Source organism: Equus przewalskii, chromosome 19 (assembly GCF_037783145.1).
Source record: "Equus przewalskii isolate Varuska chromosome 19, EquPr2, whole genome shotgun sequence".
NCBI lineage: Eukaryota > Metazoa > Chordata > Mammalia > Perissodactyla > Equidae > Equus > Equus przewalskii.
Window position 1 is genome coordinate 25707696 of NC_091849.1, and position 144179 is coordinate 25851874.

General features: G+C 39.5%; 2 protein-coding genes, 1 long non-coding RNA gene and 12 other non-coding genes across 18 annotated transcripts; 7 read left to right on the forward strand and 8 right to left on the reverse strand.

Annotated features, from left to right (window-relative positions):
• Positions 1-8524: 8524 nt before the first annotated feature.
• Positions 8525-8598, forward strand: TRNAI-AAU (transfer RNA isoleucine (anticodon AAU)). The gene has a single exon. It is a non-coding gene; the product is annotated as a tRNA-Ile (tRNA).
• A 9590-nt stretch (positions 8599-18188) lies between these two features.
• Positions 18189-18261, reverse strand: TRNAA-AGC (transfer RNA alanine (anticodon AGC)). Its single transcript has one exon. It is a non-coding gene; the product is annotated as a tRNA-Ala (tRNA).
• A 7012-nt stretch (positions 18262-25273) lies between these two features.
• Positions 25274-25346, reverse strand: TRNAM-CAU (transfer RNA methionine (anticodon CAU)). Its single transcript has one exon. It is a non-coding gene; the product is annotated as a tRNA-Met (tRNA).
• Positions 25347-29402: 4056 nt separating this feature from the next.
• Positions 29403-29475, reverse strand: TRNAA-AGC (transfer RNA alanine (anticodon AGC)). The gene has a single exon. It is a non-coding gene; the product is annotated as a tRNA-Ala (tRNA).
• An 8406-nt stretch (positions 29476-37881) lies between these two features.
• Positions 37882-37954, reverse strand: TRNAV-AAC (transfer RNA valine (anticodon AAC)). The gene has a single exon. It is a non-coding gene; the product is annotated as a tRNA-Val (tRNA).
• Positions 37955-39489: 1535 nt separating this feature from the next.
• Positions 39490-39562, reverse strand: TRNAR-ACG (transfer RNA arginine (anticodon ACG)). The gene has a single exon. It is a non-coding gene; the product is annotated as a tRNA-Arg (tRNA).
• A 4095-nt stretch (positions 39563-43657) lies between these two features.
• On the reverse strand, positions 43658-46478 carry LOC103567874 (transmembrane protein 225B-like). Of its 4 annotated transcripts, none has more exons than XR_548806.2 (5): positions 46325-46478; positions 45533-45746; positions 45025-45250; positions 44637-44774; positions 43658-44194 (listed from the first exon to the last, which is right to left on the reverse strand). XR_548806.2 is itself a non-coding variant. In XM_008544611.2 (5 exons), the coding sequence occupies exons 1-5, from the start codon at positions 46364-46366 to the stop codon at positions 44064-44066; spliced, it is 669 nt and encodes a 222-aa protein (XP_008542833.1). In that variant the 5' UTR covers positions 46367-46460; the 3' UTR covers positions 43658-44063. The 4 variants fall into 4 exon arrangements, 1 of the variants encoding a protein (XP_008542833.1); XR_011529960.1 differs by having other exon boundaries at positions 45025-45107; positions 46325-46466; XR_011529961.1 differs by having other exon boundaries at positions 45025-45134; positions 46325-46460.
• Positions 46479-59401: 12923 nt separating this feature from the next.
• On the forward strand, positions 59402-59495 carry TRNAI-UAU (transfer RNA isoleucine (anticodon UAU)). The gene is made up of 2 exons: positions 59402-59439; positions 59460-59495. It is a non-coding gene; the product is annotated as a tRNA-Ile (tRNA).
• Positions 59496-76986: 17491 nt separating this feature from the next.
• LOC103567875 (uncharacterized) lies at positions 76987-82249 on the reverse strand. The gene is made up of 2 exons (XR_548807.2): positions 78288-82249; positions 76987-77384 (listed from the first exon to the last, which is right to left on the reverse strand). It is a non-coding gene; the product is annotated as an uncharacterized lncRNA (long non-coding RNA).
• Positions 82250-84330: 2081 nt separating this feature from the next.
• TRNAS-GCU (transfer RNA serine (anticodon GCU)) lies at positions 84331-84412 on the forward strand. The gene has a single exon. It is a non-coding gene; the product is annotated as a tRNA-Ser (tRNA).
• An 8501-nt stretch (positions 84413-92913) lies between these two features.
• Positions 92914-93786, reverse strand: LOC103567876 (vomeronasal type-1 receptor 4-like). Its single transcript, XM_070585271.1, has one exon. The coding sequence runs from the start codon at positions 93784-93786 to the stop codon at positions 92914-92916; it is 873 nt and encodes a 290-aa protein (XP_070441372.1).
• Positions 93787-115533: 21747 nt separating this feature from the next.
• TRNAV-GAC (transfer RNA valine (anticodon GAC)) lies at positions 115534-115606 on the forward strand. Its single transcript has one exon. It is a non-coding gene; the product is annotated as a tRNA-Val (tRNA).
• Positions 115607-118720: 3114 nt separating this feature from the next.
• Positions 118721-118793, forward strand: TRNAM-CAU (transfer RNA methionine (anticodon CAU)). Its single transcript has one exon. It is a non-coding gene; the product is annotated as a tRNA-Met (tRNA).
• Positions 118794-133918: 15125 nt separating this feature from the next.
• On the forward strand, positions 133919-133991 carry TRNAA-AGC (transfer RNA alanine (anticodon AGC)). The gene has a single exon. It is a non-coding gene; the product is annotated as a tRNA-Ala (tRNA).
• Positions 133992-140939: 6948 nt separating this feature from the next.
• Positions 140940-141012, forward strand: TRNAM-CAU (transfer RNA methionine (anticodon CAU)). Its single transcript has one exon. It is a non-coding gene; the product is annotated as a tRNA-Met (tRNA).
• The last annotated feature ends 3167 nt before the right edge of the window (positions 141013-144179 follow it).

Below are 144179 nucleotides of genomic sequence, written 5' to 3' on the forward strand. Positions count from 1 at the left end.
AGCATCAGGTCCCTAGAGGAGAGAGGCCCAGGCAGGACCCCTGCCAAGCCCTGTCTGAGGTGAGCCCAGATCTGCCCAGTCAGACGAGGGGCAGTCTGGGGCACAGGGTGTGTGAGGAAAGGAGCTTCGCAGCCAAGAGTAGACAGAACCCTGGATACTGACTGAAGAAAGTAATCCCAGACACTTAAACCTCAAAACAAAAGAGAAATAAAAATCAAATTGAAGAAACATGAATAAAGTAGAACTGACTTACTGTGTTCTTGGTGGCATGCTGTGAACTCTGTGAACACACTCTGCCCTATGGCCTTGGCCACAAGCCCACTGAGTCTAAGCCATGTAGTTGGAGGCCTCGGGCTTTCTTTCCTATCCCTTTTCCCTTAGAAGCTGAATCTTTGGCAGTAATAACTTGAAGGTGCACTTTGTTTTAATAAGAAAATAGAAAATGTTTGCTCCATTCCACCTCTTTTCAAGTCTACTCCCGAAATTGCATTTTTTTGGATGAGGAGCCAAGCAGCTAACTACGAAAAGGATATTTTAGGCCCATGCAAGGTCCCAGAGGAATGAAATCATCCAGAATGAAGGAGAACTAACAAGTGGTTAATTGCATAGAAGGGGCGGGGGGATAAAATTTCAGAGGATGAGGGGCTCTGAACACTTTCCTGTAGGGAAAAGGTCACCATTAAATGATTTTTCACTGGACTGTAACATGACCAAATTTGTGTTTTCAAAAGACAGCAGTGGTGCCTATGCAAAAGATGGTGTAGAAAGAGAGGAAAGTGAAGTTTAAAGGTCGGGAGAAGAGTTAGTGCATTACCTTAATGGAACTGGCAGAGAAGCTGAATGGATTTACAGAGCACTGGCAGTCAAGTTAGATTCATTCACCCCTTCAGCACACATTTAATGAGGGCCTCCTTTAGCTGTCAGCCTCTGGGGCCCTACATTATTAGTCTTGGAGATTCAGCTGCAATCAAGACAGGCATAAGCCTTACATTCTTGTATGGGGAGACAAAAGTAAAAATAAAATAATAAGCTAAATTATTTCGGATATGATGGAAGTAAAAGACTTGATATGATTCAGGGAAAGGTGCTCTGAGGAGAAGATTGTGAGGTGAGCCTAAATAATGTGAAAAGTCGGGTATGTGAAGACTCCTGAGTCTTTTAAACAGAAGGAATAGTTATGCAAAGGCCCTGAGCCAAAATTAGCTTGGATTATTGAAAGGGAAAAATTAAAAGAAGCTAGTATTTCTAATTTAGACAGAGAAGTAGAACTGACAGAATTTAGTGAAAAACTGAAAGCAGATGATGATAAAGGAAATAAAAGTACATAAGTCTCTGGCTTGGGCAATTGCATCGATGGTGGTACTTTTCTCCAAGACTGGGTATTCTAACTAAAGCAGATTTGAGGAGAGAAATTATTGGGTTCTTGCTATGTCCTATTAGTCCTGAAATACTCATAGGATGTGCAAGTGGAGATATCAGTGAGAGGTTATGGATGAAGATTGGAACTCAGAGAGATGGCCCTCCAGAATATAGATAATGCTTGTAATTGAAGTTAGGACAAATGAACTGTATAGGGCTGTACTACTCAATTCAGTAGCACTGGTGACATGTGGCTATAAAGTGTTTGAAATATGGCTAGTATGAAATGAGATGTGCTGTAAGTGTAAAATACACATCATATTTCAAAAACTTAAAATGAGAAAAAGAATGTAAAATATCTCATTAATAATTTTTATATTGGTTATTTGTTGAATTGACAATATTTTGGATATATTGTGTTAAATAAAATATGGCATTAATTTCAGTTGTTTTTGTTTGCTTTTTAATGTGACTATTAGAACATTTAAAATTATATATGTGATACATGTTTTTATTGAATAACCATGTCATAAAGTAATTATTCTGAACCTCCTTATGGGAAGGGAGTCACATTTACAGAAATATTTACATACAGTGTTCGAGTGGTCACAGATCTCCTCAAATTAGCTTGAGATAAGAAATGACCTATGTATAGAACCTCAAAGAACATTCATACTCTAGAGAAAGAGAAAAAGTGGAGAGATGAAGGAGATTGAAGAGTTCAAGAAGAATTAACTAGTGTCATACAATCCAATTCACATAGACGGAAAAAAGAATAATATTTCAAAAACTGTAGCATTTAAGTAAGGGAAAAAAAGTTCCCATTGGATTTTACAATTTTAAGGAGATTGTAGTGGCCTTGATGAAAGCAGTTTAATTGAAATGCCACATGCAAGCCTACTGTAGTAGATTGTAGACTGAAAGGAAGGTTGGAAAGGAGAGAGATCCATGCATATTTCTCTTTATGGAACTTGGAGTTAGAGATAAGGATGAAAATATGCCAATTTCTTGAGAGTGGATTTAGGGAATTTTAGGATTAAGGAGAATGTTACATTTGTGTGTATATAGTGTTTGTTGTTAAATAATTAACAATCATGAATATGATATAATATCCACGTATTTTTTTATTGAATTTCTGATTGTTGCACACACACACAAATCTCTTTTAGGTGATTAAGTTATAAACTAAATAAAATCCACACTTTTTTATGTCTTTTAAGTCTCTTTTCATCTATAGAAGGTCTTCTCCCTTTCTTCTTCTTATTAATTAATTAATACACTTTATTTTTTAGATCAGTTTTAGGTTTAAGGAAAAATTGAACAGCAAGCACATAGTTCCTGATAAACAACATCACCCTTCCACCTGCACAGTTTACCCTGTTATTAACAGCTTGCATTAGTGTGGTACATTTATTACAATTGGTCAACCAATATTGATACATTTTTATTGACTGAAGTCCATAGTTTACATTAGGGTTCACTCTTTGTGTTATGCATTCTATGGGTTTTGACTAAGGTATAATAACATGTATTCACCCATGATATCATACGGAGTAGTAGTGTGTGCCAATTAATTGTTGAAGGAGCTGAATCTTTTATCCTATAGAATTTCCCACATTTTGGATTTATTTGATTGCATCTTCTTGGTGTCCCTTGACATATTTCTTGGTCTGCTCTATTTCTTGTAAATTAGTAAGAAACAGAGGCTCATTTAGCTTCAGGTACAAATCTTTTCACAGTAAAATTTGACAGATATTGTATTCTATTTCTATTGCATCATTTTATGAGGTACATAATGTCTGGATTTCCCTCTTTTAGTCATCAATATTAACATTGATATATGGGCTCAAATGTCGTGTGTATAATATATATAATATATAATCATGTATTGACATAAGATTGATACACAATAAAAGAAAATTAGAAAATATCATTGAAAGAATAAAAATAAAGGCAAACAAGAAAATATTAATTCTCAAATGCACACTTTAGAAGAAATCAAATGTGTACTTTCAGACTCCTTAGAAATAATGAAAATGGGGATTTATGATGACATATTTCTTAGGATTCTGCAGAAACTGCTCTCTAATTTAAAATTCTACCCTTAAATATTCTTTAATTAAAAACATTAAGACAAATAATCTGAGCATTTAACATAAGAAGTAAGAAAAAGAATATAAATAAAGCAAAAAAAGAAAAGGATGGTAAAGGAAAGGCAGGGATTAACTAGAAAATAGCAAAATATGGCTGGTCATTTGAAAAAAAAGAATAGAAAATGGAGAAAGCACAAAAAAGAAGTAAAATGAATCAGTAGCTGTTATTAAAATTTTGGAACTGAGACAGGATAATTTTTTGACGTAGTTGTATTTGATCTTCCCACACTACTCGCTAATCCCCACACCACCCGCTCCAAATGTTCAAAGCAATGGCCGTATTTTATAAAACCTTAACTATAGACACTGCTGATGCAGTAAGATTAAACAGTCCACAGATATGTCTGAGTGCTCTGGAAGCTCCCATTCTAGGAAAGAGAAAAACAAACCAATAGCTTAAAAACATACTTCTGGAGGAGATAATATTTGTGAAGAAGGTAGACTAGAGAATGAGAGACTGTGTGGGCAACACTTTAGCTGTAGTACTTGTCTGAAGAAGGAAAGTTTGAGTTGAGACCTGAGTACCTAGTAGTGCCAAGCCTAGGGCAGGAGTGGAAAGGAAGAGATTTTTGGAAGCTGGAGCAAGGGTCTCTGTGAGGAACAGTAAAAATGGTATGAAGGAGGCAAAGTTTCTTGGATCTTTTCCCAGGCAAAGAAGCTCCAGACTAGCGGTTGGGGGCACGGACGACAAATCGGAGAATGGAGTCTTTGATCGTTACGGGAGTACTCTACCGCTTGAGCTAATTCATCATTACCAACCCACTGCCAGACAGACCACACCCCACTCACTTTCCTGGCTACTGAGGGCTGCTGGGAACTTTGGGCCTTTAACCCCAGCCAGGACCAGATTGAAGGTGGAGATTATCGGACACTGCCTTGGGCAAAGCTCTGTGAACCTATAGTATCAGGAACGGCAATTTCCTAAGAAGGTCACAGGGGGATGCCTCACTCTCACTTCCCAACTACCACCACAATTAAGATATAGAACAGTTGCATTGTGTTAAATTCCTAGGGCTGCTGTAACAGAATACCAAAAACTGGGTGGCTTAAAGCAACAAAAATTTATGGTCTTAGTTCTGGATGCTAGAAGTTTGAAATCAAAGTTTTGTTAGAGCCATGCTCTCTCTACCGGCTCTTGGGCAGAATCTTTCTTTGCCTCTTCTAGCTTCTGGTGTTTGCCAGCAATCCTTGGAATTCCTTCGCTTGTAGATGCGTCACTCCAGTCACGTGGCAGTCTTCCACCTGTGTGTTTTCACATTGTCTTCCCTCTTGGTCTTGTCTCTCTCTGTGTCCAAATTTCCCCTTTTTATAAGGACATTAGTCATATTATACTAAGGCTTACTTCAATGGCCTCATTTTAACTTGATTACTTCTGTAAAGACCTTATTTCCAAATAAAGTCACATTGTGAGATACTAGGTGTTAGGACTTCAACATATCTTTTTTGGAGGAATACAATTCAACCACAATCCTGCATCATCTCAAAGCGTTCCCTCAGGGCTTTTTGCATCATCTCCCACGCACACCTTCACCAGGGTTCCATGCAACCACTGAGCTTATTTCTGTCAAAATAGACAGGTTTTGTCTGTTCTTGAATTTCATATAGTTTGTAGTATTCACTGTCTGGTTTTTTTCACTCTGCATGTTTTGGAGACTCACCTGTGTTGTTGCATGTATCAGTTGTTTATTCTTTTATTGCTGACCACTATTCAATTGTGTGAGTATGCCAGAAAATTATTCACTTACCTGCTGATAGACATTTGGCTGGTATGAATAATGTTGGTATAAAAATTCACATAGAAGATTTTTGTGGGCATATGGTTTTATTTCACTTGGGTGAACACGTAGGAGGAGAATTGTGAAGTCACATGGTAAGCATGTGTTTAACTTTACAATAAACTGCCAGACTGGGGAACTCATTTATGCTAATTAACCATATAAGGATGGAGTGAGAATACCTATTTATTTATAAATCCCCATAGGCAGGATCAGAATCAACATTTTGTAGAATCCCCCCCCCCCCCCAAGAAAAAGACCACCAGGGAAACAAGTTGATCCTACTAAGCTGGGAGCAAAGAAGAGCCGCAGCTTGACAGAGTCTTAGTGGTGCCTCAAAAAGAGGCAAGGTGTCAGAGAAGAGGATTTAAAGGGTTTGGGGATTGGAGTTAGTTATAAGATAGCTTAGGGTGAAAGTTAGTAAGGTCCTTCTCAGCCAGGACTGGACAGAATTTCTAAACTAGATGAATCACTGGTTCTGTCAGTGGGACTTCGTCACTGGGACAGGAAGATCTAAACAATGCTGTTAGATGAGTTTGCCTTTGGTTTTATCTTGGAACAATGGGTCTGAATGAGTTAGAGTTAACATAATTTGAGCTTCGTTTGTGTTGTACAACATGGTCTGTAGACTTCTTCCCTGTTGTGACTTCACTGGGCTTTGGGAAATTCTCATTTTGTCCTCTTTCCTCACCAATGGGGCCACCCAGGAGACCAAGCTGCGGTACAAGGTACGTGGGACCTTGGCTCTGAAATGGTATTTACCAAGTCTAGAACAACTGTCTGCTTTTACAAATAATAAATCTGAGGGAAAAAACGACTTCTCTAACATTACACAAGCTAAAGAGAGATGGTATCTGAAACCAGGTTTGCTTTGTCAGTAACAGAACTAGGACGAATGTGGCCCTTTTTGCAATCATAGGGATTTGATGTCGTGAGAAGCGTGGGACCCAGCTGACCTCGGTGTTAAGTTGTGCGCCATTTTGGATTTGCGCCTTGACCTCGGGGGTGAGCAGAATCCTGGAGTTAACACACGCCGATCGCGTTAAGCCTTTTGCCCCAGCGGTCAGAATAAGGAGAGTTGAGAGACCGCACACGAACGGGTCTGTTACACTGGCGGGAAAAACAAGGAGTCAGGTGTAAACCCGGGCGTTTGGGGCGCTGACAGGCCTCCCTCCTGGCTGCCCATCTGCTTCTCAGGCCAGGCCCCTGTCGCGTTCAAAACACCAGCTCTCGCCGTTTCACAATTCCACAAACCGTGAGCGCCGCCCAGCATTCTCCAGGTTGTAAAAGGCTCAGGATCTCTTCCCGGATCCCTGAAACCGTCTCCTCCAAGACCTCCATGGTGATCCGAGAGAACGTGGGTGTGTCCTCTGACCGCGCAAGAATTTCCTGGGCGCCCCAGGCGGGCGGCTTGAGAGAGGGGCCCCCCAGCAGCCGTATAGTCTTTGCATTCGGGCTGGAGGTTCTTTCTTTTTTTGACAAATTAAAAATACCTGTTTCAAAATTTTCACGTTCTAAGGGGCTTGCCAGTGGGTAGGTAGGAAGATCGCTGCAATTGGTCACTAAGTTCAAAGTTCGGAGGCAAGGAGAGGAAGAGTTTCCCTCAGCGCCGTGTTCGTCCCTGGAGGAAATTAAGGGGGAAACAGATGATGAGGAGGAAACGCAGTAAAATGCAGCGTTCTCTGGAGTTTTGGGAACAGCCGTGGGAATCTGCCACATCGAAAATATGCTCATTCCACCCACCGAGTTCGTGTGAGTTTACATCCCTCATTATTAGGACTAAGGACTAAAGCAGCATGTCGCTCGCCGGTTTCTGGTGGCGCGGTGATCGCAGTGCTCTGCTTTATGGCCTAAACAACCTCAGAGATTTCCGGAGTTTTTTCTTTTCCGTCTTTTTCTTCTTTTCGGGCGCCGGCTTTCAGACCACGCAAAAGGCGTAAAGAGGATATGTGTTTCCTCAACCTATTTTTTAGCAGATTTCTTTCCTTTTTTTCTTTCTCCTCAAGGCTATGTCCATGCAAGCTCTGAGGAGGAGGACGCCTCCAGCTGCCTCATCCAAGGGCATTTCCTGCCTGTGCAACGCGCGGGAGAGGACACCAACACTGCGCGAAGGAGGATTAACAAGGGTCAGGCTGTGGGGAGGGCCGGTGGACAGAATTTTAGGAGTGAAGCGGCAAGACAGGCCAGCCCCGTGAAAAATGGGTTGAAGAGAGATGAGAGTCGACTCCAAAAGCCAGGAGGAGAAACAGGACATTAGCAAAGTGGCCCAGGCAGAGAAGCTGAACCTCTGTAATAAGGCAAGGCAGTGGGTTGAGACTCCTTTATTTAGTCAATAATTCAGTATGTAGCTACCGTGGGTGTCCCTGGGGATTCACCCTCTCCGTGGACTCTGCGTGCTGCGAACCCAGTTACCCGGGATCCGGGACAGTTCCAAAACTGCATCCTGAGGAACCGATGTTTTCCCTGCGAGAGAAATGGCCAGCCAGGCCGAAGCACGGCTCGCGGAGGGAAATTAGGTCTTCTCTTTGGAGCAGAATGTGTCAGCCTCGTCGGACAGCTGGATCCGCGGAGCTCCCAGAGAGTCTTTCAGTTTCAAGGTCATGAGTCAGAGCTTCAAAGTTGAGTCTTTCTGTGCTCAAGGTGTCAACCGCTTAACCTGTTTTAGGAAGAAGAAATGAAATGCAAAATGACTGCAAATGGAACGTATTTATCTAAAGTGTCTTTTTCAAATAGGAATATGGGAGTGGTTTCCCGAATTAGGTAAAAATGGAAAGGAGGGGGATGAATTCTCCCTTTAGGGAAAAATGGGTGGAGAACCCTTGGAATTGTGCTAGAAGCCACGTGCAGAGGAGCCTGGGTAGATGACTTATATCTGCCTTGACAGCAGGTGGAGAGCTAGTAGCGGTAATTGTCTTCCGTCAATTTCTCCGAGGGTGCCTAGGAGGCGATGGGCGCACAGTAGAAAGGAGGGAAAGAGACACGCCAGAGGGCGGGTGAGGTTGCATTTTTAAGTAAGGTGGTCATGAAAACCCAACGTCACTAAACACCCAATCAGGTGACATTTGAACTTTCTTCCGCGGAATTTTATTTTGACTGAAATTTTAGGTTTAGAACAAATGAAGGATCTAACTTCTTCCAAGCTCTTGAGATGAACCCGAAAAACATCCTTCCTTTGGTTATTGGAATAATATTCGCCTTTAAATAAGTGAGCAGAGATAGGGAATTGTTGGGGCACCTGGCCGGTTAGCTCAGTTGGTTAGAGCGTGGTGCTAATAACGCCAAGGTCGCAGGTTCGATCCCCGTACGGGCCATGTGTACTTTTTTGTGCCTATGTTGTTAAACATGTTTTCATGATAGGAAAACTCTTGAGAAAAGGAGAACGTAAGTTCATGTGCGTCTGTTCATCTTTTGATGGGATAGAGAGCAGATAACTGTGATTTGTGTGCTTCCAGTGTTGTGTTCCGAGAAGATCATATGATGAAGGGAACGTAATAGCTCTGAGATTCCAGAAGAAAACGAATCAGGGAGCAACATGCAAAATAGAAATGAAAACACTAGCATAAGGACCTGGGCTTTTCATCTTTTTACCTTTACCAAGTGTCCAAATATTTCTCAGCCATGACTAGCTCCTGAGATGGATTTTCTAGTGATGCATCTGCTTACTTGCTGCAGGGCTGTCCTTGGCATGAGCAGGATGAGTAAAGCTTTTCAGAGCACCTCAGGCCCTTACCTCTGCCCCATTCTTCATTCCTATTTCCTCCCTTTTCTGTTCTCACACTTGACTCCAGAGATACCAGACTTTAGGAAATGTCCCATGCAGAACGCACAAACTTCACTACACTTTGCTTGTCCAACTGTGTATTAGACCCAAAACCATCTTCTGGGAGACATTTGCTCCCTGACATTTCTCCCAGTTTTCTGAGGTTGGGTGATGTTCCTCCCAGGACTCTCAGATAGCCAGGAACATATCTATTTTGTGGCATTTACCAAGTTGGGAATGTCTGTTGCTCAGCCATCTTCCCCATTAGATTGTAAGCGTCTTGGGGGCAGGATGCTTATTGCCTAGTGCTAGTATTTTTAAAAGTCTCCAAGAATGATGGAAGAGTGAAGAAATGTGTTCAGGCATGAAAGAAAGAGTATACTTTGTGCTTCAGATGGATCTCATGGGTCTGTGGGAGCCATGACATCTCAACACATAATAGGTATATGAGCATTAATTATAAATTGTTCTGATCATTTGAATTTTTAAAATCTCAAAACCAATCGTTTTATTGCTACAGAAAATATGGGTTTCAGGTACACTTGGCTCACTGTTTTATTCACTACAGATCAGTGGAGTGGTCCTCTCCCATCTCTCAGCCTCAGCTCAGTTCAACCTTCCAGACTTTCCCTGACTTTGGATCTACTGGGCATGTTCTGTCTTGATCCTGGCACCACCATCTTGATCCTGGGGGCATATGGAACCACTCTGAATGAGCCTCAGGGAATACATTGAGAGAACTGGGACCACTCACCATATATTGTAGTCTACCCTTCATTGGACCTAAATATCTGTGTTGAGATAGTATGGATCCCACAGACCTGTGAGGTCCAATTAAAGCACAATGTACACGCTTTTTTTGACGCCTGCACTCATTTCAGTAGCGCATACGAGGCCATAGCCAGTATTCCAGATCCAGCTATAATAGAAATAACTCAAACTAAAGCTCCAATTGAGTGACAGTGATAAAGATAACAATTACATTCGTGTTATATAATGATGTAATGGTTCTTAAACCAAAATGCCATGAATTTGGCTATTATTAAAAAAAAACACCAACTTTGTGTCCCCATAAGATTTGGTCCTATGCTTTATTCTTATAGTTTTATCTCTTCTGCTTCTCTTTGCTAAATTTTGAGTTAAGTTTTGTATATAGTGTGAGCAAAGAGTGAAACTACAGTCTTTTACATGTGGATATCCAGTTGTCTTAGCACCATTTGTTGAAAAGACAGTTCTTTCCCAACTGAATTGTCTTGGCATTTTTTCAAAATCAATGACTGTAAAGGTAAGGGTTTATTTCTGAACTCTTAATTCTGTTATATTGATCTATGTGTTTATTCTGATGCCAGTATCATATTGTCTTCATTATTGTTGCTTTACCATAAGTTTAAATTCAGATATTTGAATTCTCCAGTTATGGTCTTCCTTTCAAAGATTGTTTTGTCTACTGTGAGTACCAAGCTCTTCTGTATAAATTTTAGGATCAGCTTGTCATTTTCTGCCAAAAAAAAAAGCAGCCAGTTGGGATTTTGATAAAGATTGCATTGAATCTATGATTTACTCAGGGAGTAGTGCCATCTTAACAAGGGTAAGTCTTACTGTAAATGAACATGACGTGTTTTTCCAAATTTCTAGGTCTTTAATTTCTTTCAACAACGCTATGTAGTTGTAAGAGTATAAGTTCTGCATGCTTTTTAAAATGTATCCCAAAGTATTTTATCTTTTTGAATAAAAAATATTGTAAACTAAATTATTTTCTTAATTTTATTTTCAGATAGTTCATTGCTAGTGTATAGAAATACAATTGATATTTTTATATTGTTCTTGTATCCTGAGATTTGGTGAACTCATTTATTAGGTCTATTTTTTTTTTTTTTAGTGGATTCTTCAAGATTTTCTATGTAAAAGATCATGTCGTCTCCAAAATGAGTTTTACTTCTCCCATTCCAACCTGGACTTTTAAAATTTCATTTTATTGACCAACTGCCTTAGCTAGAACCTTTAGTACAATGTTGAATAGAAATACTATTTACCTGTGTTAATCTAGAGTCTAAAATAACAGGAAAAGGCTTTTCTCCATCCTGAAAGGAACATGTTTCCTTTCTTCTTTTCCTTCCTAAGGTCAATAGGCAAAAGTTCTGGTCCCTTCAAATTAGAGGTTTGAAACCAACACATTTGCATATTGTTTCTCTGTAGTATGGGCTTTCCATTATGGTCAAATTCGATGCTTGACCATCCTTATCTCCTGAGCACTCTCCTGTGTACTGAGCCCCTGCTAAACGCTCAGATTAAGCCTTTCCACAGCAGGGCTTCCTGCTTTTCCCAGAGAACACTCAATTTTTCAAGCCTATTTAGGACTCTTGTCTCACCCAGGGACTACAGGGAAACTTAGATGAAAGTCTGCTCCTTCCAAGAAGAGAAGCATGGTGGATTCTAACCTCAATCTGTAAATTCATTCTTTAAGCCCTTGATGAATATCTATTATAAAAGACCAATGTGAGAAGCCTGCATTCCATAGAGAAAAGGCGACCAGAACAGTAACTAATGCTTGCTAAATGGTTCCCATTGCTCTGATCCTGCTCCAGGTACTCCAAATCCACCTAGAGAATCCTACAGTCCTCATTTTCCATATAATGAAATTTGTGAAGGGTTTGTCACCCCAGTCCTCAAGTAACACCATTTATTCAACTACCTAAACCAGTCCCGTGTGTAAAAAGCTCTCATAACCTCCAGCTGTCATGATAGTTAAAAATTATTATAGTGACAGTGTTAGAAAACCTTTGGGCACAAGGATCTCCACAAGTGAGAAGGAAGGATAATATGAGGTATCTTCAAGATGAAAACTTTCCTGGCTCTTCCCCTGAGAGCTGAATGTGCTGCCTCCACACTCGTGACCCCCTTTACTGCCTAATGATTACTCCACAGTAAACATGACCACCTAGCTTAACATGCGTTTTTTTATTTGCTTCTTGTCTGTTTCTCCCACTCCTCCTTGTGGATATAGCTCCATGAGGAAGGGAATATTTATGTTTTAATCACCCTTTAATTACCGCAACCGGAACAGTCCATTCGTAAGATACATCCTCAAGAAATATTTGTTGGGTTATTAAAAGCATCAATGATTTTACACTTCTCCACTGCTTAATTGTGATTGGGCTACTTACAAAGCACAAAGCTGGAAGAGAAATTTCCCCTGCTTCTTCCATCTGATGGAGAAGGAGACAAAAAATATGATTTAGCTTGTAGTTTCTGAGTTAATGTAAATTTTCTCTGCTCATTTTAGTGAAAGCCCAGGGAAGCCCAACAAACTACAAAACTGATTTCACCATCCTCAGCAAATATCACATCAGTCTTCAAATCCTGACTTGGCAGCACTCGCTAATTTTACTTTGTGTTGTTTTTCTTAGTGCACCTGAAATATCCTTTGTTTTTATCTGGAAAATGTTGGTCCAGGCAGTGTGAAAACAGGAAAAAGACCTGCCCTCTCTGAGGCTTGAACTCAGGGCCTTCAAAATTATGAGACTGACACACTGCCAGCTGTACCAAGAAGACAGCTAGCAAATATGGCTAAAGTGAGACTTTTTATACGATTTTATAAAAACTAATGCTTAATTAGTTCCCAACTTTTACAGAATCCAATTAATACTTTTTGAAAAGTGCACCAGATAAGCCAATGCTGCACCCAAAGGATTTCACATCCCAAAGCGCAAGAGTTTACTCCTTTCCAGTATCCACCCAACTACAGGAACACCTGGGTTGCATGACTGGGGACAATAGTGCCTGGCTTTTGTTTCGCTTGTGTTTCAGTTATGTGGTTTTTCCTGTCCTCAGAGATCTCAGTTGATCTAACAGCTTCCATGGTCTCCTTCGTTGAAAAGAAACATAAGAAGCACTCAGTTAATATGTCTTAGCTCAGTGACTGACTGACTGACCAACTGAATGAATGAATGAATGAATGAGCAAACAAAGAGTCCAGAAATTTGTCTACAGTCCATACTTCTGTCTTAGTCTATACCTTACTTGCATCTACATGACTGGAGACATTTTCCGTACAAAAACCACAAACTGAACTTAATAAAAGTCTCCCTGGATTTCTTTAGCCTGATGTGACATTAATTATACTAAGAAACTTGTGGAGATTATCTCATATAGTCCAAATGAATTTTGAAAACAAAACTATGTATCATAATCTGCACTTTCCAGTATAATGGAGGGTCAGGTGGGTTAAATAATGTTCCTAAGGTCCTAGAGCTGTTAAGTGGCCAAGCCTGGGGTGAGAAGTAGATTTTCAGATTCAGACCATGGGCTCCTTCTCTGTTCCAGCTCATAATCTCTCTGCCTTTTCTTCTCCACAGTATACCACCTATCCAAACCACATATCTAACTCCTAACCTACTGTCTGCCGGCCTTTTGGGTTTAGACTTCCAAGTCAACTTTGACTGATTCTCTCCCTTCAAGCACCACATCCATGATTTGCTAAATACTGAACAGTGTTCTTGAGAACTCTTTTGAATCTATCACTTCTCTTCCATTCATTCAGTACATATTCATGGGAGAGCTGCTCTATTCTAGGCACCGTAGTGAGCTCAGAAGAAATCTGATGGCCCCAGACATCAAGAGATAGAAGGATAAATAAGGACAAGGGACAAACCACTTCCAGTTTCACCACTTCCAGTCTCTCTGCCATTGAAAGCTAAATACCTGTTTCTAAAATATCAGTTTGATTAATGTCACTCTTCTGCACTCTGATCATTCTTGATTTCTTAGTTTTGGTATGACCTTGCTTCATTCTCAATCTTTGGCTCTTCTTTCTAGCTACATTGTGATTTTGATCTATAAGGTCAATTAGATCCATGGGTGGATGATGTTGTTTAGTTCTTCAACGTGTTTGCTGACTTATTTACTAGATCTGTCAATTAATGAGAGAGAAGTGTAGACATCTGACTAGAATTGTGGATTATTCTGTTTCTCTTTTCAGGTATATCAGCTTGTGTTTATGCATTTGAAGCTCTTAGTTTCAAGTACTGACCAGCCTTCTACATGCTGTGGTTTTAAATTCCATTCCATTTTCAAAGCACTTATGATGCTATTTGGAGATCTCTGTAGTGTGTGTAACTCAGTGGCCAATGTGGACTTTGGCAGTGGGCTATCACTTACTTCAGTTCTCAAAGTCTATGGTATGTTATTTAGGATTGGAGCCACTTCTTGACAATTCACAGGTACGTCCTGGAGTTCACAAACAACTTTATCTGTTTGTTTCCACAGTGTCTTTTCTGATATTTTCTGGTTGCCTGGGGTTCCCCATTTTACCACTGAAAAAGAAAGCTGAAACATTATTTACCCTGCTCTGTCTTGCACTTCTCAGGACTGTGCCGTATTTAGGGCCAAGCCGCAGGAAAAAGAGGGAGAAAAAGTGCAATTGGGTATGTTCCTAGAGATCACAGCTTCTCTGAAGGAACAGAAAATAAATTATAAATTGAGAATACATCTTCATCCTGAAGCCAGTAAGAGGCAGAGCAATCCTGTCATATTTGCCACAGCTCACAAAAGAAGAGCATCCAAACTCCTAATGCATTCAGAGGATCTAATGTTTTATAGCTTCTTTCAATAGGTTTGAAGATTTGAGGTTGGCGCCTGGAAAGGTGAGGTGGAAATAGCAAAAGCTGGAGAATGTGGGCATCGATCCCACTACCTCTCACATGCTAAGCGAGCGCTCTACCACTTGAGCTAATCCCCCACCAGCATGACCTTCACTTTCCCTCCTCTCATTTTCCAGTGTACCAGTCTCCACTTCTTTATTCGTTCTTTTGGGCTGCCCAAAGTACACGAAATGTCAACACCATTAATGTGAAATTTAGACTCCACTAAGGGCGCATCTTCTGAAAGTTGACCCGGGACAGGAGTATGGTGGCTATCTATTCCGCTGTGAGGGAAAGGAGGAGAAGGTCGCCATGGGAAACTTCTACAGCCGCTGCCATTTCCCATTTCGAATTTTCGGAGATAGAAGAGAACACATGCCAGTTGGGAGGACCCACCTAGAAAGGTTCAGCTAATGAAGGACAGCTATCCTGGGATGATTATCCGCTTCTTAAAAACAAAACAAAACAAAACAAAATAAAATAACAACAAATAGTTTGCATTGCCCTGATCCTGCTCCAGGTACTGTAAATCCACCACAGAATCCTACGGTTGTCATTTTCCATATACAGAAATTTGTGAAGGATTTACTACCCGAGTCCTTAAGTAACACCATTTATCCAACTAAGTGAACTAGTCCCATGTGTAAAAAGCTTTCATAACCCCCGGTTGCCTTGATTGGTAAAAATTACTCTAGTGACAGTGTTAGAAAAACTTTGGGCACAAGGATCCCAGTAAGAGAGGAAGAAGGAGAGACTAAAGATCTTTAAGGTGACAATTTTCCTGAATATTCCCTTGAAAGTTAAATACGCCACTTCCACAATCCTGATCTACTTTACTACCTAATGATTACTCCACAGTAAACACTATCACCTAGCTTATTATGCATTTCTCTTGTTTGCTTTTTGTCTGTTTCCTCCCAGTTCCCCTAACTGGGATATACCTCCACAAGAGAGGGAATTATTGTGTTTTTTTCACTCTTGAAACACTGCACTTAGAACAGTCCCAAACAGCACATGTGCTCAAGAAAGTTTTGTTAGATGAATAAGTGAGTGAATGACTTTCACTTCCTTCACCTCACAACTGCAGATTAGGTGACAAAACATGAAATTGGAAGAGAAATTTTTTCTATTTCCTTCATCAGATGGAGAGGAAGATCAATAGTATAACATAGCTTGCAGTTTCCAGTGTAGTCTAAATTTGTTCACCACCCATTTTGTCAAACCTCTGAGAGTTGATTTAACCATTCTCAGTGGGGATAAGGCCGAAATTACAAGTGGTTTACTGATGGTGGGGGCGGGGGGGGGGGGTTTGTTGGTTTGTTTTATTTTATTTTATTTTTTCTGCTTTTACTCGGTGATCCAGTTTCAATCTTTTTTTTTCAATGGGCTACATAACCAATGTTATGTTAGATATGAACCCTCTCCAAAATTGGAGCTCCGGACCTCCAGGTTATGAGACTAACGTGCCGGTAACTGCACTAAAAGAGGAATCCCTTCTGACTTGATCACATTCAAAGTAAAATATCAAATTTTATTCACCAAGAACAGCTGCCTTATCAATTTCAAGCCCTTAAAGAACACAATCAATGCTACTTGAAAATCACTCCATACAAGCCAATGCTGCACTGGAAGGATTTCACACCCGGGAAGGGTGGAGTCCACATCTCTCCAGTACTCACCCAGCAGTTCCACTCTGGCCTGCAGGACCAGGGACAATTGTGCCTGCCTTTTGCTGCTCTTTTCCCTCCCCTCTTGTGTTCCAATAATCTGGCTTTTCCCTCAGAGATCTCAGTCACTCTTACACTTTCCATGATACTGTGTGTTCAAAAGAAACATAGAAAGTACACAGTTCATGGACTGACTGATAGTCTTTAAATTTGTCTCTAGTCCATACTTTTCTGTCTTACTCTGTGTCTCTACTTGCATCTACGTGACTGGAGACATTTTCCCTAAAAAAACCAAAACTGAACTTATGATAAAATTCTCCCTGTTTTTTTCAGCTTTATGTGCCATTAATTATACAAGAGACTTATGGAGATTATTTTATACAGTCCAACTGAACTTAAGAAACAAAACTATGTCTCATAACCTACATTTTCCAGTATAATGGAGGCTCAGATACTTGAAGTAATAATCCTAAAGTCTCAGAGCTGCTAAGTAGCAAAGCCTAAATAGAGAAACAGACTTTCAAATTCAAAACATGATGTCTTTCTCTGCTCCAGCTAATGGTCTCTCTGCCCACCTATCTATATACCAAATATCTAATTCCCAACCTCCTCTGTGCTGGCCTTTTCAGCTTAGACTTCCAAGTCAAATTTGACTCATTCTCCTCCTTCAAACACTACACCCATAACTTGCCAAATACTGAACAATGTTCTCGTGCAACTCTTTGGAATCTATCACTTCGCTTCCATTCATTCAGTGCATGCTCATTGGAGAGCTGCTCTGTGCCAGGCACTGTATTAGTCTCACGTGATTCAGAAGGCCTTAGGCCTCAAGAGATGGCAGGATAAACATGGACAAGGGACCATCCACTTCCAGTTTCACCACTTTCACTGTCCCTGGCATTTACAGTGAAATACCTATTTCTAAAATATCAGTTTCATTTGTATCACTCTTCCACACTTTGACCATTCTTGGTTTCTTAGTTGTGACACGATCTTGATTTTCTCTCAACCTTTGGCCCTTCTTTTTACCTACATTGTGATTGACCATAAGGTCAATTAGATCCATGGGTGGGTGGTATTGTTTAGTTCCTCAATGTGTTTGCTAATTTGTTATCTACTAGATCTATCAATTAATGAGAAGTGTTGATGTTTGCAACTGAAATTGTGGATTTTTCTATTTTTATTTTCAGGTTTATCTGCTTTTATTTATGAATTTTGAAGCTCTAAGTTCCAAGTTCCAGAGTCCAACCAGCCTTCTGTGTGTTGTAGTTTCAAAGTCCATTCCATTTTCAAAGCCTTTACCATACTATTTGGAGATCTTGGGAGTGTGTGCAACCCAGTGGCCAGTGTGGACTTGGATAATGTGTGGTCACTTAATTCAGTTCTCAAAGTCTATGGTATGTTGTTTAGTATCAGAATCACTTCTTCACAATTCACAGGTGTGTCCAGAAGTTCACAAACAACTTTATGTGTTTGCTTTTCATAGTGTCTTTAGCAATATTTTCTGGTTACCTAGGGCTCCTGGTTTCAGTCCACTGACAAGAAAGCTAGGGTGTTGTTTATCCCTCTCTGCCCTGCACTTCTCAGGCTGTGCCACATTTAGGGCCAACCTGCAGGAGAAAAAGGGTGAAAAACATCAACTGAGCATGTTCCTGGAGCTCACTGCTCCTCTGAAGAAACAGAAAACAAATTATGAATTGAGAGTAGAGCAACATACTGAATACTAGTAAGATCCAGAGCAACCATGTCTCTTCCTCACCTATAGGTGGTCATAAACAACAGAAGGGTCCAAATGCCATAATATTTTGGAGATCCGAGGTCTCAATAATATAACCTGGAGAATGTGGGCATCGATCCCACCACCTCTCACATGCTAAGCGAGTGCTCTACCACCTGAGCTAATTCCCCACTGCCTGTTATGCACTTTCCCCTACTGTTTCCTAGCCATTTTTTGTTTCTTTCTCTCTCCTTCAGTTTTTCACTGTACCAGTCTCCACTTTTTTATTCACTCTTTGGGGAGGCCCAAAATACAGGAAATGTCAAGTCTCTTAATACAAATCCAGCACTCCACTAAGGGCTCATCTTCTCAAAGATGACCCGGGGCAAGAACACGGTGGCTACCTATTCCTCTGCCAGGGAAAGGAGTAGAAAGTCGCCTTGGGGAAACTCTAGCTCCAACACTATTGCCCATTTTATATTTTCCCGGACAGAAGAGAACACATCCCACTTGGGAGGACTTATCCAGAAGGGCCTTGCTAATGTAGCACAGCAATCTCCTAATAGTTATCTGCTTTTAAAAACAAAACCAAAAATAGATATGAGTGGGACTATCACTAGTTCTTTTGATGTGCAGCATCCTGGAAGAAGGAAGCGGGGTGATTTTTCCAGGATGACAAGCAAGCACTGTCTGTTTCCGCTTGATTTTGAACCAAGGACCTCTCACATGTTAGGCAAGCGTGATAACCGCTATACTACGGAAACTCATGCCTTGAACTGTCTCTGGAGATACATATGCCCTTCTTGGGAATGCATGTCATTTAGCAATTATATATCCATACCACATGAGAATGGCAAAAAATACAAAATATTGCAGACAAGAGCCATAGGAAATAAGAGGCGAGATCATATCAGACTGAAGGAATAAAAAATGGACATTGAGGGGTACAGATGAGAAGTGGACATGGGATGGAGTGAACATAGGATGTGAGAATTCCTGTTTTAAGAAATATACCTGTTCAGTTGGAGTGGTGTGTGCATATGTATGTGCCCGTGTGTGTGTGTGTGTGCGCGCGCGCATGGATGCCTATGTGTGCCTGTGTGTAAAATAGACATGGAGGGAAATAGTAAGTGAAAAGCCTGGACACATGGAGATTTGTGGGGGAGAATATTGTGGAGGCTTAAGAACCTTTGAAAAAGTTCCAGGTAAATGGTTTACATAATCAAACTAAAATTTTAGGAAAGGGTTTTAGTTTTACATGCCAAGAGTTTGTAAATGAGTAAACTAGAAATGGAGAGAAAAGGAAAGAAATTATAAAGATATTAAAGGGTTGAGTTGTATCCTGTTAGCGCCTGAGATCAGCAGTAGCATGAGTCTTTCTGCATCTCCAGCGCCCAGCACACTGCCCGGTACAGAATACATCTTCCATAAACATCATGGACTGGATAAAGGAATAGATGAATGAGAAGAAAGAGAAAGGTTCTGGAGAGATTGTTCAGGAAAGATCTAAGGCATTTGTCTAGAGACTGAATGTAGAGATTTGAGGGAGAAAAAGAAGTCCATGGCACTTAGGAATCTTGAACCAGGGTGGCAGACACAGAAGAGATTTTTGAATTAATATCTGATGAAAGGAAGGATAAATCCACTCATTTATATGTATATGCTATATGAATGAATGAGCGAATTAAGGAATAAACTGGTATGGAGAAAAACAGATGGTGAGACTATGAACCTGGTTAAAAGTAAAGCCCATATTTTTAGTTCAGAAAAAATCAGCCTTCTGTATCTGGTTTTATTCCTTACAGCCTTGTGTTTCAGTCCCTCAGAGCTTCGGTTTGATCTGTAAAATGGGAAGAATGATATTTAAGTTAACTGCAAGGCTAAATCAAACAACTTGCATAAAATTAGTAACCTCTTAGACAATTTCTAGCATATGGTGCTCAGAGTCTTTTTGTGTAGAATATTATTTGCCTTTCAGGAGACTGCTCTCAAGATCTGATAGAAAATTTAGTGAAAGTCTTTTGTCATCTGCTGATTGGCTCATTTAGTTTGTAGTAACAGGCTTCTGAAACACAAAAAGAAAAGTGGAGGAATAGAACATATTCATTGCAAACAAGATATGATTTTCCAGGCAAAATGGCTTGATCCAAGGATCCAAGTAGGGTATTTATGTCTGGATTCCTAGTTCATTCCTTTTTAATCTTTCTTAGATTGTACTCCAAGTCACCAGTTGTTGTCATCCTTCTCTCACAGGCTTAGAGAGATAGCAAATGAAAAGAAAGAATCTCCCATGAACCACTATAGGGCTTTCTTCAGCCTACAGATGGAACCTTTAAGGAGAATCAGTGGCAGAATGTGATCTTCAGGGAGCAAGCTCTGGACAAACTAATCTTCAGAAATCCATTTCTGGAAACATGTGAATAAGAAATGAAACAGTATATCGTCTCCTTTCCACTCCCTAAGAGAAAATCCAGGAGGCAAAGTTGGAATCCTACAACCCGGAATCAGATATGTCACCATTTTGTGGTCACTGGCACCACAAAGAATAGAGTGCTTTCAAGGATAATTTATCCTGAATAAGCTACTGCTCTGTCTACAGTGTCACCGTTCTGGATGTGTCTACTGTCTCTTCTTCCTCTCTCCATCTTCCAGCCTCACAGAATGTTAAAGATTTCTGCTCTATCCAATGTAAGGATCCTCACAAGCCCTTTAGTCAAATCCTCCAGCCCTCTGCATCCTGGTACTCTCCTGAAGAAGCAGAAGATAAGGGACCATTTTAGGGCTTCACTGTTAGAGAACAGAAAGAAACTGGAAATTAAGGATCCATGCAGAAGAAAATGGATAAAATAAAATGTATGCAAAAGGAACCCTGCTTTGAATTCTGTTCTACTTTTCACCCAACATTCAAATGACTATCAACTGTGACTGGGTTATAAGAGAAGTCCTAAACATTCGTGATCCTTACACCTTTATTTCTTATTCCCTAATTATAAAATAGAAAATTCTGTTTGGGAAAAAATAAAAATTATACATTATTGATAAATTGCAATTCATCAGTAAAATTCAAACATTGGATAAAGCACAAAGAAAGAGAGGAATACATTGGCCAATGCAGTGATTAATATTTTGCAGGTATGATAGGATGATTTATTTTTATTATCTTTTAATTGTAATTTAATTTAATTTTATTGATTTGCTGGAAAAGATTCGCTCTGGGCTCACATCTGTTGCCAATCTTCCTCTTTTTTTTTCCTCCTCAAAGCCCCCATATACACTTGTATATTTTAGTTGTAAGTTTTTCTAGTTCTTCTATGAGCTCTTACTACGGCACGGCTACTGACAGACGAGTGATGTGATTCCAGGCCTGGGAGCTGAACCCAGGCAGCTAAAGCGGAGTGCACTGATCTTTAACTGGTAGGGCATCAGGGCTGGCTCCATATGATGGTTTATTGAAATATTAATTTACATTTCATCTGCCTATCCCCTATCCTTACCTATTACCTGAATTTCAAGTTAAAACCCATATTTTGTGGCTTAACTCTATGCAGTTAGGATATAATGAGGTCAAAACAATGATTTGAGCATAAAGAATCTCATATTCTAGAGGAGAGACAGAATATTTAAAAAGAGAACCTTCATAAGACACTTTCTGTATCACAGTGTTTGTGAGGAGGATGGAATAAGTTGATGCAGTAGATACTGAGTATATGGCTTTAGCCAGGGAGGTGGTCTCTGTAGCACAGTGACATTTGATTTGGGGAACAAGTGCCAAGAATTAGACATCTTACTAAATCTAGGTCAAGATTAGAAGAGATGTTATTCAGGAGCTGGCAGCTGAAAAAGGGCCTCTGTAGACAGCTGGCAAACTAACCCACACAGAGCCCAGTTGCCCACAGTAGAACCAAAATGTAAGAAACTTTTTTATCTCATTTCAAGACCATGCACCAGTGGCCTAAGCATATGTTGGGGTTGCTGAAGGACCACCCATTCATAGACTCTCCAAGAGCATCCGTAGGACTCTTTGCATCTGAAAGAGTTTTAGCTCAGGTTGAAGGAAAGGAAATTCTTTGTGAAGAGTGAAATGCAAGGACTGTTCCACAGCTCAGCATGGCAGAAGCATAACCCTCTGTCTCTTCCTTCCATGTTTTTGGGCTTTATCAGGTTCTGCTCACAAATGGGGATGAAATACATATTCAAAATTATCTGGTGGGATTTTTTCCCAATATTTAGTCAGATTTTATTGGCCTCTTCAAAGAGGAAAAATTCTATCTTGGGTTCTATGTGTGGAAATTATGCACCACATGGTTGTTGCATAATTTTGCAGGCACCTCTGAAGGTTTTGATCAGCATTGTCATTGCAGGCACTGTGAAAGTTGGGTCCCAGCAGATGGATAAAGAATATCCTGAAGGAAGAACTTCGCAAAGATCTTACTTTTATTCTTCTTTCATGAGTTTTCTTTAAGAACTCCCCTTGTTTCACAATATTCCTTTTATGACAGTCTGGGTCTTTTTGATCTCCTTCTAGACTCCTGCTTCTCTGAGATGTCAGATTCACAAATTGTCTTGTACATCTTGTCTCTCTAGGTGTCTCCCACCAGCCTTCCTTGTTTATTCGCTGGCTCAATTACAAAGCAGTGGAGAGGGCTTTTTTTACACCAAAGTCTCTCTGTTCAGAAAACAGGGTGGGTGGTCCACCCTCCCACTAGCTATTAACTGTGAATCTTGAGTGAAAATGCCCAGCACAGTCCCATAGAGATGATGCTTACTCTCTCCACAGCATTTTCCAGGTCTTCCTTCCTTATCCATAGCCCACAGACAGAGAGTATTGGCCAAAGAGAGAGCCTGAGCTGACTTGTGTGTAAAATAAAAAAGAACCAGAAATATACAATTGCCATTTTTTAAAGAGGTCCAATATTTCCTCTGCTGAGTTCAGGAGAGAAGCTCTAAGAATTGCAGGTGCCTCTCAAGAAGAAATGAAGGAGCAAAACTGGAGAAAACAGGTGTCTTTTCCACTAGTTCGGATTGCAAAGAAGGCATCCTAACATTTGACCTAATTGCTAAGCTCTAACCCTCTTTTCGACCTGTGGTCATTCTAAACATGTATCCTAATCAATTGTGTGGGTCTAACCATGTGCCACAGGGTTACTTCACTGCTACGGAAGATAGCATCTTCTGATCTGACTGAGAGCAGAGTATGTTAAACATGAACTCAGCAAAATTACAGTGAAAACCTACTGTTTCTGTCAGGGTGTGGGGAAAGGTAGACGGATATGATATCATCCTGGGAAAGATCTAGCTCTGAGATGGTTTCACTATTTGAATTGCCAGGAGGCAAGTGAAAGTCCTAGCTGAGTAGGGTTCCAAGTTGGAATTTTGAGACTCTTCCACAGGTTGTGTATCTCACCATAAAAACAAGGTTGAGATTTTTACCTGATTTTGAAAATATGGGCACCTAGGATAACCAGGGTGGGCAGCTGTCTGGGCCTCACATCTGCACCATCATCCCCTCCCAGTGTGGCCCAGGTGCCTGGGTACAACTTGGTCTCTCCTCTAATTTTCCAGAGAAAGGAAGCATTGGCGTACGAAGGCACTAGGATCTTTGGACGAGAATAAGGTAGGGTTAGGAGGAGGAAGAATTTTTAAGAGAACATTGGAAAGTGGAAATCAGGGCTTTTACTCAGCATTTAATTTTAAAGAAATTAAGGAATGGTCAGGAAAGATCAACAACAAAAACACTGATGGTCTAGGGGTCAGAATCCCTTCTCAGTCTAACTATCTGACAAAAAATTTGAGATTCTGAGTCAGAAATAATGAGAGAAGGCTTTTGTCCATCATGAAAGACACAATAACTCTCTTTTCTTCCTTCTTTTTTGAGGTCAATAGACAACAACTCTGGTGCATTTGCCTTTCAAATCGTGGACATGAAACCAAGTTGTTTCTCTCTACAACGGACATTCTGGTCAGATTCACTGCTCAACCGTTTTGACCTCTTGAGCACTCCCCTGTGTGCCGAGACTCTGCTGTGTGCTCAGATTATGCTCTTCCGCAGGAGGGGTTCCTGCTTTCCCCAGAGAACTTTCAGTTTTTCAAGCTTGCTTAGGGTTCTTTTCTTACCCAGGTACTAAGTGAAAGCTTAGAGGGAAGCCTATTTCTTCCTAGAAGAGAACCCTGGTGGATTCTCCCCTCAATCTGTAAATCCATTCTTCATGCTTCTAATAAGCATCTATGAGACAAACTGGGTGTGAGGGGTCAGTATTCCACATGGAAAAGACAGCCAGAACAGTAGCTAAAGCTTACTACTCTGTTCCCGTTACTCTGACTCTGCTCTAGGTGCTGAGAATACACCTAGAGAATCCCTCCCTTCTCATTTTCCCCATGAAGATACGTGTGAAGGATTTGTCAGGTATCACTGTTCATGCAACTAAGCCCACTTGCCTTATGTGCAGTTTCCTTGATGGGTAACCTCCAGTTTCCTCGATAGGAAAAATTTACTCTAGAGACAGTGTTAGAAATCGTCTGGGCACAAGGATCTCAGCAAGCGAAAAGGAAAGACTATTAGGTATCTTCAAGGCAACAACTTTCCTGAGTCCTCCCCTGAAAGCTGAACTTGCCACCTCCACAATCCAGATCCCCTTAACTGCCTAAGGATTACCCCACAGAAAACATTATCACCCACATTATTATGCATTTTTTCTTATTTGTTTCTCTCACTCCTTTCAACTGGGATGTAATTGCATGAGGAAGGGAGTTTTGGTGTTTTCTTCATGCTTGAATTACTGCACCCAGAACACTCCATTAATAAGATATATACACAAGGAATATTTGTTGGATGATCAAAGGAAACAATGATTTCACACTTCCTCCATCCCTTTACTGTGGCTGGGCAAGCTTCAGAGAACAAAGTTGGAAGAGAAATTTCTCCTGATTCTTCCATCTGATGGAGAGGAAGAGTAAAAATATGATATAGCTTGTAGTTTCTGACAAATGTAAATTTCTTTTCCATTCATTTCATTCAAAGCATCGGGAAGCCCAACAAAATACAAACCAGATTTCACCATCCTCAGCAAATATTGCATTCAAATTTTTATCTGGCACATTTATTAATTTACTTTGTGTTTCCTGTTTTAGTGCACTTCACCTACCCTTTCTTTTTACTAAGATAACACTATGCCAGGCCAATATGAAAACACGGAAGAAAAGAACTGCCCTCTCTGAGGCTTGAACTCAGGACCTTCAGATTATGAGACTGACGCGCTGCCTACTGCGCTAAGAGGGCAAGCAGTTGCCTTTTCACTCTTTAGAGGAACATGTGAAATATTATTTTCCAAGTACCCACACTTTATCAATTCTCAGCTTTTAAAGTAAACAATTAATACTACTTGAAAATAATTCCATATAAGCTGCGGATGCACATGAAGAATTTTATCCCCAAGTCCACGCCTTTTCTGTATCCACTCAAGGACAGGACCACCTGGGCTGCGGGACTAGGGACAATAATGCTTGCCCTTTTGGCTCTTGTGTTCTAACGATGTATTTTTTTCTCCTCGCAACAAAGATTTCAGTCGATCTTACAGTTTCCGTAGTCTCTTTTGTTAAAAAGAAACATGGGAAGCGACCAGTTAATATGTATTAGTTCACTGACTTACTGACCACCTGAAGGAATGAATGAATGGGCGATTAAACAGTCCTCAAATTTGTCCACAGGCCATACTTCTGTCTTACTCTATATCTCTATTTGCATCTACAGGACTGGAGACATTTTCCCTACAAGATCACAAACTGGGGACCGCTGGTGGCACAGCGATTAAGTTCGCGGGCTCCAGTTGGGTGGCCCGGGGTAGCCCAGTTAGGATCACAGGCACCGACATCCACACCGCTTATCAAGGCATGCTGTGCCAGGCGTCCCACATATAAAGTAGAGGAAGATGGGCACAGATGTTAGCTCAGGGCTAATCTTCCTCAAAATTAAAAAAATAAAAACAAAAACCCACAAACTGAACTTAATAAAAGTCTCCGTAGATTTTTTTAGCCTTATGTGCCATTAATTATACGAAGTGAATTGTGGAATTATTTCATATACTCCAACCTTTGAATTTTGGCAACAAAACTATATATCATAATCTACACTTTTCAGTATAATGGAGAGTCAGATATGTTAAGTGATTTTCCTAAGGTCCCAGAGCTGCTGGGTAGCAAAGCCTGGATTGAGAACCAGATTTTTCGATTCCAAAACACGAGCTCTTTCCCTGCTCTAGCTCATGATCTCTCTGCCTTTTCTTCTCCATAGTAGCGCACTCGGCTCTATAGCAAATATCTAATTTCCAACCTCTTCTGTGTCCATCTTTTGAGCTTTGACTTCCAAGCCAGCCTTGACTTATTCTCCTTCAAACACCACATCCATGACTTGCCAAATACTGAACAAGGTTCTTGTGCAACTCTTGCAAATCTCTCATTTCCTTTCCCTTCATTTGATACGTACTCATTGGAGAGCTTCTCTGTGCCAGGCACTGCAGTAGGCTCAGGTGATTCAGAAGCAATCTGATGGCCCCAGACCTCAAGAGATGGAAGGATAAATATGGACAAGGGACCATCCCCTCCAGATACACCTCTTTCAGTCTCCCTGGCATTCACCCCTAAATACCTCCTTCTAAAACATCAGTTTCATCCATGTCGCTCTTCTGCACTTTAACCATTCTTGATTTCTTAGTTTTGATAGGATCTCCTTTTCTTGAAATCTTTGGCCCTTCTTTTTAACTACACCGTGATTTTGCTCCACAAGGTCAATTAGAGCCATGGATGCGTGGTGGTGTTTAGTTCTTCAATGTGTTTTCCCAGTTGTTATCTGCTAGATCTATCAATTAATGAGAGAAGTGTTAACATATGCACCCGTAATTGTGTATTTTTCTGTTTTTATTTTCAGACTCATCATCTTTTTAAAAAGAGTTTTGAGGCTCCACATCCAGAGACATACATATTTAGTACAGTTATTTCTTTGGTGAGCTGATACCTCATAATTAGATACCATCTCTCTTTGTACATGGAAGTTTTATTTGCTTTGAAATTTATTTTGTCTGATATTAATATGTCCACTTGAGCTTTTTTTCATTAACGCTTGTGTGGTGTATCTTTTCTCATTCTTTCATTTCAATTTTATGTAACTTTTAATCCCTCATATAACTATATTTGAAGTCAGTTATTTTTAATATATTCCGCCAATTTCTGATGATTAATTGATGTGTTTAGATTATTTACATTTAATATTATTATTGATAAGTTTGCATATAGATTTACTATCTAACAATTTATTAATAGTTTGTTCTCTTTAGTTTTCATTCCTCATTTTTCTCTTCCTATGTTTTTTGGCTTATTTAAACATTGTTAGTAGGTTGTCTGATGATTACTATATACATACTTAACCTTTCACAGCATACTTAGAATCAATAAATTACCATTCATGTTTAATATAGAAACCTCATCACCATTTAGTCCCTGTATGTTATGTGTACAGTACTTCTAGATACAATGAAATTCCATCAGACAATGTCACAACTTTCACTTTCAATCATCAAACATACTTTACAGAGAGAAGACCAGTAGTCCATCATATTCCCAGATATTGCCCATCTCTCCTATTGTTCCTTTGTTCATGGTATTCTAAATTTCCTTCTGGTATCATTTTTCCTGTCTAAACACCAGACTAACTCTTTTCTAGCACTTCTACTAGCAATGTATTCTCTCAGTTACCTTTAAATGAGAACGTATTTCTTTCACTCTTGTCTGAAGCATATTTTACTATACTTAGCATTCTGGGTTAACAGGTGTTTCTTTCAGCATTTAATAAATGTTGTAATTTCTTTATGGCTCCCGGGGATTCTGACGAGAAATTCACAATCATTCAGATTGTAGTTTTCCTTTCATTTTCCTTTGATTGTTTTCAAGAATTTTCTTTTTCTTTTGCTTCCAGCAATCGAATTGTGATATGCCTGAGTGTGGATTTATTTGGGTTTATCCTGCTTGAGGATTGCTGAGATTCTTGAATCTGGTTTATATCTTTGTCAAATTTGGAAAGGTTTCAGCCATTAATAATTCAAATGTTTGCTTTTCTTCTTTTTCAAGGGTCTCTTTCTCCTCTTCTTTGGGTCTCCAACGATGTGACTATAAGATGTTTGTTATTTTCATATTTGTCTCTGAGGCTCTGTCCATCTTTTAAAATACGCTTTCCCTCTATCATTTAGATTGGGTAGTTAGTATTGTTCTATCCTCACATTTACTAACTTTTGCTCAGTCATCTCTTTCTGCTATTGAGGCAATCCTGTGGTGTTGTTTATAATTTGGGTTAATACATTTTTCAGTTCTGAAGCTTCAATTTGGATTTGTAGCTTTCCATTATTTGCTAAGACTTTCTCACATTCCATTCATATAAAGAGTTCATGCCCCTAATCCTTGGAGCATTTAATGATTGCAGTTTTAAAGTATTTGTCAGATGATTACAACATCTGTGTCATCTCACTATTGGTATCTGTTGATTCTCTTTTCCAAGTGAATTAAGGTTTTCTCGGTATTTCACATGCTGAATAATTTTGGATAATACCCTGGCTGTCTTTGTTTTATGTTATAAGACTTTGTGTCATTCAAATCATATGGAGAATATTGCCATTTTTGTTTTTGCAGACACTTGACTGCCTTGTGTTCAAGTTTTAAATACTGACCAGCCTTCTTTCTATGGTTTCAAAGTCCCTTGCATTTTCAAAGCCTTTACAATATTTTTTGGGATCTCTAGAGTGTGTGCAATCCAGCGTTGAGTGTGGACTTGGGCAGTGGGCTAACACTTACTTCACTTTCCAAAGTCTATGGTATGTTGTTTAGTGTCAGAGCCACTTCTTCACAATTCGCAGGTCTTTGCAGGAGTTCACAAACAACCTTATATATTTGCTTTCCACAGTGTCTTTTCCAATATATTCTTGTTATCTGGGTCTCAGAGTTTCAACCCTTGAAACTGACAAGACAGCTGGGGCTTTATTTACCCTACTCTGTCCTGCACTTCTCAGGACTGTGTCACATTTCTGCCGAACTTCAGGAGAAAGAGAGAGAAAAAGAGCAATGGAGTATGTTCCTTGGAATCACATCTTCGCTGAAGAAACAGAAAACAAGTTAAAAATTGAGAGTAGAGATCCATACTGAAGGCCAGTAAGTGCCAGAGCAACCCTAGGTCATAAAGCAGAGAAGCGTCCAATTTCCTACTGCGTTCAAACTATCTAATATTTTGTCGTTTCTTTCACTAGTTTGGAAGATTTGTCACCTGGAGATCCGAGATGAAGAAAATAACAGAGTTTGGAGAATGTGGGCATCGATCCCACCACCTCTCACATGCTAAGCGAGCGCTCTACCACCTGAGCTAATTCCCCAGGACCCGATAACAGTGCTCGTCCCTCCTCTTTTTCAGTACACTAGTCTCCACTTCTTTATTCACGCTTTTTGGCTGCCCAAAGTACAGGCAATGTCAAGGCCATTAACGGGAGACCGGGACTGTACTACTGGAGCACCTTCTCAAAGACGACTTGGGGTAAGAGCGGCTGCCTATTTCTCTGCGAGGGAAAGGGGGAGAAAGCCACCGTAGGAAAACTAGCGCCTCCACCATTTCCCATTTCAAATCTTCTGGGACAGAAGAGAACACAGCCCAGCTGGGAGGACTCATCCAGAACGGGCACTCTAAAGTAGTACAGCTATCTCCGGACGATTACGTGTTTTTAAAGACGAAAACCGAAAAACAACGACACAACTGGGATTATCACTTGTTCTTTTTACGTGGGGCCTCCTGGAAGAAAGCGGCGGGCGACTTCTCTTGAATTTCGGGAGGCCTAAGAAAACACTCCGTGTTTCTGCTCAGTTTCAAACCCGGCACCTCTCGGAGTTAGAGGAGTATGATGACCTCTATCTACACTACTGAAACGCACGCTATGGCTCACCTCTGGAGATGAAGTCTCCATTCTTGCTAAGGAGCGTCCTTTAGCGATTCCGTATCAACACCATATAAGAACAGCAAAAAATACAAAATATTACAGACAAGAACCATAGGAAATAAGAGGCGAGATCGTATCAGTCTGAAGGAATGAAAAATGGACTTTGAGGGGTGCAGATGAGAACTGACCATGGGACGGAATGAACATAGGATCTAGGAATTTCTGTGTTAAGAAATATACCTGTTTAATTGGGGTGGGTGGAGGTGCGTGTGTGTGCACGTGCATACATGTGTGCGTGTGAAATAGACATAGAGGAAAATAGTAATTGAAAAGCCTGGACACGTGGAGATATGTTGGGGAGAATATTGTGGAGGATTAAAAAACCTTTGAAAAAATTTCAGCAAATGGCTTACATAATCAAAATACAATTTTAGGAAAGAGTTTTGATTTTGAATGCCAAAGAGTTTGGACATGAGTAAACTAGAATTGGAGAGAAAGGAAAAGAAGTTATAAAGATATCAAAGGATTGATGTTTATCCTGTTAGCTCCTGAGATCAGCAGTAGCATGATTCTTTCTGCATCTCCAGCGCCCAGTACACTGCCTGGCACAGGATACATCTTTCATAAACATCATAGGATGGATAAAGGAACAGGTGAATGAGAAGAGAGAGAAAGATTCTGGACAGGTTGTGCAAGAAAGATATACACATACATCAAGACACTGAGTGTAGAGATTTGAGGAGAAAAATGAGTGCAAGGCACTTAGAAGTCTTAAACCTGGGTCACAGACACAGAAGAGATTTTTGAATTAATATCTGATGTAGGGAAGAATAAATTCAGTCACTTATAAGTAGTTTTTATATGAATGAATGAGTGAATAAAGGAATAAACTGGCAAGGAGAAAAACAGATGGTGAGACTATGAACTTGGTTAAAGGAAAAGCTCATATTTTTAATTTAGAAAAAATTAACCTTTGTGTATCTGGTTTTGCTCCTTACAGCCTATGACCTGAGAAAAATGTCTCAGCTCCTCTGAGCTTCAGTTTCATCAGTAAAATGGGAAAGACGATGTTTAGGTTAGCTGCAAGCTCTGGACAAGCTAATCTTCAGAAATCCATTTCTGGGGGTCATTTTGTTAACATGTAAATAAGAAATGAAGTGGTACGTCATCTCCTTTCCACTCCCTAAGAGAAAATCAAAGAGGCAAAGTTGGAATCCTACAACCCAGAATCAGGTATGTCACCATTTTGTCACTGGTCTCACAAATAATAAACTGTTTTCAAGGATACTTTATCCTGAAAGGATTACTGCCTTGTCTACACTGTTACCATTCTGGATGTGACTACTGTCTCGTCTTCCTCTCTTTAGCTTCTGCGCTCAAAGAATTAGAGCTTTCTGCTCTGCCTAGTGTAAGAATCCTCACAAGCATCATTAGTCAAATCCTCCAGCCCTCTGCTTCCTGGCACTCTTCTGAAGAAGCAGAAGATAAGAGACCATTTTAGGGCTTCACCATTAAAAAACAGAAAGAAACTGGAAATTAAGGATCCATGCAGAAGAAAATGGTTAAAATAAAATGTATGCAAAAGGAACCAGTCTTTTAATTCTGTTCTACTTTCCACCCAATGTTCAAATGACTATCAGCTGTTCCTGGATTACAAAGGAAGTCTTAAACATTTGTGGCCCTTACAATTTTATTTCTCATTCTCTGATTATAAAATAGAAAATTTTGTTTGCGAAAAATAAAAATTCTGCATTATAAATAAATTGCTATTCATCAGTAAAAATCAAAACATTGGATGAGGCACAAAGAAAGTGAAAAATAAATTAGCAGATGAAGAGATTAATATTGTGCAAGTGTGAGAGAATGGTTTATAGAACTACTCATTTGGATTTGATCTGCCTATTCCTTATCCTAAACTATTACCTGCCTTTCAAGTTAGAAACCATATTTTATGGCTTAACGCTAGGCAGTGAAGATACAGTGAGGTCAAAAGAGTGATTTGAGCATAAAGAATCTCATATTCTAGAGGAGAGATAGAAAATTTAGAAGGAGAAACTCCATAAGACACTTTCTAAAGCACATAGTGTTTGTGAAGAGGATGGAATAAATTGATGTGATAGACACTGAGTATATGGCTTTAGCTAGGGAGGTGGTTTCTGTAGCTAAGCGATATTTGATTTGGGGACTAAATGCCAAGAATTAGACATCTTACTAAACGTGAGTCAAGATTAGAAGAAATATTATTCAGGCGCTGGCAGCTGAAAAAAGGGCCTCTGTAGACAGCTGGAAAACTAGCCAACACACAGCTCAGTTACCAGATATCCAATGCGAATCCAAAATGTAAGAAGTTTTTACATCTCATTTACAGACCATGTACTACTGGCCTAACCTAATGTTAAGTTTGCCCCTGAACAACCATCCATACACAGAGTCTCCAATAGCATCATCCACAGGACTCTGAGTTTTAGCTCAGGTTGAAGGAGAGCAAAATCTTTCAGTGAAGAGTGAAATGCAAGGATTGTTCCACAGCTCAGCATGGCAGACTCATGACCTCTTTCTCTTCCCTTCATGTTTTTAGGCCTCATCAGGTTCTGATTGCAAATGGGGATGAAATACCTTTCTAACATTAACTACTGGGATTTTTTCCAAAATTTTTTCAGATTTCAGCTGCCTCTGCAAAGAGGAAAAATTCTATCTTGGGGTCTATGTGTGGAAATTAAGCACCACATGGCTGTTTCATAATTTTGCAGACATCTCTGAAGGTTTTGATCAGCACTGTCATCACAGGCACTTTGATGATTGAGTACCAGCAAGGGGATGAAGAATCTCCTTAAGGAACATTGATGCAAAAATCCTCAACAAAATACTACCAAACAGAATTCACCAGCACGTTAAAAGGATTACACACCATGACCAAATGGGATTTATTCCTGAAATGCAAGAATGGTTCAACATATGAAAATTGATCAATGTAATATGCCACATCAACAGAAGAAGGAAAGAAAACATGATTATCTCAATTGATGCAGAAAAGAATTTGACAAAATTCAACACCCTTTCATGATAAAAAACACTCAATAAACTAGGAATAGAGGGAAGCTACCTCCACATAATAAAAGCCATATATGAAAAACCCACAGCATGCATCATACTCACTGGTGAAACACTGAAAGTATTTTCTCTAAGATCAGGGAACAAGGCAAGGATGCCTGTTTTCACTACTTCTATGCAACATACTACTGGAAGTTCCAGCCAGAGCAGTTAGGCAAGAACAAGAAATAAAAAGCAGTCAAATCAGAAAGGAAGAGGCAAAATTATCTCTATTTGCAGATGATACAATCTTATATGTAGAAAATCCTGAAGACTCCACAAAAACAAGGTGTTAGAACTAATAAATGAATTCAGTGAAGCAGCCGGATACAAAGTCAACAAGTAAAAATTAGTTGCATTTCTATATATCAACAATGAACAATCTGAAAACGAAATTACAAAACATTTTCATTCATAATAGCACCAAAAAAGTTAAAATATTTAGGAATTAACCAAGAAAGTGAAAGACTTGTACAATGAAAACTACGGAAAATTGTCAAAAGAAATTAAGGAAGACATAAATAAGTAGAAACACATCCCATGTTCATGGACTGTAATCTTAATACTATTAAAAATGTGGATACTATCCAAAGCAATCTACAGATTCAGTTCAATCCCTATCAAAATATCAATTTTTTTCAGAAATAGAAAAATCCATCCTAAAATTCATATGATATCTCAAGGGACTCTGAATAGTCAAACAATGTTGATAAAGAAGAACAAAACTGGAAGACACTTCCAAAACTTATCTCAAAGCTACCATAATCAAAATAGTGTGGTATTGGCATAAACGCAGACATAGACAAATGGAATAGAATAGACAGCCCAGAAATAAACCCTATAGCATATATGGTCAAATGACCTTTTGACAAGGATCCCAAGACCATTCAATAGGGAAAGGACAGTCTTTTCAACAAATGATGCTGGGAAAACTGGATATCCACATGCAAAAAAATAAATAAATAAAGTTAGAACCTTACCTAACACTGTATACAAAAATTAATTCAAAACAGATCAAGGACTTAAATGTAAGAACTAAGCAGTAAAACTCTTAGAAGAAAACACAGGACAAACTTCATGACATTTGATTTGGCAATGACTTCTTGGATATGACACCAAAGACACGGGTAACAAAAGAAAAGCTAGACAAACTGCACTTCATGAAAATTTAAAACTTTCTGTGCATCAAAAGATACTATCAACGCAGTAAAAAGGCAACCCACAGAATGGAAGAAAGTATTTGCAAATCATATATCTGATAAGGAATTAATATCCAGAATACATACATACATACATACATATATATATATACATATATATATAACTCCTGAAGCTCAACAATGAAAAAACCCAATTCAAATATAACAGAGGACTTGAATAGACAATTCTCCAGAGAAGACATACAAATGGCCACTAAGCCCACAAAAAGATGTTCAATGTCACTAACCATTAGGAAAATGCAAATCAACTCTACAATAAGATACTGCCTCACACCCACTAGGACGACTACTATAAAAAAACACAAAATAGCAAGTGTTGACAAGGACGTATGGAAATGGAACCCTCTTGCAGTGTTGGTAGAAATGTAAAATGGTAGAGCTGGTGTGGAAAACAGCATAGCACTTTTTCAAAAAATTAAAAATAGAATTACTATATGATCCAGCAGTTCCACTTCTGGCTACATACCCAAAAGAAATGAAAGCAGAGTCTAAAGGAAATATTTGTACACCCATGTTCACAGTGGTGTTATTCACAATAGCAAAAACACGGAAGCATCCCAAGTGTCCATCAATGGATGAATGGATAAGCAAAATGTAGTACATACGTATGATGGAATATTATTCAGCCTTAAAAGGAAGGAAATTCTGCAATATGCTAGAACATGGATGAAACGTGAGGGCATTACACTAAATGAAATAAGCCAGTTACAAAAAGACAAATACTGGATGATCCCACTTATCTAAGTACTCCAGAAAGTATAATGGTGGTTGTCAAGGATCAGGGAGAGGGGAGAAAGGGCAGGTTATTGTTTAATGGGTATAGAGTTTCAGTTTTATAAGATGAAAAGAATTATGGAGTTGGATGATAGTCATGGTTGCACAACTATGTGATGTATTTAATACCACTAAAGTGTGCACTTAAACATAGTTAAGGTAGCAAATTTTATGTTAAGTGCATTTTATACCAATTAAAAAAAAACAAGCAGAAGAAATCTGAGTCAGGCATTTGGGAGCTAAGGAAAGAATATCTGCGGACAGTTGGAAAAGGAGCTCAGTTACTGGAGAGTCACAACAGAATCAAAATGTGAGAAATTTTTCATCCTATTTCAAGTCCATGCACCACTGACCTAAGTATACATTGAGTTGCTGAAGGACTACCCCATTCTCACAGTCTCCAAGAGCATCATTCATAGGATCCTTGGTGACTGAGGGGTTTTAGCTCAAGTGGAAGGAGAAGAAAGACAGTCAGTGATGGGTAAAATGCAAGGATTGTCCCATTGCTCAGCACAGCTTAATCATGACCCTCCTTTTCTTCCTTTCACTGTTTTGAGCATTGTCTGGTTCTGATCAATGATGAAGATGGAATACGTCTCCAGCATTACCTGCTGTTCAGTCCTTCAATATCCTAGCTGATTTTTTTGTCTACTAGATTCATCAATTATTGAGACGGAACTGTGAAAATCTGTAGCTATAATTGTGAATTTGTCTATTTCTCTTTTCAATTTTATCAGCTTTTGCTTCATGAACTTTAAAGCTCTGTGGCCAGAGGCATACAACTTTTAGACTGATATGTCTTCTTGGTCAATTGACACTTTATAATTGCATAACATCTCTCATCACCTCTGGCAAATTTCTTTGCTTTGAAGTCTGCTTTGGCTGACACCAGTATACTCACTTAAGCTTGCTTTTGATAAGTAATTGCATGGTGTGTCTTTTCCTATTCTCTTATTTTTAACCTACTTATATCATTATATTTGAAGTGAGTTTCTTATGGTCAACATACAGTTGGTCATTGTTTATATTTAATTCATTCTGACAGTGTAACTTTTAATTGTTGTTTAGACTTTAAGGTAATTATTGATATTTTTGAGTGTAAGTCTACCATTTCATAATTTGTTTCCTATTTGTTTCCTCTATTTTCATTCTTCTATTCCCACTTCCTGACTTCTTTTGGCTTATTTAGATTTTTTTAGTATTCTACATTAATTTATGTATTGTGTTTTTTTTTAAAGATTGGCATCTGAGTTAACAACTGTTGCCAATCTTCTTTTTGCTTTTTTTTTTCCTCCTTCTCCCCAAAGCCCCCTAGTACATAGTTGTATATTCTAGTTGTGAGTGCCTCTGGTTGTGCTATGTGGGACTCCGCCTCAGCATGGCCTGATGAGTGGTGCCACATCCACGCTGGGGATCTGAACTGGTGAAATCTCGGGCCACCGAAGCGGAGCCCGTGAACTTAACCACTGGGCCACTGGGAGGCCCCTGTATTGTGTTTTTTTTTATTATATTTATGTGTACAATTTTTATTAGTACTTGCTCTGAGATTTCCATAAAAATACTTAAATTTTCACAGTACATTTAGAATAAATATTTTATAATTCAAGTGGAATGTAGAAACCTAATCACCATTTAGGCCCCCTTTACTCTAATCCCTTTATTTTATGTATATAAAATTTCTACATACAATGAAAATCTATCAGACAATATTACCACTTCTGATTTCAATCATCAAACATAGTTTAAAGAAGTCGTGACAAGTAAGTCTATTTTATTTATCCAGATATTTATCATTTCTGTTGTTTTTTCATTCCTGACATTCCAAGTTTCCTTCTAGTATTACTTCCCTTCTGTGTAAATAATTTCCACTAGTCATTCTCACTTTACTTCAAATGGAAGTGTATTTATTTGAACTTCATGTCTAAAGCATATTTTTGCTGTAGATAGAATTCTGGGTTGACACTTCTTTTCTTTCAGCACTTAAAAATGTTATTCCATTTCTTCTGGTCTCCATGGTTTCTGATGAGAAACAAACATTCAAATCATTGTTCCCCTACTCTGGCTGTTTTCAACATTTTTTCTTTTTCTTTAATAGTTTGATTTTAGAATTTCACATGTGGACTTCTTTGAGTTTATTCTGCTTAAGTTTGCTGAAATTCTGGAATCTGTAGGATTCTGTCTTTTGCCAAATTTGGGAAGTTTATAGCTAAGTCTTCAAATAATTTTTTACCTTACTTTCCTCTCTTCTTCTGGTACTCCAAAGATGTGAATATTACATCTTTAACTCCTTTCATTTTGTTTCCTGAGGCTCTATTCACTTTTAAAAACACTTTTTCTTTCTATTGTTCTGATTGGGCTATTACTATAGTTTTCTCTTCAAGTTCACTGGCTATTTCCTCTGTCTTTTCTATTCTGGTATTGAGCCCATCCAGTGAGAATTTCATTGTTGATGTTTATGCAATAAATGCTGGTCACCTATTCCCCTGCGAGAGAAAGGAGGAGAAAAGGTAACGGGGGAGAAATTCTCCAGGAGAAAGCTCTGGTGCCGCCAAAACTTCATGTTGCACATTTCTGAAGAAAAGAGAGCATTTCCCAGCTGGGAAGCATTCACTCGGAACGTCCCGGCTAATAATGTGGCATAGCGATACCAGGATGATTATCTTGCTCTTAAGAGAGGTGGGACTATCTCTTGCTCCTTGCAGGTTCGCTCACTTAGAGCAGGCGATGGGAACAGTCATCTGGGTTGTGGAGGGCAAAAGTTATCCGCTGTTTCCGCTTGGTTTCGAACCAAGGACCTCTTGCGTGTTAGGCAAGCATGATGACCACTACACTACGGAAACCGTTTGACCCACACTCTTTTTCTGATTTCTAAGATACACGTTCAATCCCTGTTAATGTGTGTCATGTAGCGGTCATAACCCACACTATATGAGAGAACAGCAAAAAACACAAATGTCTTTTACAAAAAGGGGGTTAAGGTTCAAGACTATATCAGAGAGAAGGAAGAAAAAATGAAACTTGAGGAATGAAGAGGAGGAGAGAATACAGTGTGAACAGAGCAGGCATGGTTGTAGGAATTCCTTTTGGGCGGAGGGATACCTGTTTAATGTATTTGAATTAAAAATGAAAGGGCACGCGAAACTGTCAGGAGCTGTTTAGGTGATATGGCAGAGAGGACACACTTTGACCAAGAGAGGCAGCGAGAGCTAAGTCAGCGTTCTCTCCTCTTTCGTGCTATCCTTTCCCTTACTTGTGGTAGCAATCTCCGCTTTCCAGATGGCAACCACAGAGCTTTTCACCCAGGACAGCAAGTTCAGATCTAAACAACAGACACTGAATCTTTTTGTTTTCTCTTTATGGGTACACACGGGGCGAAGATGGAATCGACTTTACTTAACACCCCACACTAAGGGCCACATTATCCTACAAGGCCACAACACAGCCGGGATGAAAGGAGCCGCTCTTTCCTGCTCCTTCTTTTCTCTTTTCTGTCGCCAAAATTCTCTCAGCCGCCTCCCGCGCTCTTTCAGCGTCAGTCTCAGTTGACTAGGATAGAAAAACTCTCCCATTTACTCCTCCAGGATTCCGCCCTCTTTTCTTCTGCTGCCAGCAGACCCGCCCGGTTCTGCGTCCGCGTCCATCACGAGGAGTCTCTCCCTCCGTGAGGACGAGCGCTCAGGGCAGTAACCGCAGGGACTTGTCCCCTTTGAGCCGCGGACCCAGGGTGTGGGGAGGTTTGCGCAGCGGTGGGTTGAACTTCTGCGGATACCTGCAGGGACGACCCAGCCAGTTAAATTCTGTGCTGCTACCTCCTACCAGCTGATCTCAACCCCATCCACTGGTAACTTGATAGAAGATCCGGATCGTCCCCTTTACTCTGTGAAGGTCTCATCGCTTACGAGTTGCTTCTCCTCACTCGTGGCTGTTTTTTACACCTGACTGGTGATCCCCGTGCGTTCTGCCCTCCCCACTTAAGCTTCTCTCTCCTTTGGTTATGAAACAGCTGTAGCTTGTTTCGGTGTGAATTTGGACAGCTCAACATTGGGGGAAATTAAGCAGGATTCTCTGATGATTATGTTAATTCGAGAGAGAGCATTAACAAAGAGTCGAGTGTTCTCAGACGGGAGACTTTTTCATGCAAAATGGGCTAGTATAGAAGATATTGTCAGACTTGTGCCAGGTTCTTGTCTTATTCTTTTGTAAATCTTTTCCAGCCTCTCTCAACTTCCCTCAATCCTTCTCAGATGTGTCGTGATTGAACAAGTTTTATGAGGATCTCCTTAAAATAAAAGCTTCTGAAGAATTTTTTTGATACATGTGGATTTTAAACAGCACAGCACACGACCTCATCTCCTCAGAAAACTAAAAGTGACCTCGAGCCAGCCAGGAGTCGAACCTGGAATCTTCTGATCCGTAGTCAGACGCGTTATCCATTGCGCCACTGGCCCCACTCATGTTAGCATTTTTTGAACCATTGTTAATTAGCCTTTGTGAGATTCTTGCATTTTTATACCATAGAATTTCTGGATGTTGTTGACGTGCCCTCGACATCTTTCCCATTTGTCCGCTCTCCAGTTTCCCAGTTGAGAGAATGTAAAGATTCGAGGTCTACCCTGAAGCCTCCTTAGTTCAATATCCTGCTGGCCTCAGATCCTCGACCTTGTGGGGAGGGACCTGGAAGCAGCAAATGATGGAGTTTTTAGGGCATCGCTGTTGCAGAATGGAAGGCAACCGAGAATCAGGGACCAGGATGAACAAACGGAATAACAGAAACACATGCAAACCCAATTGCACTATTAATTCTTCCTCAGTTTGGGTTGTGTTCTTTCTTGTACTCTTAGAGTGCGGAGCACATCCCTCAATTGTGGCATTTATCACACTGTGTTATAAACAGCTGTTTGCTCAGCGGCATTTCCCACTCAATTGTATCTTTCTTGAGGGGTGCACCCTCAGTGTCTACAATAAATAATTTCGCATTAAAAGTCTGCATACATGAATGAAGTGAGAAAAATGCCTGCAAGCATCAGGAAAAAAGTTTAACTTGTGGTATAGGTAGGCATCACGAGTCTGTGATTCCATGCTATCCCAATTCAGATGTTTGAGTGGGAGGTGAGTGGAGTGCTATATACAGCAGTGGTATTCTAGCTTCCTGAATATACCTTTTAGGCTCACAGTAGTTTATGTGCTCAGGGTTTAGGGCTGGGCATGTGCGCATTAATTCTAAAGCTAGTGACAGTCAGACAGTAGGGCTGGGCTGGAATAGTGGCTGAGAAGTAGGCCTCCTAAATGAAGAGAATGTCTAGGCTGCTGAGATTAAAAAAAAAAAGATTAATGAACCAAGTGCACACTAGACATTTTCATTATTTGTTTTTCATAATGGTCGTGATCAGGAGGATTTAGAACACAATGCTTACAAAACTTGTAAGATATCTAGCCCAAAGATCCCTCCCCAGTAACAGGAAACTTTCAGCAATAGCTCCACAACAATTGAAACAACAACACTCAACTGGCTTAAACAAAGTTAATTTATTATCACACATAAGAAGTGCAGATGGTAGGGAGGCAACATGCCTGGTTAATTCAGTAGCTCCATGATGTCATCAGGACCCAGATATTTTGAATCTTGGCACTCTGTCATTCTCAGCATATGGATGTCATACTCCAGCTGTTTCCCCTGTAGAACCTAAAACTCTCACAATCTCAAGATAAAGCCCAGAAGGAAAACAAACAGACCTTTTTCTTGTATCTCTTGTTGAGGATGACTTCTATATGCTCTCCAGTAGATTTCCCCTCACAATGGCTAGAATTGTATCACATACTATCACTTAATCCAACTACTGCCAAGAGAGGGACCACTTTGATTAATTAGATCAATCAGAATTCTGCCTCTGGAGCTGAGAAGGGGGTCCACCTCTTCCAAATCCCAAGACAGTATAGAGAAGGTTATGGGAATGCAATCATTTTTTCTGTTGAAAAGGAGGAATGGGGGCAGTGGTGTTGGTGACTAGTGCTGGGACAGACAAATAGTACTGGCTGCAACACCCTACTCCATCCCCATATTTGAAATAAAATGAAATAAGTATGTTTATTAGCATTTTTGAGAGCTGAGAGCTCTATTACTTACATTAACCCACATTAGACCATAGCTAGATTTCCAGATCTAGCCATCATAGATGTAATTTGACTACAGTTTGTATTCAGTACTTGTATACAAGCACACTACTTGTACATCACATTAATTGTACACGATTACATATTGACTTAGAATTCAGAATTTTATGTATTTGGCCATTAATAACGCCATACACCAGAGATCTTTATGACTGTATAGTAAAGTGACACTACAGTTTCTGAGTCTGAAGTGTCAGAAGTTGACATGTGCATCACAGTGCAGAGATCTGAAGCTCAACCTGAAATAGCTGCCTCCATCTACCTCTCCAGGACAGGAGAGGAGTTAAATTCCTAACTCTGGAGATCAGCAATTTATGCTACCTAAATTTGCCTATGAAATATATAAGTCTCATTGATTCCCAGTCTTATATTTGTAGTTTCTTTAATAAGAGCTATTTTTAATTTGTTTCATCATCATGATCTGTTCATCTCCAGCATCACTACAGTTTAACACTTTGTCTTAACTTTTACTCTCTATTGTTATCATTGTTCATGTAGAAGAAACTTGAAATGGAAAGAAAGAGCAGGCTTAGAGAGCAACCCACGTTAAAAACTTGACTCTGCCTTTTACTAGCTATGTGAATTTAGACAAATCATTTAATTTCAATCACTCCATTACCTTATCTGCAAAATGGGGATGATACTTATGCTGCAGGTTCGTTGTGAGATTAAATGGCATAATGCAGGTAGAATCTTGGCAGATATTTAGACAGTCATTGAAGCATAGCCATCATTGACAACAGTGTCCAACTCCTTCCCAATCTTCTAAAGCTTAACTCCAATAACTCAAAAGGCATTTATTGAATATCCATTTACCAAGTAAAATGTGAAATCTTAAGGATTCCAAGATAAAGCTGAATCCTCATTCCTCAAGGAACTAATATCCAGTCAGAAAGACAAATATAAACTCATAATTACAATAAAACAGGAGAAGTGCTATCCCAGAAATAAAGAAGAAAATGCACTAGCAACACAGAAGTAGAGCAATAAACTCTGGAGGGGAAGTCAGGGGAAGTTCTCCATGACATCACATTTGAACTTAATCTTTTTTATTTTCCCTGAGGAAGATTAGCCCTGAGCTAACATCTGCCAATCCTCCTCTTTTTTCTGAGGAAGACTGGTCCTTAGCTAACATCCGTGCCCATCTTCCTCTACTGAGCTTAATCTTTAAGGAAAAACAAATTTGCCCTAGTGAATAAGAAAATAAAGGGCCAGAGGGTTCAGGATATTCAAGACTAAAGTTACAAAAGATGCATGCTGGGCCGGCCAAGTGATGCAGCAGTTAAGTGCCCATGTTCCCGCTTCGGTGGCCTGGGGTTCACCGGTTTGGATCCCGGGTGTGGACATGGCACCACTTGGCAAGCCATGCTGTGGTAGGTATCCCACATATAAACTACAGGAAGGTGGGCATGGATGTTAGCTTAGGGCCAGTCTTCCTCAGAAAAAAGAGGAGGATTGGCAGCAGATGTTAACTCAGGGCTAATCTTCCTCAAAAAAAAAAAAAAAAAGATGCAAGGCGTATTTTAAGGAAAGCAATTCTATATGGCAGAGCTACAGCTTCAACTGGCATGGAGAAGACGAACTGGAGGAGCAGGAAAAGTGGCTAGAAAGGCAGGTTGAAGGGGCACACCACGGGCTTCTAATACTGGCAATATTATTTTTTTCTATATCTGGTGATTCCCTTCTTATCCTTCCAACTGTATATATACATTTTAATACTTTTTTGCATGTATGACATGCATCACAATAAAAAAATTAAAACATTTTGAAAGATAGGTTGTGCCAACTTGTAAATAACTTTATTTCTCAAGATAAGGGACTTATCCTGTAGGCAAGAAAAAGGGAAAATAGGTTTTTAAGAAGAACATTCTCAGTTCTGTGTTTTAGGAAGATTGAATCTAGCCGGGCAGCACTGTAGAGCTAGACTGCAGTGGGGGAGAAGCCACATTTAGAGACCGCATAGTCTGGGCAGGGATGGCAAAGGCCTGGTCTGGCCCAAGGCGGGTGAGGAGGGCTCAGAGAGCGGAACAGAGGTCTGGCTAAGGTGGAAAGGACAGGCTTTGATGATTCATTGGAAGTGATGAGCAAGGGGAATTTGGGACGGTGATTACATTTATGAATCAGGAAATTCCATTAACTTTCATTGAGTAGTAAAAAAATAGTAAGCTGAAGGAAATGAGCTCCATGTCTACTCCCCAAAGTTTTTTTGTCCTGATTCTACCAGAATTTCCTTTGAGTCTATGAGCTACGCCTGCATCTTCTTGATAAATTCACCCTTTTGTTGATGTTTAAGGTAGTTTGGATAAGGTTTTGTTACCTTATGTTACCAATAAAGAGTCCTGAATAATACAGTAGTGATACCACACATGAAATTCCCAGAGGACAGTGAATTTTTATCAAAACTCAGGCTTGGTAGGTAGAGAAAGAGCTTTGCTACTGTTTGAAAGCTACTGCCAGGTGACCAGGAATACCAGTGAGAGGGTGGAGTGGGCCTAGGGAATCTTCAAGGTGAGAAGATTTTCATTCCAAGTCCCAAGAGCCAAAGCACACTCATGCCTCCCCACGCCCCAACTGTGTCTTCTCTTTGTGAAAAACCTAAGTTCCTGGAATCCTAATCCACGTCTGATGAATGATTAGTAACAGGCCAACTCTTTCCAATCTTACACAGTAATTAAACAAGATTGTGTGTGTAGCCGTGAAGTCTTGAATTATGGGCTAGACATGATGTCTCTATTAAAGTTAGTCTTCTCACCACCAGTGAGGTTAGGCTAGCCATCTCTATCTGGTTTCCTCTATGTGACTGTCACTGTTTCCACTGGTCACTGATACTTGCGTAGGTTTCACACGGATTGGTTGCAGTAAAACACACCGAAGCCAACAATGATGGGAGCTGAAGAAGCAGAGAATTCCTGAGGAAAGAATGATGTTGTTGAAGATGAAAATGATTACAGCACTTGATATTTGTTAAGAAATTCACAGTTTTTAAACAGGCTTAACAAACAAGAATATGGTCTAGGAACGTAGAGTGCAGATTACTCTGTCAATTCCATTTCTTTACTCCACCCAGCCCTCACCCTACTACAATCTATCTTACAAATTCTCTCTTATCTCTAAGACATGGTTCTTACAGAATGTACAGGAGAAATGTATTCTATGTCTTCTTTGAAGGCAAAATTCTAACATTGTAGAGTAGAAGCAGCTGCAATGAGCAAATGAGACGTCATTGCACCACATCCATGCCCAGAAACTAGAAACTAACAGTACTCAAAGGAAATAGTTGAAACTCATAGATATGGTTGTTCTGGATTCAGGACCTATCCTAAGAACTCACAAGGCTCCAAGAACACTCACCAGATATGAAAAATAGTGTGGCGCTGAATAAAAGGATGAAAGTTGGGTAGAGAAAGGTGATTTTCGCTTCCTTGTCTAAGTTAGTTAGTTTCAAAATATCCAGAGAGTGCAGCAGTAATGCAAGGCACACGCAGATACCTGTTACTCAGGAAAAAAAGGGCAACAACCCATCTTGTTAGCTCAGTCTATGGCCTTAGGGCTAATTCCTAAGAACTTAAACTGTCATTTTAGCTCCCCCTACTCTATTCTTTTCCTTTTATTTTCATTGGATTATCTTTTTTTTTCCTTAGCAGTCCCTGAATAGTTTCTAACAGGCTATGCCCAAAGGAACATCACCCCAGCCCAGAACCAGAACAATTGAGGGAATCCTCTTTCTCCCATCTCTTACCTATGATCAAGAAGGTGATTGTGAAGACAAAGTACTGTTCCCAGGAATCCGGAAGGGAATGAGGGAAGGCCAGGAGTATAAAGCTCAGGAAGAAGGAGAGAAGAAGGGCGCTGATCATGAAAATTTGGCCAAATATGAAGTAGTCTGAATTAGGGAGGGAGAGGGGAGAAAGGCCAGCAGCTCCCTCTAGGGCCCCCTTCCTTCCTGGGGCTGAATCCCTAGAATACTAAAGAAGCAGTGCAGAGACTTTAAGGTAGGAACCAATGGCAGCTGGTGGGAAGTTAGGGTTAGAGGGAAAAGCAAGTTGCAGAAAGATCTAGAATAGTGATTCTAGCTGGGCTGGTATCCCTAGGGAAGCCTGATCCCCTGGCTTATTCTGAAATGAGTCTCTGTTACTGGCAGGAGTGTTATTGCCTCCTTCAGGTGTGCTGGGGCAGAACAAAGGGCTGACAATTCCTAGAAGGGACAGGGTTGGAGTAGGGCCCTCCCTTTCAAGGTCAGGACTTACTTGATCTTGATAGAGGCGTCCAACATGTGACCTCACCTTTGCAGATTGCGAAGAGAGCACTGAACAGGACTTTGGAACTGCCTGGGATTTCTATCTTTACCCAGGTGGAAAGGCTGAAGGCCCACCATAGAAGGGCAGAACCGGTGAAAGTGCAGATGAGGATAAGAATGCGATATAGTCTAAATATCCCACATTTTCTACAAAAGGGTGTTGACTGCAGAAAAAAAAAAAAGAAGGTAAATGAGTTAGATTTCCTCAGTTCCTTTGGGATGTCTCCCCATTCTTAAATACCCAGACAAGTCCAAACTCCTTGCCTTTTCTCATACTCAGCTTGCAAGGGTCTCCCTCCTCCTCCTCCCCTAACCAAATCCTCTCCAGGCCACAGACTAACCCTGTGTCCCTCACCCACAAGGACTGAGATCTTTCTCCTTGATCTTTACATTTTATCTGAACCACTTGCACACAATCATCCACATCCTTGTACTGTTATTATGCTTTTCCTGGAAGTCTGGGCATATTGTCTCACTACCTAGATTAGAAGTCCCTGGAGGAAAATAGCCCTGACATAATCTCCTATCACTTTTAGCATAGTGCTTTATATGTAGGAGGATTTCATTGACTGTTAACAGAAAGGAAAAATACATAGCATATACCAAATACATTCCTTGGTGATGTCAAGAGAAGTGAAAGTTTTTTCTGACGCTCTGTAGTGTCAACATTCCCTCTCATCGTCACTCCCCTGGAATCACAGCCCTTTTTTTCCTTCTCTTACTGTTAATGATCCCCATTTACCTTTTCTCTTATTTCTTTTAACTCTTCTGTTTCAGCTTTCATCTCCTGATTACACTCTGTTTTCTATAGCGCCTTTTTACATTGAGGTCCATTCTAGCCTTCTCCTCAAGAGTAGAATCTTGTAGTCTCCTCCTGTGTCCTCATTGGCTGGAACATTTAGTGATATCATAAGTGTGAGAACTCTAGCTCCCAACAAAAACATGAGATCCTACCTTACTACCCCTACTTTTTAAAAACATGACATCTCCCATACCCTTTCACCCAGCAAAGTTTTTGTTTTCCTTGGCACATGTGTGCCTCAAAGTTATGGCTTATGCCCTTAGCTCTGAATTCTAATACTAAATAGATAGGAGTACTGTATTCCTGTACAAGATTGAAGGACACTTGAGAGAGAATACAGGATAATCAGGGAAATAACTGGGAAGATGTAAGTGGAAACCAGTTTTGTGTTAAGGGTATAGTGGATCATACTACAGATCCTTCAACAGAATGATGTTAATACATGTAATGCCTTCTGACCCCAACCTTATTGTCTATCACACTGCTTGGCCAATGGTGGATATTCTGCATGTTTGTTAATGGAGAATTAACAAATAAATAAATAAATGAAAATAATGAGATGAAAAAGCAGGGGGTTGCTAAGGACCTCTATTTAGAAGTTTCTTAAATGTAAGCTCTGGAATGCAGGGATTATCTTTGTCTATTGTATTCACTTACATATTCTGAGCACCTAAAATATTGTCTGACACAAGGCAGGTACCAAACAAATATTTGTGGAGTAAATGACTGACTGATCCAGGAAGAAAAGGCTCATCCTTAGGACGGAGGGTTGACAAATCTGTCAGTTTCCCTCAAGTGACCATTTCTGTATGCTATGTACTATACCAACATATTTCTAGGACTAACTAGGATGTTAGAGTGTGCAACAATAATACATTTCCAGCTTAGCATTATAGGTTTATGTGTCAATCAGTTGTACTTTTAAAAGAGGGCAGTATGATAATGTCATTGGCTAGCATAAATAGCACTGAGGGAAGGGGCACCTGGGATGTGTATGCAAGAAGAAGGAAGGATTAAAGTTTGAAAAAGGAAAATCATGACTCATTCACTTAGTAAATCATGTTTACTGTCATTGCTCTATTTCTTCTACAATGCTGTGAGATAATTTTTTATCAAGATTGAGCAAAAACAAGACACTAATCATCTTAGATCTTTCCAGTACTTTTTCAGAATCTATTGATTATGTGAGCTTTCTTCTTTAGTTTATTAGTATGATGGATTATATTAAGTGATTTTTGAATATTGGACCAGCCTTGCATACCTGGAATAAACTCCATTTGATCACAGTGTATAATTCTTTCTATACACTGTTAGATTCAATTTTCTAATATTTTTCTTCAAGACTTTTGCATCTATGTACATGAGAGATATCAGTCTGTAGTTTTCCTTTCTTGTAATATTTGTTTCTGGTTCTGGTGTTAGGGTAATGCTGGCCATATAGAATGAGTTAGAAAGTATGCCTTCTGCTTCTATTTTCTGGAAGAGATTGCAGATAATCGGTATAATTTCTTCCTTAAATGTTTGGCAGAACTCACCAGTGAACTCATCTGGGCATGGTGTTTCTGTTTTGGCAAGTTATTAATTGTTGACTTAATTTCTTTAATAGATATAGGCTTATTCAGATTGTATTTTTCTCCTTGTGTAAGTTTTTCTGGATTACATCTTTCAAGGAATTAGTCCATTTCATCTAGGTTATATCATATTTGTGAGCATAAAGTTGCCTAAAATAATCCTTTATACTATTCCTTTATTATCCATAATATTCTTTTCTTCCATTATTATTTTAATATCTATAAGATCAAGAATGATGTCCCTACTTTCATGTCTGATATTAGTAATTTCTGTCTTCTCTCTTTTTTTGTTAGTTAAACTGGCTAGAGTTTTATCAATTTTATTGATCTTTCCAAAGAACCAGCTTTTGGTTTTGTTGATTTTTCTCTATTGATTTCTTCTTTTCCATTTCATTGGTTTATGTTCTAATTTTCATTTTTTTCCTTCTGCTTACATTAGGTTTAATTTATTCTTCTCCTAGTTTCCTTAAGAGGAAGCTTAGATGATTGAGTTTAGATCTTTCTTCTTTCTAACATGTGTATTCACTGCTATAAATTTCCCTCTAAGCACCACTTTCACTTCATTCCACAAATTTTGGTAAGTTGTGCTTTTATTTTCATTTAGTTCAAAATATTTTAAAATTTCCATTGAGATTTCTTCTTTCATCCATGTATTATTTAGAAGCGTGCTGTTTAATCTTCAAATGTTTTGGAGTTTTCCAGCTATCTTTCTGTTATTGATTTATAGTTTAATTCCACTGTGGTCTAGACCATTGTATGATTTCAATTCTTTTAAATTAGTTAAAGTTTGCGCTATGGCTCGCAATGTGGTCTATCTTGGTGAATGTTCCATATGAGCTTGAGAAGAATGTATATTCTCCTGATGTTGGATGAAGTAATCTACAGATGTATATCTAGTTAACTGATGGTGCTGTTGAGCTCAACTACGCTCTTACTGATTTTCTGGCTGCTGGATCTGTCCATTTCTAATAGACGGGTGTTGAAATCTCCAACTATGATAATGGATTCATATATTTCTCTTTGCAATTCTATCAGTTTTTCCTCATGTATTTTGACATCCTATTGTTAGGTGCATACACATTAAGGATCATTGTGTCTTCTTGGAGAGTTGACCACTTTATCATTACGTAATGCCCTTCTTTATCCCCGATAATTTTCCTTGCTTTGAGGTTTGCTGTATCTGAAATTAATATAGCTACTCCTGCTTCTTTTGATTAGTGTTAGTATGGTGTATTTTCTTCCATCCATTTACTTTTGGTCTACATGTTGGATTAATATCTGCCGTATTTGCTACTGTTTTCTATTTATTGCCATTGTTCTTTGTTTCTTTGTTTGTTTCTTTTTTTTTTTTTCGGTCTTCCACTCTTTTTCTGCCTTCCTGGTTTTAATTATTTCATATGATTCTAACTTTATCCTCTTCAGCATATATCAATTATACTTTTTTTTACTTCTTTTTTAGTTGTTGCCCCTGTTTTTGCAAGATATATTTACAAATAAATCCAATTCCATTTTTAAATAATAGTATACCACTACACAAGTAATACAATGAAATTACTCTGTTTAATCCAAGCAGAAATCAGTCAGAAATAACCTTCCCTGGAGGCCAACAGGAACTCTGGATGCTCACACACTCCGAGAGAGCCTGCAATGGGGAGATTAGGAATATTTTCTAAGATTATACTATAATCTTTTTCTGGGACAATCCTGATCTCAAATATTTTCACCTACTATCTCCATAAAACATTTAAATGGCAGAGAATTAGTATATCTCGGCATCCAAATTTCACTTCCCTGATGCTGTTTAATGCCTTTTAGGTGATTTTTAGGCAGGTCTTAAAGGGCACTGGGTTACCAGAGAGTCAGTCAGTCACTTGATTTTTATTTTATTCTTTTTACTTATCTAAAACGTGAATTAACACATATTACTTTTTTTTTAAGATTTTACTTTTTTTCCCTTTTTCTCCCCAAAGCCCCCAGTACATAGTTGTATATTCTTCGTTGTGGGTCCTTCTGGTTGTGGCATGTGGGACGCTGCCTCAGCGTGGCCTGGTGAGCAGTGCCATATCCGCGCCCAGGATTCGAACCAATGGAACACTGGGCCGCCTGCAGCGCAGCACGCGAACTTAACCGCTCGGCCACGGGGCCAGCCCCAACGCATATTACTTTTTAATAAGAAAAAATAAAATATTTTTTATTAAGAAGAAATTTCATCATAGAAGGGACTAAGGAGATGGGAACCAGAGCAAAAATAAAAAAAAATAGAAATAAGTTTCAGAAAAATGTGATATAACTACTGAAGGTACATATCCTTCCTGGATGGTATAATTTACCATTTTCACAGGTCCTTTTCCAAAAGACACTTCTCTCACTGATATTTTATAGAGGGCAAGATCCCAAAAAGTCCAGTGATGGTTGAGTTTCTACTGACCAAAGCTGGATGCTTACTGCTTCCTTTGTCATACTCACTGGTGTTCTCCTCTGGGCATTTCCCTTTGAATCGCACAAATGACAACCTAGAGGCCATCAGGGACAGATAGTTTAGTGAGACAACTGACATAAGAAGTAGCTTAGGATCACAAAGAGAGAGAACTGAATTTTGTTAAGTTCTCTTAGTTAACATAGGTCTGAGCAGAGTGTCTCAATAAGATAAAACTCCAAGAAAATCTAGTGGTAACAGGCCCAGAAACTGTCCTTTCAGAACCAGACTGGAGACATCTCACTCTAACCTCAAGGAGTGAAAATACGCAACCCAATACCAGATAGAATACTTTGATGCAACCTACAAAAAGAAATGTGTTTTACATTGTGACGTAGTGGATGTATGTATGTGTATTTGTGTCTGTGTGTATGTATATAGTACAAGTGGATTTCATACTTTATTCTTTTTTTATCAAACAAAAATACTATTAGAAGATCCCAAAGTGTCACTTTAGATTTACTTATTAATTACAAAGGGCATTACGTTTGCAATTGAAAGATCTGGCCGGTATGACCTTTGCAAGGATCAGCCTTAGCATGACCACAAATTAGCAGTATCTAGCTTGTGATGTGATGCAGTGAGAAACATACACCATCAGCTGTAGTGTGTTCTTATCAAAAACATTTAATCTTAGTCTATTGAGGAAACAACCAGATGAATGCATCCTATGGAGCATTCTTTGAGATACCTGGCTTGGACTCTTCAAAAATATCAGGACTAAAGAGGACAAGAGAATAATAGGAGGACGTTCTAGATCAAATAATTAAAATGTGTGATTAAAAAAATGCAATGTGTCATCCCTGATTGGTTCTTGACCAAAAAGAAAAAAAATTAAAGGGCATTTTAGAGACAATCTTGAAATACAAATATAAACTGTGTATTAGATGATATTGTTGTATATACTAAATTTAGTGGGTAAGATTACTGAAGTACTTAGGGGTGAAGTAGGATGAGATATGCATCTTACTTTTAATAGCTCTGTTTTGTCAATGTTAACTTTGAGACATCTACTAGACATGTAAGTGAAGATATTAAGTAGAGAGCTGGAGATATTAGCCAGGAGTTCAGAGGGGAATACAGTTTTGAGACATGTAAATGGATGATATCCCCTAGGGAAAAGACTTAGAGAAGAGGGTCAAGAACAGAGCTGTGATTTGCTCCATCATTTAAAGGTCCAGCAGAGGAATGGTTCCTTATAGCAACAAATTCCAAAGAAACAAGTGATAGACAGAAAATTTGTTTGGTTAGTTAGAGCATCACTTGGGAATCATGCCCCTGAGAAAGGAAAGACGAAGAAAAATGGGATGTATATAGGAGCAGTTCTGATATAAAGCCAGTTTTCAATACCAGTTAGTACACAAGCCATTCTACCAATGGACTCTTATGCTTACACTTAACCATTGATATAAGGGTAACCATAAGTATAAGGCTGAGATTTTAATAGTGTTACATAGTGTTGTGGCCAGGGGCCCCAGAAATGAAAGACACTTGTCCAGAAAGGAAGTACACACAGGAAACACTACTTTTCTATCTAAGGAAAGCAAAGCATTACTTTTTTTAATCTAAGTTTGAGGCCTAACTAAACCCATCAAGTGCTATTTCTTGTGTAAACTGGGCTGGGGCATGTAGCTGCAGCACAACCCCAAATCTCAGGGTTATGCCTTCCTCCAGCAGACCTCACGGGAGGAAAGACCAGAGAACTAAGAAGGTCACTTAGCGTGTGTATGGTAGTGTTGCCTACCTAGTCATCTCAGTCAACTAGTAAACGTGGCCCACTCATATCATTGAGTAGTATCAGTAGGAATAGTCTTCTCTACTCTTGGGGAGGAATGATAACAGAAGTGGAGAGGTGGGTAAGAGAACTTGAGGACCTCCTCTCTCCTGTAGAATTTACTATTAGAATAATATGACTTTCAGATGTGATCGATTATCAAAATTACCTAAAACGCATTTATATTAGTCAGTTTGGGCTGATATAACAAAACACCGTGGACTGGGTGGCTTAAATAATAGAAATTTATTTTCTGACAGTTCTGAAGGCTGTAAGTCCAAGATCAAGGTTCCTGCCAATTTGGTTTCTGATGAGAGCTCTTTTCCTGGGGCTCCTTTATTCTCACATGGCCTTCCTCTAAGTGGGGAGAGAGTGCTCTGGTGTCTCTTTTTATAAAGACACTAATCCTATTGGATCATGGCCTTACCCTTATAGCTTCATTTAATCTTAGTTACTTCTTTAGAGGGCTCATCTTCATATACTGCTATATTAGGGGTTTGGGCTTCAACATACGAATTTTGGGGGATGCCAACATCCAGTTCATAACAGTATACAAAAATAGACCTGGGCCCAAGCCTTATTAAATCACATGTGGACAGCTGGATGCTGAGCCATGGATCAAAGTTTGAAAACCAATGGCAAAGTATACATCATTTCTAAAACAAAGAGCATTTAGGTAATGAAATAAAGCAAAAGATAGTTTACCATTCATTTTTTCTGAATCTTCCATCAGCTCTCAAAGAGCAAGAAGCCATCCCACAGATTGGAAGATGGTCTTAAAGAGGGCAGAAATGGGAAAATACAGCTCTCGTGTAACGCTCAAGGATTTGAAAAGCCTCTGAGAATATAAGGAAAGTGAACAGATACATCAGAGAAGCAGGTGATTGGTATAAACTCTGGTATTTTAAAAAATCACTTACCTAGCACCTAATATATCAAACGCATTCCAGGAAATATGAAGATACAGATTAAGCTCTGTCCTCATGGTGCTTACAGTCTTGTAAAGGAGATGACTGAAGTAAACAATTACAACACCTAACACAGTACCTTGCACAGAGTAGGCTCTCAAAAGTTCCAGTTAAAGGAACGAATAGATAAATTAAGGATAAATGATAAAATAAATGGAATAAAGAATGTGATAAAATACAGGTTCAATGTACTATGGGAGGTTGAGAGAGAGAGAAACTATTTCTAGTTTAGGAAGTAGAGGAGGGAGTGAGAAAACTTCGCACATGAGTTGGGGATTTGTTCTGGGTCTCTAGGCCTGAAAAACATTCAAATGGGAATTGATGGAGGAGAAACATATTCGACATAAACATTATGGAAGAAAAAGTAGGGTGGCAGGAGAGCATGTGAGCTTTTCAGGAAAGAGCAAATAGCACCAAATGGACATGGAACACATTAAAAGAGGTTAAAACAGAAAGAAGATATTTTTTAGTGGGACAGGTTGGAGACAGATCATAGAGGTGATTCAAGAATGATAGGGAAGGTACAACCTATGAAACTAAGGAAATTTGGGAACAAGAACAACGGTTCTTAAAGATTATTCTGATGACTATGTATTAGGCAGATTACAAGGTGAATCAAGTTGAGGCAGGGAGACATTTAAATTATGAAATAATCCATAAGATAGGCAATGACAAGTGGAAATAAATTAGAGGGATGGATGTGAGTCATGAAAAAGCACACCTGGCTGAGTTAACATCTTTTTATATGTTGAGGGCCAGAAAGGAAAAAAAAAATTACCTATATGTGAAAAAATAACTAAGCTTTACAACTCAGGAGACTTGGATTTCTGATCCCAGCTCCAGATATCAGTGGTGGCCTCAGTTTCCTCATCCGTAAAATGAGAATAGAGGAGAGGTACTGGATCAATGGTTCCCAATCCTGGATGTATATTAAAATCACTTGGGCACAACCAGAAGAACCTGCAACTAGAATATACAACTATGTACTGGGGGGCTTTGCCTACAACTAGAATATACAACTATGTACTGGGGGGCTTTGGGGAGAAGAAGAAGAAGAAAACATAAGATTGGAAACAGAAGTTAGCTCAGGTGCTAATCTTTAAAAAAAATAAAAAAAATAAAATAGAGTAAAATCACTTGGAGGAGTAAAAACAAACAAAAAAACTACAAAAAAATCACCCTATCAGAAACTAAAAGGGAACAGTCCCCAAGACATTGAAAGGATAATAAGATAATACTAAAAACGACACTGCCCATTAATATGACAATCTAAATTAAATGGACCAATTTCTTCAAAGACACAAACCAGCACAACTCAAGAAGGATTTGATAATCTGAATAGTCCTTTATCTATTAAGTCAATTACCTTTGTAGGTTAAGAACTCCCTACAAAGAAAATTACAGGACCAGATGGTTTTATTGGTAAATTCCAACAAGTATTTTAAAAAGAAGCAATTATCATTCATATAATCTCCCACAGAAAATAGATATAACACTACCCAACCCATTTTATGATGCCCAAATTAGCCAGTTGGCAGTGCCAGATAAAGAGAGTACAAAAAAAGAAAATAAAGACCAACATCAACCAGGAACATAGACATAAAGATCCTCAACAAAATATGAAGAAATAAAATCCAGCAACATATAAAAAATAATCATACACCGTGACTAAATAAGGTTCACGTGAAGAAGTTGGGAAGCTGGTTTAATGATAGAAAATCAATCAATACAATCCATTGTATTAACAAATTAAGGAAAAAAAAAACCCATAACAATTTCAGTAGGTGTGGAAAAAATAATTTTACAAAATTCAACATCCTTTCATGATAAAAACTCTCACTAAACTAGAATAGAAGGGAATTCCCTTAATCTGATAAAGAATATTTACAAAATCATATAGTTATCATACTTAATAGTGAAAAACTGAATGTTTTCCCCCTAAGATTGTTAGTAGGCTATAATATCCTCTCTCACTACTCCTGTTCTACAACTTACTTGTAGTCTACATTTGTTCAATAGGCAATAAAAGTTATAAAAGTCATAGGTTGGAAAGGAAGAAATCATACTGTATTCAAAAATACTATGGGAGGCTACATTGAAAATCCCAAAAAGTCTACACTAGAACTCAGCAATGTGTTTAGCAAAGTGGCATAAAACCAGGTCAAAAAATAAAATTATTCATATTTATATGCACTTAAACCTAAAATTATTCCATATTTTACCTTTGAGATATCTTCCAGTGTTCTGACTATATGGAGATTTTGTTTTGGAATTTGTGATATGACAAGCAAAACAACTTTCATCCCAAGAAAATAATAAGCCTCTTGAAAAAATCTTGAGCATTATATTTTTTCCAAGTGTTAATAATTTCATCTATTTTAGAAATTTTAGAAACTCAGACATCTTAATCTTTCACTTTTTAGAATACATAAATCTTGCATTTGTAAATATTCATCACTCTTAGTTTAAGTAACTTCATAACCAAAAAATAGTATTTTTCCTTAGTAGCAGTTAACAACCATAATGGTGGCTAAATCAGAATTAGTTTGAAAACTGTCGTTTAACCTGCTTCAGGAAGTAGTAAAAATAATACTTTTTGATACCTTTCTACAATTAAGATATGTCACTTGAGTGAATATAAATAGGATTTACCTATTGTCTAACGTATTTCCTAAGCATATCAATCACCAGAATTATGTTCAAATGACGCCACACATCCAATACATCAAACTGATTTTACTCAGATTCAGGAGTCTATACACCCAGATGGTTCACTAAAATGTTGATAGAATTGGTATATTTCATATTGGAGAGGGCACTCAGCTGATTACGTTTGTGTGCATATTATATGCAGTAAGAATAATACCATCAGTAAATATAAAATGATGCTCCTAAGAACAATTGATAGTTGTTTTTTTTAAATAGAATGTTCCTAGTTTCAAGATCTACTCAATAGTTCAAAAACTCAAGTTCATAAGATGAAATGATTAAGGAAATTTAAAGTAAGGTACAGTTATTTCTCAAATAGGTATGTTTTTTTCCCTACTGACAAGAAATTTTAAGTAGTCTTTCAAATAATGTCTGCCTTTAAGCCGGATAAATGAAGTAGCATGCTGGGACCATAAATTCCTCTATTCTGTCCTCAAAGTACATTTTATTGAACAAACAAACAAAATTGAAGACTACTCAAGTGATTCTTCTACTATTCCAAACGTGTAGGAATATTCCAGGGATGATTGCATGATTTTATGTATCATAGACTTGAGGTTGTTTTGCCCTTCCAGTCCAGAACATACTTTGATCCTTTCTTACACAATGAAATGGAAATTTCAGAATACCAGATCACAGTGACTATTGCAAAGGTTTTGCATTATGTGTACTTCTTAAACTATACATTGCCTAAACGAGAAATGGATAAATCTACATTACTTGTGGATTGCTGATTGAAAGTGAATGTCATTAACAGCCTGAATTGACCCAAGTTCAAATCTGAGCTTGCTCATTGAAATTGGGGCAGGTTTAGGAAAAGGGTGAGAGTGCTTTCTCCATATCCTTTGGCAGAGTCACTCTGCTGAAGTAATATGTATTATTGTTTATTAATTTCCTAGCTAAAACGGTCACATCGTGATAAAATGTAATTATAGCTTGAAAAGAAAATCACCCGCCTCTGACCAATTAAGTCAGAATCATTGGAGGTGGATTCCAGGCATTGCCTTTAAAAAAAATTATTACTGTTTTTAAACACTCTCCAGGTTATTCCAATGTGCAGGCAGCGATGAGAAAAACTGAACTAAAAGATCTCTAAGGGGCTTACTTGTTGGATACTCATGACACAAACACGATTTTTACTGTTGACTGGAAGACTACAAGAATGAGATTTAAACTTAAAAAAAAGAAAAGGAAAGGAAAAGGAAGTGGGGCAGGTTTGGCATTGGACTCCTGTGAGTGTGGACAGTGGCCAACCGGCAGAAGGAAGTCCCTGCCCAGAACAGGATTTGCTGCCCCTAGTAGCGAGAAGTCGTGGTTAATCCCTCGTCCGAGCCTCCAGGACCCCCGACTTTGGCCCGGGTACGAGGGGAGTACGGTGCTTCCCGCCGCTGGGGACAGGCTTGAGGAGATCCTGCATATTTTACTACGAGTCCCCTCGCCTCTACGCTGTACTTCGTCGCGGATGCAGGATCAGAAATCACAACCAGAACCCCCTAGAACACAAAACTTTCCAACTCCCACAGGAGAAAAAGTGAATCCGGCCGGGAAAAGCACAAGTGCGTCGCCAGCTTTCGGTCCTGTGAACCATTAGAGCCAGCAGACGAAAACTTCCACCACCAGCTGCAGGGCGGACGCTCTAGGAAATCGGGAGGGTTTGTAATCTCAGTGGTTTCCTTTTGCCATCAGGCAACTTCCCCGACGGTTTGGCATTCCCTGGCGGTCCGGTCTGGACCGAATGCCCTTCACTTGTAGTCAGAGCAGTCTAGCCCAGTGGTTTTCTAACTTTAGCGTGCATCGGAATCACTTGGAGGGCTTGTTAAATCACATTGCCCGTCCCAGCCCAGATCCTGCTGATGTCTGGCGACTACCCTTTGAGAACTATTTTAGCCTCTCTTATCTTGATCGCCCCAGAAAGCGTGATTCTTGGGTGTAGTTCGGTACACATCGGCTGGAAACCGCAAGATAGATTCCAAACCTTTCTCAACCAAGGATCCACAGCTGAGCTACAGAAAATAGATTATGACGTGAGTCACTATTTTCTCAATGGATGGCACATGACTAGTTCCATTCTAAGAGAGAAGTTAATTCATTACATACAGTGGACACCTTAGGGCATTAGGGCTTAATTCTATCAGGAACCTGGGTTACGTTTGAGGAAAGATGGACCAAGGCTGTGTCCCCTACACATTTCACACATCGGAAGAATCTTAGGATTTTCTCAAGGTCTGTGTCCTCACAGAAGACAATTCTTTGAGTTAGTAACTTCAGTACACTTTTCCTCGTGTGCCACAATCCCCTTTATCAGTCTTGTTGAAGATAGTGAGATATCTACTTAGTGCTCTTTAGTTAGGTGGTAATCTTCTTCTCCCTGAGCTGGAAGACAGTCTTCCTCCAAGGGCAAATACCACAGGCTTCAAGAAGACTTCAGAGCCTTTGAACTTTATGTACTTTGAACTTTATATACAGAGTACTTTTCATATATGACTCAACGTTTTTCTATCTTATAAGGGTTTTTAAAAAATATATGATATATGCACATATATATGGCAAATAGTAATCCAAAAAAAAAGAAGGAAGAAAGAAAGAAAAACTCTTTGGGATAGAAAAGCTAGCTAATTGTACATAATCTCTAGCCCACACCGCCCACCCATAAGAAAGACCCTGACACTCCGGGTAAACACACACACAAACACACACAAAGCCACTTCTAGAGATAGCTCCTTCCCCTACCCTGCCGTCTCAAAACTCTCCGAAGCATGACGTCTTTAACCCAATTAGGTATTTTTTAAAACCAAGTTTAATCTAGCATAGAGACATTCAGAATTTCAGAGACCCAGTCTCTGGCCTGTTTTAGTTGTCGCGTTCTCCTGGATAGTGTCGACTCTTAGGTCCCAGGGAGGGATGCCCGAGGAAAAACACCAAGCTGCTGATCCCATTCCATCGACTGTTTCTCAGAGCACTTCGCGGAAAATATAGCCCAGCACTACTTCCTCTCAATAACCTTTTGCATCCTTTGGTGTCTAACTTATTTGTCAAGCGAGAACGGGAAAGAGGAAAAGGGAACGGCTTTGGTAAATCCCACTCGAAAGGGCTTCGTGGTCCTTCCACCCTTCCCGCGCGCAGACAGCCAGCTTCCTCCGACGCTCGAGGGAGAAGCATCTTGGAGAGAGGCAAAACGAAAGGTTCCGGAACCCACGCAGCAGGAGGCTGGCCCGCCCACTCGGCCCAATGAAGGACCTCCTGGAAATGCCTCAGGCAGTCGGAGTCTCCCAAACCTCTGCTTTTTTCCCAGTCGCCTTGGAAACATCCACCTTCGTTTCTGCTAGCAGAACTCCCTCCGCGCTTTCAGGACTGGTGGCCTGGGACGGTCTACAGCTGAACCCAGTCTGCCTTTGTACGCCAGAAGCAGCTCCGGGACTGCGAGAGAGAGGAAGGCACGTAGGTGGCCGCGACCAGAGCAAAGACGTTGCACATTCCTTTGTAGGCCGTGTCATAAGTGACCGGAAGCTGTGCGCGAGTGCTCCAGTGGCGCAATCGGTTAGCGCGCGGTACTTATATGGCAGTATGTGTGCGAGTAATGCCGAGGTTGTGAGTTCGATCCTCACCTGGAGCATTGTTTTCCAATTTGAAGTCGCCTCCCTTGAAGACCTTTTCCACCTGACTTCCCTCTCTGACTCACGACCTTACTCCACCGTGTTTGATGTGCTTGAATTTCTCCTATAGCACTTATTCTTACCAGTCTCCTTACCGTTTTTGGAACCTAGCAACGCCAAGCAATTACCGGCTGAATCTGTTGTGCTGCAGTGGGTTAGCTTCTGTAACTCTTTATTCCCACCTTGTCCTGCAAGCTGATCTCAAATAAAGAACATCTCCTGAAACTCCCCTTCACACTGTGCTTTTATGATCATCGTTCTTTGGGAAGCCCCTGACACATACTTAGAAAGTGCTAAGTAACTTCCCTGAGATGGTAAGTGTTGACCACCATTAGAGGGAACTCAAAAGTGGGAACTCGTACATACCGGGCTCCTGTCTAATTAAAGCTCCAGCTTGGGGGAAAAATAAAATACTGATTTCTGAAACCAGCGTCGCTTCTTGTGTTTTTCCCTCACTTAATTTTACCCTGATGAACCAATGTTGACGAAATAATCGATAACCAATCTATAAATGAAAATTGGGGTGAGTGTATTCTGAGCCAGATCTGAGGACTAGCTTAGCCAGAGGCCTTCCTTCCCCAAGGAAGGAAGGGCACCAAAGAAGTGGGGTGTACAGAGTGGTTATATACCCTCAAAGAGCATGTTTCACATGTGATTGAAATGTCACTTTTATAATAGTCATGAGACTGCAGGCACAGCGATGGACACAGCAGGTAGAAGGTCTGTTGTCTCAGTAGACACAGCAGGGTGGCAGGTCGGTTGTCTTGAGCTGGGTGGTCACAGGCAAGCACAGCAATCAGTTCCCAGCCTAGGGAGAAATGCTTATCCTTAAGGAAATGCCAATGTGAGGGAAGTTGCATCTTTATCTCAAGGGCATTTGTTCTTGCCTATGGGACATAGCAAATGCTTAAAGCAGATATACAATGCATCCTCAAAGGCCATGTCAGGCATTTTTAGAAAAACAAGGTCAGGCCAAATTAGGTTTACACCAAATGGCTTCCTTATATACTCCAATATATCCTATTGCTTGCCATTTGTTTGTCACCAACAACCACGGAAGATCTATAGCTTTCATCAACTAAGAAACAGAGCCTGACATCCTCAGATGATCCAACTGCCTGGGCCTGGAAAAGGATGAGTGAAAATGAGACCCAGAACCTGGAATCTGTAGAACAACATTACAGGAAAAGCATATTGTTGTATGTGAGGTAGGTAGGAAGCGGGTACTGATTTTGACTTAAAAACATGCTTCTCCCTCTCCACAATGACACAAGGAGTCTGCCTGGTCATAGATCTTATCACATGCCTCCCCACTCTGCCCTAAGAGGGTGAATTGAATTAGGTAATTTGGAGTACTTTTCCTAGCTGTTAAGATTATCTCAAACTTGAGAGTACATATGTCCCACCTGTGACAGGTCATAGAAGGTGCATGGAATGAAACTGGGCCCAGAGAATTCTCTTGAGGTCTAGATTCCTAAATCTGTCCTGTGTCTGTCTGGACATTGTCCACTCACAGAGTGGTCTCCCTGGGAAGGGCAGGGAGGTCCCATCCAGGAAAGCAGCAGGTAATAATAAAAGTGGGCACTTTCTCACTTATAGATCTTGCTAAGCCAGCAGAGTATCTTGGAAGCTCTCAAAGTATAATCTTCAAATATGTATAGCGATTAACTGTCAAAGATTTATTTGTCATTAATGAGGAAACCAACAGTATGGTAAACTAGTTCAAATGACAATAGAAGAGACTGGTAAATGTATAGTCAACGGGAAAAAAAAGAATGCTCAAATAGATTGCAAATCTAAGTAAAAAACTAGCTAATGTCTTACAGGGCAATAAAAACTATAATCTTTGGGGGGGGGGTTCCTAAAAGACAGAAACTAGTTGCATTTTTACTGGGCAAAAGTCATTTGAAACTTATCAATCTTCTACAGAATAGCATTTAACTTTGCAGAGTCTGTGCCCTAATCAATAGTAAATAGTGACAAAAATAAAAAGTTGCATTGACCAGAGACTCGGTTGCCCCTTAAGTGAGCTTGTTAAACAATGCTTTAGTATGATTTTGAAAGGTTTTTCTGTAATCTTTTTGCCTTATTTTAAGAGTAGGATAATTTTTCTTAACATAGCTAGCATCTTCATTATTTTATCTCTGCCCCCATTCAAATGAGAGTATTACTGAGTATCTGCTCAATAATTTTGTTTTAAAATGTAGATCGTGTTTTAAAATGGTAAGTGACCTTTTCCATAGGAACTCTTTTGAACTTGTTTAAACCAATTTCGTGATACACAACTTGGGAGCTCTCTTAAATATTTAATTCACAATTCTTGAGCACAACTAATTTATCCAGTGAGACTACATTTCTAATATTCTAATTAACTAATTAAAAAGGACAGATGTCACTAAAGAAAATCAATTTCTAATATTCCATTATGCTAATTAGCAGAGCCTCTGGTGTTTATCAAAGGTAAAGAAAATCTAAGTACTTTTAGTGGCCACTTCTGTACTGTTGCTTTCTACTTATGATGCCAGCTGACCATCCTCCAGCCTGTGATACCGTGGCAATGGCCTGACCCTAGAATCATTTTAATATACACATTTATATTACACTGTGCAGTTGGTTGAATTATTGGTCCCTCCATGTATCTCATACTCTTACTGAGGGTGGAGTGTATGTCCTCATCTATAGTAAATTACATTTCTGAAATAGCTCTCATTCTCCTCTGCAATGGGACCTTAGAACTTCCTCAACTATAATAGGAAGCTATTTCTCTTTCCCTTGAATTTGGACTTGCCTTGTAACTTCTTTGAGCAATGCAATGAAGTGAAAGTTACATTCTGGGGCTTGTGAGCCCAGGCATTAAGAAAGTATGACAGCTTCCAATTTTGCCTTCAGGGAGAAGCCTGAGTCTACATAAGAAGTCCAAATACCTAGAGAGTGTGATGCTGTGAGAAGGCTCAGGCTAACCCCATGAAAAGACTACATCGAGAGATTACTGGCCAATCCCCAGCTGTTCTAACCATTCCAGCTGAGACATCAAATGTATGAACCAAAAAGCCATCACAGATATTCCAACCCTAGCAGACACCACATGAAGTAGAGAGAAACAATCTCTGTCAATCCCTGCACAAATTGTAAAATCATAAACAAATAAATATTATTGTATTAAACCACTACATGTGGGTGTAGTATTTCAAGCCACTACATTTGAGGTGGTTTGCTATGCAGCAAGGATGACCAAAAAGCATGGTCCCTTGACTTTGGTTTTGGCTACTTAACTTGCTTTGGCTGATGGAATGGGGTAGAAGTGACAGTGTGCTTATTCAAAGCCTGGACTTTAAGAGGTGTTGCCTATTTCCACTTGCCTTCTTATACCTCTGGGCCATCATAAAAAGAACAAGCTCCAGTTAGCCCACTGGTCTGAGGGGGAGGATGAACAATATAAAGAGAAAAGCTCTTTGACTTCTCTTGCTGTCTACAGATTAAAGCAGAACCACCCAGCTGAACCTGGCCCAGATCATCTGACTTCTCCAACCAGCCTGTATGAAATAAATGCTTATTGTTGCATGCCACTGAGCTTTGAAGGTAGTTTATTAGGCAGTAATTTATGACTCTTTCACTTTGTCTTTGCTGAAGGATTACAGACATCTTAAGAGGAGTTCACAATTCATTTCTTGAGGCATGATCACAAAGTCATTAGGAAAAGAACAGAGAATATATAAAACTTCATATCACTCTGTCCATATTTTCCCACCAATTTTTACCCCTAGAGCATACACTCTGTACGTGACATAGAGGATCAAAAGGAAGCAAGGTTAATTTCATACCCTTTGCAAATTTGTGCTCTATAACCTCAAATCCTATTGGCAATCTTAGGCCTGATAACTCCTATCCACCCAGAGCAACTTTTGCAGTTTCCCCAATCCGTTTAGTACCTAACTCCACAATATTGCCATCATGCTCAGCAGGTGATCTTATCTTCTATTTCACAGAGAAATTATAACCTCCTCTGATTCATACATCTGCCTCCTCTCTCTATAAATTTATAATTCATCTGTGTCAGTTCCCAGTTTTCACTATTTGCCTGACCTTTCTAGGGAAGATGTCTCTCTCTCTTTTAAAGATTGAACTCTTCATCTGCACCTCCAAATTTCAACTCCCCATTGATGACTTAACCTTAAAATATGTCATCTTTAAACGGACACACACACTAACACTCTGCTTGATTAAGATCCACACTGCCACTCTCAATATAATGTCATTTTTTCCTCTTTTCCTTTAAAGCTTACTTCCAGAAAGAGAAATATGAATTAAGGTCTCTCTATTCCTTCCAGTTTTCAACCCACTGCAGACTGGCATCCACCCACCATTTTACTAAAAGTGCTTTGAGTTCTCAGGTGACTTCCTCACAGAAATCCCATCAACACTTTCAGATATTTTCTAACTTGATCTCAACAATATTTGACCTTTGACTAATCTTTTGTTGGTGATTTTTTTCTATTCCCTCGGCTTCTCCAACTCTCCTATCCCTTTCAGTTTTCCCATTTCCTCTCTAAATACGAGTTTTCCATCCAAGATTCAGTTCTTGATCTATTTCTTAGGCTAACTTGTGTCTGCACTGATGAATTTCAAAGATCTGCAATCTGTTGAAATTTTGTGTAATTTTTTCTGTGTATGTTACCGCTGAAAAAAGGTTAAGAACCATGAACCAGTACTGTACAATGTTCACGGCCTAAATATGTCCTCTGTCAATATTCAGGAGGGCCATCTTCCTGTGCTCCAGATTCTTAACTCTGACTCACTTCTTGATAGCTCTCCTTGCACATTCCATATTGTGTTATTCAGGGTTCTCCAGAGAAACAGAGCCAATAGGATATCTATATCTATATCTATATCTATAGCTAAGCTATAGCTTATCCATCTGGCTGGCAGTCTGGAGACCAAGGGAAGAGTTTGCATTATATTATACTATATACTATTCCCTTATGATGTTTTTAATTTCTGTGAGATCAGTAGTGATGTCCTCTGTTTCCTTCCAGATTTTACCAACTTGTGTCTTCTTTTTTTTTCTTATTCATTCTAGCTAAAATTTTATCAGTTTTGTTGGATTTTCAGAAGAAACATCTTTTCATTTCATTGACTTTCATTATTGTATTTCTGTTTTCCATTTCATTGATTCTGCTCTAATGTTTATTATTTCCTTTCTTATATTGGTTTTGGGTTTAGTTTGCTCATGTTTTTCTAGTTCTTGAGATGAAAGCTTAAGTTATTTATTTGAGGACTTTCTTCTTCTCTAATATAGGTATTTAAAGATATATTTCTAAGTACTGCTTTAATGGAATGCCATAAATTTTTATATATTGGGTTTTATTCATTAAGTTCAAAATATATTTTAATTTCTCCTATCATTTCTTATTATACCTAGGGATTATTTACAACTGTCTTGTTTAATTTCCAAATAGTTGTCAATTCCCCGAATTTCCTTCTGTTATTGATTTCTAATTTAATTTTATTGTGGTCAGAGAATGTACTTTGTTTAATTTCTGTTTGCACAAGGACTAACATTCAGCTAGCATTCAATAGACAGCAAGGGCCCTCTATAATCTTTCCTGAGCATGTGGCCTACCAGACCACCCAGGACATGTGGGAGATTATCGAGGATCACTATGACTGGCTTTTTCCTGGTATCTCCTTGTTAAAATCTGACTATTCTTCTGTTCTTTGCTCACCTCAAGCAGTATTGTGATCTCATACTAGCTTCAATGTTGGCCTTCTCTGATTTTTGGCTACCTAAATTGGTACTGTTCTCAATAATACCCTTGGTCATGGATTTTTCTGTGTTACATTCATAATCAAGTCGGCCCTCTCCCTTCCCTGGTAAAATTACTGAATCATGAAGCCTGGACTGGGTGGGAGCATTCCCAGACCAAAATGCCATAGGTTCCTACTTTTCTTATTGAGGCTGCATGTTTCCTTGAATAAAGGTTTCTCAATTTGTTATATGCACTGTACCCTCTCTGCACACTATCCCTGGTTACTTTTCCCTTATACCATCTTTGTTCGTTTTTCCAAGTTCTTATCCATACCTGAAATGCCATTCTGTAAGGCAACTATATCCTTCTCATTCCTTAAGTGAAGGTGGAAAGAGAACTGGGAAAGGAAGTTGTAAGAAAATGAACAAGGGAGACTCATATCTTCTCGTCTGAGAGCAGCCCCTGGAGAGGATGAAAGAGAGGCAGAAGAACGCTTCTCTTTCAATTTTAAGATTGCATCAAGGCAGAAATTCTAACTTTCAGTCTCAGATTCAGTTTCCAAAAGAGGCCACCAGGAACACAAAGGTTTCACAGGATCTTTGGTTGCAAAGTAAAAGAAAAGGAAGAAAAAGAGGCTCAAAACCCATTCACCAACCTGTTTGTGGTAGCTCTAACTCAAGCAGAGGTTCCTATGACTATGACTCAGAGCATTACCTAAAAGTCACTATCAGTGGATCATTCTTTGTTCATTAGCTTAATCTAATTTACTCAGATGTTGCTCAGAAAGCATCTAGGACAAAAACATTGCAGAAGCTTTCCCTCTCCTAAATTTCTATGGTTCTCTCTGCTGTCAGCTGTGAAACTACTCTTCACTTCAGTGCTGAATACCTTTTGCTCATTCATCTCTTGTCTTGTTTTTTTCCTGCAGACAAACTGAAAAGAGAGAACATTTCACCTGTTTACAATCATCACCTCCAGGTCCTTCCAAGACTCCACAACCAAGACAGCAGCCTGTCAGGGCCTCACTGTTCCCTGCACACTTATTCTCTTCCCGAGCCACCCCCACTTTCTGCTCCCCAACCTCTAATCAGGCAGATCAGTGCCCAACTCAAACGGGATCTACCTTGGGTGCAGTCAGAAGTTCTGGAGACCAACTCCTTTCTCTGAGAAATCGACTTTCTGTCTGGCTTGAGACAAACCCGAGTCAAGTAAGCTAAACGGTCAGAGAAGAAAATCAGTGACCTAGCCCTTATCAGGTTTCTGAAGACACAAAGGTGCTGTGAAGGGCAAATTGGGTCCCAAGATCTGCCAGGAGGGCCCAGGAGGTGGCCAAAAAGACGTGGCCCAGACTAGCAAAAGCACAGTAAGCGCAAGAGGGGCCTCGGCTGGTATGGGGAGGAGAGGGCCCGGCTACGGGAGGCCGCTGATTACACACTTTCTGTCAGTGTACGTTTTCCAGTACATCAACTTCCTTCCACCTTCAAATTAATTGGGATGATAGTGTTCCATGTCAGAGTGACAAAAATTTAATCTTCCACACAAATTCAAATCGCAGTTTCTTTAAAAATTTGCAAGGGATCAAAAACGTTCATGTCAACATTCTCTGGGGTGGAAAACAGAGTATGAACTACAAATTTGTCTTTAAGTTTCCCTCGAAGGGTGGAAAATTCCCATTGCCGCCTCAGAAATCCTAGAGAGCCCCGGAGTTACCATACGTCCTGAGCATCCTTTTGTTTCCTCCGATTTTCGCCTGATGAAAGACACAGCTGAGTCAAGCCAGAAGAATATTCTTCCTTTCCTTCTTTCGAACTTCTGAGTTGGCTAATGGAGTCCAGCGATGACGCCCGCCCTTGACCGAGTCGGAGAAGACATGAAAGCACAACAGTTGGAGATATATAATTTTAAGTCGGCAAAGAGAAGACAAAGTTCCGGCTGGAATCATGAAACACAGCAGCGTAGAGGGACCCCTTATTCCAGGTCGCCCGCCTGGGTCGCCGGTAGAATTCATCGCCTGGAGGGTCCCAGATTGTCAGACGGGTCTCCCTTCTCTCTGCACTCTGTAGCAGCCCTAACGGCGGCTGGGAGACGGTTTTCGGATTCATAAGCGCCTGAGACACTGAGTATTTCCTTAGGGCGCCAAAAGCAGAGAGCAAGTGCCCCGCAGGCTGTAAAAGTCTTGGAAATTGGGGGCCGCACCAGTTTTATGCCCATGAAAGCGGGGCCTGGTTCCACGTGGGCAGTACTTGCCCGCTTAAACACAGAGGAATCGGCGGCCAGAGAGCGAGGCCTCAGAGCTCCCGTAGCTTTTAGAAAGACTACACTTACGTTAATTTTGTGGTAAGTTCCAAGATCTACGGCTGAACAGTTCAGCACCACAGGCTGGACTCAAAGGAGAATATATATTGCAAATCTCAAGTCCTGATGGTGCAATGGGAATTACAGAGCCTAGTATATAGTACACGGCACATGAGAAATTTTACTTTTGTTTATGTCCACATTTGTGGGAAGGGGTGAAGGAAGCAAAGCAAAATAACAAGACAGAAACGTAAGAGGATGCAAAAAGTTTGCTCAGTGTTGTTTGTGATCCTTGTATTCATGGGCCTTAGAGTAAATTTCTCCTCCCACAGTCCAGCAATATCCCAGGACATTTATAATCCCAAAATGCAGGTGGGGAGGGAGATCCAGAGAACTCACTGGCCTGAGGCTACAATGGAAGATACACTTTCTGCCGCATTCATCCACATGATGCCACTGCTAGGAGAGGGAGCTATCCTGAGACAGCTCAAGACCCCTGAGCAGGTAAACGACACCTAATTTCATGAAAAATATATTCAGAGACTTAAGAGTGCAAAACTGCCATTTATTCTCCCCCTACCCCACCCATTCACAACCTCCCACAAGGTAAAGCTAACCAATTCCACATTTGATCCCATTGGAAGATACTGAGAGAGAGGAAAGAGAAAAGATAGGCATGGATTTAAGACTGACTAGTTTGAACGGGGGAAGCCAAATTGTATGACATTGCTGTCTCAGTTACACTGCCTCTAATAAGGTGGACAGGCTTTACACTAATTCAGTCTATCATGCTTCTAATAATTAACAAGCAGGCAGGATAGCTCAGCAACCCTACTCCCAACCCATACACCTTATGCTAAGCATCAAATTGATGAGTGAGTTTTTTTAGGGGGTCCACTTAATAGTAAGAATAGAACTGTGCACATGAATTAAACAAGAACAGGGAATAAGACTAAGAAAGTCTCTACAGCATAATTATAAAGAATTATTTAGGTTATATGCAGTATTTTGAATCATACTAGACATTTTGTTTTATTTAATATGATATTAACTCCTTAGATTTAAAAACTTACCCATTGGATCTGATGAAAGATAAAGAGGCACATTAAAATTTACAAGAGTTTATTTGAGCAAGCATCCATTTAGATCAGGAGTGCCAAACCAAAAGTGCTTAGGAGATTCCACAGGCAGAAGCTATGGGAATGGTTTTTATAGGGAAGATGTCAGAAGCAAAGCAAAGAAATAATCTGATTGATTGTAGCTTAAGGTTGTTTTATGTAGGAAAGCCTAATTGTCTCTCTTTGATCAGTTGTTCCTAAATTTTGTTTTCTCAGATTCTGGTGCATTGACCTTGGCTTAGGTTTTGGTTTGCTCCCCTAGGCTACCAAGGCATTTAGAGCCATCTCAGTCTAACGGCCTCCTTGTTTAATGACTTTAACAAATCTCTAACAAATTATGCTTTCCTTTTACAGAATAATATAAACAACCTATAGTAAATGTGTATTGTAAACTTAGCAAGATAAGATTAAGCTTTATAAAGTTAGAAACTAACATCAAAAGAAAATATATAGTGTCTCGGTTGATTTGTGCCGCTATAATAGAAATACCATAGACCGGGTGGTCTTTAACAACAAACATTTATTTCTCACAGTTCTGGAGGCTGAGAACTGCCAAGGACATGGTGCCAGCCCATCAGGTGTCTGGTAAGAGTCCTCTTCTGGGTTGCAGACTGCTGACATCTCACATGGTGGAAGGGCAAGCAAGATCCCTGGTGCCTCTTTTATAAAGGTGCTAATCACATTCATGAAAGCTCTGCCTTTATTACCTAATCACCTCTCAAAGGCCCCATCTCCTAATACCACCATCTTGGCCGTTAGGTTTTCAACACATAAATTTTAGGGGGACACAAATATTTGGACCATAGTATATAGAAAACAAAGTATATCTACCAATATACGTTTTCAAGTGCATTTTTAAAGAAAAAATGAAAAATCTAATCAGAGCATTCAGAAAATAATGAAAATGAGACATCTTAAATTTTGGATGAATCTTTCAGGGCTCAATTCTAATTCTTAAATGCTTTTATAATTACAGAGAATAAAATAATTGTAAATACCACTGCCTTCTTTCTTTCTCATTAAGTATAATCACTTGCTCTGTTCTGCACCACTGTGCCCTTGTCTTGGATGGCGCAGCATCGTTAAGCATCCGCATAGAAAAAACAGGAACACCTTAGCTCCCTCCCTTTAAGATGTGCAGTTATTCCTGATTTTGAATCTGCCTTTTACTGGAGAGAAGCTCTGGTTTGACAGACATATCATGGCAGAAATTGGCAGTCCAAAATACTGGAGAATGTGGGCATCGATCCCACTACCCCTCACATGCAAAGCGAGTGCTCTACCACTTGAGCTAATTCCCCTCTGATGAAACTCCCTTCATGAATATTATCTCTATATCTATTTTTTCAGGCCCACCTGGACCCACTGGGAACTCCATGCCCACCGATTTCAAACTGTACAAAATAGAGGGTGAGACAACTCATAAACAGCCTCGAGCAGGAACCTCAGACTGCTGAGCGGAAGAAAGTGGAGAACAGCTACACCTGGAAGTTTGAGGTAGGAAAACTCTAGCCTTGCCCTCATTTGACTTCCTGGATCTTACCGCGGAGGAGGAGGAGGCCGGCTTACTATATAGTTCTCTCCAAATGCTCTCTGCTTCTCTTTTGTAATAGGACCTGGGCCATCATTAGCTCATGATGTCTTGGCTGCTTGAGGAGGACAGTCTGTACCGGCCTCTTGTCCCCTGAGGAAGCTACAGGTTCTGCTGACCTTGTTCCCACCCACAGCCCAAAGTGTCAACAGCCCTAAGTGTCTTAGGCCCAGAGCTGTAGGTTATAGTAGGAAGGCCCTAAGATCCCAGGGAGAGGGGAGGGGCTGAGAGAGGGCAGGAACTTGTAAGAGGCCTTCATGATTTTGGGGGTGATGATGGGGGAAGAACAGCTTTTCTAAGTTGGACTATACACATGAATACAAAGAATATTTTTAAGGAAGATCAATTGTCTCCTCCCCTCTTCTCTCTGGCCTCACTGACTGAAGGCTCATCCTTAGCCTGAGCCTCCGAGTAAGCTCAGGCCGGTCCCCTGCATGTTGGGGCTCCCCAGGATCTCATAAAACACTTGCTTCCCCATGCAGTCTGGCAGGATGTGGACCCCTGACTGGAGGATCTGACATTTCATGGTCCCCAAAGTAGGTCAGTCAGTGTGCTACATCCTCTAGAAATCCACTCATCAAGCCCTTCCCAAGCTGTTCCTGGCACAGCTCCGGAGACCAGGGATTCCAGGAAAACAGTTGAGGGAGGAGCCAGCAGATGTTCCCTGAGCAGTTATTGCTTGCACCAACCCATGACCCCACAGCATTACTATGGCTGGCAGCAGTGCCATTGCAGTCCCCACTTTCCGTGTAAGGAAACTTAAGAAAGAATCATTGTCCTGGCCAAAAGGGGAGAAACACCTGGAAACAGAGCTCTGCAGAGCAGCCCCAGTGCCTGGGATCCCGAGAGCTCTGTTTTCCTGGCCCCTCTTTCCACGGCCCGAGTTAATTTCTTCCACAGTCGCTACCTTGTGATCCTTATCGTAATGTAGCTCATTTTGTTTTTTTAATTTTTCTAACACATGGTACATTCTGGGGTCAAACACCTCAATATAAGAACGTTTAGTGAAGCTTATTCACGTCCCAGTCACCCCCTAAAACCCAAGTAACAGTTAAGATGTGTTCTCTTTTTGCTCTGGTTCTTTCCACAATTTGTAAGTATCATTCTACAAAAAATGTCCTACCTCTTACATTTGTGTCTTAGACCATCTTAGGACTATTTCCCAGACGTGGAGTGGGGAAGTAAGCTTGTCTCCCACAAGGAAATTCAAGCTCAAACCCCTGAGATTATTACAGTCAGCTGTTTAATCAAGCTAAGCAAGGAGCCATAAATTCTTACTGTTTCCCAGTCTCCTTTTGGGCATTGGGTGACCTTTCCTTGCAAGGTGAGCGTTACCAAATAACAGCACAGTTTTTATTGTACTTTTTCTGAATTGTATCTCATAGGCTGGAAGAAGTTACATTCCCGGTTTATTTGAAATCTGAAACTTCAGCTACTCTAAATTCTGCCTGAGGCCTGTGGAAGAAAATTGTGAATGTCAGCTCTTGAGAGAAGCCTCCTTTGACCAATATAATCAAAATACCCCGTTCCCGCCCAGCAGTTCCCATCTTTCCTATTTTATTTGCTCTCTTGCCCAGGATGATGCCTCAGAGCATGTCAGAGGCTTCTGTAGCTGTAAAGAAGAGCTAAGCTCAAGTACTGTCTCATAGACCAGACTCCTCCATGTGTGGCTTCTGAAACAATCCACTAGCTAATGGAGAGGACTAATGGAGAGAGCCAGCAAAGAGCACTATGGGCTTCTAAGAGTGGCCCTGGAACTCCTGGCCCACAGGTTGCACCTCCTCATTCCATCTTAGCTGCGAGTTAAATACTATCTGGCTTTTGTGACACTTTAGGCTAATGTGCTTGAAGCATCTCATCCACCCCTCCTCAGTCCCCAAGAATCTGAATAGGCATTGCCACGGTTCAGTAATCAAATATAAAAAGGAGCAGAGTGAATAGTCTTGACCTCTAAACCTTCTTTTAAAAGGAGTCTCTTTTAAGGCCTACTCACACTCAAGCAGAAGGGATCATACAGGCCATATAAATCAGGGGTTAGGATCTTGGGAGCCATTTAGAATTAAATATACATGTATAATTACTAAGAACAGGAACACTGAATGCAATTTAAGATTTATCAATATATTTATGGTTCTTTTGTCTTTAGAATGCGTCCCATTCATATTTTCCAAATACTGTGATTTTAAGTCATTTGAAATAGCTCTCTGTGTATGCCAGCAATTTCATGTACAGTGAGGTCATTTGTTTCAATGTTTAATGTTTAGAATTTAAAAAAAATAAGTAAAATATTCACATGGTTCTGTTCAAAACTTTGGTATCAGGTTGTTCATACAGGTCTTATTTTGATCCTTATCCTCTCCTCACTTTTCTTTCTCTTACTGTATAGGTAAAATTTTAAAAATTATGATTTTTGGACTTAAAGTTCCATTGTTTCTTTTTGAAAACATAAGCAAATAAATAAATATTTATGTTTTTTCTCTTAAAGTAGCACATTCCTACTCACTTTTCTTTTTCACTTAACCATATATCCTGTTTGGAGTGTTGAGTCCATTTATATTTAAACTGATTACTGATATATTTGAGTTTAAGACTATTATTTTGCTATTTGTTTTCTGTTCTTTCCATTTGTTCACTGTTGCTTGCATTATTCTTATGATTTTGTGTTTTTTAATGATTTCTAGCAGGAATATTAGTCTTCCTAAAACTATCCTAATGTTTACAAACTTTCTAAAACTGTTCAGAGCTGAAAGTCCTGATATATATTGTTTTAATTAATATCAAGATATAACCATTTTCTAATTTTCGTTATGATATTATATGTATTATATATTTCATTATATGCTATTTCTCATTTCTCTTGGCTAGATTTTATGAGATACCATTGACCTTAGTGTTCTGGAATTTTGTGATTATGTGTATAGTTGTAAGTTTCTTTAATCTATTTTACTTGTGTAGTTGTGAATAGTTTTAATTTATTCTGTGTTAGTATGTTGACTCTTTCCTATTTTCTCAACAGTTTCTTTTGGGGCTTTGATTAGGTGTTTGGTAGAATTTCTCTCCTCGCTTTCATTTTTCTTATCCCTCTTTCATAATTCTAACTATTTCTATTTGTGGATAGTATTTTAGATAGCTTCCTCAAATCTGACTTCCAGCTTTCCTAATTCTTCCTTCTGCTGTATCTAATCTGCCATCTAATAAATCTATTTAAGTATATGTTTTTAATTTTCAGAATTCCTTTGATAATTTTCAAATACATGAGAGTTAATGTATTATTTTCCCAATGATTCATTGTCCCCTCCTGTGAAAAGACTATATATTTTTGTCAATTTCCTTATTAATTATACTTTTGCTCCTTGTGAAATTAATATAATTCCTTTACCCTTTGATATCAGAATTAGCAACAAGATGAGTCATGTGATTGCTTTGCTCAGTGTAGTGCAAGCAGAAATGTAACATATCACTTGTAAAGTTTACAAGCCATATCATAGTTCTTTATTTACTCTTTCCTTCTTCCCTGAGAAAGGCAGTGTTCTAAGTAGGGGCTGCTCCTACACTAAGATTCCAGAATAAAGAAATCAATAGAAAAGAGCCAAAGCCAAGCTATAGTTGGCGTACAATGTTAGTGAAGAATAAGTTTTTGTTATAAGCCACGAGATGTTTTTTTAATCATCAGATAATCTGCCAAAAGTTACCTAGTACTTGTTCCCTGCTCATATTTTCAAGCTTTATCTTTATTTAAGTATATTTAATATGGGTATTTATATTCTGCATGTAATAATTCCAATATAGGAGTATTTGTGGATGACTTTTTTCTTCTAGTTTTTTCTCTTAGTTCTTTATTTTCATGTATATTTTGGATTTTTGAACCTGAGCTTCTCATTTTCCATTGGATTATGTCTGTGGAAATTCTTTAATACCTGGGTTGAAGTTTCATTCTTCAAAAGATTTCCTTTGCTTAAGGTATCGTGTACCATGCAACAAAATCAAAATAAAACAAAATTTAAAACAAAAAAATCCATAAAATCATGTTAAGGCCAGCTTATGCATACAAAAACCTAGGGTGTTTTTTTTTCCCCAAACTAGTAAATGTGTCAAGATAAGAAAATTTCTTTCATATTCCCTTTGTGCAATAGGTTATTCTTTTCATTTATACCTATTCTGCAATTATACTCCTTTGGGTTTTCACGTGTGTGGGGATCCCTTATTATGTTATCTTTCTTTAGCCTTCTCTAAATTGATCTTCATTCAACTATAGTCCCCAAAGAAGAAACTCCAGAACTGCAGTGTTTGGTAGAAACCTTCAGACTAACAATTGTCTTTTACTCTCATTTTTTCCAAACTTTCTGATTTCTTACATCTTTTGTGGATCTTAAGGTTCGTCACATTTTTTTCTTTCTTCTTTGTTTTTTTCTTTTTCTTTTTGAGGAAGATTAGCCCTGAGCTAACATCTGCTGCCAATCCTCCTCCTTTTTGCTGAGGAAGACCAGCCCCAAGCATCCTCCGCCACTCCATATGTGAGACACCTGGCAAATCATGACTTGACAAGCGGTGCGTAGGTCTGCACTCGGGATCCAACCCGGAAAACCCTGGGCCGCCAATGCTGAATGTGCGAACCCAACTGTTGCACCATTGGGTGGGCCTCAGGTTCATCACTTTTATGCCAGGTTAAAAATATGTTCAAAAATGTTCAAAATTTTGTCCAGAATTAGGTTGATTTCAACCTGGAAGTTACATAGAGTATTTATTTCACAAAACAGCAAGGAATATCAGTTCTAACCTTATAAAAGATTTTTTTTTAATTTAACCCAGGATTTTAGTTCTTCCAGTATGGAAGGTTATAGCCTTTCCTCAAGGAAATTATTGCCACATGAGATTAAAAGTTACACTAGTAAAATTCAGGGCCATTTATTATTGTTGTAGTGCTCTGACTAAAGGATGTTCAGAGGTTATACGGTGCTGAGATGTGGACTTAAACTCAGTACTGAGATTCTTTCAGTGTCCAGAGCATACAGCGCCCAGATACCCCAGCTCCACTCTTTGTATTCCAATTCTGTCCAAAAAAAGCAGTCACACAGTGACCAACTTCCCTATTTGACTGTAATATCCACAAAGGTCATAGCATACGTTAAGATATTAGAAAAGTAATAGCAGGGAAAAATTTTTGTTTGTGAGTCTAGCTAGAGAGGAGATATGCAACATATTAACATTTGGGGAACTCCAAACAGTCAGAGTGACCCTATTATTTTTGTCTTATCTTAAAATGCATTGTTTTCTTGAGCATGGTATGAGAAGTGCTCAGTTATATAGGGTCCAGATTCCTTAAGAAAATTTGAAATTAAATACTACCTAACTCAATTAAGTTATTATACTTATTTAATACATAAATTTACTTATCTAAATTAAAAAATGTCCAGCATTGAGACATAAATGTTTTCCATTACAATTTCTATTAGTAGCACTTTATTACTATTAAATATGTTAAGGCATACAAAGTTATAGTTATTATCTGTGGACAAATTATAACAATTCAAATTGATTTTTCATGGTTCTACAAATGTCAGTGAAAAATTCTTAGTACTCTTTTGTTTCTGTTTTCTTTTTTTCCCCTGGAGTGTTGACCCTGTATACATATGAACGAAATGATGATTGTATAATCTTGTAGTTTTTTCAGTTTTATTCTGATTTTTCATCACACTTTTCCTCATTAAACAGTTTTGTTTCCATGTTAATTTTTAATTTTAATGTATATTGATTCCTATTTGTTTTATTTTTTATAATTTTTCATTTTCCTGGCAACTCTTAGTTCATCCCTTCACTTCTTGCCCTTAAAGAATGTGAAGCATATACATGTATTTTACAGCTTGATCCTAAGAAATGATCCTTCTCAAATTATCTGAATATGCATGTATATACTATCCACTATCAAAAATAACGCAATTTTAACCTCAGAATGGGTGGAAAATTGCTTTATTGTGCCTTTTGAATCAACTTTGAATCTATGAAAGTTCAGTCTCAGATGGAGGTCCATGGTTCATTCTTGCTGACTTTCTCTCCATCTCTTGATTTAGTCCTTGGACACTGTGTCCCTCTGAATGTCTCCAGCCCTAAGATTCTGCTCCCAAAGTGGCCCCCACACATGAAAGCTTCCTTCTCAAGTCGTCAGGGGTTGAGCCTATGAATATCTAACCCAGCTACTCCTCAGACACAAGCTCTTGGTTTCATCTTGAGGCAGCAATTCAAGGAGGTGGCCCCTGGGAAATATGCAAGAGGAAGAAACAAACCCACCTTTAAACTGTGGGCCTTTTGGGTCTGGTTCAACTTCATCCCCAGCAAAGTCCAGTATTTAGTATTAAGTCAGGTTTTAAAATTAAGTATTTTTGAAATTTTTATCCTAAAGCTTCCTTTTTGGTAAAACAAATTTGGATAGTCTTCTGAATAGTATATACTCCTGGTAATATCAGATAAGCTCAGGAGTGTATAATCCAGCAGTTTCATCCCACATGCTCTTCTTTTTGGACAAAGATCACGTGCCTCCTCGAGAGGACTGTGGTCAAATTGGAGCATCTATAGCTTGCTTGTTACAGATCTTCATGGATTGCATGCTTACACTTTCGCTTGGGTCTCAGGGAAGAAGAATGGACACACAGGTTCCATTGTAGACACATTTGTGAAGGTGAATAGACAAAAACTATCAGAGACATTGAAATAAGAAATGACTTTTAATTCACAGTCCAGGAAAACACCCACCTTCTGCAAGTCTGGGTTCAAGTGAAGAACAGCCCTAGTGTCTGTACTGGCAATAAGTTCTTGTCCTCCCCTGGGGCCCACCATTCAGAACTCCGGGTCTGAAAACAACAGGAAAGGACCTTGAAGATATGAAGATACACTGCAAACACCCACTGTTCATTTCATTGCTTCTCTCACTTCCACCCCTAAGTGGTGGCGGGCAGATGTGAGATGGGAGGACACAAGCAGCAGAGACGAATGTCTCAGCATTGTCTGGTGGTCTCATCTGGATGTATTCACATCACATGCTCTGCAGATCATTAGAGAATATGAGGAAGTCATTGGCCATGGCTAGATCCAGAGTTACATTCACTGTGAAGACATAACAATGTGGCATATAAAATCAAGCAAAGAATAAAACAATGTGACAACGACAACGACAGTGACAATTGAGTAAAACAACAACATTAAAGTATCTATCATTAGTTCCAGTAACTAAACTAAGCACTTTACAGGTAATAACATACTTAAATTTTCAAACTCTCTTTTAAAGTAGGAATTCTATGCCATTTACAAGTGAGGTAAAGTAGCTTCAAAGTCTCTTTGTAAAACCCTAAATCATGTAAAATGCAGTCTAATTTTATGATCACTAACAACCAAGAATTTTAGAACCAGAACTCAATTAATATTTATTAAATGTTTAATCTTTTACAAGAAACTATGTCAGACATTTAAGAAAATTGTTTCCATTTGAATTAATATTTTTTGGAGAAACATTTTTCAATTCTTTCAAGTCAATCTTACTCAGATCTTAACCAGAGTGAGCCCTTGTGAATGCTAGGTGCTGGAACAGATAACATGCCCAATAATTGCAGCAGAAGCACCAGTATCTCCCTTGGTCATACTACCTTCTCCAGTTACAAGTGGTCAGACTCTACAAGTCTTGAATAGAGCTGACTCATGATGGGTATGATGTTAATAATTGTAGTTGCGTCAAGATTAAGCTACAGCTGAACTCTCATTTTTACTTGACTGATTTGCTCCTATGTAAACAGAAATGTAGTGCAGTTGAGCTCCATGCATTATCTGAGGATAATGGAGCTCCACTCTATGAATTATCTGAGGAAGCAACACATACATTGCCGTAGCCTCAACTCCTACTTTTCCTATAGCTTCTCTCAAAACTCACTCAGCCCTTTGAGTTAGAACAAGCCTAGTCTCCAATGATCCCTCCCTCCTCTCTCTTTTTCAGAGAGCCAGGAATGGTGTACTCACCATAGAATCTCAGCATCCAGCGGCACATGCTCAGCATGGGCATCATCACTTTGATCTCAGCCAGTTTTTCCAGGACCATGTTGGTCTCAATCCTCTGCATCCATAAGCTGTCAAAACTGGGGAGAAGTGCAAAGGCCATCTTGATTTTCCCCCTCCAAATGCCTGAGGCAGGTGAAGCACAAGTTGTGTTTCCAGAATGTCAAACAGAGAGCTTCAAAATAGTTCTGGCAGATGGGACATATAAATTCTTTTCTGAGTTTTTCTGCCATGGCTACTGTAGGAAAAAGAAGGAAAGGTTTACAATAATAGTGAATCATATAAATTGATCATTCTTGGGGAACTGGCATTCATGCATGTATTTTTAAAAAGGAATCATGCCTCTGTGCATTGTCCTATAATTGTATTCCAAGAAAGATGAAGGAAAAGACAGAGACATGGAGAAACAAAGAGGAGACATAACAAGCAATGTTTGTAAGAGGAAAGAGCTGACCATTCTTCGAAATTGTTTAAAAGTATCAAGCTGCATACTTAAAAAGCACCAAAAAATGAAGAAATTAAACACACACACTTAAATACTCCATGTCCCACCAATTTCATAATTTATATTCAAGTACATGTCATAGAAAGTCATAAACAAGAATTTCTAGAGCAGCCGTATACAAAATTGCTTCAAAGAATAAATTACACAAATGTCCATCAAGAGTATAAGGACAAACAATGGAATTTTAGACAGCAAATAAAAAGTAGAAAGGAATTATGTCTCCTGGAACCCGATGGAGACAGCTGAGGTTTATAGGGTGGGGAGAGTTTAAGGGCCAGCAGCCTGGACAGTTGGCAATGTTTCAGACAGCTGTAATGGTCTGGGTAAGGATTTCCTGTCCTAGAAACGAAGATCAGAGAGGCTAGTGCCAGGACAGAGAAGAGCCCTATCTGCAGCCATAATCCCCACCCTCCTTCAGAGTTGAAGAAAAGGCGCCCCAATGCGAAGAAGGAGGATCAGATGTTGCAGTGATTGATCACACAGCTGCGACCTGGTTGACCTCCTTCTCGGCTAAAATTAGAGTCTGCAAGCCACCCTCATATCCCCCTCCTCCTCCACCAAGCTTCAAACGTGCTAGAGGCACGTTCCTCCCCAACAGAACCTCAGAAGGAAATGAGGCCCCTGGAGGCCAGGGATCCGGTACTGGATGAAGAATTCCCCACTTAGACCACGTGCACGAAGCTGAAAGAATGTTTTTTGTTTGATCTGGGAACCCGAAGGAAAAAGAGAGGGAAGTAACGCTGGACCTGCGACTCTCCTGGCTGTGAGAACTTGCATCTTAACCCTCACAACTTTTCCTTCCTGTAGCAGCAGTTGAATCCACTGGGCAGTTTTTCCAGCACTTGCGAAAGCAGCTTCTCCAATCTCCCGATTCAGAAACAGCATATCCTGCTCATCTTCAGAGGTCTAGGTCCAGAGTCTCCGTCCCTTCCCCAAGATCAGTGATACCAGCACTACCTGGTCAGCTCCTCTTCATTGGAGACCTGAGTTTCAGCAACACTGCTGCTTCTCCTCTAAGTTTCTGTTTCACCAATTCCAGCCTCTTTCTTTGTTCCCTCAGCTCTAGGGATAGTAACTGCTTCCTGCAATTGCTACCTCTGTTATACCTTCTTCCTTCTTTTACACTTACACCTTGTTAATAACCTTATAATTGTTTACACCTTGTTAATAACCTTATAATTATTTAACAGTTCTTCATATTAAATTCACCCTGTTGAAGTAACTGGTGTAGTTTCTGTCTCCTAATTGGATCCCGACAAGCTGATACTGACAGGGAAACTAACTCCATAAACACAGTGCTACAGAAGTAGTGTGTGTATTTATATATTACTGTCTCCCTCTCTATATAAATAAATTTCGAACTGTGGGGTACTTGCATTGCATAATGACTAGGGCATGCTGAGAAGAAAGGTGACCCTGAAGAGAAGGTGAATAGGAAGGGGAAAGTGCAAACTTGGGGGCAATTCAGGAGGAAATCTCATCAAAATTTTTTACTGAGAATAAAATCTACTCTAATTTTAAGGTACATAAATGAATAAGAGAAAAATAATCTTGCTTTCATCTAGAAGGGAAAACAGATTTGTAAGTATTTACTTATTACTGATAGCCAAGTGCTTTAGAGACTGAAAATTGTTTGGCTTGACTATCTTTATAGTCTAGACATCAAATCATAAACAGATAATCAGTTGAACACATTTTTAACGGGAATATTTTATAACTCATATCTTTTCACTTTCCTAATGTTGATGCAAATAATCAATAACCAATCTATAGATAAGAAAGATAGTGATATTTATTGAGCCTAATGTGAGGATTAGCCTGGAAGCACTCTCTTCCACAGGAAAGAAAGCAGTCTGGAGAAGCATGGTTTACAGCACAGTTTTATACCATTTCAGAACAAAGAACATACATCAAGCATGAACGGAATATAATTTTCTTTCCAAAACTCACAAGGATATGTTTTGCTGCAGTTTAACGCATACACAGCAGGTCAACTTGACCTTCGTTCTCTGGGAAGAAAATCTTATCTTCAAAGAAGTATTAGTATCTGCATCAGAGAAAGGGAGACATTACATTCCTGTTTTTAAAGAATGCATTCTTTGCTTTGGGAAAATGTTTGAAGCGGATGTACAATGCATGTTCAGTGGGCCATAAGTCAGGCTGCTCTGGGAAAAACAAGCTTTAGGCCAAATAAGATTTAAACCAGAATGGCTTCCCCATTTACTTCAATATGTGAAAACTTCTTATTATTCTTATTATGTTCATCACTAATTTCCTTTTGTAATGAGTTAGTAGGTGTCTGAGTACTTTCAAAGAGGCAGAAGCCTCACGCGGAAACATATATTATGCAAAGGGTCAGTTTTCTCCACAGGAGCCAAACTCTGTCCTATGAATAACTTAGAAACTGTACAGGCAACAAAGGATAAAGGACAAATAGTCACAATTTCACAGACATATTCTAGTTTCAGATTAGAGTATTTAAGGAGGAGGCAGAAGGGAGTAGAATGATGGACTAGGTATTCTGGGGGTTCCTCTCACTGCAAAACAAATAGATGCTGAAAAATATTTCTTTCCAAACATTGTCTGACATACAGGAAGCTGGGGAAATCTTCAAAAACATGCCTTTTGGAAAGAACAACCCAAAACTTCTGTAGAATAGAGAAAGTTATCGAGAAACTACCATACCAAAAGGACCAATTCCAGATGGTTTCACCAGGGCAATCCACAAAACTGTCTGAGAACAGATAGTCCAATACTATGCAAAATGCTTCAGATGATGGGAAATGAAAGAAAACTTCTAAGTTCTTCTAATGAACAAATATAACATTAATACCTAAATCTGATAAAGATAGCACACAAGAAATGAAAGTTGCAGACCAAAATCTTAAATAAAATGTTAGCCAATATTAAGAAAATGATACACCATGAACAAGTAGGGTTTATACCAGGAATGGAATGATGATTCAATATTAGAAAAGCTATTTATATCACACCATATTAACAGTTTTAAAGAGGAAAAAAACCCCTCATGATTACATGATTTCCTTCATTGATCTCGAAAAATGCTTTGACAAAATTCAACCCCTATTCCTAATAAACAACTCTTGAGAAAATATAAACTAATGAATTCTTCCTTATCACGATAAAAAAGAAGTTTGTAATTCAATCCTAAAGCTAAGATTTTAATGAGGAAACCCTGGAAGCATTTCCACTAACATCAAAAACAATGCAAGAATGTCTGTTATCTCCACTACACAGAATAACATTTTCCTGAATTTACTATACTAGAGACAGCAGTTACAGGCAAAAGAGCTAGGAAAGAAGATATAAAACTATATCTATTTTCAGATGACATGACAGCATACCTGGAAAATCCTGGAGCTGCACTGTCCAATAAAGAAAACAGTAGACACACTTGGCTATTTAAATTAAAATTAATTTAATTAAAAAAATAAAAATTCGGTTCCTCAGTCATACATTTCAACTGTTTAATAGCCACATGTAACTAGTGGCTAGTGTATTGGACAGCATAGATACAAGATATTTTTGTCACCATGGAAATTTCCATTAGGTAGTGCTGCCCTAGAGAATCAATGATAAAACTAGCTCAAACAATAATACAATTCAGCAAGACCATAGGATATAAAATTAACATGTAAAAATCAATAGCATTATATACTCAAATAACTAGTTAGGAGACATAATGCATGAAGACATGATGTCACTTATAAAAACAACCAAAAAGAAAAAAAATCTTAGGAATACACTTAAAACACAACTGAAAGATAAAGAGTAGTCAAACAAATGGAAAGACATTTCTTGTTCTTGATTAGGATGTCACAGCATCATCAAGAACTCAGCTCTCCTTAAGCTAATTTACAAAGTTCATGTGGTCCGAAGAAAAATTTCCAGTGAACTTATTGATGGAACTAGAAAAGTTTATCATCAAGTTAATAGGTAAAAATAAACATACAGGAATAGCTGGGAAAATACTGAAAAGAAAGAGCTCTGAGGGCAGACTGGTTCTCTCATTAAAATGTACAACAAAAATCTTTATAATTAACAGTGTGCTACTGATGCATGAATAGGCAGACAGATCGGTGAACTAGAACAGAAATTTCACAAGTAGATACAACTACATATAGCAATCTAGCACATGATAAAAGTGGTATTTCAAATCATTGAGAAAAAGGTTTTAATAAAGGCTTTTGGGTCAATTATGTACCTATTTGGAAAAAGATAAAATTAAATTTATTCCTCACCCCATACACAAGAATAAACTTGGTGCTATAAATATGACATCTTTGCAACTTTTCTGTGAAATACTTTCTAAATTAAAAAGAAATTAAATAAAAATGAATAGTCCCTGAGCTAAATACTGACCCTGGGGAATGGTAACCCAAAAGCATGAAGTCTCAGGGATTCCTCACCATTTCTCGAAACACCGAGTGCCTTCCTGCCTTTGCTCAGGCCCTTTCCTGAGCCTGGAACACCCTCATTCTTCCACACCTGGAAAAAACTTGTTCTTCAAGACTCACCTTCAATGTTTGTCTTCTCCCAGGCATTTATGATTCACTCTGATTAGTCAGAATTAATTCCTATTCTTGTTCATTCATGTGTGCTTTGTATTAATTCTTATGGAACAACAAGATGGAGCTGAAAAAAATTTTTTTCTCTTCTTTTTCCTTGAATCATTTTCTCGCTAGGGGTGAGTTTCTTAACGTTTTCAGTACCAGATCCCTTGGAAAATCGAATGAAAGTTGGGCAATATCTCCCCTAGAAAACCAACCCAACAACCTCACAGGCATTTGAGGGGAGATCAGAACTCATGGTTCCTCTGATATGGATGACCTGGGATGAGAGCCCCACGAGTTAAGGATTCTTCTCTAAGCAATTTCACCCTACAATATTGAAGAAGCGGCGATGACATTGAATGGATATACAGCATTGCCTTACTCAGATCCATCATCTAATTTTCCAGACTGTTTTATTAACCATGAAATAGGAGCCCGGATTCCCCAGTTCCCCTGAGATGGACTCCAATGGGACCAACTCTGGGAAGCTGTGCCCTCTGCCGGCTCCAGGAGGCGCTCTCAGGCGGCGGGGATCCTACAGAGGCGCGGGACCAGGCTTCCCCGAAGCCGCAGGACGACCACAATTCGCATCTGGTCGGCCGGGCCACGCCCACCGCCAGCCGGGACTTGACGCTGTTGCGCCGCCAGCCCGAAACCAGGCAGTCCGAGAAAGGAAGCCAAGGGTTAGGCATAAGTGTTTGTATAACGTCTCATCCACTTTTATGACTCCTGTGAAAGCTAAGCCCGTTTTTCACCCGCCTCTCATCTTTTCCACTCCAGTTCTTTGTCCATTCGTGTGGAAGCTATCCCTTTCCACGTCTCCTAGACGTCTCCAAGCCATCTCCTAAGTATCTTTCTATTCAAGATGTCCGGTGAGTTTCCAAGTATAAACTCTGAAATGAAGTACTCCAAAATCAGGCTACAGCGTGACGAGGTGGCCGAGTGGTTAAGGCGATGGACTGCTAATCCATTGTGCTCTGCACGCGTGGGTTCAAATCCCACCTTCGTCGATTGTATGATTTTTCGGTAAGAAATTTTCAAGTCTCCTGGCATTTCCAGTTTGGAGCATACTCCCTTCAAATATCTGCTCAGTGTCCCAGGTTTCTTATAGAGAAGGCTGTCTTCTTCTCCACTCACTTATGACCTCTGCTATCCCCCCACCCACCCATAAGCATGAGTATTCTTGCATTTTATGGCATTAATGTTTTAGAGAAGATTTGTGAATTATTCTTCAATTTTACCCGACCTAACGTATTGTTCTCTTGATATTTAGCAGACTCCTTGACGGGGCTTTTGTTTTCAACCAATTCATAACCAGGAGAATTAATTAGTCAAAGGCTTTGAATCTATGGATCATTTTAACAATTGACCAGTTTTGTTTCCAAATTTGTTGTTTCTTTTAACAATGTCATCACTAATACTTGAGTAAGCCAGATTCTCCGGTACAATGCACAATCTACTTTCACAATGATTTAGTATTTTTATATTTATATAATGATCAGAGTACAGGTTATAAATGTATAGATGTGTGAGATCTATCCAGTTAGGAAAATTTGTTTCCTCCTCAGATTTCAATAGTTTTTCCAATTACATTGTCTTCTGTTTTAAAACTTTCTTTAAGACTATTTAGTAAAAATGTTTTTGCAAACTCTTCTTTTTTAAAAAAAAAGTAAAAATACTTATTATGGCAATTTTAAAACACATTGACAATTAGAAATAACTATATAAAAATATCCACAAACCCATCTCAGAGCTTCAATAGTCCCCTCTATTGTCTCACCCAGCCCATAGGCTCCTCCCTGTCTGCTTTTTCAGTTCCTCTCTTTGGGAAACTATTCTGTCACCAGTAAACTAAGCTTAAGCAGCACCTCTTCCACATTCCCTAGAGCAGTTACCACCTAAAAACTTCATAGGCCTGCCTGCAAGTATATTTAGAGTCTTTGGTTATTTATGATAAAGAGAAAAAGAACTTCATTAATGGGAAGAAAAATCTGAACATATGACTCTTTGATGAAACACTTCACAGAAATAAGTAGTCTGTGGAAAGCCAATCCAAAGAAAATACTCTCCTCTCAAATAAAGGTACTCCATTATATGGTATCACTTTTTTAGTGAAGACAATATGCAGGCTGCATTTTTATGGTGGGGCAATAAGGCAGTATATTTTTATACCTAGAGATGGTGGTTCCAGCTGATTGCAGTGTTCCTTTCCAAATTTCCCCTTATTTTTCGTCCTTCCTCCCTCATCTTCTTACCCTAAATGATTCTCATTCATGTTATTTTTCTCTACAAATATTTTTTATGCTTGTCCCAAAGAGTAACTGGAAGAACTTTGTCTTACATTACTCACCCATCCTGTCTGATATATATTTTAACTCATTCATTCATTCTCACATTTATTCAATAATTATTTCTTGAAGGTGGAAAATTGGCCCCTGGTGATGAGGAGATGAACAAAGTGCTTCTGCCTTCATCAGTGTCAAAGGCTGGTGTGGGGTTTAAATCTAAAACAAGTCGCTGAAAGTGTTATGAGGGCTTACTGAGGTATTGGGGGAGCAGTGGGACGTGCAGCATTGGAAAGTATCCAAGGAAAGAACCAGGTGCCTCTCTAAGCTCTGGAGATCAGGCAGGGAAGGAGTTGAGGTAAGACTCGCTGGAGCTCGTCATGAATCCTTGAGAGGAAAATGCCTGAGACAGACAACCTTTCTGAGCGTGGACTGGAGGTCATTTCTCAATGCTACCTCCGTGTCTTCCTTTATGACCCAAAGACTTTTTCTTGGAGAACTGGTCAATCCCTTTGACTTCCTCTGTTCTACCTTGACCTGGGAAAACCCAGAAGCTTATAAAATACTTCCCTCTTGACAAACCGCACGTGGTCCCTGCTTTTTACGCTGCTGCTCACATTAAGTTCTGTGAAGAACGCGTCTACCGACCACAAAGAAAAGGAGGAGCTTGGGAGAAGGCGGGTGTTGATCCTACTGCTTCGCGCACGCTGTCCTCTACAATTTGAACTATTTTTGTTTTCTTCCTTGGTAATTTTAGAGCGGCAGACGCCCCGCCCCACCTGTTCTTTGGAGGCAAACCCGCGCGGGAGCCTTTACCTGACCTGAATTCACTCGCAGTTCCGTATAACCCCACCTGGACTTAAGAGAGCTTTAAGTCCTGAAAAAGAAGCCTCAGCCACCGCCGAAGGGACCCCTCATTGTCCGTACATGAGAGGGTGGGAGCAAAGTGAAAGTGAGGGCGGGACAGCTCTGATTCCCCACGGTTTCAAGATCCTGATTAAGGATCACTGGGGAGCAAGCAGATCCCAGCTGCGGAGGGCACTGCAGATGACTGTCGGGCTAAATAGCACCGCAGAGCCTGAAGACTCTATTTTCTTGTTTTTAAAACAATTATAGTTGTAATGTGATTGTTACAATGTGTCCAGAGGGTAGAGGCTGTGGCTTTCTGTCGCCTCCGTCCTCAAAATCCTCTGACCACTCGGTTTCCATGAGACTCTGGTCAACCCCAAGCACTTCTGCCAGGTCCCAGCAGGCTTGGGTGAGCTGTGGGAGCCCCTTCAAGCCTCAGCCTTCCAGAACATGGCTCTTGAGACTTTCTATGTTTGTTACGGAAAACGTGAAACACACGCTCAAATACGGAACAATATAGACCTACAATGACCATGGATGCACCTCTCAGCTTCAGTCATTACCCTGCAGGACATTTGGTCCTGTCCGAAACGTCCCTAAGACATTTAACCCATGCCAAAAGGTCCTTGATATCTGCTCCTGTCCAAAGCCATTTATATGGACCGAATATGCTCATGGACATTTTGGACAGACCAAATGTCTGCTAATCGTTTGCCAGGGCCATGAAAGAGATATGATAGAGGCATTCTAAAAAATGGGATGGAAGCTGTCCATATCAATTCTAAGATTTTGTACTATAAATATGTGAAATTGGTAAAATAGCATCAGGTGTTTTTCAAAACAGTTTGATGACATATCTTATTACCAGAACTATGACTTCTCCCCAAATACCTATTTTAGTTCTAATTTTAAAAAAATAGAAACTAAATCCTCCATTTAAATTAATGTAGGACCAAATTGTTTTTTACATCTTAAGTGATAGTGAGACTGATATTATTGTGGGGAGTGTCTGGGCACTAAAGAATGATGTTGTGAAACAAGCAACAAATTATTTGCAAAATTAATTTTCTATTCATTTTTTAAAAAGATATTTAAATATTTAACAAATCAGAAAATGCAGAAAGATGCAAAATGAAATCCTACCTCCTGGCCTCCACTTATTTAGTTTCTCTTAAATCAGGTAACACTCTTTTATTTTTTTATTTTTTGCTAGATCATATGGTAGTCTTATTTTTACTTTTTTGAGGAATCTCCATACTGCTTCCATAGTGGCTGTACCAATTTACATTCTGACCAGCACTATACAAGTGTTCCCTTTTCTGCACACCCTTCCAACACTTGTTATTTCTTGTTTTTTTAATAATAGCCATTCTGATGGGGAGGAGGTGATAACTCATTTTAGTTTTGAATGCATTTCCCTAAAAACTAGTTACGTTGAACATCTTTTCATGAGCCTCTTGGCCACCTGTATATTTTCTTCGGAAAAACATCTCTTCATAAACATTAATTTGAGGGGCCTGCCAGGGCCTCCTCAATCCACCTGGTCTGTTTCTGCCCTCTCTAAACATCGCCATCATCCAAAGCACACAAGAAAAATCCACTGGAAGAATCGATCACAGGGCGGGAGAGCGGTGGGAGCACGTGAGCACTGGGTCGCTGCTCCACGAGGGCAGGAGGTATGTGCACAAGGGTCCAGAGTCGCTCCTTGGGAGGCTTGTGGGGCACCTGGAGGGGGTGAGCGGGGGGAAGAGGGGGTATAAATGGGAATGCTCTGGCTTGTATTAGTGGTGAGTGTGTGTTAAATCAATAATCAGTCCAAGTTCTTCATTCTGCTCTCAGATTTTGCTCGAAACATCCAAGGGGTAAAAAGGTTCTTCTGGAGCAAGATTCTTCTCCAAACTCTTTCGGGAACGTGGTTTCTGCCCTTCCTCTTGGCTGAAGAATGTCTGGAAAAGAGGGGTCCGTGGACCTGGCCGCGGCAGGCATGAAGCCATTGGCTCATGTGGGCCCCAAGATGCCCACCTGCCACCAAGAGTGACAGACTCCCCAGTCCAGCGCCCTCGGTGTCAGAACAAGACCCCCAACCTCAAGAACCTGGGTAGCGAACCAGGCAGCGCCCAAATCCTTACTACAGCGCATGCCGGTAACACTCTTTTAGTTTCTTTTGTATTTTTTCAGAGATTCATGATGTAGATAACATCAATTTAAAAATATTGTTATATTCCATTTTTGAATACTATTATTCTTACATTTCTTTCTTTTATTAATTACAGTTTCACCATGGATATTATTTCATATCAATACATTTTTAAGTCACTCATTCTTTCATAAGTTCAATAAAATCTCTTTGTGTGGATGGATCCTCTAGGATATTTTCAAATAGCCAAAGAAACAGCCCTTTTTGCTGGATAATTAGATTAGGTTTTTAAAAATAGTGCTGCAATGCGTAGTAATTTTTGTACTGTAATTCTCGCATGAACTATATATGTGTATGATCACTGTAGAAGTGGAACTCCTGAATCAAAGGATGAATACATTATTATTTTGATAGAATTTGCCAAATTTTTCTTCTCCTCCTTACTACTGGAAACTTGGTAGTAAAAGAGCCGTCTTGTCATAGGGAGAATTTAAAGCCACTTCTGCAGGGTGGCAGAATGGACAATGAGAAAATGGCGGGATCCCTGTAGCTTAGTATGATCTCCTATGTCAGCTCAGGGCTGCTAGTCACCAGTTTGTTGTATGACAATAGACCATCATATGTTTAAGCTGTATGACAATAGACCATCATATGTTTAAGCTACTCTTACTTCACTTTCTTTTTACACAAAGCATAAAAGACTGTTATTTCAAAATTTTTCTCTAAGGGATCAATGAAACAGACATTTTCTTAAGTCTTAATGAGCGTACCAACATTCAGCCAGATGTCCATCTCTGTGAATCAGCACAAAAGGGCTGACAGTTGCATAATCAATCCTAGAAGAGCTTTGTCGAGATTCTGCCCTACAAATCTAAAATTAAATTAGGAGCTACTACCATTGAACTGGAATCCCTAAACACAGTGACAGTGATTTGATCCCAGAATGATATATACAAAGTGGTGGCACTCAGTCACCAAAGACACCGAAGACAAGGTGGGTATGGTTACCTTAATGAACATTAATCAGAATGGTCTGACTCACAGAAATCTTTGGCATTGACTAGTTAATTATGGTCCTGTAGAACTGATGTTTGTGAGAAGTCTACTAAAGTCTTACTTATCTGGATAAGGAGAAAAACTCCAGGTCTTGTGGATATAAATCCTACTTGAATCACTAGAACATCATGGATAATCACGGATCCTAAATCATTCCCAGACTTGAGCCAGTTCAGTGATCTGGAGTACCTCGAAAGATGAGGAAGATAAGGTCCCCATGAGGGAACTCTGCTACATTGCCCAAAACATACACTGATAATCTTCATCCCAGCCATCCCCAAAGAGACCTGCTGTCATTTACTAGAGTGACTAGATAACGGATAAAGTAATATAATCAGACTTTTCAGAGGTTCGTAGACATCAGCTCTGAACTGACAGTAATTCCTAGAGATTCAAAGTGTCATGTTAGACCACCAGTCAGAGTAGGAACTTAATGGAGTTAGATGATCAATGAAGTTTTATCTCAGGTCCATGGTTTCTTCTAAGAAATCCACTGTCCTTTAAGAATCATTGTTCCTCTGTGGGCAATGTATCATTTATCTCTGGCCACTTTCAAGATATGTCCTTTGTCTTATTTTGTGAAACTTGAGTATGACTAGTCCAGGTATAAACATTTTTGAGTCTATATGCTTAGAATTCTCTGAGCTTTTTGAATCTACAAGCATATGTATTTCACGAAATTTGAGACATTTTCAGTTATTATTACTTCAAAACTTACATAAGATTTCACAGGCAAAATTGATGCAGAATTCATCTTTCTACTTCTATTTTACTAATAACAAAAACTATAAATACACAAGAGGTGAGAGGTAGTTGATGTGACTATCTGCCATGTCAGTGTGTTCTAAAATTCAGTATTACCAATTTCTGCTTCCTACCTCCCACTGCTTTAGATGTGTAATGATTTTAATAATGTCTTTCTCTGTTTTAAGTTATTTTCTGCTTAAGATTCTAGATTCAATTTAAATTTCTCAGCTCAATTGTGACTTTTCAGAGGGAAACACAGAAGAGCACTTATTTGGAGAACCCAAATTTCAGGGTATCTGTGATAGTTAATTTTATGTGTCAGCTTGACTGACTAAGGGATGCCCACACAGCTGGTAGAACTAAACGTGTCTATGACGGTGTTCCTGGAAGAGATTAGCATCTGATTCAGTAGACTGAGTAGGAAACTCCCCTCATCAATGTGAGCAGGCATTGGCCAATCTGTTGGGGGCCCAAATGGAAGAAAAAGGTGAAGAAAGGGTAAATTCTTTGTCCCTTCTTGAGATGGGACATCCGTCTTCTCCTGCCCTCCGATATGGGGGCCTCCTGGTTCTTGGGCCTTCAGACTTGGGTACTTAAACCAGGAATGCTTTGGTTCTCAGGCCTTTGGACTCAGACTCAATTGTACCACTGGCTTTCCTGGTTCTCCATCTTGCAGATGGCGGATTGTGTGGCTTCTTTGCCTCCACAATGGAGTGAGCCAATTCCTATAATAAATCTCCTTTATATGTACTATATATAGATATCCTATTTATTTGATTTCTCTGGAGAACCCTGACTAATACACTATTCTAACCATTTTTTGCCACAAATCACACATCTCCTTATTTCTCTGGAGACTTTCTGCCTATTTTTAGTGCTCAATAATCTCTTCTTCATAATTAAATTTTAAAATGCTATTCTTAATTTCATTTTCAGGCTCTTACATCCCTTCCTTTTGAGTCCTTTACCAATGACCACTTCAGGGAGTGCTTACTTTGTCTCGTTCTCTATGATAGAAAAGGTTGTCACAGAAAAGTTATGAAGCTAAGATAAACAGCATAGTCCTGGCTTTCAAGTACCCACAGTGATATGAGGAAGTTAAGCTCCTGAACATATTAGAATATAACATAATAACATAACTAAGTTATTTAAAAGCTGTGTGAACATGGTACAACAAAACCAAAGAAAAATTTATTAGAGAAGTAAAAAGCCCAAATGTTTACAAGGGCCACAGAAGAGATATTGTAGAGGCATTCTTTAAAATGGGATGAAAGCTGTCCCTATCAATTCTAAGATTTTTGTATTATAAATATGTGAAATCAGTACAATAGCATCAAGTATTTTTCAAAACAGCTTGATGATGTATCTCATTGCCAGAACTATGAATTATATCCAAATACCTATTTTGATTCCAATTTAGAAAAATGAAAATAAAATTCCTTATTTAAACTAATGTAGAACCAAATTATTTTATAGCTTTTTGTTGATTGAGAGATTGATATTATTGTGGGAGTGTCAGAGCACTAAAAAATAATGTCTTGAAACAAGCCACAAATTATTTTCAAAATTAATTTTTTATTCATTTTTAAAAGATATAGTCAAATGTTTAACAAATCAGAAAATAAAGAAAAATATAGAATGAAATTCTACCTACTGGCCTCCATTTACCTAGTTTCTCTTAAATCAAGTAACACTCTTTCAGTTTCTTTTCTATTCTTGCCGAGATTCATGATGTAGATAACATGAAGTTAAAAATATTATTATATTCCACTTTTGAATATTATTATTCTTGCATTGCTTTCTTTAATTAATTACAAACACACCTTGGATATCATTGCTCATCAGTACATTTTGAATTCACCCATTCTTTCATAAGTTCAATAAAATCCTTTTGTGTGGCTGGTTCCTCTAGAATATTTTCAAATAGCCAGAAAAATAGCCCTTTTGCTGGATATTTATGCTATGTTTTTAAAATAATGCTGCAATGTGTAATAATTTTTGTACTGTAATTCTCACACACACAATATATGTGTATGATCATCCTAGAAGTGGAACTCCTGAGTCAAAGGGTGAGTACATCATTATTTTGATAGAATTTGCCAAAACGTTCTTTTTCTTCTTACTACTGAAAGCGTGGTAGTGAAAGAGACACCTTACAAGCAGGAGAATTAGAAGTGGCGTACACTTCCTGAAGGTGGCAGAATGGACAGTGAGAAGGTGACTGGGTCCCTGTAGCTCATTATGATCTCCTGTGTCAGCTCAAGGCTGCTTGTCACCAGGTTGGTTGTAGGACAATCTACTTTTATGTGTTTAAGCTACTCTTCATTTTTTTTTTTACACACAGCATAACATAACTGTTATTTCAGACTTGCTACCTAAAGGATTGATGAAATAGACATTTTCTCAAGTCTTAATAAATGTTCCAGCATTCAATAAATCATCCATGTCTGTGAATTAGCACAAATGGGCTGAGAGATGCATAACCAAGGTTTAGAATTTCTAGAATATTTAATTCTATAAAGTTATTATCAAAAGAGGAATTAAAATATAAAGAAAAAATACAATCTGTCCAATAAAAGAAAAGAAAACAAAGCCTCAGAAGGAGAACACTTTGAGCGGCTCTGATCTCAGGGGGAGTTCGGTAGAGAACCTTGGAGTTCTGAAGGTAGAGGACATGCTTGTGGTGCTTGTGGAGAAGAAATACCATGTAGACACTTGCCCAGCCCATTAGACACTGACACAGGGCATCTCGTATGCCCATTAGAATGAGAAAAATCCACTTCATTTTCTGGCTTTCTGGTATAAAATAACAATATCTGTTATTGTCACTATTTTGTGAGCTGTTCATGCTGCTGATGCTTTGGATGTAATAGAGTAAGTTCATGCTTAGCAAGGAATTGAATATCCAGAAGAAGAGAAAGAAGCAAAGGATATGCCATTTGGACCTTGGCTTCAGCTTTGCCCACTCGGGGGCGCTGGGGATGATGGTGATGGCCTGGACCACAGTGAGGAAACTGGTCATGCAGAGTGAAAGTCCCCGAGCCACCCTTTCCAGATAAATAACAATTTTACAGCCTGTATCGTTTAGGAAGCTTATCAAACCAAAAGTTGCTATTATCTTTGGCATTCCTTTGAAAAAAAGCACTATGGTATTTGCAAAAGCTAAGTGCATGAGAATTAGATGTACCGATTTCTTTTCAGTGCCCTGAAAGAAAATGTATATATAATTGATGAAAACAAAACTGTTCCCCATAATACCGGATCCAGTTATAAAGAGGAATATTATTCCTTTAATAATTATCAAAGCCATTTCTTACTTCATGGGCAGAAGAATCTTTGGATCCAGTCAACACCTCTTGAAGAAAGCAATAGTAGTGATGATATGTATCTGCAAAGAATAATTCATTTCACAGGGTTTTTCTGGTGTGTCAGGAACACTGACTCAAAGGTCATGATATATGTAATGTAGCAGATTTTTGTCCAAAGAACTCTATTCCTTTCCCTGTGGGCAGTTCTTGTGGGTGATTCTATATGGCTTGAAATACCATCTTGAAGATGAGTATTCAACAATTAAAAATTGCAACACAGACTTTTTACTAAGTTCCATACCAGCAAAACCAGCCTAGTTGTTCAAATCTTTACATATCCCACATATGTTCAATCTCAGCAAGTGCTGAATTGAACTACAAATTACCTCAACCTGAATTTAACCCTGTGTTTCTGAATTCATTTTATGATATTCCCATCAGCCAATTCCAAAAACTGGGGGCTCATCCTTATCCCTTCCTCCTCCCCACACCCCACAACAGAAACTTCAAAAATCCCATTGCTTCAACTTCTTTTATATCTCACAAATTTAACCTTGTTTCATCTTTCAAAGTGCCCTTTCTTATGTTTAATATCCATTGTATATCTCATTTTGATTAGTATAACAATTTCCTGGTTTGTCTCCCGATTCTAATATCTATATCTATAATACATACACCTTAATATTTCCAGAGTTGTCTTTGAAAATCACAAAATTTTTCTGTGAGTTCACTGCTTATAAATTTTCAGCAAGTTTCCTGGTTTCCAGCAGCAAATTAAATGGCATGGTCCCAACTTTTAAAGCCCAGTCAGCCAAAGATCTCGAGAAACAAGCTTGTGGGTTGAATCAAATCAGATTTACTGACTGGATGCAGCCTGGGCAAGTGTCTAGGGGAACCTTGGAATGCTGCCCTACAAGGGTGTTTATGAGAGGTCTGAGTCCCACTGAGGAATCTGCGGAGACTATAAGGGAAGCCTGGATCAGTTCAGGATGTGTTGATGTTTCCCAAGAGGAATTAGGAAAAGCTGATTGACTAGGACTTGGGTGCTGTCATGAGACAAAGGTAGTTTATGAATTAGGGATCCCCAATAATCACTGAATATAGCAAAGTGGGTGGGGTATCACTGGTAAGAAAAGAGTAATCACTCAATCAGGGAGTCACTATGGCATTTACAGCTGCTTTGGAGATGTTTTCAGGTAATTTAGCTGCAGGCTTTACCTGTGTCTATTCTCCCAACCTAGTTAACAATAGGACCGACTTGACCTTTATCAGTCCAAGCTGATTTTCACTCTTTCAGGCTGGATAAGAATTTACTCTTTCACCACCAACCTCTTGAATCTCATTTCTCAAATAGAAATTTATATCAAACTACTGATAATTTTTTCAAAGCCAGAGAAACCAGAATGTTTGATTTAACTTCCAGGACATGCATATGTCTTATATACTTAGAAAACATTTTCTACAAGCCTTCATCCTCCCTCCATATCTTGCCAGTCATTAGGGGCTTGTCTTAAGTTTATCTTGTCTTGAAGTTCTCTGGCAACATGAACTGCATGAACCTAGTCTTGTATCCAGGTTTGCTACCAGGTAGCCTCATGGCTCGGGGAAAATTGGTTATTGGCTTCAGCCTCCATTTCCTTCCCCACAAATGAGGAGACAAACAACTGCACCAAAGTGTTACAGAAAGTATTACATGACCCTAAATGCCTAGCACTTAGTGAAATAAACTGCCAGCCTAACAGAAAAAACATCACTATTAACCAGTATTCTTGAATAAGAATTGATTAAATATTTACTCAAAGCCCTGGAGTCTGTTAAAAATGACTGCACTCAATACACCTCAATGCCCTGATATGCCCTTATCAAAATGCCCTTATCAAATATATTCCCATTTGTTTTTTTTTTTATCCCCATCTAGGGTTTCCTATTTTTCCAGCCTTCTCTTTCCCTTCCCCAAATTTCAAAGCTCTGGTCAGAATTGGTGCCAGTTTCTGTGTCATCTAATAAATCACTTCTCTTTCTTTCCAGCTGAACATTGTCAGAGGAGGGAGGGATGGAGACCCTCCCAGATTATCTTTTGGACATGTTAAAGTAAATTATTTAAAAAGGCGTTCTTTACATTCAGAATGATGTGTAATGCCCAATCTGGATCTAACACTTACTAGCTTAGGCAAGTAAGTGCATCCATCTCAGTTTGTTGTCTCAACTAAAAGATGAGATTAGTTCTTTCTACTACATAAGAATATGGTAAAATTAAAGTGGATTGCCTAAAGTTATAGTGCCTCACAACCCATCAATTAAAAAAGTAGGAATTTTCCAAGAAGCACCTATAATTTTAATCATAATTATTGTTATTTGGTGTCCCCATCAAGCTGGCATATAGTGAATGAAGTTAACTTACACATGTGGTATAACAGTGTATTAAGACAGGAGACTTTAAGGATAGATGCAGGAAGAAAACCTTTAAATTAAACACATGCTCTTGGGGAATTTGCAACATAATGGGAAAGACAAAGTTGGTTCATATGCAAAAGACAGAAATGCACCAAAATGAGGTATACCAATTTTATAAAAACTAATAATGCTGACAGATTCACAATGCAGGTAAAAATGGAGTTTGAAGAAAACAGAGTTGTTCTTAGAAACTTGAAAAAAATGCTGTCGTAGTGATTGCTGGGTAAAAGAAAATAGCAACCTTATGTGAGAACCCACCCCAGAGTTCTCTTGTGGTACCAGATCTTGAACTCAGGGACAAAATACTCAAGCATTCCTGGAGTCACATATGCTGAAACTAGTCTCTATCCTCTTTCTGGCTGCAGGGCCTTACCTTTGAAAGATCAGAAGAGTCCAGGTGGTCAGGCTCGCAGACCCCTCTCACGAACTCCCTCTCTTAGCCAAAGAGAGAAGCAATAAAAGAATTGGTCAGGTGTACCACTCTGGTACTTGCTGTGCAGTCAAAGCATTTGTTAGTCCTTCTTGCGGGTGAGGTCCCCTAGACCATATTTGTACCTTCTGGATTTGTAGAGCTCTTGGCTGACATAAACTATAGCCGAGACTCCAATTTTCCAAGTTATCACCTTGGCAGGGAGAAAGAAATTCTCTGCAGAATCTCAGTCCCTGAAGTACAACATTTTTCTCCCTCCACAATTACAACAATTGTTTGGCTCAGAAATTATCTCAGTTTTAATTAAGGTTTAATTATGTTAATAGGAAAGATGTGCAGTGAGGAAATGAACAGCCAGTCAAGCTTCTGTATCCAGCATTTCCCATTTTTCCAGTCCTCTTTTCACCTTCCTAAAGTTCCAAAGCTGTGAATTAGAATTAAAGCCAGCTTCTGAGACACATAATAAGTCACTTATCTTTCTCAAGGCCTTCTTTGTGCATAAGGATATAATAAATAATGACTAGAACTGGAGATTCTGTTTTCTGAGCACATTCCAACTGTGGATTTGGAGAGGACAAAAGTCACTTTGCTCTTCCGCTGCACATTGGGGTTTAGGGGAGGAAAATGATTTTCCTTCTACCTTTCTGTGTTCTAAGCTGAGGTCCTTGTACTAAAAGACTCATTAAGAACAGAAAAACAACCAGAAGTTTATTATCATGTATACCTCGTGTATACATGGGAGAAACCCAGAGAAAAATGAGTAACTCCCGAGGTCGCTTAGAATTCGGGCTAAACACTATTTTAATAGGGAAAGGGAATGAAGGATATAGGCCTCCTAGGGGAGAGTAAACGATTTTTAGGAAAGATTAGTTGAGAGGTCTTATACTGTTTGACAAATTTTGTCTGGTGTAATGTCTATTTCTAGCCTCCTCTCCTGTGATAAGAGTCAATCGTTCCTGGTTGATGCAACTGCCAGGGAACGGATTTATGACAATTGAGTTCCTTTTGTAGGATCTGTCTCCAGGTAGATTAGGGGAGTTCAGAGAAAGCCTCTCCTTGCATTGGCTGTTTTCAAAGTGCCTACACCTTAAAATAATCAATATTTCAAAGCAGCGTATTTTGAGGCGCCTTGTCCTGAACTCCTACAGTCATATTTGAGTAGCATCTTCTGTTACCTCCAGGGGGTTAGAGATCTTTTCTCTAAGTGGTTGTTTTATTCTTTATCTATTCAAAAACAAATGGACTCAAAAACTAGAAGGACCCCCCCCTTTTTTTTTACTAACTTCATTAAAACTAACTTTGATCATCTATAGCAATTTTCTACCCCCAAGAGTGGCTTTTCCAGTTCCCAATGCAAAAGGATATAAATAAATGGAGGGTTTGGGTTGAAATTAGAGGTGAAAGTAGAATTACTTTTCACCAAGTGAGAGCAGCACTGAGCTGGTCTGGGAGGCAGGCTTCTGGTCACAGGTCTTCCCCTCATTTTCTGGGGAACTGTATCCTAATCACTGACAAAGATTCTTTGATTGACCTAACTTTAATCAGGCTCCTGAACCTTCTCCTAGGTCCATCTGTGCACTTCCTTGTAAAATTTACTTTTTAGCAAGAACCCTGCTATATCAGTTTAACCAGAAGCCCCCACCCTTAATATCTGGTCACTCGATGTCTGCTGAGGTTCCTCATCCTCCACCATCCCCCAGGAGATGTCCACTCACCCTGGCCTGTCTTCAGTAAGAGTCTTGTCAGGTCAGTTAAGCCACATCTCCTTACCCCTGAGGTTTCCTCATAATAATTTAAAATCCACTGACCTCTCCCGGACCCACTGCTACTTGGCTATAAATTCCCACTTTCTTATCTCTACCCCCAACCTTAAAATCCCATTACAGTGGGCCCTGTACCTTTCACAATGGTTCTGAATAACGTCTGCCTTACCATCTTGAACAAGTGCCATTGAATATCTTTTTCTTTAACATTACCTGCAGATGTACCTGAAACCTGCTAAAAAATACTTGTGTCATAAATAAAAAATAGCCCTTTGAGGCCAACCCCAGTGGCCTAGTGGTTAAGTTTGGTGCACTCCACTCTAGCAGCCCAGTTCAGTCCTGGGCCCAGACCTACACCAATCGTAGGCGGCCATGCTGTGGTGGCGAACCCACATACAAAACAGGAAGATTGGCACTGATGTTAGCTCAGGGCAAATCTTCCTCAGAAAACAAAATAGCCCTTTGAGATAAAGTACTATTTTCATCCCTGATTTTAAATGAGGAAATCCAGGTGCAGATAGATTGCGTAAGTTGCCTAATGACACTTCTAAAGGAAAAAGAAAAAAATTAATTTTTCCTGGTGCAAAAAGAGTGATTTCCCTCCCTCCCTTTTCTTAGAGCACTTTTTCTAAAATTCGTAATTGGAACTTTTTTCTCTACCCCTTTCAGATATATGCACATCTTTTAGAGAGCTAAATAGGTTCTTGCCAGTTTTACAACCCAGCAATGTTTTTCTCAAATGTCTGTGAGCTGTCTTCTGAAATGTAATCCTTGAAGACGATTGTGCTCTTATCTCCTACTTTCTCTGGGAGAGTAGGAGCCCAACTTCTGTGGAGACCTTACACCACGTTGAAAACTACATCCTGTCATCAAGATATGAGAAATTTATTTTTTCATTGAATAAAACCAACTAATTTACCTAGAGAGTCACCAAAATCATCAAGTGAATTTGGGTTGAAATATGTGTGACAAGTAGTGCTGTCAAGTCCTCTTATTTGAGGGCTAGTTATCATTTATCTTGAGAGCATGTTTTCAGTGTTGTATAGGTTTTCACCTCCTTGGTTAAATTTGTTCCTAGGATTTTATTCTTTCTATACCCATTTATTCAAGAGTTTTAAACATAAATGGATTTTAAATCTCGTTAAATGCTTTCTCTGTGTCTATTGAGATGATCATGTGATTTTTATTCTTCATTTTGTTAATGTGGCATATCATATTGATTAATTTGTGGATGTTGAACCATCCCTGCATCCCTGGAATAAATTCCACTTCATCGTGGTGTCTGATCCTTTTAATGTATTGTTGTATTTAATTCGCTAATATTTTGTTGAGGATTTTGGCACCTACATTCATCAGCAATATTGGCCCGTAATTTTCCTTTTTTGCATTGTCCTTGTCTGGTTTTGATACCAGGGTAATGTTGGCCTCATAAAATGGTTGCAAAACGTCCTGCCCTTTTCAATTTTTTGGAAGAATTTGAGAAGGATAGGTATGAAATCTTCTTTGAATGTTTGGTAGAATTTACCAGAGAAGCCACCTGGTCCTGGACTTTTGTTTTTTGAGAGGTTTTTGGTTACTGTTTCAATCACTTTACTTGTGATTGGTCTACTCAGGTTCTCTATTTCTTCTTCATTCAATTTTGGGAGATTGTAATGAGTCTAAGAATTTTCCACTTTTCTAGGTTATCAAATTTGTTGGCGTATAGCTTTTCATAGTATTCTCTTATAATCCTTTGCATTTCTGTAGTATCCATTGTAATTTATCTTCTTTAATTTCTGATCTTATTTATTTGAGGCTTCTCTCTTTTTTTCTTAGTGAGTCTAAAGGTTAGTGAGCTAAGGTTTTGCCAACTTTGTTTATCATTTCAAAAAACCAGCTCTTAGTTTCATTGATCTTTTCTATTGTTGTTCCTTTTTTTTTTTTTTGGCTTCTATTTCATTTATTTCTGCTCTGATATTTTAGTATTTCCTTACTTGTACTGACTATGGGCTTTGTTGGTTCTTCTTTTTCTAGTTCTTTTGGGTATAATGTTAGATTGTTTAGTTGAGATTTTTCTGGTTTCTTGAAATAGCCCTGTAAACTTCCCCCTTGCTACCACTTTTAGTGCATTCCATAAGTTTTGGTGTGTTGTGTTTTCATTTTCATTTGTCTCCAGGCTTCTTCTTATTTCTTCTTTGGTTTCTTCATTGATCCGATAGTTGAGTAGCATATTGTTTAGTCTCCATATATTTGTTACTTTTCCAGCTGAACAGGTATATTTATTAACACAAGAATTCCTGTATCCAGGCTGTTCCTACTATCCTATTTCAGTCCTCATCTGCACTCCTCATATCCATTTTCCATTCTTTCACTCTGATATGATCTCGTCTCTTATTTCCTATGGCTTTTGCCTGTAATATTTTGTGTTTTTGCTGTTCTTTCATAGGGTGGATATTTAATTGCTACATGACACAACTTCATAAGAATGAAACACATATCTCTAGGGGTGGTCCAATCCTTGAGCTTCTATAGTGTGGTGCTCATCATGCTCACCGAATACGTGAGAAGTTCTCAGTTCAAAATTTAATGGAAACACTTGGTTCTTTGTTTGCCCTCCAGAATTCAGGAGAAATCAACCCAGTGCCTCCTTCTAGGAGTCCTCCACGAAAGGAACTAGTGATAAGCTCGTTTTTGTTGTAGCTTTTGTTGTTGTTGTTGTTGTTTAAGAAACAGATTATCATCCTGAGATAACTGTGCTGTATTAGCTGGGCCTTTCTAGGTGAGTCCTTCTAACTGGGACATGTTCTCTTCTATTCCGAAAATTTGAAATGGCAAATTGTGCTAGTACTAGAGATTTCCCATGAAGACTTTCTCCTCTTTTCTCTCATAGAGGAATAGGAAGCCACCATTCTCTTATCCCGGGTCATCTCTCAGAAGATGCAGCCTTAGTGGAGTCCTGGTTTCCCATTAATGGCCTTGACATTTCCTGTACTTTGGAGAGCCCCGAACTGAATAATGAAGTGGAGAGTGTTACATGAAACATGGGAGAAAGCGAAAGAAGGTAGGCAGGTTCTGTGGGGTTAGTTTGTGTAGCAGAACATTTGCTTGGCATGTGACAGGTGCTGGGATCGATGCCCACATTCTCCAGCTTTTATTATTTCCACTTCAGATCTCCAAGTGTCAATCTCAAAACTTCCAACCTATTGAAATGAACAACAAAATATTTGACTCTTTGAACAAAGTACAAATTTGGACAATTCCTCATTTGTAACCTATGGACAAGGATGAGAGAGGGCTGCTCTGGCTCTTACTGGTGTTCAGTATGGAGATCTACTCTCAATTTACCATTTGTTTTCTGTTTCTTCAAAGGAGCTATGATCTCAAGGGACATACCCAACTGCTCTTTTCCTTTTTTTTTCCTGGAGCTTGTCCCTAAGTACAGCGTAATCTTTTGAATTGTAGGGCAGAGCTTTGTAAATATGCCCTAGCTTTCTTGTCAGTGAAATGAAATGGGGAGCTCCTGGTAACTACAAAATATCAAAATATGGAAAGTAAACACATAAAGTTGTTTCTGAACTACTGGACGCAACTGTAAATTTTGATGAAGTGGCTCTGATCCTAAACGACATACCATAGACTGGGAAACTGAAGTAAGTGATAGCCCACTGCCCCAGTCCACAATGGCCACTGGGTTAGACACACCCCAGAGATCTCCAGATAATGTTGTAAACACTTTGAAAATGTAATGGATTTTGGTACCACAACATGTAGAAGGCTGGTCGGTACCTGGAACGTGGAACTTAGAGCTTCAAAACTCATTTTACAAAGCTGATAAGCCTGAAAATAAAAATAGTAAAATGCACAACTACAATCGCAGATATCCACACTCTGCTCTCCTTAATTGATAGATCTAGTAGATAGCAAACCAGGAAATACACTGAAGAACTAACACCACCACCACCCATGGATCAAATTGACCTTCTAGAGCAAAATCACAATGTAGCTAGAAAGAAGGCCCAAAGACTGAGGGAAAAACAAGATCATATCAAAACTAAGAAATCAAGAGTGTTCAGAGTGCAGAAAAGAAATGATATTTTAGAAAGTGGTTTTTAGCTGTAAATTCCAGGAGACTGAACGTGGTGAAAACTGGAAGTGGATGGTCCCTTGTCCATATTTATCCTTCCGTCTCTTGAGGTCTGGGGCCATCGGATTCCTTCTAAATCACCTCTGCCTAGCAGGGAGCAGCTCTCCAATGAATATGTACTGAATGAATGGAAAAGAAGTAATAGATTCAAAAGAGTTGCACAAGAACATTGTTCAGTGTTTGGCAAGTTGTGGATGCAGTGTTTGAAGGAGGAGAATGAGTCAAAGTTAACTTGGACATCTAAGCCCAAAAACTGACAGAGAGGAGGTTGGGAATCAGATATTTGGTATTTGGATGAATGGGCTACTGTGGAGAAGAACAGGCAGAGAAATCACATGCTGGAGCAGAGAAAGAGTTCCCAGTGTGGAATCTAAAAGTCAGCTTCTTAATTCTGGCTTTCACACTTAGCTGCTCTGAGAATTTAGGAACATTACTTACCTTTCCTGAGCCTCTCTTATACTGGAAAGTGCAGATTATAATACATAGTACTGTTGCCAAATTTCAGTTGGACTATATGAGATAATCTCCACAAATTTCTTAGTGTAGTTAATGGTATATAACTCTAAAAAACCCACAAAATCTAGGAGGACTTTTGTTAAGCTCAGTTTGTGGGTTTTGTAGGGAAAATGTCTCCAGTCCTGTAGATGCAAGCAAATATACAGTAAGACAGAGAAGTATGGACTGTAGACGAATTTGAGGACTATTTATGTGCTCATTTATTCATTCATTCAGTCAGTGAACTAATACAAGTTAACTGGGCACTTTCCATGTTTCTTTTCAACAAAGGAGGCCATGGAAGCTGAGATCGGCTGAGATCTCTGAGGCCAGGAAAAACCACATCATTGGAACACAAGAGCAAAAAAGACAGACAGTATTGTCCCCAGTCCTGCAGGTCAGATGGTCTTCTTGTTGGGTGAACACTGGAAAGGAGTGGAGTTCAGCACTCTTGGGTGTAAAATCCTTCCCGTGCAGAATCGGCTTATTTGGAGTGATGGTCAAATAATATTGATTGTATTCTTAAAAGTTAGGAACTGATAAAGCAGTGGTGTTTGGAAAATAATATTTTATATTTCACTTTGACAAAGTTTATGAGCTGCCTTCTTGATGCAGTTGTCAGCGCATCTGTCTCATAATCTGAAGGTTGTAAGTTCAAGTCTCAGAGAGGGCAGGTCTTCTCTCATGTTTCCACAGTCGGCCTGGCCTAATATTATGTTGATAAATACAAGGGACATGTCAGGTGCACTAACAAAACAACACAAAGTAAACTGCCACATAAGGATTTGAAGATTCATCCAATATTTGCTGAAGAGGATGAAATCAGTTTTATACTTTGTTGGGCTTCTTGGTGCTCTGAGTAAGATGAGAAGAGAAGAAATTTACGTTACACCAGAAACTAAAAGTTGTACTATATTTTTGCTCTTCCTCTCCATCAATGGAAGAAGCAAGGGAAATTTCTGAAAAAAAAATCTAAACCCAAATATTCTACTTGAATCCTTGGACAAAGCTATTTTGCCTGAACAATCTTTTCTCTTTGCAATGAATATATTCCATTTCTCTGACTTTGTTTCATGTTTTAAGAAACCTGTTACTACAAACTAAATGAGCAAATCAGCTGGTGGCATCTAACTTTCAGTAAATTCTCTCATAGATCTTCAAAGCAGTTTCCTGTAAGACAAACAGTATTCTGCATACAAGGACTCTTTCAGCACCACGTCCTGGAAATTGTCCCAAGAGTTTATTAATTTTATGCAAGTTGTCTGATTTAGTTTTTCAACTTGCCTAAATATGTTATTTCCCATTTTACCATTTCTGAAGATGAAAAAGAAGGTCAGAGGGGTTGAAACATTTTTCTCAGGTCTCATGACTGTAAGGAGCAAAAGCAGATTTGGAAAGCTGATGTTTTCTAAATTAAAAATGTGAGCTTTTCCTTTAACCTAGCGCATAGTCTTAGCATTTGTTTTTCTCCATACAAGTTGTTTCGTTCATTCTTTCTTTCATTCATTCATTAGCAAATACTTATAAATGAGTGAATTTATTCTTCCCTTCATCAGACATTAACTCAAAATCTCTTCTGTGTCTGCTACTTGGGTTCAAGACTTCTAAGTGCCTTTGACTGCTTCTCCTTCAAATCTTTACACCCAGTGTCTTGACAAATATTGTAGATCTTTTCTACACAACCTCTTTAGCATCTTTCTTTCTTCTCATTACCTATCCCTTCATTCATTCTATGATGTTTATGGAAGATGTATTCTGTGCCAGGCAGTGGACACTGGAGATGCAGAAAGACTCATGCTAGTACTAATCTTAGAAGCTAACAGGGTACACCTCAATCTTTTAACATCTGTATAACTTCTTTTTCTTTCTCTCCAATTCTAGTTTACCCATTTCCAACCTCTTTGGCATTCAAAATAAGAACCCTTTTCTAACATTTTACTTTGATTCTTTAAGCCATCTTTCTGGAATTTTTTCAAAGGTTTTTAAGCCTCCACAATATTCTTCCCAGCATACTCCATGTCTAGGCTTTCAATCACTATTTCCCTCCATGTCTATTTTACACACACATACCCACATACACATACTCCAGTTGAAAAAGCATATTTCTTAATGCATGAATTTCTACATCCATGTCTTTTCCTTCCCCCATATATTCATTCTTCATCTGCACTCCTCAATATTTGTATTTTATTTCTTCACTCTGATACAATCTTGCCTCTTATTTCCTACAGCTCTTGCCTATAGTACTTTGTATTTTTTCCTGTTCTGTCATAGGGCATGGATATGTAATTGCTACACGACATGCCTTAGCAAGAATGGAATATATATATCTAGAGGTAGGTCTAAGTGCAAGATTCCATAGTGGAGTGGTCATCATGCTCGCCTAGACACGGGAGGTCCTCGATTCAAAACCAAGGGGAAACAGGTGATGTTTGTTTTGCCTTTCAAGATCTGGGAGAAATCACCTCACAGTCTCCTTCTATGAAGCCACATCTAAAAGGAACAAATGATTATCCCACTTGTGTTGTTATTTTTTTTCTTTTATGAGGAAGATTAGCCCTGAGCTAACATCTGCCACCAATGCTTCTCTTTTTGCTGAAGAAGACTGGCCCTGAGCTAACATCCCTGCCCGTCTTCCTCTGCTTTATATGTGGGATGCCTGCCACAGCATGGCTTGACAAGCAGTGCGTAGGTCCGCACGCAGGATCCAATCCAGCGAACCCCAGGCCACCCAAGCAGAACGTGCAAACTTAACTACTGCGCCACCGGGCAGCCCTGTGTTGTGTTATTTTTGCTTTGTTTTAAGAAACAGACAATCATCCTCAGATAGCTATACTACATTAGCTGGGTGTTCTGGGTGAGTTCTCCCAACTGGTCTTTGTTTTCCTCTGTCCCAGAAAATTTGAAATGGGAAGTGGTGTTGGCACTAGAGTTTTCCCATGGTGATTTTCTCCTTCTTTCCCTCGCAGAGGAATAGATAGCCACCGTGCTCTTGCTCTGGATCGTTTTTCAGAAGATGCACCCTTAATAGAGCCATGTTTTTCCATTAACGGCCTTGACATGTCCTGTGTTTTGGGCTGCCAGGAAAGTGAATAACAAAGTGGAGAGTGCTACATTAAAAATTGACAATGAAAACAAAATTAGATAAGCTAGGGTATGGGGAATTAGCTCAGGTGGTAGAGCGCTCGCTTAGCATGTGAGAGGTGGTGGGATCGATGCCTACATTCTCCAGCTTTTGCTATTTCTACTTTGGATCTCCAGGTGACAACCTCAGATCTTCTCACTTATTGAAATAAATGACAAAATATTAGATACTTGGAATGCAGTAGGAATTTGAACACTTCTCCATTTATAATCTATTGGCAAATGTGACAGGATTGTTCTGCCTCTTATTGTTGTTCAGTATGTACATCTACTCTCAATTTACAATTTATTTTCTGTTTCTTCACAGGAGTTCTGATCCCAAGGAACATATACACGGTTGCTCTTTTTCTCCCTCTTTCTCCTGCATCTTGACACTAAATGCAGCACAGTCCCGAGAAGTGCAGGACACAGTGGGGAAAATAATGCCGCAGCTTTCTTGTCAGTTTCAGTGGACTAAAACACTGAGTCCCAAATAATGAGAAAATATCGGAAAAGACACTGTGGAAAGCAAACACATAATGTTGTTTGTGAACTCTAGACGCATTGTGAGTTGTGAAGAAGTGGCTGTAATCCTAAACAACATACCATAGTCTTTGAAAACTGAAGTAAGTGCTAGCCCATTGCCCAAATCCACACTGGCCATTGGGTGGTACACACTCTAGAGATCTCCAAATACTATGCTAAAGGCTTTGAAAATGCAATGGACCATGAAACCACAACACGGTAGAAGGCTGGTTGGTACTTGGAACTTGAACACAAGGTCGTCAAGTGCTGGCAAGAACAAAAAAGGCAATATTCTCCATAAGATTTGAACGACACAGAAAGTCATAACGTGATACAGAAAAGATCGGGTTATAATCTAAAATTATTCAGCATATGAGGAACCAAGAAAATCTTAATTCACTTAGAGAAGATAATCAACAGATACCAATACTGAGATGACACAGATGTTGTAATCATCTGACAAATACTTCAAAACAGACTATTCAGTGTTCTGAGAATTGGGGGCAAGAACTCTTTGAAATAAATGGAATGTTAGAAAGTCTTAGCAAATAATTGGTAGATATATATCTAAATTGACACTTCAGAACTGAAAAAAGTATTACCTAAATTATAAACAACAATACTGGAATGTCTTAATAGCAGAAGGAGATGACAGAGAAAAGTCAGTATTGTAAAGATAGAACAATAATAACGACCCAATCTAAATGACAGAGAAAAAATTGTATTTTAAAAGATGAACAAAATTTCAGGGATAAATAGGCAAATAACAAAGTTCTTATATTCACATCATTCGAGACCCAAAGAAGAGGAGAAAGAAGCCCTTAATGAAAACATTTGAATTATTAAATGACTGAAAACTTTCCAAATTTGGCAAAAGACATAAACCAGATTCAAAGAGTTTAGCAAACCTCAAGTGGGATAAACCCAAATAAATCCATGCTCAAATATATCACAATTCAATTGCTGGAAACAAATTAAAAAGAAATTCTTGAAAACAGTCAGAGGAAAATGAAAAGGAAACTACAATCTAAACGATTGTAGAGTGTCCCTTGTCCATATTTATTCTTCCATCTTTTAAGGTCTGGGGCCGTCAAATTCCTTCTAAATCACCTGAGCCTACTGCAGTGCCTGGCACAGAGTAGCTCTCCAATGAATATGTACTGGATGAAGGGAAGGGAAGTGAGAGATTCAAAGGAGATGCACAAGAACACTGTTCAGTATTTGGCAAGTCATGGATGTGGTGTTTGAAGGAAGAGAATGAGAATTGGAAGTCTAAGCCCAAAACACCAACACAGCAGATGTTGGAAATTAGATATGTGGTCTATAGATGAGTGGGATACTGTGGAGAAGAGGCAGAGAAATCATGAGCTGAAGCAGAGAAAGATCTCGCATTTTGGAATCTGAAAATCTACTTCTCTATTCAGACTTTGCTCTTTAGCAGTTCTGGGACCTTAGGATCATTGCTTAATGTATCTGAGCCTCCATTATACTGGAAAGTGCAGATTATAATACGTAGTTTTGTTGCCAAAATTAAATCGGACTATATGAGATAATTTCTACAAATTTCCTAGTATAATTAATGGCACATTAGGCTAAAAAAATCCGGAGAGATTTTTATTAAGTTCACTTTCTAATTTTTGTAAGGAAAATGTATCCAGTCCTGTAGATGCAAGTAGGGACATAGAGGAAGACATAAAAATTTGAGGGTTATTTATTCGCTCATTCATTCATTCAGTTGGTCAATCAGTCAGTCAGTGAACTAAAACGTATTATCTGGGCGCTTCCTGTTTCTTTCCAACAAAGGAGACCGTGGAAGCTGTAAGATTGACTGAGATCTCTGAGGGCAGGAAAAACTACATCATTAGAACACAAGAGCAAAAAAGACAGACACTATTGCTCCAAGTCCCACAGCCCAGATTGTCCTATTCTTGAGTGGTTACCAGAAAGGCATGGACTTGGGTGTGAAATTCCTCAAGACCAGCAGTGGCTTATATGGAGTGACTTTCAAGTAGTATTGATTGTGTTCTTTAAGTTGGGAATTGATAAAGCATAAGTGTTGGAAAATAATATTTCGGATTTCCCTCTAAATATGAGCTATCCATGCAATATGTTGTCTTAGTGCAGTTGGCAGTGTGTCAGTCCCATAATCTGAAGGTCCTGAGTTCAAACCTCAGAGAGGGTAGGGACTTTTTTCCATGTTTTCACAGTCGGCCTCCCCTAATGTCATCTTAGTAAAAAGGGAAAGACAGGTCAAATACAACGAAAAAAGAACACGAAGTAAAATTAGCAAATGCTGCCAGAGAAGCATTTGAACACTCATCCAATATTTGATGAGGGTGGTGAAATAAGTTTTGTACTATGTTGAACTTCCCTGTACTTTGAGTAAAATGAGTAGAGGAGAAATTTATTAGCCAGAAACTACAAACTATACTATATGTTGGCTCTTCCTACCCATCAGATGGAAAATCAGAAGACATTTCTCTTCCAACTTTGTTTTCCGAAGGTTGTCCAACAACAGTTAAAGGGGTGGAAGAAGTGTAAAATTATTGATTCTTTTAATCATCCAACAAATATTTCTTGAGCACAAATCTTATTAATAGAGTGTTCTAGGGGCAGTAATTCAAGAGTGATTCAAATGCAAAATTCTCTCCCTCCTGGAGCTATATCCCAGTTGGAAGGAGTGGGAGAAACAGACAAGAAGCTAATAAGAAAAATCCACAATAAGCTCGGTGATAATATTTACTGCAGTGTAATCATTCGGCAGTAAAGGGGTTCTGGAGTGTGGAGGTGGCACGTTCAGCTTTCAGGGGGAAGAGTCAAGAAGTTTGTCACCTTGAAGATACCTTCTGGTCTCTCCTCCCTTCTCACTTAAAGAAGTGAGAAGAAAGCTTTTCTAACACTGTCACTAGAGTAATTTTTACTGATGAAGGTAAGTGGGGGTTTTGAGAGCTTTTTGGACATAAGACAGTTGTACTTAGTTGGATGAACAGCAGTACCTGATAAATCCTTCACATGTTCCTTTATAAGGAAAATGAGGATTGAGGGATTTTCTCAGCACCTAGAGCAGAGTCAGAATAATAGGAACTGATTCGTAAGCGTTAGCTTTCTGCTTTGGTTGCCTTTTCCCTGTGGAATGCTGGCCACTTACCCTGAGCTTGTATCATAGATGCTCATTAGAAGCATGAAGAATGAATTTACAGATTGAGGTTAGAATCCAATAGGGTTCTCTTCTAGGGAAAAATAGTCTTCCCTCTAAGTTTTCACATAATACCTAGGTAAGAAAAGAGCTCTAAAAAAGCTTGAAAAATGGTCTTCTCTGGGAAAAGCTGGCAGCCCTGCTGTAGAAGAGCATAATCTGAGCACATAGAGCCTCAGCACACAGGTGAGTGCTCAGGAGGTCAAAATGGTTAAGCAGCGAACCTGACCAGAGCGTCCGTTGTAGAAACAACTTGGCTTCCTATCCACAAGTTGAAAGGCATATGCACCAGAGATGTTTTCTACTGACCTCAAGAAAGAAGGAAGAAAAGAAACTTATCGTGTCTTTCATTATGGAAAAATCTTTTCCCATTATTTCTGACTCAAAATATCAAAATTCTGGCAGATAAATAGAAAGAGAAGGGATTTTGATCCCTAGAGCTTCAGTGTTTTTATTGTTGATCTTCCCTACCATTCCTTAATTACTTTAAAATTAAATGCCAAGTAAAGGTCCTGGTTTCCAGTTTCCAGTGGACTCTTAAAAATTCTTCCTCCTCTCTCCATACCTTTTCCTTCTCTGCAGATCCTGGCATCTTTCGTTACCAATGCTATCTTTCTCTGGGAGATTGGAGGAGGAGTCAAGCCCTACTGGATGACCTGGGCCACACTGGGAGGGGATAATGGTAAAGATGTGAGGCCCAGAGATGCTGTCACTCCTGCTCCTCCTAGTGGCCATATTTCCAAAAACAAGTAACAATTGCAACCTCATTTTTATGGCGAGATACACGACCTGGGGAGAGTCCCAAAATTTAAACTGTGTGCACACCAGCTGGGACCTTCACTTGCCTTCTGGCAATTCAAGATAGTGAAATTGTTTCAGAGCTAGATACTTCCCATGGTGGCATATAATAGGTCTTGCTTTCTCCACACTCCCTGACAGAAGCAGTAGTTTTTCACTGTGCTTTTGCTGAGGCCATGTTTGAGATGCTCTTCCCTCAGTTAGATCCTCTCCAATGGCAGTGAAGTAACCCTGTGGTATAGGGTTAGACCCTTACAATTAGTTAGAGCACATGTCTGGAATGCACAGGGCAAAGAGAGGCTTAGGGTATGGGAATTAGGTCAAATGTTAGGATGCCTTCTTTGCACTCAGAGCTAATGGAAAAGACACCTGTTTTCTCCAGTTTTTCTCCTTTATTTATTCTCAAGAGGCACCTGAAATACTCAGAGTTTCTCTCCTGAACTCAACTCCAGGAAATGTTGGGTGTCATTAAAAAATGGCAATTTATACATTTCTGGTGTTTTTCTTATTTCACACACAAGTCAGCTCAGGTTCAGTCTTTGACCAATACTCCGTGTCGATGGGCTGTAGAAAAGGAAGAAAAACCTGAAAAATGCTGTAAAGGAGAAATTGTCGTTGCTACTAAACTGTGCTGGGAATTTTCATCTCAAGATTCACAGTTTTTGGCTACTGGGTGGGTAGACCTCTCACCCCTGTTTTCTGGGCCGACACCATGGAGAAAAAAAAGCCTCTCCACTACCTTGTAAGTGAGATTACTGGGGTCATTTAGCCTGAGAATATACAAGAAAGGCTGAAGAGGGACACCTTGAGAGACAATATGTACAAGACAATTTGTGGGTCTGAGGCCTCTGAATAGCATGGATCTGAAACGAGACCATAAAGAACCAGATTGTCAGAAAAAAAGAAGAATATGAAACCAGGGAAATTCTTAGAGGAAAGCTCATGAAAGAAGAATAAAAGTAATATCTTTGTGTAGTTCTTCCTTAGGGAGAATCCTTACCCACCTGCTGGGACCAATGATCACAGTACCTGTAATCACAGTGCAGATCAAAACCTCCAGAAATGTCTGCAAAATTATGAATCAACTAGATGGTGTTTAATTTTCACACACACAACCCAAGATAGAATTTCTCCTTTTTTCAGGGGCAGCTAACATCTGCTTAAATTTTGAAAAACATCCCAGCAGGTAGTGTTGTAAATATAGTTCAACCCCATTTGTGATCAGAACCTGATGAGGTCCAAAAACCTCATAGAACAGAGGAGAAATAGGGTCATGATTCTGCCATGCTGAGTGTGGAACAGTCCTTGCATTGTACTCTTCATTGAAGCACTTTCCTCTCATTCAACTAGAACTAAACCTCCTTTAGATGCAAAGAGTCCTACAGATGATGCCCTTGGAGACTCTGTGAATGGGTGGTCCTTCAGCAAACCCAACATTTGTTTAGGCTGGTGGTGCATGGTCTTGAAATGACATGAGAAATTTCTTCCATTTTGGCTCTGCTGTGGGTATGTGGTAACTGGGTCTCTGTGGGCTAGTTTTCCAGCCGTCTACAGAGGCCCTTTCTTCAGCTGCCAGCTCCTGAATAATATATCTTCTAATCTTCACTCAGAGTTAGTAAGGAGTCTATTCCTTGGCACTCAGTCTCCCAATCAAATGTCACTTTGCTGCAGAGACCACCTCCATAGCTAAAGCCATACACTCAGTATCTACCGCATCAGCTTACTCTGTCTTCCTCATAATCACTAAGTGCTTTAGAAAGTATCATATGAAGGTTTCTTTCTGAATTTCTATCTCTCCTCTAGAATATAACCTTCTTCAGGCTCAAATTACAGTTTTGACTTCACTGTACACTCAGTGCCTTGAGTTAAGCCGTAAAATATGGCTTCTAACTTGAAATGCAGGTAATAGGTAAAGATTTGGAATATGGAAATCAAATGCAAATTAATAACTTGATAAAACTTCCTGTCACACTTTTAAATAATTAATGTCTCCATCTGCCAATTCATTTTTATCTTTCTTTGTTCCTTATCCAATGTTTGGAATTCTACAGATCAACGGCAGTTTGTTTATAATGTATACTTTTTTTTCCCCAAAAAGAATTTTCTATTTTCTAATTAGGAGATCACAAAAAAAGGTATAATGAGCACAATGATTAGGACTACCTTATAACCCAGTCACAGCTAATAAACATTTGAACGTGGAAGGAAAACTAGAACAGAATTCAAAGCTGGTTCTGGGCCGGCTCCGTGGCCAGGTGGTTAAGTTTGCGCGCTCCGCTGCAGCAACCCAGGGTTCGGATCCTGAGCGCAGACATGGCACCGCTTGTCAGGCCACGTTGAGGTGGCGTCCCACATCCCACAACTAGAAGGACCTGCAACTAAGACATACAACTATGTACAGGGGGTTTGGGGAGATAAAGCAGAAAAAAAAAAAAGAAGAAGATTGGCAACCGTTGTTAGCTCAGGTGCCTATCTTTAAAAAAAAAAAAAAACAAAGAATTCAAAGCCGGTTCCTTTTGCATGCATTTTCTTTTAACCGTTTTCTGCTGCAGGAATCCTTAATTTCCACTTTCTTTCTGTTCTTCAACAATGAGGCCCTAAAATGATCCGTTCTCTTCTGCTTCTTCAGGAGAGTGGCAGGATGCAGAGGGCTGGAGGATTTGACTAGTCAAGCTTGTGAGGGTGCTTACACTGGGCACAGCAGAAATCTTTAACATTCTGTGAGCTTGGAAGCTGGAGGAAGGAAGAGGAGATAGCAATCGCGTCCAGAATGGTGACACTGTAGACAGTGCGGCAACCCGTTCAGGATAAAGTATCCTAGAAAACACTCCATTCTTTGTGGGACCACTGACGAAATGGTGACATATCCGATTATGGGTTGTGGGATTCCAACTTTGCCTCCTTGATTTTCCCTTAGGGAGTGGAAGGGAGATGAGGTGCCCTTTCATTTCTTATTTACATGTTACAAAAATGACCCCCCAGAAATGAATTTCTGAAAGTTAACTGATCCAGAGCTTGCTCTCTGAAGGTCAGACTGTGCTGCTGCTTCCCCTTAAAGTCTGGATGAAAGGAGGCATTTGCAGCCTGGAGAAAGCACCATAGTGGCTCCTGGGAGATTCTCTCTTTCCGTTTGCTATGTCTCTGAGCCTGTGAGAGAAAGATAACAATGACTGGGGCTTTGGAATACAGGCTAAGAATGATAAAAAGGAATGAAAAAAACCAATCCAGACACAAACACTCTCCTTGGACCCTTGGGCAAAGCCATTTTGCCTGGAAAATCATATCTTATTTGCAATGAACATGTTCTATTCCTCCACTTTTCTTTCTTTATCTTTTTGTGAAGAAGATTGACCCTGAACTAACATCATTTACCAATCTTCCTATTTTTGCTTGAGGAAGATTGTCACTGAGCTAACATCTGTGGCAGTCTTCCTCCATTTTGTATGTGGAATGCTACTACAGCATGGCTTGATGGGTGGTACACAGGTCTGCCTGGGATCTGGGCCTGTGAACCTGGGGCCAGCGAAGCCGAGTATGTGAACTTTACCACTAAGTCACCAGGCCAGCCCCTCCTCCACTTTTCTTTTTGTGTTTCAAGAAGGCTGTCACTACAAACTAAATGATCAAGTCAGCAGGTGGCAAAATACCGTCACCAAATTTTCTAACCTCTTCTTGAGAGCAGTTTCCTGATAGGCAAACAATACTCCATATACAAAGACTCTTTGAGCACCAAGTGCTCCAAATTATACTAAGAACTTATTTATTTTAAGCAAGTTGTTTGATTTAGACTTGCAGCTAACCTAAACATCATTTTTGCCATTTTACTGATGGAACTGAAGCTCAGAGGAACTGAAACATTTTTCTCAGGTCATAGGCTGTAAGGAGCAAAACCAGATACACAAAAGTGAATTTTTTCTAAATTAAAAATATGAGCTTGTCCTTTAACCAAGTTCATAGTCTCACTTTTTCTCCATGCCAGTTTATTCCTTCATTCACTCATTCAATCGTATAACAAATACTTATAAATGAGTGGATTTATTCTTCCCTTCATCAGAGATTGATTAAAAAATCTCTTCTGTGTCTGCCACTGAGGTTTAAGACTTCTAAGTGCCTTTGACTCCTTTTTCTCCCTCAAATCTCTATACCCAGTCTCTTGACAAATGCTGTATATCTTTCCTGCACAAGCTCTCTTAAATCTTTCTCTTTCTTCTGATTTATCTATTCCTTTATCCATTCTGTGATGTTTATGGAAGATGTATCCTGTGCCAGGCAGTGTACTGGATACTGGAGATGCAGAAAGACTCATGCTTCTGCTGATCTCAGGAGCTAAGAGGATGCACCTCAGTCCTTTGGCATTGTTATAACTTCTTTTCCTTTCTCTCCAATTCTAGTTTACTCATTTCCAAGCTCTTGGCATTCAAAATTAAAACCCTTTCCTAAAATTTTACTTTGATCATGTAAGCCATTTCCCTGGAATTTTTTGAAAGGTTCTTAAGCCTCCACAATAGTCTCCATGTGTCCAAGCTTTTCAATTACTATTTCCCTCCAGTCTATTTTACACACACAAACACACACACACACATACACACACACACCACTCCAATTGAACAGGTATATTTCTTAACTCAGGAATTCCTGTGTCCTATGTTCACTCCATCCTATGTTCGCTTCTCCTCTGCACCCCTCAATGTCCGTTTTTTATTCCTTCACTTTGAAACGGTTTCACCTCTTATTTCCTATGGTTCATGCCTATAATACTTTGTATTGTTTGCTGTTCTCTGATACGGTGTGTATATAAAGTCTCTCACTGACATGCTCTCACAGGAAAGCATCACAGAGTGTGTTTCCGTAGTGTAGTGGTCATCATGCTCACCTGACACGCGAGAGGTCCTTGGTTCAAAACCGAGCGGAAACAGGGAGTGCTTTCTTATGCCTTCGAGGATTCAGAAGAAATCATCACACCTCCTTCTTCTAGAAGCCCTCATGTAAAAAGAACTAGAGATAATCCCATGTGTGGTGGTGTTTTTTGGTTTCTTTTTCAAAAGCAGATAATAATTAAGAGATTGCTGTGTTACATTAGCAAGGCTGTTCTGGATCGGTCCTCCCAACTTAGACGTGTTCTCTTCTGTCCTGGAAAATTTGGAATGGGAGATGGTGGTGGCACTACAGTTTTCCCATGGGCTTTCACCTCCTTTCCCTTTCAGAGGAATAGGTAGCCACCGTGCTCTTCCCTGGGTCATCTTTGAGAAGACGTGCCTTTAGTAGAGTCCTGATTTCCCATCAACGGCCTTGACATTTCCTGTACTTTGAGCTGTTCAGAAGATTGAATAATGAAGTGGAGAGCAGTACACTGAAACATGGGAGAAAACAAAAGACAATAAGCAAGGTGTGGGGTGTTAGAGGGCTCACTTAGCATGTGAGAGGTGGTGGGATTGGTGCCCACATTCTCCAGCTTTTACTATTTCCACCTCAGATCTCTAGGTAACAACCTCAAATCTTCCCACCTATTGAAATAAATGACAAAATATTAGACACTTTGAGTGCAGTAGGAAATTGGATGCTTCTCTCGTTTATGACCAGTGGGCAGGGATAAGACAGGGCTGCTCCAGCCTTTACTGGCATTCACTATGAGTGTCTACTTTCAATTTATAATTTGTTTTCCACTTCTTCAGAGGAACTGTGATCCCAGTGGACATATCCAATTGCTCTTTTTCTCCCTGTTTCTCCTGCAGCTTGTCCCTAAAATGGTACAGTCCTGAGAAATGCAGAAGAGTGCAGGGTAAGTAACCCCTTGCCTTCTTGTCAATGGACTGAAACGTAGAGCCTCAGGTAACTGGAGAATGTCAGAACAGACACTGTAGAATGCAAACACATAAAGTTGTCTGTGATCTCCTGGACACACCTGCGAATTGTGAATAAGTGGCTCTGATCCTATGCAACACGCCATAGTCTTTGAAAACTAAACTAAGTGATAGCCCACTGTCCAAGTCAATACCAAGCACTGGATTGCACACACTCCAGAGATCTGCAAGTAGTATAGTAAAGGCTTTGCTAAAAGGACTAAATGGTAGTGAGGTTTCTATATTCAACATGAATGGTAATTTACTGATTCTAAGTTGTGAAATTTTAAGTATGTATAATCACTAGACCACCTACTGTGGATGTTTAAAGAAGCCAATAGCAGGTGGGAAGAGAAACAAAGTGAAAAACAAAAGGAGAAACCATTAATAAATCATTAAATAGTAAACATATATGCACACTTAATATTAAATGAAAATAATCTAAACACATAATCATTAAATATTCTCAGGATGTGTTAAAAATAAATATGCTGTTAGAAACTCACTTCAAATACAGTTATATGAGAGATTAAAAGTTATATACAAGATTGAAAGTAAAGAATGCTAAAAGATACAGCACACAAGCATTAATCAAAAAAAGCTAAAGTGGATATATTAACATCAGACAAAGTAGATTTTAAAGCAAAGAAAATTTCCACATATAATGTGAGATGTTACATAATTATAAAGCATCAGCTCACCAAAGAAATAACTGTCCTATATGTGCATGCCTCTGGATACAGAACTTCAAAATCCATTTATAAACGCTGATAAATCTGAAAAGAAAAATCCACAATTAGAGGTGCTGATGTTACCACTCCTCTCTCATTAGCTGATAAATCTCGTAGATAACAAATGGGAAAACACATTGAAGAACAAAGCACCATCACCAACCATGGATCTAATTGACCTTATAGAGCAAAATATACCTTATAGAGCAGGTAGAAAGAAGTGCCAAAGACTGAGAGAAAAGCAAGATCATATCAAAACTAAGAAATCAAGAATGGTCAGAGTGCAGAAGAGTGACATGAATGAAGCTGGTATTTCAGAAACAGGTATTTAGCTGTCAATGCTAGGGAGACTGACAGGGACTAAGTGGATGGTCCCTCGTCCATATTAATCCTTCAATCTCTTGAAGTCCGAGGCTGTCAGATTCCTTCTGACTCACCTGAGCTTCTTAAAGTGCCTGGCACAATTGCAGTTCTTCAGTGAATATGTACTGAATGAATCAAAGGGAGATGATAGATTCAAAAGGGTTGCACAAGAACACTGTTCAGTATTTGGGAAGTCATAGATGTGGTGTTTGAAGGAGGAGAATGAGTCAAATTGCACTTGGAAATCGAAGTCCAGAAGGCTGGCACAGAGGAGGTTGGAAATTGGATATTTGGTGTATGGCTGAGTGGGCTGCTGTGAAGAAGAACAGGCAGAGAGATGATGAGCTGGAGCAGAGAAAGAGCTCACCTTTCGGAATCTAAAAATCTCCTTCTCTATTCAGGCTTTGCTACCTAGCAGCTCTGGGACCTTAGGAACATTACCTAATGAGTCTGAGCCTCCATTACACTGGAAAGGGCAGATTATGATACATAGTTTTGTTTTCAAAATTCAGTTGGACTTTATGATATAATCTCCACAAATCTCTTAGCATAATTAGTGGCACATCAGGCTAAAAAAGTCTGGGAAGACTTTTATTAAGTTCAGTCTGTGGTTTTTGTAGGGAAAATGTCTCCAGTCCTGTAGATGCAAGTAGAGATATAGAGTAAGGCAAAAGTGAGGACTGTAGACAAATTTAAGGACTATTTAATTGCTCATTCATTCATTTATTCAGTCAGTCAGTCAGTGAACTAATATGTGTTAACTGGGCACTTCCTATGTTTCTTTAACTAAGAAGACCATGGAAGCTGTCAGATTGACTGAGATCTCTGATGGCAGGAAAAAAAACACATCATTAGAACACAAGATGAAAAAAGACAAGCACTATTATCCCCAGTCCCACAGTCCACGTGGTCCCATCATTGAGTGAATACCAAAAAGCCATGGACACACTCCATAGCTCTTGGGCGAGAAGTTCTTTGGGTGCAGCACTGGTCTCTATGGAGTTATTTTCAAGTAGCATTGATTGTATTCTTTAGAGATTTGGAATTGATAAAGCATGAATATGTTTTCCATTAAATACAAAGAAACTTCAAGTTGCCCTCTTAGCGCAGCAGGCAGCGCGTCAGTCTCATAATCTGAAGGTCCTGAGTTCAAACCTCAGAGAGGGCAGGTCTTTTTCCTGTCGTCACACTTGGACTGGACTAATATTATCTTGATAAAAATAAAGGATATTTCAGGTGCATTAAGAAAAACAACACATAATAAAATTAACAAATGCAGCTGGATGAGGATTCGAAGACTGATACATTTGATGAGGATAGTGAAATCAGTTTTGTACTTTGTTTGGATTCCAGGTGCTTTGAGTAGAATGAGCAGAGAAGAGATTTACATTACACCAGAAACTACAAGCTATACTATATTTTTTCTTCCTCTCCATCAGATGAAACATCAGGAGAAATTTCTCTTCCAACTTTGTCTCTGAATGTTGCCCAACCACACTTAAGGGGTGGAAGAAGTGTAAAACCATTGATTCTTTTAATCATCCAACAAATATTTCTTTCATCTGTATCTTATTAATGGGATGTTCTGGATACAGTAATTCAAGAATGATTAAAATTCAGAAATTCTCTCCCTCCTGGAGCTACATCCCAGTTGAGAGGAGTGAGAGAAACAGAAAAGAAGCAAATAAGAATAATGCATAATAAGCTAAGTGATGATGTTTACTGTGGGATAATCATTAGGTAGTAAAGGGGGTCTGGAGTGTGGAGGTGGCACATTCAGCTTTCAGGGAAAGAATGAAGAAAGTTGTCACCTTGAAGATACCTTCTAGTCTCTCCATCCTTCTCACTTGATGAAGTCTTGTGCCCAAAGGTTTTCTAACACTGTCGTTAATTTTTATTTATCAAGGCAACTGGGGATTATGAGAGCTTTTTGGACATATGGTGGGCTTAGTTGGATGAACAGTGGTACCTGATAAATCCTTCACCTGTTTCTTCATATGGAAAATGAGAACTAAGGGATTCTCTAGGTGGATTCTCAGCACCTAGAGCAGAGTCACAGTAATAGGAACTGAGTAGTAAGTATTAGCTACTCCTTTGGTTGCCTTTTCCCTGTGGCATGTTGGCCTTTTACACAGAGCTTGTATCACAGTGTACATTAGAAGCTTACAGAATGGATTTACAGGTTGAGGTAGAATGCACCAGGGTTCTCTTCTAGGAAAAAAATAACCTTCCTTTAAAGTTTCTCATAGTACCTGCGTAAGAAAAGAACACTATACTAGCTTGAAAAATTCAGTGTTCTCTGGGGAAAGCAGGAAGTCCCGCTGTGGAAGAGCATAATCTGAGCATATGGCAGAGTCTGAGTACACAGGTGAGTGCTCAGGAGACCAAAATGGTTAAGCAGTGAATCTGACCAGAAGGTCCATGGTTGAGAGAAACAACTTGGTTTCATACCCACGATTTGAAAGGCATATGTGCCAGAGTTGCTGTCTACTGGCCTCAAAAAGAAGGAAGGAAAGAAACTTATTCTGTCTTTCATAATTGAGAAAGACTTTTTCCATTATTTCTGACTCAAAAATCTCAAAATTTCTGACAGATAGTTAGACTGAGAAGGGATTCTGACCCGTAGAGCATCAGTGTTTTTGTTGTTGATCTTTCCTGACCACTCCTTAATTTCTTCAAAATTAAATGCTGAGTAAAAGCCCTGAGTTCCGGTTTCCAAACATCCTTTTAAAATTCTTCCTCCTCCTCTCACTAACTTATCCTTGTCCCAGGATCCTAGTGTCTTACTAAGCCAATGCTATCTGCTCTGGAAGAATGGAGGCGGAATCAAGCACTACCCAGCGACCTGGGCCACACTTGGAGGGGATAATGGTACAGACGTGAGGCCCAGAGAGGCTGCCACTCCTCCTCTTCCTAGGTGGCCATATTTCCAAAATCAGGTAACAGTTGCAACCATGATTTATAGTGAGGTACATAACATGCGAGAGAGTTCCGAAATTGCAAGTGCATCCCAACCCAGCTGGGAACTTCACTTGCCTTCTGGCAATTCAAGATAGTGAAATTGTTTCAGAGCTAAATGATTCACATGGCAACATACTATAGGTCTCGCTTTCTCCACATTCCCTGACAGAAAGAGAAGAATTCACTGTGCTTTTGCTTATTTCATGTTTGAGATGCTCTTCCCTCAGTTGAATCCTCTTCAACGGCAGTGAAGCAACCCTGTAGTACAGGGTTAGACCTATACACCAGGTCAGGGCACACGTCTAGAATGACCACAGACCAAAAGAGGGTTAGAGTAAGGGAATTAGGTCAAATATTAGCACTCCTGCCTTGCACTTGGAGCAAATCTAAAAGACAACTGTATTCTCCAGTTTTAGATCTTCATTTCTTCTTGAGATGTACCTCCAATCCTCACATCTCCTCTCCTGAACTCAATTCCAGGAAATGTTGGCCCTCTTTAAAAAATAGCATATACATTTCTGTTTCTTTTCTTATTTCACACACAACACTGCAGAGAGAGCTCAGTGTTTGACCAATACTTCTTGTCAACGGGCTATAGACAGGGAGGAAATCCAGAAAAATGCTGTGGAGAGAGTGAGTGTCATCTATATGGGGTGTGCTGGGCATTTTCATCTAAAATTCTAGTTTTTGTCTAGTGAGTAGGTGGACCACCCACTCCTGTTTTGTAGACAGAATAATCATGGTAAAAGGTAGACCTCTCCACTACTTTGAATTGGGATTTTTGGGGTCATTTAGCCTGGGAATAAACATGGAAATCTGGTGAGGCACACCTACAGAGACAAGATGTACAAGACAATTTGTGAGTCGGAGGTCTCTGAGTAGCATTATCTAGAAGGAGATCGTAAAGACCCAGACTGTTAGAAAAACAGAAGATCGTAAAAGCAGAGGAATTCTTAGAGAACCCTCCCAAAAGAAGAGGAGCACAACTTCCTTTAGTTCTTTCTTATGGAGATCACTTACCTATCCTGCTGGGACCCAAACATCACAGTACTTGCAATGACAGCACAGATCAAAATGTTTAGAAATGTCTGAAAAATTATGAAACAACCAGGTGGTATTTAATTTCTACACATAGGACCCAAGATAGAATTTCTTCTCTTTTCAGAGTCAGTTATAATCTGATTAAAATATGGAAAATATCCCAGTAGGCAATGTTGGGAATGTATTTTATTCTCATTAGTGATCAGAACCTGATGAGGCCGAAAAAACATGAAGAGAAAGAGGGTCGTGATTCTGTCATGCTGAGCTGGAGAAAAGTCCTTGCATTTTGCTTTTCACTGAAATTATTTCCTCTCTTTTAACCTGAGCTAAAGCTCCTTCAGACGTGAAAAGTCCTATGGATGGTGTGCTTTGAGACACTGTGAATGGGTTGTCCTTCAGCAAACTCAGCTTTTGGTTAGGCCGGTGGTGCGTGACTTTGAAATGAGCTGAGAAATTTCTTATGTTTTGGCTCTGCTGTGCATATCTGGTAACCAGGCTCTGTGTGGGCTAGTTTTCTAGCTGTCTACAGAGACCCTTTCTTCAGCTGCCAACTGTTGACTAATATGTCTTCTAATCTTGGCTCAGAGTTAGTAAGATGTCTACTTCTCGGAACTCAGTCCCCAAATCAAATATCACTTTGCTACAGAGACCACTTCCCTTGTGAAAACCATATACTCAGTATTACCACATCAACTTATTCCATCTTCCTCATAATCACTGTGTGCTTTAGAAGGTGTCTTAGGAAGTTTCTCTTTCTAAATTTTCTATCTCTTCTCTAAAATATGAGATTCTTCAGACTCAAATCACTGTTTCAACCTCACTATATCCTCATTGCCTAGAGTTAAGCCGTAAAATATGGTTTCTAATTTGAAATGCAGGTAATAGGTAGAGATAGGGAATAAGCAGATCAAATACAAATTAATAGTTCAATAAACCATTCTATTTTATTTGCAAAATGTTAACCTCTGCATATGCCAATTTATTTCTCTTTCTTTGTTCCTTATCCAATGTTTTGAATTTTACTGATGAATGGCAAATTGTTTATAATGTATAATTTTTATTTTCCCCAATCAGAATTTTCTGTTTTATAATTAGGGAATAACAAATGAAGATTTAAGGGACCGCAAATGTTTAGGACTCCCCTTATAACCCAGTCACAGCTAATAACCATTTGAACATTGGGTGAAAACTAGAACAGATTTCGAAGCATGGTTTCTTTTGCATACATTTTCTTTTAACCGTTTTCTTCTGCACAGATCCTTAATTTCCACTTTTTTTCTGTTCTCTAACATGAAGCCCTGAAATAGTCCCTCTATCTTGTGCTTATTCAGGAGAGTACCAGGATGCAGAGGGCTGGAGGATTTGACTAATGAGACCTGTGAGAATTCTTACACTAGATAGAGCAGAAATCTCTAACATTCTGTGAGCTCAGAAGCTAGACAGAGGATGGAGAGATAGTAGTCACATCCAGAATCGTGACAGTGTAGACAGAGCAGTAGCCCTTTCAGGATAAAGCATCCTTGAAAACACTTTGCTCTTTGTGGACCAGTCACCAAAATGATGACATATCTGATTACGGGTTGTAGGATTCCAACTTTGCCTCCTTGATTTTCTCTTAGGGAGTGGAAGGGAGACGAAGTGCTGTTTCATTTCTTATTTACATGTTACTATAGTGACCCCCAGATGGATTTCCGAAGGTTAGCTTGTCCAGAGCGTTCTCTCTGAAGATCAGACCGTGCTGCTGCTTCCCCTTAAAGCCTGGATGAAAGGAGGCATCTGCAGGCTGGGGAATGCACCATAGTGGTTCCTAGAGATTCTGTCTTTCCATTTGTTATCTCTCTGAGCCTTTGAGAGAAGGATAACAATAACTGGGGCCTTGGAATACAGCCTAAGAAAGATTAAAAAGGAATGAAAAAAGAACCCACTTACAAATACTCTACTCGAATGTTTGCACAAAGTCATTTTGCCTGGAAAGTCCTATCTTACTGCAATGAATATATTCCATTCCTACCTTCCTTTTTATGCCTCAAGAAGCCTGTTATCACAGATGAAATGAGCAAATCGGCAGGTGGCAAAAGACCTTCACTAAATTTTCTCATCAGATCTTGATAGCAGTTTCCGGAGAGGCAAACAATACTCTGCATACAAGGGCTCTTTCAGCACCATATGACTGAAATTGTACTAAGGGTTTATTAATTGTATGTAAGTTGTTTGATTTAGCTTTGCAGCTATCCTAAATGTCATTTTTCTCATTTTACGGATAAGCCTGAAGCTCAGAGGAACTGAAACATTTTTCTCAAGTCACAAGTCTGTAAGGAGCAAAATCAGATATGGAAAGCAGATTTTTTCAAATTAAAAATGTAAGCTTCTCCTTTAACCGAGTTCATAGCCTCACGATCTGTTTTTCTACATGCCAGTTGATTCATTCATTCACTCACTCATTCATAAACAAATACTTATAAATGAGTGAATTTATTCTTCCTTTCATCAGATATTACATCAAAAATCACTTCTGTGTCTGCCACCTGGGTTTAAGACTTCTAAGTGCCTTTGACTCTTTTTTTCTCCCCCAAAACTCCACGTCTAGTCTTTCGACAAATGCCATATATCTTTCCTGCACAACCTCTCTAGAATCTTTTCTTTTTTCTCATTTATCTATTCCTTTATCCATTCTATGATTATGGAAGACGTATCCTGTGCCAGGCTGCGTATTGGCCACTGGAGATGCAGTCTCATGCTACTGCTAATCTTAGGAGCTAACAGGATACACTTCAATCTTTTAGCATCTCTATAACTTCTTTTCCTTTCTTTATAATTCTTGTTTACCCATTTCCAAGTTCTTAGGCATTCAAAATTAAAACTCTCTCCTAAAATTTACTTTGATTATGTATGCCATCTGTTTGGATTTTTTTCAAAGGTTATTAAGCCTCCACAATGTTCTCCTCAACATATCTCCATGTGTCTAGGCTTTTAAATTATTATTTACATGCATGTCTATTTTACACACACACACGCACACACCACTCCAGTTGAACAGGTATATTTCTTTTTTTTTTTTTTTTTTTTTTTTAAATGAAAATTTGGGTGAGTTTATTCTGAGCTGAAATCTGAGGACCATGGCCCGGGGCCTTTCTTCCCGAAGGAAGAAAGGGCACCAAGGAAGTAAGGTGTACAGAGTGGTTATATACCCCCATACATGACGTTTCACATATGATTGAAATGTCCCTCCCACAATAGTCACAAGATTGCCCTGTCAGCACAGCGCTTGATGGACACAGCAGGTAGTGGGGCTGCTCTCTCGGAGGGCGTAGCAGGAGGCAAGTCCATTGTCTTGAGCTGGGTGGTCACAGGTGAGTACAGCAGCAATCAGTTTCTAGCCTAAGGAAAGATGTTTAATCCTTAAAGAAATGCCAACGTTGGGAGGGGGAGGGAAGTTGCACCTTTATCTCAAGGGTCTTTGCTCTTGCCATAGGGAATATCTAAAGCAGATATACAGTGCATGCTCATCGGCCTCGGTCAGGCCCTTTTGGAAAAACAAGGTCAGGCTGAATTAGGTTTACACCAAATGGCTTCCTCAAATGCTCCAATATATCCTATTGCTTGCCATTTTTATTTGTCAGGCATCAAATAAAAGCGTCTTCGCAGCCTGTTGGAAAGGACCATACCAGGATGAGAAGAAGACGGCATCTGTTGTAGACAGCTGTCCCAAGACTCCAGACCAGGCCTGTATTCCCAAACTTGTGTCTCCACATTTAAACCTTTGTTATGCTTAAACTGTATACCTATGTTATATTTGTTCCATTTAAGGTTTCAAAACACTATCATGCTTGAAGAAACTGACTGATTTGGAACAGACTGGTCTTGAAGGCCAGACATTTATTTATGGCTGGCTCATAATGGAACTCAGTGGTTATAGGGAACAAATCTCTGGCCTTGGTTCCTGCCTGGATGGCTAAAACACTGCACCCTGAGTTTCCTTTGGATGCAAGGAAGGATTCAGACTGAGGCAACATCTGTTGCCAATCTCCCTCTCTTTAAGGCCTGATGAGATCGTTCAGTGTTCTACCAAGAAGCCAGCCATAGTTCTTCCTCCTTTGGGGCTGGAGGATGTCATATCACATACAGAGGCCCTTAACAGTAGTCAAGCAGGAAAGGCTGGCCTTCAAAATAGAATGACCTTAGATATTCTTACAGCATCCCAAGGTGGTACATACATATATCATTTAACTGAATGCTGTGTTTTTATACCTGACGAGTCCGTCCATGTATCATTTCTGCTAAAGCACATTAAAAAAAAAAAAAAAGCAGGTAAATGCCTTAAGCAATCTTATATGTGGTTTTGATTTGTTTAGTTGGCTCCCTTCTGGTATTGGCTTCCATTTGTGACCTAGATTGCAATTTCTATTTCTATTACTCCTTGGAATTCTTGTATTAGTCATAATATTCAAACTAATTACTGTTTTCTCAGTGTTGTATGATTGGCATGCAAGCTAGAGTAACGATTGCTCAGCAGTTTGAGATGATTGACTGATCTTACAACCCTGGACGAATCCCTTTTCTTACTAAGGCTATGCCTAAGAGTTCATTTTTTTTTTTTTTTTTTTTATTAATGTTATGATAGATTACAACCTTGTGAGATTTCAGTTGTACATTTTTGTTAGTCATGTTGTGGGTACACCACTTCCCCCTCCGTACCCTCCCCCCACCCCCTCTTTTCCCTGGTAACCACCAATCAGATCTCCTTCTCAATATACTAATTTCCACCTATGAGTGGAGTCATATAGAGTTCGTCTTTCTCTGACTGACTTATTTCGCTTAACATAATACCCTCGAGGTCCATCCACATTGTTGTGAATGGGCCAATTTCGTCTTTTTTTATGGCTGAGTAGTATTCCATTGTGTATATATACCACATCTTCTTTATCCAATCATTAGTTTCTGGGCATGTAGGCTGGTTCCACGTCTTGGCTATTGTAAATAATGCTGCAATGAACATAGGGGTGCAACGGACTCTTGAGATATCTGATATCAGGTTCTTAGGATAGATACCCAGTAATGGGATGGCTGGGTCATAGGGTATTTCTATTTTTAACTTTTTGAGAAATCTCCATACTGTTTTCCATAGTGGCTGTACCAGTTTGCATTCCCACCAACAGTGTATGAGGGTTCCTCTTTCTCCACAACCTCTCCAACATTTGTCGTTCTTGGTTTTGGATGTTTTTGCCAATCTAACGGGGGTAAGGTGATATCTTAGTGTAGTTTTGATTTGCATTTCCCTGATGATTAGCGATGATGAACATCTTTTCATGTGTCTATTGGCCATATTCATATCTTCTTTTGAGAAATGTCTGTTCATGTCCTCTGCCCATTTTTTGATCGGGTTGTTTGTTTTTTTGTTGTTAAGTAGTGTGAGTTCTTTGTATATTATGGAGATTAACCCTTTGTCGGATAAGTGGCTTGTAAATATTTTTTCCCAATTAGTGAGCTGTTTTTTTGTTTCAATCCTGTTTTCCCTTGCCTTGAAGAAGCTCTTTAGTCTGATGAAGTCCCATTTGTTTATTCTTTCTGTTGTTTCCCTCAACTGAGGAGTTACAGTGTCTGAAAAGATTCTTTTGAAACTGATGTCAAAGAGTGTACTGCCTATATTCTCTTCCAAAAGACTTATTGTCTCAGGCCTAATCTTTAGGTCTTTGATCCATTTTGAGTTTATTTTGGTGTGTGGTGAAAAAGAATGGTCAATTTTCAATCTTTTGCATGTGGCTGTCCAGTTTTCCCAGCACCATTTGTTGAAGAGACTTTCTTTTCTCCATTGTAGGCCCTCTGCTCCTTTGTCGAAGATTAGCTGTCCATAGATGTGTGGTTTTATCTCTGGGCTTTCAATTCTGTTCCATTGATCTGTGGACCTGTTTTTGTACCAGTACCATGCTGTTTTGATCACTGTAGCTTTGTAGTATGTTTTGAAATCGGGGATTGTGATTCCGCCGGCTTTGTTTTTCTTGCTCAGGATTGCTTTAGCAATTCGCGGTCTTTTGTTGCCCCATATGAATTTTAGGATTGTTTGTTCAATTTCTGTGAAGAATGTTCTTGGGATTCTGATTGGGATAGCATTGAATCTGTATATTGCTTTAGGTAGTATGGACATTTTAACTATGTTTATTCTTCCGATCCATGTTCAAGGGATGTCTTTCCATCTCTTTATGTCATCGCCTATTTCTTTCAAGAGAGTCTTGTAGTTTTCATTGTATAGATCCTTCACTTCCTTGGTTAAGTTTATCCCAAGGTATTTTATTCTTTTCGTTGCTATTGTGAATGGGATAGAGTTCTTGAGTTCTTTTTCTGTTAGTTTATTGTTAGTGTATAGAAATGCTACTGATTTATGCACGTTAATTTTATACCCTGCTACTTTGCTGTAGTTGTTGATTATTTCTAATAGTTTTTCTGTGGATTCTTTGGGATTTTCTATGTATAAGATCATGTCGTCTGCAAACAACGAGAGTTTTACTTCTTCGTTACCTATTTGGATTCCTTTTATTTCTTTTTCCTGCCGAATTGCTCTGGCCAGCACCTCCAGAACTATGTTGAATAGGAGTGGTGAAAGTGGGCACCCTTGTCTTGTTCCTGTCCTCAGAGGGATGGCTTTCAGCTTTTGCCCATTGAGTATGATGTTGGCTGTGGGTCTATCATATATGGCCTTTATTATGTTGAGGTACTTTCCTTCTATACCCATTTTACTGAGGGTTTTTATCATAAATGGGTGTTGGATCTTGTCGAATGCTTTCTCTGCATCTATTGAGATGATCATGTGGTTTTTGGTTTTCATTTTGTTAATGTAGTGTATCACGTTGATTGACTTGCGGATGTTGAACCATCCCTGTGTCCCTGGTATAAATCCCACTTGATCATGGTGTATAATCTTTTTGATGTATTGCTGTAATCGGTTTGCCAAAATTTTGTTGAGGATTTTTGCATCTATGTTCATCAGTGATATCGGCCTGTAGTTCTCCTTCTTTGTGTTGTCCTTGTCAGGTTTGGGGATCAGAGTGATGTTGGCTTCATAGAATGTGTTAGGGAGTTCTCCATCTTTCTCAATTTTCTGGAACAGTTTGAGGAGAATAGGTATTAAGTCTTCTTTGAATGTTTGGTAGAATTCTCCAGAGAAGCCGTCTGGTCCTGGACTCTTGTTTTTGGGGAGGTTTTTGATTACCGTTTCTATTTCCTTACTTGTGATTGGTCTATTCAGATTCTCCATTTCTTCCTGATTCAGTTTGGGGAGATTGTAGGAGTCTAGGAATTTGTCCATTTCTTCCAGGTTGTTCAATTTGTTGGCATATAGTTTTTCATAGTATTCTCTTATGATCTCTTGTATTTCATTGGTATCTGTTGTGATTTCTCCTCTGTCATTCCTGATTTTATTAATTTGCGATTTCTCTCTTCTTTTCTTGGTGAGTCTGGCTAGGGGTTTGTCAATTTTGTTAATTCTTTCGAAGAACCAACTCTTTGTTTCATTGATCCTTTCTATTGTCTTTTTTGTTTCAATATCGTTTATTTCTGCTCTTATTTTTATTATTTCCCTCCTTCTACTGACTCTGGGCCTTGTTTGTTCTTCTTTTTCTAGTTCTGTTAGGTGTCGTTTGAGGTTGCTTACGTGAGCTTTTTCTTGTTTAGTGAGGTGAGCCTGTATTGCGATGAATTTCCCTCTTAGGACTGCTTTTGCTGCATCCCAAATGATTTGGTATGTCGTGTTCTCATTTTCATTTGTCTCCAGATAATATTTGATTTCTTCTTTAATTTCTTCAATGATCCATTGTTTGTTGAGAAGCGTGTTGTTTAGTCTCCACATTTTTGCACCTTTCTCTGCTTTTTTCTTGTAGTTGATTTCTAGTTTAATAGCGTTATGATCAGAAAAGATGCTTGATATTATTTCAACTCTCTTGTATTTATTGATGTTTGCTTTGGTTCCCAAAATATGGTCAATCCTTGAGAATGTTCCATGTGTACTTGAGAAGAATGTGTAACCTGCTGTTTTTGGATGAAGTGTTCTATATATATCTATTAAGTCCATCTGGTCTAATTTTTCATTTAATTCTATTATTTCCTTGTTGATTTTCTGTCTGGATGTTCTGTCCATTGGTGTTAATGGTGTGTTGAGGTCCCCTACTATTATTGTATTGTTGTTGATGTCTTCTTTTAGTTCTATTAAGAGTTGCTTTACAAATTTTGGTGCTCCTGTGTTGGGTGCGTATATATTTATAAGTGTTATGTCTTCTTGGTGGAGAGTCCCTTTTATCATTATATACTGTCCCTCTTTGTCTTTCTTTATCTGTTTTGCTTTGAAATCTACCTTGTCTGATATTAGTATAGCGACACCTGCTTTCTTTTGTTCATTATTAGCTTGGAGTATTGTTCTCCATCCCTTCACTCTGAGTCTGTGTTTGTCTTTGGGGCTGAGGTGTGTTTCCTGGAGGCAGCATATTGTTGGATCTTGTTCTTTGATCCATCCTGCCACTCTGTGTCTTTTGATTGGGGAGTTCAATCCATTTACATTTAGAGTGATTATTGAGACGTGGGGGCCTACCACTACCATTTTGTGTCTTGTTTTCCGGTTTTCTTCAGTTTCCTTTGTTTCTCGTCCCATGGTTTAATCTGTTCTGATGTAGAGCTGCTACTCTCTGTTGTTGTCCTTCTACTTATCTCCTCTGCTCTTGGTTTTGTAGCCCCTTTCCTTTTTTGGATTTTTCAGGAATGAGGGTTTTCCTGAGGATTTCCTGAAGAGGAGGTTTTGTGGCAATGAACTCCCTTAATTTTTGTTTATCTGGGAAAGTTTTTATTTCTCCATCGTATTTGAAGGATATTTTCGCTGGGTAGAGAATTCTCGGCTGTAGGTTTTTGTCCTTCAGATTTTTGAATATATCATTCCACTCTCTTCTAGCCTGTAAAGTTTCTGCTGAGAAATCTGCTGATAGCCTGATGGGGGTTCCTTTGTAGGTTAGTTTCTTTTGCCTGGCTGTCCTTAATATTTTCTCCTTGTCGTTGACTTTTGCTAGCTTCACTACTATATGCCGTGGAGTTGGTCTTCTTGCATTGATAAAGTTTGGAGATCTATTGGCTTCTGTCACCTGAAGATCCATCTCCCTCACCAGATTTGGGAAGTTCTCAGCCATTATTTCTTTGAATAGGTTTTCTGCCCCTTTCTCCTTCTCTTCTCCCTCTGGTATACCTATAATCCTTACGTTGCATCTCCTAATTGTGTCTGATAATTCTCGGAGAGTTTCTTCATTTCTTTTAAGTCTTGCTTCTCTCTCCTCCTCTGCCTGCAACAATTCTATATTGCCATCTTCCAAATTGCTAATTCTGTCCTCCATATTATCGGCCCTACTGTTCAGAGCATCTAGATTTTTCTTAATCTCCTCTATTGTGTTCTTCATTTCCAGTATTTCTGTTTGGTTCTTCTTTATCGTATCAAACTCTTTTGTGACATAGCTCCTGAACTCGTTGAGTTGTCGGTCAGAATTCTCTCTTAACTCAGTGAGTATTTTAATGATGGCTGTTTTGAAGTCACCATCATTTAGGTTATATATCTCATTTTCTTTGGGATTGTTTTCTGTGTATTTGTTACTTTCTTTCTGTTCTGGAGATTTAATGTATTTTTTCATATTGCTTGATGATGTTGATTTGTGCCTCCGCATGGAGATGGAGTTTAGTTGCTCCTTTCACTTGTTTCAGCTGCTGCAGTGGGGGGAGCAGCTGTTTATACTTCACCAACCAGGAACCCTGTCCGTAGTTGCTAACTGGGCCTGGGCCCCTCTTCGTAGCCACAGTGGCCCTTTGGATTCCCTCCTCTGCCGTGGGGGCCGTCACGGGGGGCTTCAGGCTGCAGGTGCCTACTGTTGTTGCCCACCTAGATGCGCTCTCTCCTTGGGGTCTGCAACGGTGTTATGGGCTTTTCCAGCGGCCACGGGTGGGATCACTTTTATTTGTCGCTCGGTTGCTGTCGGCACCCACCAAATCTCACTTGTCCTCTATGGGTCGCAGGAGAGCTATTGGCATCTTCTACAGTCTGTGGTTAGTACACCTAGCTATGCTGCTTTTGCCCTGGGGTCTTCCAGCCTTGTGGCTGGCGGCTGGGTGCCTTCTACTGGTGCTGTGCAGAGGCTTTCCCTAAGGCTTCTGTGAGCCTGTAGGGTTTCCCCCTAGGCTACTAAGCTGGGTCTCTGGAACTCTCTCCAGCCCCAGTCCTCTCCGAGATCTCCGGCAATCCCTAGCCTCACCAGGTGGGCAACGGCAGCTGGGGGTCGCCCCGCCCTCTGGGCTTCTCTCCGGGCCTCTGCCGGGAGCTCTGAATGCTCAGCGTGGCCCCTCTGCTACCGGCAGACAGAGAGTTTTGTCTGCTGCCTGGGGGAGCTCCGGCGCTTCCCCACCGGGTCGCCGGACCCGCCTTTGAAAGTTCCCCCGCCCCGGTCCTCTCCGAGATCTCCGGCAATCCCTAGTCCCACGGGGCGGGCAACGGCAGCTGGGGGACGCCCCGCCCTCTGGGCTTCTGTCCGAGCCTCTGCCGGGAGCCCTGAATGCTGGGCGTGGCCCCTCTGCTAATGGCAGACAGAGAGTTTTGTCTGCTGCCTGGCGGAGCTCCAGCGCTTCCCCTCCGGGTCGCCGGACCCGCCTTTGAAAGTTCCCCCGCCCCGGTCCTCTCCGAGATCTCCGGCAATCCCTAGTCCCACGGGGCTGGCAACGGCAGCTGGGGGACGCCCCGCCCTCTGGGCTTCTGTCCGAGCCTCTGCCGGGAGCCCTGAGTGCTCAGCGTGGCCCCTCTGCTACCGGCAGACAGAGAGTTTTGTCTGCTGCCTGGGGGAGCTCCGGCACTTCCCCTCCGGGTCGCCGATCCGGCCTTTGAAAGTTCCCCCGCCCCGGTCCTCTCCGAGATCTCCGGCAATCCCTAGTCCCACGGGGCGGGCAACGGCAGCTGGGAGACCTCCGTGCCCTCCGTGTCTCTCTCTGGGACCCTCCGGGCGCCCCGAGCACCAGGCCGGGTCTCCCCGCCAATGGCGGGGAGAGACTCTCCCCGCGGGCTCAGGTGTGCAACTCCAAAGTTTCCCTCTGCGTTTAGGAGTAATTGCGGGGGGTTTAAGTAGGGTTCTGGTCACCTGTTTCCACCGTCGCTCCTCTGTTGTGTTCTCGCTCCTGCCCTAGATGTGTGTGGATCCTCTGGGGGCGTCCGTTGGAAGAAAGCCGCTTGCGGGTACTAGGCTGCCCGTCGGGGTCGGAGAGTTTTCACCTATTTCCACATCCTCCCGGAGGAAAGTCCGTCCGCCTTCCGATGTATAGTCGCGTGGGTGTCTCAGACGTCCTGAGATGCTGTCTGGATATCCTTTGTCAAGCGATAAGTGTCCAAATAATTGTAGACTCGAAGGGCGAGAGACAAAGAGGACTACTCACGGCGCCATCTTGGAATTCCTCCCCTCTGAACAGGTATATTTCTTAACACAGGAATTCCCATATCCTGTGTTCACTCCATCTTATGTTCGGTTCTCATCTGCACCCCTCAGTTTCCATGTTTTATTCCTTCACTCTAATATGATCTCGCCTCTTATTTCCCATGGCTCTTGTCTGTAATATTTTCTATTTATTGCTGTTCTCAAGCAGTGTGGATATGTAATTGCTAAATGACGCTCCTTCCCAGGAAAGGAGCATTTATCTCTAGACTTAGGCCAACCTTGAGTTTCTGAAGTGTAGTGATCATCACACTAGTCTAACACAGGAGAGGTCCCGGATTCGAAACCAAGCAAAACAAGGAACCCTTTCTTTATGCCTTCCAGAATCCAGGAGAAATCACCATACCACCTTCTTCTAGGAGGCCCCACGTTAAAATAATTAGTGATAATCCCATTTGTGTCATTGTCTCTTGGTTTTGTTTTAAAAGCAAGTAATCATCTGGAGATTGCTGTGCTACATTAGCAAGGCTGTTCTGAATGAGTTCGCTCAAGTGGGACATGTTCTCTACTGTCCATGAAAATTTGAAATGGGAAATGGTGTCAGTGCTAGAGTTTTCCCATGGCGACTTCCTCCTCCTTTTGCTCACAGAGGAATAGATAGCCACTGTGGTCTTGCCTCGAGTCTTCTTTGAGAAGATGTGCCCTTAGTAGAGTCCTGGATTTGTATTAATGGCCTTGACATTTCCTGTATTTGGGGCTGCCCAGAAATCAAAGAGTGGAGACTGGAACACTGAAAAACTGGAGAAACAAAGAAAAAAAAAAAGGCTAAGGAGGCATTAGGGAAAAAGGGACAGTAGGCCATGGGGAATTAGCTCAGGTGGTAGAGCGCTCGCTTAGCATGTGAGAGGTGGTGGGATCGATGCCCACATTCTCCAAGTTATCCTATTTAGTCCTCTGATCCCCAAAATCTTAGGGAATTTGGACCTTAGTCTCATTTATGACCACCAACAGGCAAGGATGAGAAAGGGCTGCTCTGGCTTTCCCTGGCATTCAGTAATTGACCTACTCTCAATTTATAATTCGTTTTCTGTTTCTTCAGAGGGGCTGTGATCCCAAGAGACATACCCAATTGCTCTTTTTCTCCCTTTTTCGTCTGCAGATTGGCCCTAAATGCAGCACAGTCCTGAGGACAGCATGGGGTAAATAATGCCCCAGCTTTCTTATCAGTGGACTGAAAGAGGGAGCTACAGGTAACCAGAAAACATTGGAAAAGACACTGTGAAAAGCAAACAACAAAGTTGTTTGCGAACTCCTCGATGTGCCTGAGAATTGTGAAGAAATGTCTCTGATCCTAAACAACATGCCATAGACTTTGAAACCCGAAGTAACCTACAATCCACTGCCCAAGCCCACACTGGCCACTGGGTTGCATACACACTAGAGATCTCCAAATAGTATGGTAAAGGCTTTGAAAATGGAATCGACTTTGAAACTACTACACATAGAAGGCTGGTCAGTACTTGGAACTTGGAGTTTCAAAACTCATAGACAAAAGCTGATAAACCTGAAAAGATAGAGATGGAGACTCCACTCTCTTCTAGCCTCTGCCTCCATCTTTCTTTCTGCATCTCTAGATGTGTGTCCCTCAGCTTCTCCTTTTATTGGGAGTAGCTATCATTGGTGGAAGCTCTGGGGTTTAATGTGGACTCCACTGATTCCTGACTAAGTCACGATGGATGGGTAACATTTGATGAGTCATTTGGCTATGATAACTTATGATGATTCCAAGGTTTATTTCTTTTTCTGCCTTTCACAATCACATCTTTTTCTTATAAGATTTTTCCTTAGAAAAGTCTTCTTTTCTTTCTTCTTTTCTTCTTTCCTTCTTTCCTTTCTAAGACATTATTGAATCCCCACTTCCACAAACTTTCTCCTTAACTCTCTCCCACTTATAGAAAGATACAGAGGAAGAGCGTTATCCCAGAAAGCGTCTTATAACATGGACACTATTCCTGGACTCAACATTCACTGTGTTTGTTCCTTTTCAATACAGGCTTCTGCTTATTCATTGTTTTATAATTGAAAAGATTAGTTAATTCTTAGCATTGTTGAAACAATTAGTGAACTAATGGAAAGAAAGTAATTCATAAGCTCTGAAAGACAAGAGAAATGCCACTAATTGCTATTATTTAATATGTGACCCTCACATAAAGAAACGGACCCACAAGGAGTCATCAAATGAACAGAATTTGAAAGTGTAACCATGAGCAACATGTTTTGGATCCCAACTGACTCAGTTCAAGCCCAGGAAAATCTATACCTGTGAGAAGAGCATGTTCCTCTGTGTGAGATAGACAAACCCTAAGGTGACCTCAAATGATCTCTACCTCCTGGTGTCCATTCTCTTGTGTAATGCCCTCCCCTTGAGTATGAGTAGGACTGTGACCTGCTTCCAGCCAATAGAAAATGGCAAAGGTGAAGGGATTTGAAGATGTAATTAAGGTCCCAAATTGGTTGATTTTGAAGTAATCAAATGGGAGACTATCCTAGGTGGGCATGGTTTAATCAGGTGAAATACATTAGAAGAAAGACTAGGACTTCCCTCCATTGCTGGCTTTGAAGAAGTAAGCTGCCATGAAGTCAACCTCTTCTGCATTCTTCTTCTCATTCATCTAGCCCTTATCCATTCTGTGATGTTTATGGAAGATATATCCTGTGCCAGGCTGTGTACTAGGCACTGAAGATACAGAAAGACTCATGCTAGTGCTAATCACAGAAGCTAACGTGATGCACATTAATCCTTTAATATCTTTGTAACTTCTTTTCCTTTCTCTCCAATTCTAGTTTACCCATTTCCAACCTCTTTGGCATTCAAAATAAGAACCCTTTTCTAACATTTTACTTTGATTCTGTAAGCCATCTGTTTTGAATTTTTTCAAAGGGTTTTAAGCCTCCACAATATCCTTCCCAACATATCTCTATGTGTCCTGGCTTTCAATCTCTATTTTTCTCCATGTCTATTTTACACGCACACGTGAGCATGCGTGCACACACACACATCACTACAATTGAAGAAGTGTATTTCTTAACACAGTATTTTTTATATCCATGCCTGTTCCTTCCCCTATATGTTCACTCTTCATCTGCACTCCTCAATATACATAGTTTATTTCTTCACTACAATATGATCTATCTTATTTCCTATGGCTCTTGCCTGTAATATTTCGTAGTTTTTGCTGTTCTTTCGTAGGGCGTGGATATGTAATCACTATATGACACGCCTTAAAAAGAATGGAATATATATATCTAGAGGTAGGTCTAAAGTGTGAGTTTCTGTAGTGAAGTGGTCGTCATGCTCATCTACAGGTGGGAGGTCCTAGGTTACAACCCAAGCAGAAACAGTTAATGTTTGTTTTGCTTTCCAGGATCCTGGGAAATCACCTCATTGACCCCTTCTAAGAAGCCCCACCTAAAAGGAACCAGTGATAATCCCACTTGTGTTGTTATTTTTATTTTGTTTCGTTCTGTTTTGTTTTAAGAAATAGACAACCATCCCGAGATAGCTGTACTACATTAGCTGGGTGTTTTGGGTGAGTTCTCCCAACTGGTCCTTGTTCACCTCTGTCCCAGAAAATTTGAAATGGGAAGTGGTGTTGGTGCTAGAGTTTTCCCACGGTGATTTTCTCCTCCTTTCCCTAGCAGAGGACTAGATAGCCACTGTGCTGTTGCTCTGGATCATCTCTTAGAAGATGCACCCTTAATAGAGCCCTTTTTTTTCATTAATGGCCTTGATATTTCCTGTATTTGGGGCTGCCAGGAGAGTGAATAAAGAAGTGGAAAGCATTACGTTAAAAACTGACAATGTAACAAAACAGACAAACTAGGATGTGGGGAATTAGCTCAGGTGGTAGAGCGCTTGCTTAGCATGTGAGAGGTGGTGGGATCGATGCCCACATTCTCCAGCTTTTGCTATTTCTACCTCGGATCTCCAGGTGACAACCTAGGATCTTCCAACTCACTGAAATAAATGACAAGATATTAGATACTTCGAATGCAGTAGGAATTTGGACACTTCTCTCGTTTATGACCTATTGGCAAATATGACAGGATTGTTCTGGATCTTACTGGCGTTCATTATGAAAATCTACTCTCAATTTATAATTTGTTTTCTGTTTCTTCAGAGGAGTTCTGATCCCAAGGAACATACCCAATTACTCTTTTTCTCCCTTTTTCTCCTATAGCTTGGCCCCAAATGTGGTACAGTCCTGAGAAGTGCAAGATAGAGCAAGGAAAATAACTTCCCAGCTTTCTTGTCACTTCCAGTAGACTGAAATGAGAGTCCCAGATAATGAGAAAATATCAGAAAAGACACAGTGGAAATCAAACACATAAAGTTGTTTCTGAACTCCTGGACACACTTGAAAACTGTGAAGAAGTGGCTCAGATCCTAAAAACATAACATAGACTTTGAAAACTGAAGTAAGTGATAGCCCACTGCCCAAGTCAACACTGGCTGCCAGGTTGCACACACTCTGGAGATCACCAAATACTATACTAAAGGCTTTGCAAATGCAATGGACCATGAAACCACAACACATAGAAGGCTGGTCAGTACTTGGACCTTGAACACAAGGTAGTCAAGTGTCGGCAAAAACAAAAATGGCGATATTCTCCATAAGATTTGAGCAAGACACAGTCTTATAAGATAATATAAAATTGATCAGGTTATAATCCAAAATTATTCAGAGTGTGAAGAACCAAGAAAATCTTAAATCATTTGGAAAAGAGAATCAACAGATACCAATACTGAGATGACACAGACCTTGTGATCCTCTGACAAATACTTTAAAACAACAATAGTCAGTGTTCTGAGAGTTAGTGGTGAGAACCCTTTGAAATGAATGGAATGTTAGAAAGTCTTATCACACAATTGGAAGATATAAATCCAAATCAAAACTTCAGAACTGAAAAATGTATTAACCCAAATTATAAAAAACAACAAAAGGTGGTGCCTAAGAAAAAGTCAGTAAATGTAAAGATAGAACGATACTAACAAACCAATCTAAATGACAGAGAAAAAATGTGTACTTTAAAAGATGAACAGAGCCTGAGGGACAAATAGGAAAATAACAAAGGTCTTATGTTCACATCACTGGAGACACAAAGAGTAGGAAAAAGAAGCCCTTGAAAAGAGAAAGCAAAAACATTTGATTATTAATGGCTGAAAACTTTCCAGATTTGGCAAAAGACATAGCCAGATTCAAGGAGTTCAGCAAACCTCAAGCAGAATAACCCCAAATAAATCCACAATAACATATATCACAATTCAATTCCTGGAAACAAAAGAAAAAAAAAATTATTGGAAAGCAGCCAGAAGAGAACAAAAGAGAAACTACAATCTGAATGATTGGGACTTCTCATCAGAAACCATGGGGGTCATAAAGAAATAACACAACATTAATTAATGCTGAAACAAAAGACCTGTTAACTCAGAATTCTAAGTAGAGCAAAATATCCTTCAGACAAAAAGGTGAAACTAACACAATCTCATTTGAAGGTAAATAGACAAAATCCATTGCTAGCAGAAATTCTAGAAAAGTTAAGAAATTCTGCTCTTGAGACAAGAAAAATTATACCAGAAGGAAACTTAGAATACCAGGAATGAAGGGACAATAGCAGAGATAGGAAATATCTGGGTAAATATGATAGACTACTATTTTTCTCATGGTCTCTTTAAAGTATGTTTAATGATTGAAAGTGAAATTTATACCATTGTCTGATGGAGTTTTCATTGTATCCAGAAGTACTATATACACAATATTAAGGGGTTATGATACAGGGACTAAATGTTGGTGAGATTTCTATATTCAATGTGAATAATTATTTATTGATTTTAAGTATACGTTGAAATGTTAAGTATGTATATAGTAATCACTAGACTATCTACTAGCAATGTTTAAATAAGCCAAAAGAAGGTAGGAAAAGAACAAAAGAGGAATGAAAAACAAAGAGAACAAGCCATTAATAAAAGTATTAAATAGTAAATCTGTGCAAATTTATCAATAATATTAAATTTAAATAATCCAAACACATCAACTAATAACCAAAAATTATCAGAATATATTAAAAATAAATATGCTGACTACAAGAAACTGACTTCAAATATAGTTACATGTGAGATTAAAAGTTATATACAAGATTAAGAGTTATTCATAAGATTGAAATTAAAATATGGGAAAAGGTACGTCACACAAGCCTTAATCAGAAAAGCTGAAGTGGATATATTAATAACAAAGTAGATTTCAAAGCAAAGAAGATTTCCATGTATAAAGTGAGATTGTGCATAATTATAAGGTGTCAGCTCACTAAGGAAATAACTGTCCTAAATGTGTTTGCCTCTGGACGTAGAGCTTCAAAACTCTTTTTAAAAAGCTCATAAACCTGAAAAGAAAAATAGAAACATCCTCAGTTACAGTTACAAATATTAACATTCCTCTCTCATTAATTGAGAGATCTAATACATAACAAATGGGAAACAACACTGAAGAACTAAACAACAACATCCATCCATGGATCTAATTGATCTTATAGACTTTATACCTCAAACTCAAAATGTAGGTAGAAAGAAAGGCCAAAGACTGAGAGAAAAGCAAGATCATATCAAAACTAAGAAATCAAGAATGGTCAGAGTGCAGAAGAGTGACATGAATGAAACTGATATTTTAGAAATAGGTATTTCGCCGTAAATGCCAGAGAGGCTGAAAATTATGACACCGGAAGTGGATGGTCCCTTCTCCGTATTTATCCTTCCATCTCTTGATGTCTGGGGCCATCGAATTCCTTCTAAATCACCTGAGCCTACTGCAGTCCCTGGCACAGAGCAGCTCTCCAATGATTATGTACTAAACGAATGGAAGGGAAATGATAGATCCGAAAGAGTTGCACAAGAACATTTTTTAGTATTTGGAGAGTCATAGATGTGGTGTTTGAAGGAGGAGAATGAATCAAATTTGACTTGAAGGTCTAAGGCCAAAAGCGTGACACGGAGGAGGTTGGGATTTAGAAATTTAGTATACGGCTGAGTGGGCTACCGTGGAGAAGAACATGCAGAGAGATCATGAGCTGGAGCAGAGAAAGAGCTCACATTTTGGAATCTAAAAATCTACTTCTCTATTCAGCCTTTGCCATTTAGTAGCTCTGGGACCATATGAACATTACCTAATGAGTCTGAGCCTCCACTATACTGGAAAGTGCAGATTATGATACGTAGTTTTGTTGCCAAAATTAAATTAGACTATATGAGATAATCTCCAAATATTTCTTAGTATAGTTAATGGCATAAAAGTTTCAAAAAATCCAGGGAAACTTTTATTAAGTCCAGTTTGTAATTTTTGTAAGGAAAATGGCTCCAGTCCTGTAGATGCAAGTAGAGATATAGATTAAACAAGTAAATATGGACTGTAGAAAAATTTGATGACTATTTATTCACTCATTCCTTCATTCCGTTAGTCAATCAGTCAGTCAGTGAACTAACAGGCATTAACAGGGCACTTCCTACGTTTCTTTTCATCAAAGGAGACCATGGAAGCTGTAAGATCGACTGAGATCTCTGAGGGTAGGAAAAACCACATCATTAGAACACAAGAGCAAAACAGACAGACACTATTGTCCCCAGTCCTACAACCCAGATCATCCTATCCTTCGGTGGATACAGGAAACATTTGGACTTGGTGTGAAATCTCTTGGGTGCATCGAAGTTTTATATGGAGTGATTTTCAAGTACTTATTGATTGTACTCTTTCAGTTGGGATATAATAAAGCACAGATGCTTGGAAAATAATATTTCATTCATTTATTTAAACATGAGTACATCAATACAATGTGCCCTCTTAGCGCAGCTGGCAGCGCGTCAGTCTCATAATCTGAAGGTCCTGAGTTCAAACCTCAGAGAGGGCAGGAACATTTTTCCATGTTTTTACAGTTGGCCTGCCCTAATGTTACACTGGTAAAAAGGATAGGTCAAATACACTGAAAAAAGAACACAAAGTAAAATTAGCAAATGCTGCCAGAGAAACATTTGAAGACTCATCCAAGATTTCCTCAGGATAGTGAAATCATTTTTGTACTTTGTTGGGCTTCCTGGTGCTTTGAGTAAAATGAGTGGAGAACAAATTTATTAGCCAGACAGTACAAGCTATACTATATTTTGGCTCTTCCTGTCCATCAGATGGAAAATCAGGAGAAATTTCTCTTTCAGTTTTGTTCTCTGAAAGTTGTCCAACCACAGTTAAGGGCGTGGAAGAAGTGTAAATTCATTATTCTTTTAATCATCCAACAAATATTTCTTGAGCACAAATCTTATTAATGGAGTGTTCTAGGGGCAGTAATTCAAGAGTGATTAAAATGCAAAAATTCTCTCCCTTCTGGAGTTACATCCCAGTTGGGAGGGGTGGTAGAAATATACAAGAAGCAAACCAGAAAAATGCATCATAAACTAGGTGATAATATTTACTACGGGGTCCTCATTTGGTAGTAAAGGGGGTCTGGAGTGTGGAGGTGACTCTTTCAGCTTTCAGAGGAAGAGTCAGGAAGGTTGTCACGTTGAAGACACTTTCTAGTCTCTCCTTCCATCTTACTTGCTGAAGTCATAGAGCCAAAGGTTTTCTAACACTGTGACTAGAGTAATTTTTACCTATCAAGGCAACAGGGAGTTATGAGAGCTTTTTTGTACATAAGGCAGGTGGGCTTAGTTAGATGAATAGTGTACACGATAAATCCTTCACGTGTTTCTTCATATGGAAAATGAGAAGAGAGGGATTCTCTAGGTGCGCTCAGAGTACCTAGAGCAGAGTCAGAATAATAGAAACTGGTTAGCAAGCATTAGCGACTGCTTTGGTTGACTTTTCCCTGTGGCATGCTGCCCTTCACACTGAGCTTGTATCATAGATGCTCATTAGAAACTGATAGAATGGATTTACAGTGAGGTTAGAATCTACCAGGTTTCTCTTCTAGGAAAAAATAGTCTTCCCTCTAAGTGTTTACATAGTTCCTAGGTAAGAAAAGAAATCTAAACAAGCTTAAAGAATTGGGTGTTCTTTGGGAAAAGCAGGAAGCCCCGCTGTGGAAGAGCATAATCTGAGCATATAGCAGAGTCTCAGCACACAGGTGCGTGCTCAGGAGATCAAAATGGTTAAGCAGTGAATCTGACCAGAATGCCCATGGTAGAGAGAAACAACTTGCCTTCATATCCACAAGTTGAAAGGCATATGCACCAGAGTTGTTGTCTATTGACCTCAAGAAAGAAGGAAAAAAAGAAACTAGTCATGTCTTTCATGATGGAGAAGATTCTTTTCCAATTATTTCTGACTCAAAATACCAAAACTCTGATAGTTAGAATGAGAAGGGATTCTGACCCCTAGAGCATTAGTGTTTTTGTTGTTGCTCTTTTTGATCTTTCCTGACCATTCTTTAATTTGTTTAAAATAAAATGCTGAGTAAGAGCCCTGGTATCCAGTTTCCAATGGTCTCTTAAAAATTCTTCCTCCTGGGGCTGGCCTTGTGGTGCAGCAGTTAAGTTCACATGCTCTGCTTCTCAGCGGCCCGGGGTTCGCTGGTTAGGATCCCGGGTGTGGACATGGCACCGCTTGGCGCATCATGCTGTGGTAGGTGTCCCACATATAAAAAAAGTAGAGGAAGATGGGCACAGATGTTAGCTCAGGGCCAGGCTTCCTCGGCAAAAAGAGGAGGATTGGCAGTAGTTAGCTCAGGGCTAATCTTCTTCTTCAAAAAACATTCTTCCTCCTTCTCTCCATACCTTTTCCTCTTCCCAGGATACTAGTGTCTTCCTATGCCAATACTTCCTTTCTCTGGAAGATTGGAGGAGGAACCAAGCCCTACCCAGTAACTGGGCCACAGTGGGAGGGGATAATGGTAAAGATGTGAGGCCCAGAGAGGCTGCCTTTCCTCCTCCTCCTAGGTGGCCATATTTCCAAAATCAAGTAACAATTGCAACCTTGTTTTTATGGTGAGATACACGACCTACGGGAGAGTCCAGAAATTCCAAGGGTGTCCCCACCCAGCTGGGACCTTCCCTTGCCTTCTGGAAATTCAAGATAGTGAAATTGTTTCAGAGCTAGATCTTTACCATGGTGATATAACATAGGTCTAGCTTTCTCCATACTCTCTGACAGGAACAGTAGGTTTTCACCATGTTTTTGCTGAGGTCATGTTTAAGATGCTCTTCCCTCAATTGGATCCTCTTCAGTGGCAGTGAAGTAACCCTGTGGATTTCACTAATGTGGCTTGTGAGAATTCTTACACTAGGTAGAGCAGAAACCTTTAACGTTCTATGAGCTTGGAAGCTGGAGGGAGGAAGAGGAGACAGTCACATCTAGAATGGTTACAGTATAGACAAAATAGTAACTATTTCTGGATAAAATATCCTTGAAAACATTTTATTCTTTGTGGTACCAGTGACAAAACGGTGACATATCTGAATATTCCTTGTAGGATTCCAACTTTGCCTCCTTGATTTTCTCTTAGGGAGTAGAAGGGAGATGAAGTGCTGTTTCATTTCTTATTTACATGTTACCAAAATGACTCCTAGATGGATTTCCGAAGGTTAGCTTGTCCAGAGTTTGCTCTCTGAAGATCAGACTCTGCTGCTGCTTCCCCTTAAAGCCTGGATGAAAGGAGGCATCTGCAGACTGGAGAAAGCACCATAGTGGTTCCTGAGAGATTTTCTCTTTCCATTTGCTATTTCTCTGAGCCTTTGAGAGAAGGATAACAACAACTGGGGCCTTGGAACGCAGCCTAAGAAATATTAAAAAGAAATGAAAAAAGAATCCAGTTACAGATACTCTACTTGAATGCTTGGACAAGGCCATTTTGCCTGGAATGTCATATCTTACTGCAATGCATATATTCTATTCCTACCTTATTTTTTATGCTTCAAGAAGCCTGCTACTACAGATGAAATGAGTAAATTGGCAGGTGACAAAAGACTTTCATTAAATTAACTCATCAGATCTTGAGAGTATTTTCCTGAAAGGCAAACAATACTCCACATACAAAGACTCTTTCAGCACCATGTGCTAAAAATTATACTAAGAGTTTATTTATTT

Coding starts and splice junctions, on each gene's coding strand:
- LOC103567876 (XM_070585271.1), bottom strand. CDS start 93,786: ATGGCTTTGATAATTATTAAAGGAATAATATTCCTCTTTATAACTGGA.
- LOC103567874 (XM_008544611.2), bottom strand. CDS start 46,366: ATGAAAGCTGAAACAGAAGAGTTAAAAGAAATAAGAGAAAAG. Junction 45,747..46,324: donor TAAAAGAAATAAGAGAAAAG/GTAAATGGGGAT, acceptor TTTTTTCTGCAG/TCAACACCCTTTTGTAGAAA. Junction 44,775..45,024: donor AATCACCTTCTTGATCATAG/GTAAGAGATGGG, acceptor CCTGAGTAACAG/GTATCTGCGTGTGCCTTGCA.